Source organism: Polyodon spathula, chromosome 3 (assembly GCF_017654505.1).
Source record: "Polyodon spathula isolate WHYD16114869_AA chromosome 3, ASM1765450v1, whole genome shotgun sequence".
In the NCBI taxonomy this organism is placed as follows: domain Eukaryota; kingdom Metazoa; phylum Chordata; class Actinopteri; order Acipenseriformes; family Polyodontidae; genus Polyodon; species Polyodon spathula.
The window spans coordinates 74,531,148-74,674,942 of NC_054536.1; the positions used below are offsets into that span (position 1 = coordinate 74,531,148).

At 37.3% G+C, this 143,795-nt stretch overlaps 2 protein-coding genes across 3 annotated transcripts; one reads left to right on the forward strand and one right to left on the reverse strand.

The window, feature by feature from the left end:
* Positions 1 to 24,865: 24,865 nt before the first annotated feature.
* LOC121313405 (potassium voltage-gated channel subfamily B member 2-like) lies at positions 24,866 to 117,895 on the forward strand. The gene is made up of 3 exons (XM_041245911.1): positions 24,866 to 25,240; positions 27,211 to 27,901; positions 112,534 to 117,895. The coding sequence occupies exons 2-3, from the start codon at positions 27,323 to 27,325 to the stop codon at positions 114,646 to 114,648; spliced, it is 2,694 nt and encodes an 897-aa protein (XP_041101845.1). The 5' UTR covers positions 24,866 to 25,240; positions 27,211 to 27,322; the 3' UTR covers positions 114,649 to 117,895.
* A 10,393-nt stretch (positions 117,896 to 128,288) lies between these two features.
* On the reverse strand, positions 128,289 to 142,296 carry LOC121308651 (somatomedin-B and thrombospondin type-1 domain-containing protein). 2 transcript variants are annotated; one of them, XM_041241177.1, is made up of 6 exons: positions 142,078 to 142,296; positions 141,680 to 141,916; positions 133,104 to 133,298; positions 131,796 to 131,874; positions 131,140 to 131,316; positions 128,289 to 128,464 (listed from the first exon to the last, which is right to left on the reverse strand). In XM_041241177.1, exons 2-6 carry the CDS (start codon positions 141,903 to 141,905, stop codon positions 128,347 to 128,349), a joined length of 795 nt encoding a protein of 264 aa, XP_041097111.1. In that variant the 5' UTR covers positions 141,906 to 141,916; positions 142,078 to 142,296; the 3' UTR covers positions 128,289 to 128,346. The 2 variants fall into 2 exon arrangements, with proteins under 2 accessions (XP_041097111.1, XP_041097120.1); XM_041241186.1 differs by having other exon boundaries at positions 142,022 to 142,296.
* Between the last annotated feature and the right edge of the window lie 1,499 nt (positions 142,297 to 143,795).

Here is a 143,795-nt window from a genome sequence, read left to right on the forward strand (position 1 = left end):
TCTACCGCGTGGTGGATGACCTTAACTTTAGGTCCTTGACCTTGACTACACGGTAGAGCCCACATTAACAAAAAAGGAATGTAAAATAAAGTTAATTACTTACTGATACAAGTTAAAAAAAAGTTTACAAGGAAAGGAACATGTGTGAAGATTACAGTTCATGAGAGTGATTAAAATAGGGCACGTGTACGAATAATAAGTCTATGGAGAGGTATAAATCCATAAATGTATTTTGTATAACCATAGTAATATTGAGTAAAAATATATATTTTTGAAATCTAAGATTTATTAGGATTTTCAGGTTGTTCAAGAGAGGGGGGCTTCATATACAATCAGGTATATACACCCCTATGTAGATAATTTAAGTGGAAATGTTGGAGTGCAGTCTATGCTCCAGGAACCAATTGATAGTCAGCTGTCCAATGTTTGGAGTATTAGCTATTATGTACTTCATAGTACAGCCATAATATAAAGACTCTAGCTGGGATAATAGTTAACTGATAGTTGTGTTGTTGTTCCATTATGTCTAGTCTAGTCTGCCTGTTCTCTGTTTTGGATATATTCAACTGTAAATAGTTACCTTTTGCATTTTTGGGCACCAAAAAAAGAAAATAAAGAGCTGTTCTTCATTAAAACTGTCTACTGATTTCTTCTTGCCTGAGTTACCTCAGCATATACCTCTGGCAAAGCTGCCCTTACAGATATGGTGGTAGAGTGGGATGTTGATGCCAAAAGGGAGTGCTGTAAGGCAGAAGACTAGACCAAAGAACATGGCACCAAAGAAGAAGCCAGATGGTAAATAACTTTATTAACAAATATATAATAATAATAATGCTGTGTTTGTTTTAGTACAAAAAATAAAACAATAAAGGAATCAAATACTGCCTTTTATCTGCCTTTAGTCAATTCAGATTATGTAGGGCAAGGAGTTACTCATATATAGTTTCGAAGAGCAAGCAGAGTAAGAACAAACAAACAGACTAGTCAGTGAAGAAGAAAATCAAGAGCATTATTGTTAAATTTAGTGGCTGGGTGGGAAAAACATTGTTTAAGTAAATTATGTATTTATTTATTTACAAAACTATTTGAAAAACATTTAATATTTACCGTCATGTTCAAAGTTATGCTTTAAAAAAAAAAAGAAAAACAAATTTAGATGTCACTCTCAATGCTTTCAATGAGCTTTTATGAAGAAAAAAAAACATAATATTAATCAAAATAACGCACACTACTAAATGGCACTAGGATGGATGGAGTTTGCAGCCAGAAATGATGTTTAGCAAGTCTGCCTTGGTAGAATTGTGTTTAAAATGTGCAATTACTACAAAAATTGATTTGGGGCATTGCTGATTAATTAAGATCTCCCTGTTGCTATGTTAAAAAATTATATATTATTGTAAAAACGGATTAATCATATCTTGCATCAAATCAAAAAGCTTACATAAGCAGACATCATAATATGAATATACATATGTGATAGGACAGCTTGGTGGTGACGTCCCCAGACCATGAAGCTGACAGGCACAAGTACTGCCGGTTGATGCACTGGAGCGCGTACTTATTATAAATCCAAAAATAAATCAAAAGGATAGACAAAAACAACACTCACAGAGCAATATAAAAAAGTTTCACAAAACAAATCACAAGCACCAAATAATTTATCCACCTAAAACAATTATCATCCTGCTCTTAACCCAGCACGAGTAACAATTTTTTACTTTCGTTTGACTTTCGTTTTATTTTGTTCTCCCAACTCTCTCTCTCTCTCTCTCTCGTTCTCCTACCACACATTCTCCTCGTTCAGCAAATGCTGTAAATTTTTATACATGTGGTCATCTCCAAATTTGGAAACACTTAATCAATCTGGAGATGACCACATTCTGCACAAGACTTTTATATCTGCGTGGTCGACAGCCAGTCTGTTAATAATTGGGCAGAGACAAACTGCTAACATCACCCCTGCCAGATCACATTTAAACTACAACAATAATACCATCACCCTTTCTTAAATAAACACCAAACAATACATTTAAATACAACAAATTATATTAAACACACTAATATAATAACACAAAATAACACCTTTCTTGCAGGGATTTGCCCTGCCCCCTATTTACCTGCAGGGCTCTTCTGCCCTACCACAACATAGTAAAGATTATATCAATAAAGTGCATTTTTAAGAAATGATTAAAAAAGAAAACAAGAAAAAAGAAAACATAAAAAATAATAATGGTTATAATAAAGCTGCTTATTACTCCTTTGTCTTGAGAATGTTCCAAGTTGAGGTACAAACTTTGAGAATGAAAGATATATCAATCACAGTAAACTCAATTTTTGCCCCAGCAGACATTAATGGAAGCCATTAATTATATTAATTTATTGAAAACAGACCAGAAACCATTTCGGAAACATTATGACTGTCTGAAAATCCAAAAGACCGATCTGTTCTCAGGCAGTAATGATGTACATTACAATCATTTGACTTGTAGGCCCATGTAGGTCCATCAGATCCAGCAAAAGGTTCAGATTTCCTGTCAGTATCCTTTTAAAATGACAAGTGATAAATTATCAGATTGGTACTGCACTAAAGCAATACAGATTACTGTCTTGTCCTTTTTATAATATTCTTAAAACTGACAGTTCCTTTGTTTTGTTGTTTGATTGTAAAAAAAAAAAAAAAAAAAAAAAGTTTGGGACTGTAATAAGGGTGGGAATCAGTGACTGAGAAATGTGTTTTTAGCTTTTGTAATTGTTGTGTATCTGCCAAAGACCTGCCATTGTTGGTGATCTCTTTTTTTCTGCTTGTGTAAATATATACCAGGTGGTGAGTCCGTGTTTCAAAATCATTCTGTCTCTTGATCACTCCCAGCAGATTCTCAAACCTTTATCCTCAGAAGTCCAGCGGAAAGCAATAAATCACCAGCAGGCTGGACTGATGGGGGCCAATGTCATGGTAGACGTAGAGCTGCAGCTACAAGGGGATCACTGGGACATTATACGGACATGAGAACGCACTGCCTGGAACAGGAAGAGGCGCTCCTGTCATCCCAAGAGCGGGAAGAGCCACTGCTACTGCCATCCAAGGAGGAAGACAACCGCTGCTGCCATTCCAAAGAGAGGGGAGCATCCACTGCTGCTGTCCGAGTGAGGATCTACTACCACTGCCATTCGAGAGGCAGGAGGGTAGTTTATCGAATGGACCTGGGAGTGCCATTTTGAGTGAGAGGGTATGTGGCAAGGCTGAGGCCCTGCTCAGGGAAAGTAAAGCATACATTTTCAGTTCACCTGCATTTTATTCTTTTTCTGTTGCCAGCCTGTATACAGGTACTATGTAATGATAAAAATAAATGTTTTATACTAGATATAGACTAACTATCTTACCTAACACAGCTGGCACACCAAACATGGTGGCAGTAGTGCCAGAGTGCAGCCTAGAATCTATCAAATAAGAAAACTCTTTTAAAATAGACTTGTCCCCTGGTAAACTTTCCAGTGCTTGATTTAAAAAACAGAGGAATTTTTTCATAACCATTGCTGCTATCTTTGTATCCTGCTTTCTTTTGTTATTTAATAGCTATGCACGCACTGTAAAATAATTTGTTGTAATGTAGGTGCATGCACGTTGTGTCATACACAGGAAACGCGTCTAACAGTGCGAATTTTGAAGTGGAAAGGACGAGATCGAGAGGAGGCTTGTACTTGGCAGCACGTACACCACACTACACTTATTTATTTATTTGTTTGCTATCAGTGGTGGACGCATTAATTGAATCACACCATTATTTTTTATGGTTATTGCTTAATGATCACTATGTAGTTCATTTTTATTTCTGATTTAAGGTTGTCAAACTACAAAGGCGAAAACACAAAGTGGTCATATTCATTCCTGTATATGATCATTCTGTTTAGGCAGGAAAGGGTTAAGGTAACTGTCCTGAAAAAAATAGTTAAAGAGCACAAGAAGAGTTTTGCCCATTAATGATTTTCTGGTTCCTGCTAGCTGATTGATACCAGAACTTTGTCCAGTTGACGCGACTGTTGAAATGTTTAAATTAGCCTTTGAAATTACTGTTGGTCATACAGATGTGGTTTATTTATTTTTAGTTAAATTCTCACCAAAATTAAGTTTAATTTACTTATGAAATGATAAACAATTACATTTTCAATAAATGATTTTAAATGTGAATATACAGTCAAATCATTTTTTTTTTTTTTTTTTTTTTTGTGCAGCGCTGTGCTGCATAGGTTTTGTCGATACTGTAATTAAGTACGGTATCTTTTTGGGGTGCTGGTGCAAATTGTTTTGCGCTGGCTAATCCATGTAAAGGGTGAGGCAGAAAGGGTTAGCAAATCAGGAGCAACTGAACTATTATTTTAATGTCAGATATCTGTGAATATTGAAAATCTGGCCATATCATGACAAGTTCTAACATAATATTGTTGCATATGTCAAATGGGGGAACAAAACACCAAAAAACAAACAAACTATAAAACATATAACAGACTCATCACACCAAATTGATTAAGTACATTTACCTGAACAAAATGATTTGTAGCATGGCACATTTTAACGTATGATGCCATATAGATCTTTCATGCTTTCAATTATACAAATTACATCACATGGCAAAGTCTCACAGCACGCACCACAACCAACGCAAATGACATTCCCAGTAATATTAGGGCCTTGCCCTGTTATCAGAATTGGGTCCATTGAGATACATTCAGACATAATTTAATTTGGAAGCAAGGTCAAAGCAGTTGCATTTGGGTGGGAATATTCACAGGAATTGCCAAATGAGTTCCTTTACATTACAGCAGCTTTAATATGAAAATTGCACTTACTTCTTAACCTCCAAAATGTTAAAGCAGAAACATAAAAATTCAGAGTAGAAGTCTGGAAATGTCAATAGACTATTTTTCCTGCCAGAAAATCCATTAGAGAGACAACTCCACAACAAGAACATGGCAGATTTGACCTGGTTCACGCAAAAGTCACTAACGTTTTGCTGTAGGCTTTATTTAATTTTTTCTTATTTAACTTTCTGGCTCCCTTTAATGCTCTGAATCAATATTTGTCTAAATATTTCTGATCATGATGGACATGAACTGCACATTTATTATTCAACTCTCATAAACTTCAAAAATTATAGTAAGCGCACAATATAAAACAATGCCAAAGCTATCACAGAGAGAACAGTCAGAACGTTAGGTTATTACCATAACCCTCGTTCCCTGAAAAGAATGACAACCATTACCGAATGGGAAGAGCCTCTCTGACCCCATCAATCACTGAGCGTATAAAAAAGCTGCCCTATCAGGGTCCTGCTGTGAGGAGGAAGTCTCTCCCACTTCCTGCTGAAGAGGGTTGTCCTCACAGTAGCATATCGCCATTTTTGAAATCAAAGGTCAGCAGGGGACACGACCTCGAAGGGTAATAACCTAACGTTCCCTTTCAAGTGGAATGACAACCATTACCGAATGGGAAGCGTGGATGGTGCCGGGCTGTTTTGCTTGGAGCCAAGTCAATCTGGTAGGGGAAGCCAGCGCGAGCCCGCAGGGTCACCCTACAGCACCACAATAGCTCACATGACTCAGAAAACGGTATTTAAAACTACACAAGGTAATAGAAGAGAATAAAAGCTTAGCGCCAATCTCTGTAGAGGGGTCGAAACCAACTCTAATCAGTAGAATCTACCGAAGCAAGACTAAGGCAACTAGCAATCTCAAAAACACTTATTACAAAAACACGTAATAATGTAGCTTACCATAACGAATCCAATTTGTAGGCAAAAAACGTACAAATGAGCCAATTTCCACAACAAAGAGAGCACAAGGCAATCTACATGTTGTCTCAGTAAGAGAAAATGGTGATATGCTACTGTGAAGACGACCTTCTAAAGCAGGAGGTGGGCCCTGATAGGGCAGCTTTTTTTATATATGCACAGTGATTGACCAATGTTCGAGCAAGTAATAAAGAATGCAGTACAGTTCATGGTGCTTCTCTTTCTCTTGTAGACTTTGTCCTTAACATATAAGTCTACCACTGGTTTGGTGATTCAGCTCCAAAGAAGGAATATTTTGATATTTAATTATCAAGAAATGGTTTTGGTTTGGCTTTATTCTGGGAGCATGTCAGGATGTGAATGGTGAATGAAAGAAATGACTGTCCAAACTGGAGGGTTATTTTTACAATGGATCTTGTTTTATTTGTCAATCTGGCCCCTCTACCACCAATGGTACGAGGCTGTAAACAGTGGGGATTTTCATTCCCACACAAAAATGATTTACAAAAATAAAGTCCTGATTCAGCTGTACATCAATTGCACAGGAAAGTGGGTTGTGGTGTTGGCTGTGCTGGTGCTGTGCTATGCAGAGATAGTGGTTATTGTGCTGGTTCCATGGCGGCAGCTCCCAAGTCTTACTTGTACACTACAAAAGCAAAACAACAGCATTGTGGTGCATTAGTGTCAGCACAAGGAGTCGTACTCACATAGATACGTCCCCTTTGAACTGCCAAACTCCTCCCTATGATCAGTCTTACAACTATGCTCTTCCGTTAAGATGGCCGTCTTCCGGTACCATCCTACCATTGAGTCGGCCCATCCCTGTGAAGGCATGCCACCAACCTTACTTAGCGTCCTTCCTGGTCAGGAGGTAGAATTGCAGCTCAGATTCCTTCTCTCCTCGTCAGAGCAGCATGTTAAAAAACTACAAAACTGGTTGCTGTTTCACCTACTAAAACATACTGTACTATTGTAAATATTGATATTTTATTCTCAGGGTTTCTAAGCTTCGGCTTCATAACTTTGAAGATGGAGATGGAGGTGGTGCACTAGATGCAGTTGGCACTGAAGACTCTACAGCCCCTTTGGTACATGTTGTGAAAAATCCCCCAAAGACCCACCAGCTGTCGTATTTTTCTTTAGGACATACAGTGTTATACTAAATAATTAACCTACTTTCCAAATAAAAAGCCACAGATGGCCAACAGTCAGTCACCTTAGATGATCTCCAAAATCTAATCAGCACAACTTTAAATACTGTATGAAGGGTCATCACTCAGTTAAATGTGAAATAAATGTGTTCAGTCGTTTTGGAGCAATTGTGATCTCGAGAAAAATCCAAGATTGTCGTTAATGTTACTCAACAAATTTCCAATTGGTGGAAAGCCTAAGAAACATTCCCACCACTCCAGGGGTGAATACAAAGACCTGCTTCTAGTATGTGTGTATGTCTGTTATTCAATTGTTATCATTAAGCACTGCCCCTAAAGCCCTCATCTGTAGAGCACTTAGGCTGTGAATGAAAGACTTAATAAAATACTGCTTACTCTGAACAACACTTGTACACAGATTACTTTGCTTAATCTATCACTATAGTTCCTTGAAATGAAAATGGGACAGTTTTGGGGAGGCCAAGGTGGACAACTAAATAACAGGAGTACAAATACTCAGATTAATGACTTACAAACAATAATTCACATGCTGTTTTCTAAAAGGCAAATCCTAGATAGAAAAAAACATTGGAAATGTCAATGGAATTGCCAGGACTTGAACTGGCAATGTCCAGGCTATAGGGCACAGCGGCCGAAATCCCGTGCACGAGGCTTTTTACTGGATGCACCACTCAGGAGCGCGCATTTGATCTATTAAAACAATTAGTGTTTATATATATATATATATATATATATATATATTATATATATATATATATATATATATATATATATATATATATATATATATATATATATATATATATTTAGATATATATAATAATATATATATATATGAACATCGTGTGAGCACAATTTTACTTTAGCCTACTCGGAACACACAATAAATCATGTGTGTTATTTAGTAAGACGATGTTTTATAAAATAAAAAAAATATTATTTTAAATTGAAACTAAATGATTTTAGGTTTTTTTCTTTTTTTTTTAGTCTTATACAGTTGCTCAGAATGAGCTGGAGGGGTTAGTGGCATATGTGTGCAGTCTATTGTTCCCAACACACTGGGGAAACCAGAAATGCCATAGAAATTTGTTTTCAATGCTTGTAAATACACCCTGAGTTTAGTAAAAATTAGGTACAGTACTTTGGTGTTCGCCTCAAAAATGCATTGAGCACAACTGGTAACACAAGAGAAAAAGCGGACTGGGAAATGCCAGCAACAATTGCGACTGTTTAAAAGATGCTTTCAAAAGTTCTTTAAACATTGTTGCAATTGTCTGCAGCTTTAGTACATATCGTTACAATATTTGAGAACCCTCAAATTTGCACTACCTCCGCCCCCTTTTTTCGAATTTATGTTAAGGTTGAACCGCAAAGAAAAACTGTTGCCGCAAAGCAATCCCTAAAAATTAGCTAACAGATTTGCACATGTTTAGTACATTTCTACCCTAGACTTCAGACTCATTGCAACTACTGAAACATGCACAACACTTTAATACATCCACCCCTTAATGTTGTTCACTTGTGATTATCTGTTCATCTCTGTGTTATTATTATCTGCACATACAAACTAGTTGCCTTGGCTGTAAGGATCTTAATTAGATCTAAATCTTGTGCACATATAACCACTGTTCTGGCATCATCGCATTGGCTGCCTGTTAAGATTAGGGTTGATTTTAAAATTGTGTTTTTACAATGACTTGAATGTTCTGCAACCTCTGGACTTAAGTGTCCCCAAAACCAGGCTCCATTCTATGGTGATAGGTTCTGGAATGCTCTCCCCATGGTAATCAAGGACTGGAAGAGTTGATATTTTTAAAACACAAATAAAAACAATTTTGAGTAACCGTTGCAGTGGCCATTCTACAAAAAAAAAAAAAAAAAAAAAAAAATTACGTTTGAATTATGACTAAAAATACAAAACTAAAACATGTCTAAAACCGATAGGTCATTGAGTTCTGCTACATGGGACACCACAGAGATCGTATCCTAGCAACCTGAGCAGTGTCTGTAAAAGACACTTTTAGAGACTTTTTTTCTGTATAATATTTTATTGAAATTTATAAAAACACAGTATTAGAGACTATTATTATGATGGACCATGCTGGGAAGAATGATTAAGCAATTTCTGGAACTGAAGCCAAAAAGGTAAACATTCCATAGGATTTGCATATTGCCAAAAAAAGTACTGAAAGTTTTTTTTTCAAGTGATTCAGGAAGATAGGAAACAGGTTTTGTTATAACTTATATAGATGTGATGCGGGCTGTGAAGACCTTAAGACATACTCAAAACTTCTGTTTGAATACCTCCCACATGCTGTAAGAGGTGTCCCAAGAAGTTACAAAGATGACAGTTTGCTGGGCTGTACTAGCACTCTGCCCTCCATCACTTCTTGGAAGTAATAAGCATTATGGCAACATGCCAGTTACACATTTAATACTTCCAGAACCAGGCATGATATAATAGTGTTATCCCAGGGGATAACTGGTTCTCAAAATACAGCTAAATGTCTATGTGCGACACACAATCTGATGTAGTCATACATACTGTACTGTACTGTTAATTCTTGCATGAGATTATAAAAGTCACAACTGCCCTTTTATAATCCCATGCAACAATTAATATCCCTGGCGACAAGGATCTAGTGACAGTGCCCTTATGTATAAACAGGTGCTCTCTGTTTCATACAGTATGTAAAGGGTTAAATCCATAAGATATTTACTCTTGATTATGGTATAACGGTGTATGGATTCTAAAGTGAATTTTTAATATCTATCAGTGTACCTGCGGCTCTATTCTAAAGCATGCATTTGCACTTTTTCATCACTGCACTGTAGTCATTTCTGCAAGGTTTTTTTTTTTTTTTTTTAAATGCATAAAGGCAAAGCACCGAGATGTTATACAAGGAAAACTATTTGTGGTAATGACAACCATGAAAAGAAAGCAGGTGTAAATTATGATATTATTGAAGAACCTACACTGAGCAGGAACAGAAGGGCAGCCTTGTGGTGGACCTGATAGGTGTTCCATCTGACAATGAACTGACACAGATGGATCCTCAGCAGCCACTGGAGGCACTGCTGAGGAAAATATAGATTGTGGCTGACCCTGTAAGAAAAGTAATAATAATAATAATAATAATAATAATAATCTTTATTTTTATATAGTGCCTTTCATAGTGGACCACCATTACAAAGCGCTTTACAAGATACGAGACTAGAGTAAAATCTACTCTGTCTGTTGATTTTATACGGTTCGCTATTAAACAGTTTATCACCACTGTCTATAGTTTTACTTTATCTATCTCAATTTTGTTTTTCACTTTGCATTTTTAAACCCCTGCTTAATTATGCATAGTGATGTCAAAGCTTTTTCAGTAAAGAATAGAAGCTGCATTAAGTCACCAAATCATCAGTGTCCTGGGGATAATTACTTTTGGCTCGTTATATTTTATTAAAAAAAAACACTACCTCACTAACTTCTGGCAACTTTTCAGTGCTACCATATAGTTTTTCCACTCTATTTTTTTAAACAATATCTTTTATTAATTTTCCAATTTTGCCCCCAATTTTGGAATGTCCAATTATTATTCAATTTGGCTCTCCGCTTCAACCCCTAATATAACTCGGGGGAGTTCCACTTTATTTTTTTTTGCAGATGGCTTCCTAAAAATATTTTAAATATCCATTTCTAAAATCAAAACCTTTATTGTACGCATCAACTTAAGCAATGACATGTGTTTTTATATCTTGTCCTCCTCCAGTTGTTTATATTCTCTATCCAGGCTACTCGAGTCTTAGTCTACCATTCTAATTATTAAATGTTTACAAAATGTAAATGTTTTAAGAACATTTGTAATTTAAATAAAGTTAGTGTATTTTGTTCTTTTAAATTTTCATATTAAGTTCATATTATTTTTTAGGAGATAGTTGGTCCCGTACCTAGTCTGACTTCCTGTTTTACAAACATTGGAATTGGGGCAAGATACGCACTGGGGGCATTTTACCCTGACCCCAGGGGCATCTTCCCCCAAGGACAGGTCAAATGCCTCTTGAAAACAAAAAATATTTTGTTAAATTACAAGAATAGCAATTTATTTTCTGTGAACATTTTTCATGGCATTTGTACATTTTTTTATGAACTTTATTTTTATGCTTCTTTAATTAAAAATTTCATTTTGTGTGCATGAAATGAGTGTGCATAAAATGAAATTTCCCTTAAGGGGGGTGTCTTTGCCCCTACTGTACTGTTATTATGGCTTCCGCTAGACTTTTGCTATATAATTTTGTAGTTTTTTGGATTAATGATGTTAAATAAAAGATATAAATTATGTTCATATAATTTTTTTTTATTATGTTTCAATCATGGTTTGTGGTTACAGATAGGAAGTTGGCAGATTCTTTGGATATTTCTCTAGTGACTTGATGGGCAGTTTGGATCAGCAGGGCACTCGTACATTTAACGATCATATTTTGATATGCTGTAAATAAAACATAACCCTTTTAAACGACTTCTATGTGTTTTATTGCTGTAAGGACTTGGTGCACTGGGACAGCTGCTCAATCACTGCCTTGCACTTTTGACAGGCTGTTTACAGTGAGAGATGATGTTTTAACAGGCATGCATTGTACAGCCACAATTTGCTATTTTAACTAAACAATGCAGCACACGTTGGCTTTTTCATTTGAATTGTTATCATTGACACTTCAGTACAGAAATCCGATATTCCAGGTTCCCCAGGATGCTTAGAACACATCAGTGTGATCTGGCAGCAAATCCAAACAGCTAAAAAGGGGAGGAAGGAGTTCCATGTGACATTCTTGGATTTAGCTAATGCATACGGTTCAGTCTACTTCAGAGATTTGCTAATTTGTTTTTCAACTTCAGAACGCACCACTACATGGCAATGTCTAGACATTGGAATAATGGCAGGATGGCAGGATGCACCATTTCTCCACTGGCATTTACCATGGCAATGGAGGTGTCAAAATGGGTAGTGGGAGGAGAATGCTTGGCTTCTGGAATGTGACTGCCACCAAGTAGAGCATATATGAATTACACGGCAATCATGGCTACAACAGTAGCCTGCACTAATCAGTTATTGGGCATTCTAATCAATAACATTGAATGGGCACAAATGCAGTTCAAGCCCACTAAGTCAAGAAGCATCTCTTATAACACTATGTAACACAATTTTTGTTCCTGGATAGTGTTATTTCCTAATTGCTTATGCCTCAAAAGTATAGAAAATGGCTATTATTCCCCACAAACTTTGCTTTTGTGACCAGGGCAGTGATATTTCAAAATATCACTATTTCCAATGGGAAAATGGGCAAATGTGTGTCTTTTCGTTCACATAAAGTCAGAAAAAAACAACATATGAATCCAAGTTAAAAACTACAAAAGATTTAGAAGTGAGTAGTTTTTCGAGATTTACAATTATACTGTAAATACAGTATAATTGTAAATCTTGAAAAACTACTCACTTCTAAATGCCCATTTGCCCATTGGAAATAGTGATGTTTTTAAATATCAATGTCCTGGTCACAAAAGCAAAGTTTGTGGGGAATAATAGCCATGTTCTATACTTTTGAGGCATAAGCAATTAGGAAATAACACTTACTGCCCAGGAACAAAAAAAAAATGTTTTTGTTACACAGTGTAATTAAAGGCAACATAGTGGATGAGAGCTTCTACATTAACGGTGAGGCAATAACAGAAGTGTCTGAGAAGCCTGTGAAAAGTTTTGGGAGATGGTATGATGGGGACCTAAAGGACACAGTTCATGTGGGAGAAGTGAGACAACAAGCAGTGCAAGGGTTGAAGATCATAGACAGCAGCGCTTTACTGGGCAAACTCTGGTGCTTTCAGTTTGGTCTACTGCCAAGACTTTTGTGGCCACTCACTGTGTATGAGGTTTCCTTGACAACAGTAGAGAAGCTGTAAGTGTTCATCGGTTCATATGTCAGGAAATGGTTAGGTGTTCCACGCTGCCTCAGCCAAGGTGTGCCAAGGTCAATTGGAAATGACATTGGTAGAGTCACATGATGAATGTGTGAGGGAGGCAGCACCTGTGTTGAAAACTGGAAGAGAGTGGACAGCAAACGAAGCTGTGGAAGATGCAATGGCTGCTCTTCGTGTCAGTGATATCATGGGGCAAGTACAACAAGTACTGGTCTCAGTTCGGCTCCTCCTACATGGCACAAAGCAGCCCCAGCTCAACAGAGGAAGCTGGCAGTCAACGAGGTGCAAAAGCAGGAGGAGAGGATGAGGTGTGTAAAAGCCGTATCCCAGGCCAAGCAGGGAGAATGGATGAGATGGGAGAGTGTGGAACAACACAAGATTGGCTGGCAAGACCTGTAACACCAAGGATGGAAGATGCCCACTTGAAGACCCTATTCAGCTAAGTCCAGACGGTTGTCACGCTGATGCGCTAGGGAGGCTGTACTGTGGTTGATCCCTGGAGCCAGCATTGCAGCCGTTGCGTGTGCTGAATCGCCAGTGAGGCAAAATAGGCTGATACCTGGAGCCAGCATTACACTTCAGCCATCAAGATCAGGCAGAAGAAGCTATGTCTTAGTTAATGCTTATCTTGGCGAGAGCTGAATCCAATATCAGCATCAAGTTTTAACACCTACTCTCATGTAATGGAAATGATGTTATTGTTTTTTATTTTATTTGTTTTACAAAGTTCACCAAATTTTTAGGTGATGTGTATTGTTTTAGTTGGTCCCATACCATAATTTTTTAACTATTAAAACTTAAAGTTAGTTCAGCGTGCACAGTGAATCGAAGATGGGCTTGTGGTTAAAACATGAGCTGATTTCTGCACAATAAAGGCTTTCTGTCATACAATGTGTTTTCATCTTAAATACAAATAGTGAGTATATTTTAATGTCACTGAAAACTGCTCAAAATTATTGCACCAAACAATGTATGAATAAAGTACTTTAAAACATAGACTGGACTAGGAGCTGGGGGCTACTTTGTAGTTTAGTTTGCATAAGCTCAGTAGGTGCTATAGACATGTAATGCTACATGAGAATGGTTAAAAAAAGGAGTTCTGGTTACTAATCACTCCTCAGGGAGTACATAACCTAAACAAGCAAACTGCAATTCCTCCATTCCAAACAGTGAAGCAAGTCAGTTCACAGAATGCCATTTGAGATGTGTCAGAAAATGCAAACTTGTATTTGCCAATTTTCAAGAAATAGATGCCACAAGACTATAACCTTAAATATCTTAAAAAGTCATTAAATATCCTATTGAAAGTGAAAGCAGTTCTGAAATCACCCATCAAAACTCATAACAATATTATGCTTATACCAATAAATGAAGATGGAGTTACGCCACGGCAAATGCAGGTTATTTAAAAATAGCCATTTTGTTTGTTTTCTGTATTCTCATTTGAAGATAATTCAAAATGTTACTGTTTACCAGGCTGTTAAAAAAAAATATCTGAAGATAATTCAAAACATTACTGTTTACTAGGGTGTTTAATAAATATCTGAAGATAATTCAAAACATTACTGTTTACCTGTCTGTTTAATGAAATAGCTGAAGATGCAAGGAATATGGATCGATTGCTTTTTTTTTTTTTCTCCCAATTTGAAATGGCCAATTATTATTTAGGCTCAGCTCACCGCTACCACCCCTGCGCTGACTCAGGAATGGCGAAGACTAACACGCGATGTCCTCTGAAGCGTGTGCCGTCAGCCGACTGCTTCTTTACACACTGCGGATTCACCATGCAGCCACCCAGGAGCTATAGTGTAGGACAACGCAGCTCCCGGGCAGCTAACAGGCAAGTCTGATGACACAGGCACCCGGCCAGACTACAGGGGTCGCTGGTGTGCGGCAAGCTGAGGACACCCTGGCTGATTATTACTGCCGTGGTGTTTTGTGCATATATGTTTAGCAAATGTATTGTTTTGTATTTTTCTGATAATAAATAGTATTTGGTTTGAGAAGTATATCTTATTTGTCGGGGGTGCATATGTAAAAGCTCTACCTAGTGGGGAGGGTGCCATTCCAGATGATTTTGAATTTCCAGATTCATGGCCTGGGTAACTAGCGCTGTCTGGATTAACTTTAGAGAACTGGGAAGCTTTTCAAAGCATTGACATTAATTTGTCCAGAGTTGTCCAGCTGTTGGATGAAGGCAGGAGGCTAGAATAAAAATTCAGGTGAAAAAACTCCTAAAGTAAGACTACTATTAGAAGAGTGGCCAAAACTTATTCTTAAGAGGGTGTCCTACACCTGCAAGTGATAAGGAATGAAGAACTATATGATCAGTTGATAATTCCATAAAGTCACCGTGCTAAAGCTTTAGAAAGAGTGCATGGAATGAAGAACTGGGCATCTAGGCTATGAGAGAATTTGGGATTTAGCTAGAACACACTTCTATTGGCCAAGGTTGACCCGGGGTGTGGAATAAAAGTGCAAGGCTTGTGAGAGATGATTACGCAGAAAACCAACAGCAGAGAAGGCAGCAAAATTGGTTAACAGAAAAGCTTATGCTCCAGTGGAACTGGTCTGCATTGATTTTTTTTTATCCCTACAGCCTGATTCCAAAGATATCCTGAACATTCTAGTAATAACTGACTACATCACAAAATATACACAAGCTTATTAAATGGCTTGGATAAATTAAGTGCTGTGATTGGCTGAACAAGATCACATGATCGAGCGGTAATAATTGTATTACCGCACTGCTATAACATCATAGACCAACTTACTTGCCTGATCTATTAATATTACTACGCCTTAATTGTAACCAAAGTAACAAGGTCGGGTTCGGCATGCAATTCTATTGTGCTCGCCGCGGACGGGATGGAATGCGGCACTGCACAAACTGACACGGGAGTCGTTTAGTCCAGATATTATCTAATGCTGGTTTACAATCTCAGGAAATTATGCCAGTTAGTGGCGTCAGTGTGAAAACAGCCTCAGAAATTATTGGTCAGCTTCTCCTGAAGACCGCAAAGCCTGAATAAGATTTCTTACAAAAAGTGCAGTGTTTGGCTGTTCCATGAATCCTCCCTCAGATGTGGGAAATCAGTTTGCTTTCAATTCACAAATGTCATTTCATCTCGAAAAATGTTACTATAAATGGCAATGTTCAATGTAATGTTTCTGGCAAATAAAATAAAAAAAGTACAAAATATAACAGCCAAAACTGTAGCCATTCTATTGTGGGAGAATGTGATTTGCTTCTATGGATTTCCCAAGAGAGTTCATAGTGATCAAGGTGAACATTTTGAGTCAAGACTTATGAACCAGAACATTCTGATGAAGAAGATGCAGCTCAACCTGTAATTCCTTCCAGAGATGCAACTGAACAGAACATTGATGACTCCGACAGTAGATCTGGATTGAACCCAGAAGCTCCTAATTTTTGAATCGCCAACAATTGGCATTGAAGGTCCTTCACTGCCTGTAGACGATGTAACTGGACCAGTAACTGATGTTACTACTGAAAGGGAGATTCAAATGAAGTCTACATATACTTGTTTTGTTTTGTGTGTAATTCTCAAGGATGATAGCTTTTAGGGAGGGAGAATGTAAACCCCAAGTTTTTTTTTTACCCCAAATGTGGATATTAGCAAATCTGCTTCATTATCATGCACATACCCCTCTCTGCTTGCAATGTCACACACATATACTTAGTTGCTGCTTGCAGAGTCAGAGTGTGCAACAGAATGACAGAGTCTTATTGAGAGTCGATATCACAACTGTTGTGCTCTATATGCCTGGATTGCCATTTTCTGATATTTTACTTTCTTAAAAGTTATTACTTTTACTTTATTGAAAAAAAAATAGCAGGTTTTGCTGTGATTTTAAGTTTTAGAAAGAAAACTTTGAAAAGTTTGGCTGCCATGTTATATGCATACTATTAATCACAGCATGCAGTAAAATTTATATTATAGTAGTGGCTATATTATACAGTAAATAAGAGACAAAGTAATATTATTTGTGTATTTGCTGTTATCAACAGTTACTGTTTGTATTTTCAGTTTTACTATTAAGGTACAAGAGAAAATACAAACAGAGTCTGTGGATAACAGCAAATACACAAATACAATTACTTTGTCTATTATTTATAAGAAAAGATGTACTATAATATAGCCACTGCTATAATAAACTGATATTAGTTTAACTTTCTATTATTGTACGATGTTTCTATGTTGCAACTAAACATTCCTTAGTGGGTAACATGCTTGGGATCAGTGGGTGTATTAAGAAGTTATATATCTATATATTTTTTCAGTTCTTAAATTTAGAAGGGCCTGGCTTACATTTTGCTAGGTTTTACTTACCTGTTACTCTGCTACGAAATTAACCATTACAGAATTGGTTTACTTATGGCTTAGACAAATACTTTAATCCTAATTCTACGGTCTTTCATTATGCATCATCACAAAACCAATGACAATGCATCACATTACTGTATCTAATAATAACCAGGAACACCTTAAAGAGGGTATATTGAATTACAGTTCAATTTCCTGTTCGTGTGAGACTGCTGGCTTATTGTCAATAGAAGGTCCATCCCAGTATATAGTTAATAAGAAAATATATTTTGCCTCATAAAATAAATAGTAATGTTTCATTTTAGGGAGCAAAGACTAACATGCATAGAACACAGGTAATGTATTACTTTTTACATCATTTTGGAACCACACTCCCCAAAAAGCAGCAACGTTCTTTTTTTCTTGAACTCGTACATTCCTTTTTCCTAATGGTATTGTCATGAAAAAAACATATTGTATTAATTAATAGTCTGATATGTTTCACCTGCACTGCTGAGAAGCCACTAAATCTATTTATTAAAAGTAGGTTTTCCACCTGACTTCCATCTCACCAAACTAAAATTGTATAAGTTGCAGCACATATGTAATATACAATTGACTTAAGGTTCCTTTATTATGCTTGGTTAGTCAGTAAAATAGCATATCTCTGTAATATATTCTACCTGGATAATATAATTTTGCACAGTAACATGTAATGGAGGTAGGCATGATTCCTTGCTATGACTTGTGACAGCAAAATGGTGGAATAAAATAATAGCAACTCATAAGATGTCTGAATGCATTTCTCCCTCATGATATCCAGACAAGCCATAATTGTTTCCACTACAGCCCCTTTCACACTGGCACTTCTACCTGGGTCCGGTCCCAGGTTCTGGCTACTCGGGTCACAATCCTGCGTAGTGTGAAACCACGTACCTGGGTCGTACAGGGGTTAACCCGGGTCCCAGCGTCCCATCTCAGGATGTGGGTCAGAGAAGCTTGGATGGAAGCATCTGTAACAAACTGCTCCCGGGGCATTGATACGTGCATTGCTTTCTTACGTCTGTCAACCAGGTCAACCCAGCCATGACACCAGGTGACCCAGGTAGGTTCCGACCCGGGTAGAGCATGCCAGTGTGAAAGGGGCTTTAGTAACACTCACTTCACAACAAATCACTTCAGCAGCAAATAAACAAAAATGGACTACAGTATCACCCACCTAAAGTTATTCACTATTCAAAATGTCCAGCTTCAAAGTTAAACCAATTATAAAAACTGAATAATTAATAATTGTCTAACTTCAGCTGGGTGATATTGCGCATACTCTCAAGTCTTCCCGCCGGCATTCTGAATTAAGTCCGTTGTTGAACAGAAATGTCTAAACATCCACACAACACGTTGTCTTGTGAAAGAAAATTAGCACAACAGTAAAACTGAACATTTAACAAAACCACCACAAAAAGAGTTATGTGAAAAATTTGAAGTTACAAGGCAAACCACTTCAGACATTCTGAAAAGAAGCCTACTTAAAAGCAACATAGAGAAAACAGAACACCAGAAGAAAGTGTCTGAATCCTGCATGCAGGTTTTTTTTTTGTGTGTGTGTTTTTTTTTTTCACCAATGCAAATATTGTAACATTGCAACTAGTGACTTTAGTCATACAGGCAAAATGCAGAGCCCTATACATTTTTATTTCCTGTGCTTTATGAAGACAGAACAAAGTCCTGTAACCTCTGCATGGGACTGTAGTTGCCCAAACAAGGGAACTGGCACTGCATTCAAATGTGTGTTGACCTAGAAAGAATGAGGGTTGTCACACGGTGGCAGTACAGGATCTGGAACAGGTTCCAAAGCACTCTGGACTGGAGATGAAAAAGAAGAGAAAGAAGCACCAAAGGATGCCTAGAGTCCATAGATATGGAGGGCCTGTAGGCAAAGCACCTGACAATGCATTGGTTTTGGTCGTAATGACTTTTCTGTTGAAGTTTGGCTTCCTTGAGCTGCTGGTCAGCGATGTTGAAAGCATTATTCAAACATCTGCTTACAGAATGGGCATAAGCAGCTGGCATGCCAGTTGTTGCATGGGTGACAGATGGACTGCAATTCAACAACACATCTAGAGGTAGACAGTTTTACTTCCATGGGCAAGGAAAAATGGAGTAGCCAGTGCTTGGACACTAGAATTGGAAATTATCTCCACTTGTGGAAGGTAACTGTCCCATTCTCCAGCATTTTGGTTGAATATATATTTAGCAAGCTGGTCCTTCAAGGTTCTGTTCAATCTTTCCACCATTCTGTCCGATTGTGTGTGGTATGCTGATGTGCATTTTTTTTTTATGCCAAGCATTGTGCACAGCTGTTTAACCATGTCAGACTCAAACCGTCTACCCTGATCAGTATGAACTGACTCAGGTATGCCATGTTGGCGAATGTAGTCTTTAAACATTTTGCAACATCTGTGGCATGCTGGTCTTTCAAAGTATAAAGATTCACATAGCGGGTAAATTAATCTATTATCGCAAGAACATATCTATTACCTTGAGATGTCTCAGGTAACTCTGAGGTCTCCTGCAGTTTTCTGAAATGGACGGTTCACTGAGATGGACTGTTAAGGAACCTGAGCTTTTGGTGTTAAAGAGCTTCTTGTCTGACAGGGCAAAATCTCTGAATGTCACATGACATGAAAGGCCAATTGCAGATCCTGCGAGCATGCTGTGAGGTTCTTTCTACTGCTTGGCGTCCACTAAAAGGATTTCCATGCAGGTATTGCAGTGTTGTCTGAATAAGAGACTCCAGAAGGTCCAGTTGATAAGTATATGTTTTCACAGGTACGTTTTTGACTTTCTTGCAGAGGATTCCATTCTGTGTAGTGAGACGAAGGTACTCATAACAATGCTTTCTCAGTGTGGAGGGTGACTAGATTTGCCTTGCTGCCAGTCAATGACATTCAACCTCTTTCCATCTCATGATAGTGTCTAAGACAGGGTCAGCTTGCTGAAGCCATCAGAGATGATTTTCGTCCAGAGCAAAGGCTTCATAGGAGCTGGTCAGAGATGCAAACTTACTATCCTGGGTTCTATTGGAAGAGCTGGTGAAAGTAGATGCACATGGTGACACTTTTTCCATTTGCTGGGTGATCAGCAAACACTGCCCTCTTTTGTTGCACGAAGTGCTGTCAGATCTTCTTGACAAAGCATCTGCATTGGCATGCTGTGCGCCTTCTCGGGGTACAATCACCCAGTCATACACATCCAGGTCTAAAGCCAAGCCAGCTGGAATTCTTCTAAAACCCAAATCTTGAAGGGGTTACCAGAAAAGTAGTGCTTAAAGTGCCTTAGAGAGCATACTACAGCCCACAGTTCTCGATCATAAGTGGACCACTTTCTCTTCGCAGGAGTGAGTACATGGCTAGCATTTGCTATTACTCTTCCCTTACTGCTCTGCACTTGGGCAAGGACGGAGCTAATAGAATTCTGAGAAGCAATAGTGTAGAGTAGAAAGGGCTGAGTAAAATCAGGAAAGGCTACTACTGGATACTCTGTAAGAGCTTGTTTTAAAAGATGGAAAGCTTCATTATATTCTGGGGTCCACTTGAAGTGAGGAGATGTAAGGGTGCAGCTTTTTGGGCAAAGCTCTTTACATATCTTCTGTAACATAAACAGAGACCCATGAAAGCTCTTATCTCAGTAAGTGTTCAAGGTGTTGGCCACTCCTTTACTTTTTGCAGGTTCTGGCAACCAGGTTCCAGGCCATCCTTGGAGACGACATGTCGAATGAATGCTACATGCTCATGTGCCAATTGGCATTTGCTGGGTTTGAGTTTCAGCCCTGCGGTGTGAAATCAAAGGAAGACTTCTTCAATACTCTGCAGATGTTCTTGGAAGGTTTTGCTGAAAACTAAGACATCATCTAAATAGACAAGGCAGATCTTCCAGTGCAAGCCTCAGCATCAGCTCCACGAAGTGCTGAAATGTAGGTGGTGCGTTGGTCAGCCCCATCGGCATCACTTTAAACTGATATAAGCCGCTGCCGGTGGTAAAGACAGTTTTGCTATGATGTTCATTTCTACCATTGCTGGTATGCTTATTGGTGCAAGGTTTACAGCATTACAGCAAAGAGGTGTCATTTGGCTGGAGGGCAACAATGGTACTTTCCAATTCCATAGCTGAAAATGTCCCTCTTGAGTACTCACTACTGTTTTCTTAAGAAATTATTTGAACTGTATGCTGAAGTGCTTCTGCACCAAGTCTGATGGAAATGTTTAAGGTTCCCAGGGTGTCAAGGCACTCGCCAGTTACAAATTCTTGCCAACAGATAGATCTTTTGAACAGGCTTTGTCTTTAAAACTGGTATTAACAGCTAGTTGTTTTTCAAAATATCTAGAATTGGTGTTTTGTCTTTGTATGTGGTGTAATATTCATACCCATGACTGCTATGCCCTGTGTAGTAATTGCCGCTTGGTGAATGGGTCCTCATTGTATACGTCGGTGTGGTGAGGGTGAAGTATGGCTGTAATGAGCACCTGGGCACTGTGTCCTGTAATATCTAGCACTGGACTCTGCATATTGATGTGGAGAAGAATATCTTTGTGGTCTGGAATCACATGCATTCCTGTCAGGAGATGCATAACATGTAGAGCGGTGCATTTAATGGCCACGGACACGACCAAACCATTCTGGAGATTGATTATGCTCTTTTTTTCTTTCATTATAATGGCTATTGGCACCTTTCACACTTCCTTTCTGTTGTTTCAATTGACCCCACTTCAATATATATTTTTTCAGTTCTTTAAGCCTTCACATCAGCGGTCAGATCTGCAATTGCTTGCATAAACCTAGGGGACTCATCAGTGGCAGAAGGAATTAACTCGGACAATACCATAGCAGATTCACTGCTCCCAGATCCTGCTGCTGCAGGAGTTTCTCATTACTGGCTCCAAATGAGTGTTTACAGGCTGACGGCTGGCAATTTTCTAATGCTTCTTGAGTTCTCTCCTATTTGCATGCAATATCCATGGTTTCTTCTAAAGTACTTGTCCTATGTTCATGGCATTTGGACTGTAATATCGGGTCTAATCCTGCCACAAGACATCTAAAACGTTCCATTTTTATAGCTGGCTCGCCATAGTTTGGAAACACATGATACACAAGCCTTGTCATTTCTGCACCATGCACTTCAAATGTTTCTTTGGGCTGTCTGGGTCTTGCATTTACAAACATCTGAAAATATGCCAAATATTCTTTCTTTCCAAACACTTCTTTTAATTTTTCCATGGTTTTATCACAATCCTTTTGAATTTCAGACCCAGTAGGTAAGTCGAACACCACTTAAATGTGTGGGCAAAATAGTAGCAGGATCATTGGATTTCGTACTAGAACAGTCATTCTCAGCTAACTGTAAACATATTTTCCATAAAGTAAAACTTTCTTTATCCTTTCCATCCCTGTGAAAGTAAGAAGACAGTCCAACCAGATAATATATAACTCGAGTAGTGTAGCTTGCATTCATTTTATCCCCATTAATTGAATTGCTGTATTCACTTCTGCTTTCCAAGTTTGGAATTGCATCCTTTTCTCGATCCATCATTTAGCTTTCTGTACTTTATTAACTTAGATAAATGTGGTAAACTGTATAACAGAAGCCGTTTACTCACCACCAGTGCTGTTTACTTTCAGTCACTCGCATTCATGGTTACTGCTTGCCAACAGGCTTCGGAAAACAAAAGAAAATCCCGCTCTGCCACCAGTCTATAGGCCGGTAAAGTTTATGTATTCTCTTCAAAGAAGCCGGCCAAGTTCATGAAGTGTATTAACAATGTCTAAATGACATTTCTCCGTTCAGTAGTCTTTATTTCCTTGGCACAGGTTTGTTGCTTTGTATTACAGCATTAGAATACAGAGCTCAAAGACACTTGCTCAAAGTACCCCGTGGTAACGATCTCTCTCCCTCGCCCCCAGAAATAACTCAACTCAAAACCATTTTGCAGCCATGTCACCGTGCGGAAGGTCTTCCAGTAGTAGCATTATCAACTAACTGTATTAATTCTAACAACTAATAACAGTGCAAATACTGTAACCTGGCCAAAACAATAGACAATACATTCCAGCATTACACAAGCATAGTAACAAGTTAATGTCTTTCAATGGGAATGGTTTAAACACACTTGTACTAATAAGAGGTAAAGGTTTTTTTGAGGCATTGTTGTGTTTAAAGTTTGATGAAGCATTATTGTGTTTCTTATACTCTGTTGCAGTGTTCTTCACTAATTTTCAGAGGGGGGCCACTTTCGCCGATAAGACATCAGTGTGAGGGCCACCACACCGCCTTTTTCACATATTGTTGGGGGCCGCACATCAGGGGCTACACTAAAGTCCACCAGGGGCTGCCATTGGCCCGTGGGCCTTGCAATGAAGAACACTAATCTGTTGTAATACAGTTGTAGTTTGTTTTAGCTTTAAAATATTTTTGTCATTTTACCTTTTTTATGTATGGTACAGTATTAGATTTAATTATTTAGTTATTTATTTTACCTAAGTAACTCTGTAGACCAGCACACTGTCTAATCTGGTTATCCGGCACAATTTTCTTTTATCAAGCGATGTCAGAATGGACAGGTTTTACTGTAAAACTCTTCAACATTGTATATCATGTGGTTTAATTTAATAAATGACCACTTATTGAATATTAAATGTCAGTAAAAACACTAAATATCCTGGGTCAAACTCATAAAAGTTCAAAATTCAATTACCTTGCAAAATGAGTAACTTCTGTGATAATTTAAATATCCCTTAATGCCTGTACCAGAAAGATTGACAAAAGGGATGAGTTAAACATGTCATCGTGTGTCACTCAGTATTTAACAAGTATTATTGGATCTTATGCTACATTTGTTTTTGTAAAATGGGGTTTGTGGCAATGCTTAGGAGTTTACTGCATATATGAAGTGAAGAGTAGTGTCTGGCATTGGATTTGGGTACATAGTAAACATTGCAGAATGCATGCGTTTCAAATATTTAAATATGAAACATGATTATTTCAAAATGCGAAATAAATTTGCCACCCCATAAAATGGAAATGTTTATTTCAATGCAAATCTCTATTATTTATTTTAATGATCTTAAACCTGGTGGATCTAGCACCAGTAATTACCTCTTTCACTTGTCTCTGTTAAGACACATGCATAGACATAGAAAATGTAGAGAATGACAAGATGCTGTATAAAAGTAGGCCTATACTTTCTTTCAAAATGTAACTGTTAAGCTTACTGTATGTAGACTGTTGAATGTCACAGACCGTATGCTACCTTGAAGATAAATGCAACCAATTAAAATTACATTTAGCATATTTTTAAGCACGTTATTTTCTGTTCCGGATACTTTATAATGAATATTTGGAAAAGAAATACGATAAAGCGAAACCTTCAGCAAATGGAGTGGACGCGCATAAGCATTTATGAACGATCACTATTGAGAACGAAGCTTAGCTGATCTGTTGCTGTCCTTGGTGATGTACAGCCAAATCCAATTAGGTTTCTAGGCTGATGCAGTTTCTGAGAGATTCAGCCCTAGCTTTCTCTCTCTATCGCTTTGTGTCTCTGCAGTTTACTCTGTCTCTATTGCTCTCTGTCTCTGGTGTGCTTATCCCCCCCTCAGCTTGCTGTTACTGTATTACACATTCAACATCCGCAGACACCCCATCTTACCACATCACAGCAGCAGATGGCGATTACTCTTGGTTTGATCCTCCAGCAGAAGCGGCAAATCAGAGCACTCATTTATTTTCCTTTTCATGCATATTTTTTAGTCGGTGACGTGTTTTGTTTGTTCTTTTTGGGTTTTTTTTAAAGAAAATGTGGGATGTATATTCATTCACTGAGCGAGGCTTCCTCTAAAAGCTTGCGATCTTACTAGCCACCAAGAAGGGAATCCCGAAGCTTTTCCCTCGTCATCAAAGCGATTGTTTTTATGCAAAAGGTAGTTCCTTTGTACAAGGTAAGAGCTGTACTTCGCTTCTATTGTACGTAGTTTCGAAATGCTAGATGCGTGCTCTGTTTTTAAAATATGTTGAAAAAATAGCTGTAAGTAGTTTCTAAATGCTAGATGCGTGCTGTATTTTTAAAAGATGTTTAAAAAAATAGCGAATTTGACACACATCAAGGCAATATAGACTAGTGTAAAGCTGCGATGCTCTTTTCCACCTACGTACTACTGTGTTGCTGACTTTACGTTTTAGAAATCTGGAGATACAGATGTTGATAAAAGGGAATGCAATGTTTAAATGAAGCACGTTTTCCAGTACCGCATATATAACTAATGTGTTCGATTTTCATATGGGAAGTATAACACTGTTTTAAACTACAATTTCTACACTGAAGTAATTGTGGAAACCGAAATGTTCATGTTTGTTTTTTTGTGTTTAATGTTATATATGAACACATAAAGTGTGAACACCTGTCCATCATGATCATTCTATATATATATATATATATATATAATCTATATTATATATATATATATAATATATCGTTAACTTTAATATTGAAAAGCGTTGTCTTACCAACCAACAGTCAATGTTTGTTTTATGGTTTGCATGTATCATTTTTACAGCTAGTTTTTTTTTTTTCTTTTAATAAATTGTTAGCTGAACCATAGCACCAATCTCAAATACCAATTTGAATAAATTCAAATCATTGCGTCAATTCACAGCAATGTATCTGTTGCATAATACCAACAACACTTCTCTGTACAGCTGTGGCCAAAAGTTTCACTATATAATAAACTCATTTTGCTTCATAAATGAAACCTGCTGAATAATATAACGTTAATATATTGAATTACATACTGCTTTGTAGTTTTCTAACTGAAAAATGTAACATTTTGAAATCTAACATGGAATACTGTAGTACTATTATAGATTCCGGTAGTCTTTTGCGATATAATTTTGTGGTTTATTAGATTACATGATATATGATATATATATATATATATATATATATATATATATATATATATATATATATATATATATAATAAGATAGAATATAATAGATATATATATATATATATATATATATATATTATTATTTAATATCCACTCCTTGGTTTTTTGAAAACGTCTCAATCCTTAAATTTTAGGTGATGTAAAACTTTTGGCCAGTAGCTTGAGGTTCTGTCGGATATATATATCATAATAGTTAAATGGTATCGTTTAATATCCACTTCACACGCTTCAAGTTGTATGATACTGTTTTTTTTTTTTTTTTTTTTTTTTACCTTAACTTTTACAATACAGTTCAGTAATTTGTAAATATAAAAACAGAACTCCATCCATCTTGCTAGAATCAGAACTCTACATTTTATATTAATATTTTATTAAAACTGTATCAGGAAAACTTCAAAGTGTCATTGATTTGGCTTTCTATCTGCTAAGACGCCCTCTTATATAATGCATGGACGATAACCTTGAAAACGTGTTTTAAAAAATGATTTATCTTGAATGTTTATAAAAGACAGATGCTTGAAGAGAATGAGTAACTGTTGTAACGATACAGAATATGTTATGATGTATTTATATATTTTACACTGGGTACTAAGTACACTTAGCTCGGCTATGATAACATTGTGTTGGTGTGGTAAATACTAGGTGGTGCGATTTAGTGTGATAAACACAAAGCTAAATATATTAAGCCATATTTTAAGCTCCTCCTTTTTTCTTTTTCTTTTTTTTTGCAAGTAGAATGACTCTTGTGAACACATGTGCACAACTGACTGTTTATAAAATGTAGTCATCTATGAAAAGGTAAAGATGTAGCCTACTATTTGAGAGTGTATACAAATACAAACTTTACCTTAATCATGAATTAAACTCATTTTTAATTAAACAATTTTTAGAACCATTATGCATGCACTTTCAACATTATGTTAACAGTCCTTCACTAACCAAGTTTGGTATTTTGTTACAGTTTCAGTCATGGAGGGACTTGTCTAAAGGGGATCCCACACAATAAGTTTCCATTGAATTGCTATTTTTTTTTTTGTCTTCCTGGAGAATTTCACACCTTTGCCCTTCACGTCATGGCCGAGAATGTTGCTTCTGGGATGGCAAAAAGCACATCCCGGTCCACAACCTCCCTTCCACCTGATCCCATGGAAATCATCAGGACCAAGGCCTGCTCCCGGAGGGTCAGAATCAACGTTGGAGGACTCAACCATGAAGTCCTGTGGAGGACCTTGGACAGACTGCCTCGAACCAGATTAGGAAAGCTGAGAGACTGCAACACCGACGAATCCTTAATGGAGACCTGCGATGATTACAACTTGGGTGAAAACGAGTATTTCTTTGACCGGCACCCTGGGGCTTTTACATCCATTTTGAACTTTTACCGGACGGGGAAGTTACACATGATGGAGGAGATGTGCGCCCTGTCTTTCGGGCAAGAACTTGAATACTGGGGCATTGATGAGATCTACCTGGAATCGTGCTGTCAGGCCAGGTATCACCAGAAGAAAGAGCAGATGAATGAAGAGCTGAAAAGGGAGGCAGACTCAATGAGAGAGAGGGAAGGGGATGAGTTTGAAAACGCCTGTTGTCCAGATAAGACAAAGAAGCTATGGGATCTTCTGGAGAAGCCTGGCTCTTCAGTAGCTGCCAAGGTAAGGTGAAAAATCTAAACTTTTAGGTGATAGTACTTTCTACACTAGAAGCCTGCCGGGACCAGGTCCCCAGCTAGTAATTCAGTTGTACATAACAGTTTTAACACATATCTTGAAGATTTATTTATAATATAAATATGTACAGTACCATTAGCATTTATAGAGTTACATAACCAAATACCCTGACCCTTTGTTAAAGTAAAAGAAAAAAAAAATGATTGCAGTTGTAACAGGCAGTGTTGTGTGATACGCTGCCATTACAGATTCTGTTCTGTCCCCTGTCGATGCGATGAGATGAGGTTAAAAGCTCTAAAGCCATGAATGCAGATGAGCCCTGCTCTTTTGTATTGTATGCACTTTCTAGGACTAGTGGCATGTACTGAATTTGTGTTTGAAGAACTAGAAGCTCTGAATAAAACAGCTAGAAAATGCTCAACAAAATAAAGAAAGCACATTTTTAAAAATGTGCTTAATAAATGAGCTTTAATAAAGCATTGATAATATATTTTGGGTTTTGTTTATTAGGTAGTTCAGCCCTTTATCCAAACAAGGTTTTTGCTTATTGATTAGATAACTTGTTGGTTTGAGAACATTCAATTCTGCACTGAAATTACTGTCAAGACTACTCTTAGCACAAGAGAGCTTTTGTTTCTTCCACATTGTTTTATAGAACCAGTTTATTCTACTGTCTCCAATGCTGACAGCATTTGTAAAGTTGACAGCCTTATTTCTTGGCTGCACAGAATAAGCCCTGGTTGAGGAAATGCAGTTTTGGTAAAGCCATCATTGTGAGATTATCAAAACTAGTTTTCCCTTTGATTTTAAAGAAAGAAATAATATATATATATATATATATATATATATATATATATATATATATATATATATATGGTGACGAAAATGAAAAGATAATAAAATGTGATAACATAACTTCCCTCAGTTTCTTGTACTGTTCATATGCAGTAAGGGGAATGCTGTTTACTAAAGAAACCATCCTAATTAACAGGTGTGCTTGTAAAGTAGAGTTGGCCTGTTACAAAATAACTTTCCCAATGAAAAAGCTAGATTCACACATGACCTAAGTACCTTCATTATGAAACAACTAGTATTGCAATGTATGGATTTCTTTAAGTTGGTCAATTTAGACGATTAGTGCTGCAGATGATGCAAAGCTCCACAGGTTTTATTTCTTCAGTGTACAGCTGTTGCCAAAAGTTTTGCACCACCTACAATTTTAGAGTGAGACATCATTAAAAAAAACAAAAAAAAAAAAACTATATGAACATAATTTAGATATTTTATTTAACATCATGTAATCAAAGAAACTACAAAATGACATCATAAAAGTCTACCGGAATAGTATTACGACATGTCATGTTAGATTTCGAAATGTCAAATTCGAGCAAAACGTTATGATGTCATATATTTTTGCCCTATTCAGTTTCTTTCAAAACTACCAAGATTTCATTGGCTACGAGATTAGTTATGTCAGTCTCCAAGAATTACCTTTTTTCTTTAAAAAAAAAAAAAAAAAATATCACATATGTATTTTGTTTGCACTGCATGCAAATATTTTGGGGTATTTAGGAACTATGTGGCGCATCAGACTAATTCACTTCCTCTTTTAATTGTGGTCAGGGTTGGGTTCTGCGTCAGTTATGAAAGGAAGCAATTACTGTATAGTAATTGCTAAGACTGTAGACAATGCTGCTGTCCATCACCTTCCATGTGGGCACGAAATTCACAAATAAATGAGTCAACCACCCAATAAAAAAATACATTTTACTGTCTTTGCAAGGGTGTTTATAAAAACAAGAAACTTCGGAAACTTTATAAAAACAAGAAAGCTTAGTGTTCCAGATAAATGAGCCTGTTTAGCTACAGAGACAGTTCTTGTGTATATTTACCTTCATCTGTGGCTCCTAAATATCAGGCTGTAACCTAGGTCAAACTTCCTAATGATCCTGTTTAAAAGCAGGTTTACCAAGACCAATAGTAGTGCCCAAACAGAGTCAGAAACACAATGTTCAGCTAACTTGATGAAGCCTCTTTGTGTCCTTGCATAAAAAGAAAAAAATTAAGTGTTTTTGCATTTTTATGTGTATGTATACAGCGCTCCAGATAAGGTTTTGGGTCATTGAGTAATTTACTTTCCAATTTAGACGAGTAAAATGGTTTTTGGGTGAATAAAAGGCAGCATTACCTTGAAGACTTTGAATAAATACTGTACATATGGCTTTCCTTATTTTCCATCTGAAAAAAATTGTGACAGTGTCTTTTTCGTAGACATTTAGTCCTGCCTTAATAATGTTTGGGAAGTTGCTGCTCTTGATGTAGTTAGCTGTTACGCTCAACGAGTCTACTCCCACTAGTACGAAGCTGTTACAGTTTTTTGTTTTCTGTAAATCTTCCTTTCTCAGTCACTTCTCTCCTTTTCCAAGTCGACAGACACGCACCCTAAATTTTAAAAACAAACAAAAAAGTTAAAAAAAACAAAAAACAAAACTGTAACGATATGTTGATCACCTTGCAATAGCAATACAAAGCGTCCCCAGTTCTATCCAGATTTATAATACTGTATTTATTATATAGATGTACCTTCTAAAAATTTGTTTGACAGGTAAATTGGTCGGTGAGGGGGACTAAAGCCCAGGACAGACAGGCGCAGAGCTGCACCACTGGACATTTTCAGGCTACGATACTGCTAGTCCACACCCAGGCACACATGCGCTGTTTGCGCGAAAATTGAATGATACAGTACAGTAGTTGTCACTACCACACTGTACACTGTAAAGAATGTCTGTAAATTCAATGGTAAAATTATTAGTAAACAGTTTTAAAAAACAGTTTTTTACATAAAGTAAAAACATATATTCTCCGTTGTTTTAACAAACGACATTTCTTTAAAAAAAAAAACATGGGTAGCGTTGACGGTTAAATATTGTAGCTATTACCTCTAATTACGTTAAAACTGGAATCCCAGAATCCATTGCAGGGCTGATTGCAAATACAGTAGTGTTTTAACAGTGTTATTTGTGTTATTGTGTGTTAAATGTGCTGTGCACTTGCACAATTATATGTAAATTTATATGTCCTTTGTTTTCCCTTACCATTTTATGTGTTTTGTTCATGTTTTGTGTGGTTACCGTCTTGTGGTAGGTCAGAACTTGGAGTGGGCTAGCAGTGCTGGCAGTGCTGTAGCCCAGGCGCGATTATTGTTGGTTGAAACTTGCTGTAAGAGCACCTCATAATGCATATAAAGTCTTTGTTAAGAGTTAATTTGCTAAACTAATTGTTTGTTTTTATATTTTTTTAATGTGTGTTTTTTTAAATCTTTACAAAAAAGATTACCCTAAAGTACAAAACATGAAGTATTATGATACTATTTTTATACGGTATATTACTGGCAACCCAGCTGCCAGTCTTTATTTTACCATAAAAACAACTTGTTTTTGTTTTTGTTTTTGTTTTTTTTTACAGTGTAGTCTATGTACTGAAATATAATTTACATATATGGCCAAATGTTTTGCATCCCCTAGTAGAATATTAAGATGTAGACATAATTAAAAAAATAAATCATGAAAATGAACATCATGCAATCAAAAGACATGTTATGGCAAACGTCTACCGGAAACTACTATAGTAGTACAATATTTCATGTTCGATTTTGAAATGTCATATTTTTCAACTTTTGGAAAACTACAAAGCGATATGTAATTCAATATGTTTATGTAACTTTCTTAATTCTATCGGGTGTAATGCAAAACCTTTGGCCATAGCTGTAATGCCCCCCAAATAATCTACCAAATAAAAACACAGGCTTGTTTATCAAAGCTGTTTTTCTGTCATGTATATGCAGATGTATGAAATGAGCCATCAACTCCTGAAGTTTTAGAAAATATATCCTTTTACAGCCAGTTATGTAGTAAACATAGTGGCGAATTACAGAATTAGTAAAAATGGCAAAAAGTGATAACAGTATCAAATTAGCTGCAGGTGTGATCAGGGGTGATGTATAAAATACTAACCTGCCTCTCCTTGTATGAAATATTGGAGGGATCAAACACTCCTGTAGAAAACAGTTTCATTCATGATTTTTCCTGCTAAGCATGTGTTGTCACCACATGGCTGTGATTGGTTAATCCACCGATGGTACAGCGTGGCAGCCAAAAAAAAAATCGATTTGAGCATCACTGCGGGACTAGCGGTATCGTACCACGCAGATCTGTCCAACACCATATTAAAGCAATGGAAGTGATACAGGCGGCAAAATGCCTCGCGTGCAGCGCCGTGCCTGCCTGTCTGTCTGTCCGTCCTGGGTTTAAAGCGGCACAGAGAAATCCTAAGGATTAACAATCCAGTCGTTTACTAGTCATGTGTTTTTGGAAATTCCCCAGCAGGCTACAATTTCTGTGATCCATTTTCTAGCTGCCACATGCAGTATATTCACAATTGACCATGGAGATGCCAGGAACCCAACGAAGTACAAGAAACTTGATAACATGCAAACTCAAGGGGTTAATTGCAACAAACTGAAAGGAGCGTACTAACTGGAAATGATCCTGTGGTTAGTATGGAGGGTGCTACTAAACCAGTACACACGTTATACCAATTACAACAAACTAACCATGCAGCTGAAGATAGTCCCTAGCTGTGTATAAATGTGCCTCAACTGCAACGAACCCAAAGTAACTGCTATTGCCTCTAAAGGATACTAAAACAAGTTACAGTACTATGTTAGTCTACCAGTTTCTGTAGATTAAAGACTGGTGGTACTGGAACAAATGAAAAATCCCCAAATGTATTGACAACTTTTATGAAACTGAACTATTCATAACCATAAATTATATACATATACTGTACATTGGAAAAATAGAGTGAAAATATCATGATAGCATTAATGTTTTCATCACTCACAAAAGTAAAGTAATTGGGTAATTGTTTAATAGTTTTAACATGTTTGTGATGGATGTCATTAAATAAAGGTGTTTCACAATAACATGGGAAAACTGGCACTTAAAATTTAAATTTGGTTGATTATAATAAATGGGTCCAAGGATTATCGAGAGTAAGTCTTCTTCTGATTTTGACCTTTCAGCTATACTCTGTGAAGAAAATGGTTGACAGCTTTGGAGAAAAATAATAATATTTTCAAACAACTTTGTTTTTGTCTCCTTAGTGCTCTCTGGTTTGACTCATTGTGGTATGACATGTCTACACAATCAAATCACAGTTGATTAGTATTGATGTTTTAGGGATCTTATAATTTCTCATTTCCTCATCGAAACTAGATCGCTTATTAGGTTATTCATATTTGTGGTCATCTCCTTTTTAAAAGCATTACATTGAAAGAATGCAAGGTAAAGTCACAGCCGGTTCTACTTTTACAAGAACCAATAAAACAGGAACCTGGCCAAATGATTAATGATAATGACCAGTTTGTGGTGAGCAGAGATGGGGAGTAAATGCAAGGAAGAAGAAGCAGCACTTGACAGACCACAGACATCATTTTCAAAATGTCTTCCTAGGGAAAAACAAGTGCTATGTTTTATTAATCTAAAAATCTTCACAAAATGCTACCTGTGATTAATTGCTATATAAGTTTGTTTAAAAAGCTTACAATTGCTTTATTTTATTAATTCATCATTACATAAAATAAATCTGCCTTGTTGGGAAAGTACCCATTTGTAACATGTAACATGGTGCCACCATAAAGGCTTGCTTTTGTGTGCATTTTTTATTGATTCTAGTATTGTCCACTCCAATGAGGCAAAAGTTTATGTTAATTAATTAGCTGTAAATAAAGGAAGCGATTGTTCTTAAAAGAATACTCAATTAGAAACTGAGACATTATCAACTTATGTTGTATTGCATGATAGAATACGTTTAAGAAACTGAAATGCACTTTCCAAAATGCATTTGTACACGATAATGTATACTCCTGTGGATAATAAGCATTCCTTTGGACAGCTTTATGACTTCCACTGCTCTTGTGGTACTAATTGCTGGGTCACCACAGCTACTAGAAATCAAGAGAGTGATTGAAAAAAAATACATTAGGTAATGCTTTAATTATTCCATCAGCCAACATGGGAATTTTCAAATATTACCATAAATCATGTTGTTTCTTTTGTTTATCAAGAAGTAGATGGTGGATTCAATCTAAACATACACCGCCTCTGTTATTTGCGTCTCTGTTTATGTGGAATGTTCAATCAAATTTACAAAGGCAAGACTTGTGTTGATAGTATGGGATAGCACCATAGAAGTGGAAAACAGCATACATCACTGTATTTTAGTATTTGTTTTACAATTCATACCATTCATAAAAACTGCCTGGGTTCTGACTGTTTTTGTTTACCTTTATTAATACCTATATAATATTATATATATATATATATATATATATATATATATAATATATATATATATAACATATATATAATAACCATTATCCAGATATATCATTATATGGAATTGTTGTGTCTGGACTTGGTGGTTTCTGTAAACTTAACACCTTTTTCATAAGTATTAGGCTTCCTTTTATGAACGTGTCAACATTTATGTTCAGACTCCCATTCAAACTAACTTTTTCAGATGTCTTTTATCAGCACAAATAACATTCATGAACCACATTCCACACTTCCAACTATAACATTGAATGTCGGGACCCACACAATGTTCAGCTATGCCCAATGACATGCTCCTGAAAAGTAAATGCCTTTTTTAAATGCGTTGAGGACAGGACACTGTCAGCAGTGGAGATAAAACCCTTTGGTCTTTCAACTGGATAGTTTTCTATTACCCACACTACCAGCCTACTTTCTGTAGCTGAGGCATGCATAAAGATTATTCTGTCTGAAATAAAAAATAAAAAAAAATGTCACAAACAAGTATAATAAAACTTAGCATCTCTTGTATGTCTAATTAAAAGATCCAAACACATTCCTGCAGCAGTCATTTGCAGCAATACATTTTTGGCAGAGTTTTGTCATGAGTGATAAATGTGGTAAATAGCTATATTATTCAGTTGCTTCTGAGTCATGGAATTACAAAGCCATGACTTCAGTCTTTGATGAGCACTGAAGCTCCTCTCAGATCAGACCCTGGATCGAGTTTGATATAATGTAGATTTATTGGGAGGTATGAAAGTTTCCCTTAAAATATATTTCTAGAAATTATGAGGTTTCCCCACAATTTAAATACTTAAGGTAAATAATGTTGCTACTAAAATGATACCTGAACTGTATTGGTAAAAGAAAATGGTGTTTTGAAAAAGTATTTTCAGCTTCCATCCACTTAAAAGATGCAGAACCTCAAACCACGGTGCATAGATGATAATGTAAACTATACCAAGCTACAGACATGTTCCTGTTTACAGGTACTTTAAACATGCTAACAACTCCACTTTACTATGAATACGATAATGTTTGTTGTGGTAATTGTTTATTTATTTAAATGTTTAGTAAAAAATGACCTAGAGTGAGTTTTTGGAACATTACTTTCTTAATGAAATACAAATACAGATGCAAGAGTTTCAGCAATAATTCAGAATCAATAATATATCATGATTAATTTGGTATAATAACTGTGTAAAAAGTGTTTGGTAAAGTATTTCATTTTTATTGATGTCTATTTATTTACACAAGGCACAAAGTTAATTTTGCTGCACCATTTGAAGTTTACTGTTTCAATTTAAAATGAAAAGTTAAACTGTAAGTAGACACAAACCTCAGTGATGACACTAGTAAATAACACAGAGCTCTGGGGAATTACAAACTTAAATTATTTTCCTGTTTACATAAAATAATGTGTTTTGGATAGCCAGTAAAAAAAAAAGGCACATTTTAACACTGTCCGTAAACCCTTAAATAACAAAACATTTCCGTGATTTTGGATCGAAATAAAGGATGGTATAATTTTTGTCTTGCTTTGTGGTTTTCCCAATCAGCTTGAATGAAAAATACCTACACCTTATGTGATGACAGAGAAGAGTATCAAAAGAAGAATGTCAATTAACAATACTGTGCTGAAGTTGATATGTGTTCTTCAACCAAGTAGCCAGAGCACAGCGAGCTCAGGAGACATCGTCCAGCTTGCAATGCTTTTGCCACAGATTGTTCTTGAAAATATGCTGGATAGCCTAGAAATGGAATTTATGCAGTACCAAGTGACTGACTTACAGATCTTAGACAGGATCTGGCCGCTGATGAAAACTGGCACAAAATGTTGCTCTTGGCTACACCTAGCGCAGAACCACGCTTTCCTACACTTGCCAAGTTTGCCATTAATATGTTGGTTTTGCAATGCAGTACTGCAGAATTAGAACAGGTTTTTCTCAGATGAACCTTGTACAAACAGACGTAAGAAATCAACTGGCTACACACATTCCGGATCAAATTCTGACTATCAAGACTGCTGCTAAAAACAGCACCAGCTTCAGACCAATAAAGCAAATGTTCCAGTCTGTAAATGTGTCCATGTATGACCATATAAAACTAAAGAAATGTAAGTACATAAAAATAGGCTATTTTATAATGTATTGTATAGTTTCACTTTTTTTTAAAGTGATGTCAGTAAAAAAAATAAGTCTATATGTCAGTAAAAACACAATTGGAAGGTTGCAACCCTGGTGGAGCCTGCTGCAGATACGCGTAGTACAACACCTTCTCATGATCTGGTTCCAGTGATCCTTGATCCAGTCCCATCTTTTGAGTTGATTCCCAGTTGATTGCCATTGCTGCTGTCCTAGTCCTAGTGGTGACTTCTTTACTGACTAATGATTATACAAATAAACTATTGAGAAATAAAAGTTTTAGTGCCTCTGCTGTGTGAGGGGGGCATTTCCCTGCCTCCCCCGTGTAAATTAGGCCTATGGTTTGTAAAGCAGTGAGAACAGTAAGGGATTTTTTAATGGTTAAATATCTATGAATAAGTCTTAGAGTCCAAGGTGGCATTAGGTGTCAAGGGGAATCAATTAATAAAAGTGAAGTACTCCAGGGAAATTTCAAACCGATGAACAGCAGCCCTGCAGAATGACTGCAATTGTGTGCCTATTAACAGCCTTCTCACAAGTTTCTAAAGATGGTACTGACAGAGCTGCCAACTCTGTCACCAGCTGTTTCTTGCCTAAGGTGTACTACAGGAAATGACACATGCTGTTGCGATCTCTTTTAGTAGTACACTACTGGATCTTCTATTGTGCTTTTGTAAACATCATGTTATCAGTATTTTCCTCTCACTTTTTTTTTTTAAATATACTTCACGGGGCATGAGCTGAGGGTGTAAGCATAGGGCAGAAGAAGCAGAAGGGAGCGGTAAGTAGGACAGAGTGCCGGCTAGAAAGCACCGGACTAGGAAAGAAAAGCAGGCGAGGCCCACTCTAGTAGTAGACCAGCAAAGCTGGACATGGAAGCTAGGATAGAAGGTGGTCACTGACTGAGAGCGGCGATGCCGACACAACCCAGGGGCGAAGGACCCAGCAACTGAAACCGGATAGAAAGATGGTTACTGACTGAGGGCGGCGATGCTGACACAGCCCAGGGGTAAAGGACCCAGCAACCGAAGACAGGATACAGAAAGTGGTCACTGACTGAGGGCGGCGATGCCGATATGACCCAGGGGCAAAGGACCCAGCAACTGAAAACACATACGAGGGTTATGACTTGGGGAGCCGCCCCTCGGGAGGAAGACGGTCCCGGAAGACCGGGTAATGAAAAGGATAGAGAGAGAGAGGAGGTACCCAGCATCTGAGACTTCTGTAAAGGGGCGCTCGTTAGACCCCCAATTGGCCGAGACTTCATGTTGCCTGGGACATGAAATAAGAACAAGGCATAGAGGTTAGTATGGGACTCAATCACGGAGTAGCCACGTCCCGAATTGAGGCAGAGTATGGAAGAGAGCCTTGAGTGAGGCAAGATAAGCGCAGGAGCTGCGAAAGGACAGAGTGTGGCCGGGGGTCCGCTCTGACTCACATGGTGAGAACCCCCTGAAGGTAAAGGGAGGCTGATGCCTAGCCCTGAGGTCGGGGAAGTTAGATTCAATTGCCCCCCCCCAAAGGATGGACCCCCGGCTCATCACGAAATCTCCCACACCGTGAGATGAACAAAAGGCAGCACATGCCAGCGCATAACAAACAAAAAACCAGAAGGACAAACGGGCCAAACAGGAGGATGGTTAGTAATTTAGTAGGATGTGACTATGTGTATACCTGCTGCTCAGTGGAGAGTAAAAAAACCCTTGAAGCCGATTAGGGGAAAACCTTTAGTGGCCCGGGCAGACAGGTAGAATGCTAGCATTTTTAGAAGGAAGCAACTGTATCAGGGAAGGATGAATGAATGTAGGAATCCACTGCAGAGGAGGACCAGCTCCCCCACATTCGTGATCAGGCTGGGGGGAGGGTCTGCTCGGAGGCGAGGGAGGGAAGGCCCCTCTTCGGAGGCGAGGGTGGAGGAGAGGAGGGAGGCCTGCTCTGGAGGGAGGAGGAGGAGGGAGGCCTGCTCTGGAGGTGAGGGGGAGGGAGAGGTCCTCGGAGGAGGGACCGGAGGCGAGGGTGGAGGAGAGGAGGGAGGGCTCGGAGGAGAGGGTGGAGTGAGGAGTGAAGGGAGGGTGGAGAGGAGGGAGGCCTGCTCGGAGGCGAGGGTGGAGTCGAGGAGGGAGGCCTGCTCTGGAGGGGAGGGTGGAGGGAGGAGGGAGGCCTGCTTGGAGGCGAGGGTGGAGAGGAGGGAGGCCTGCTCGGAGGCGAGGGTGGAGTGAGGAGGGAGGTCTGCTCGGAGGCGAAATTGGTGGAGAGAAGAGGGCAAGGATAGGACTGGGTTGAAGAGAGCTAGCTGATGTCTTAGGGCATAAATAGGTGGAGTACGCTGTGGAGGTGCATGCTAAATTGCAGGCATTGGAAGGGAAGGCTGCTCGAAGGATACGGGTGAAGAGATCTGGGTCAGAACTGGACCAGTCCGTGATACGGTTGTCAGCTGAAAGGGTGGCAGCAGCTTTGGCTGAGAGTGCACGGTGGTATTGATAGAAAAGAGTGCCTCCATAGCGCACAGATAATTCAGTTACGAGAAAAAGATACCGATTTAGCTCCTGCAATCTGTGTGAATAAACAGAACAGAGAATATCTCGATAAATGGAGAAGGCAAGGACGAATTCTCCCACGGAAAGGCTTTTTTGTAGTCGTGGGTCGCGGGACTTCAGGGTGACTGAAATGTCTCCGCAGTCGACCACTCTGTGATCTAAGAACTCGGAGGTGGCGTTGAGAATAGAGACAAGATTGACGTCCTTGCCTTCAATTATTCGCTTCTGAATTTTGGGGGAAATAGAATGGTTGGCAATAGCATGAGGAGAAGAGGAGCTTGATGCAGTGGCTGAGGCAAGGTTGAACTCTTGGAGAGCAATGGGGGGTACTAAGGAGGACGTAATGGAAAAAGGAACAGAACTACTGGAACTGAAGGCAGGAGGAGCAGAAGGTGAAGATAGGTGCTGAGGGATAGCCGGATAGGCCGGAGCCAAGTTTGCAGCTGATTAAGCATGACATGAGGGAAATCGCTGGTGGAGGGAACGGGCAAAGTGTGTAACTGCTGCTGCAGAAGCTGTTGCTGCGCTGGCTGGGCTGGCTGCGCAGTCAGGGGGAGCTGGACTGCGTGAGCAGGGACTTGCATATGCGCAGCCGGGACGGGAGCTGCGAGAGTAGTGGAAGGGGAGGGCCTGACGGCAAAAGATTGCAGACAGGGGGGAAGAATTGACTCGGCTGATAAGGCTTCGCAATAAGTAAGAAATAGGGACATGCGGTCTCCGCCGACGGGGATGGGGATAGCCTTCACGAAGAGAACTTTCAGCAGCTTAGGTGTCGTCCAATCTTTATAATGAAGCTGCGGCTAGGGCTGGCTGGCGAAACCGCGCTTGGAGTGGCGCGCTTGCCTGGCTGAAGGCTGGATGGAAGCAGAGTAACGCGTACCGTTACCGTTACGCGTATTCAAAACGAAACACAAGACAGCGAAGGTGCAAGTGATCAGGGCTTAAATAGAGAATAGGTACTAATTGACAGGAAATTGGAAGCCCCCTGCTGCACGCCCCCTGAGCTACGCTGCTAACATGTATCAAAATGATATATATCTTAATTACTTATACGTTGCATGCACAAACATTGCATGCAGAATTAATATTGTTCTGATTTGCTTTGCTGGTTACAATTAGATAGCACTAAAGGTGCATTATATAATTTTATTCGTCCTGTTTTTGTTAATTTGATTAAAGAACCTATCATATATATATATATATATATTATATATATATATATATATATATATATATATATATATATATATATATATATATATATATATATATATATATGTTTTTTTCGTAAAAGCATAATTAATATTGTTTTGATATGTTTCACTTAATGCAAAGATACATTATATCACCCATCAGTCCAGGATGCTAGATGTAAAAAACAACCCAGGTTTGTGAAACGCAATAAAAGCCATTTGCTAAGAAAATAAGGAACAGAGTGCTGTTCCAACAAAAAATCTTTTTGCACAACAAACAGAAAACATACAGTGGCTCCCTGGAAAAATTTAACATTTCCAGTAAAGGCTCAATTAAATGATGGATCCACTCTTGTCAACTCCAAGTCATAAATTGTATTTTTGGTCAAAACTTGGTAGGAACAAGAAAATAAAATGCATTTAAACAGAATTAAATAGAGTAACTGATGTTAAAATAATAATGGGTCAAACTTTGGTCTGTGATGAGATCTGTTATAAAGCATAACTTTTATGTTAGGCAATAACATTTTGTGTAATAAGCAGTGCATGGTATATATAAAAATAACATTAATGCCTGTATTGCAGTATCAGAAAAATCCCCAGAAAAAATGTAAAGTGGTTTTTAAGATATCATTATCACAATTGTGAGTCGGAATTCACATTTAGATGTAATGCCATGCATTGTTAATAAAAGCAGTTTTTTTGCTGAGAAGTAGGATTAAAGTGCAGTAATTCCAAATAGATAAGAGTAGTATATTGAGGCTGGGAAGCCAATGCAATCATTTTGAAAACCTTTAAGCAAGCTCACAGAAGAGGTGAACACAAGGAAATGAAAAGATTATCTTTGACGTGAACACATTGTGGGATCTGTGCGGAGAAATCCCTTCTGCCAGTCATTTACAAAATCATAACAGAAATGTTTTGGGTGACATTCAATGGCGCAAACAAATAGAAACACCTGGGATATGTTGCACACACATTTGTGCCTACTGTGCCATTTATTTGTTACATTATATCTCAGATGACAAGCTCTATTGTCCTGTTACAAGTCAGTTTTAGTCACAATGGTCAAGATCTAATAGAGTTTGATAGATAGCTAATAGTAGCCCCTTGGCTGGAGGAGACTGCCGTATCAAAGACTGTTTTTAAAGTTTAGGACCAGAGACCCTACTGGTGCTAAATTATCAAATCCCCCTCACAACTTCCCACACAACACAGACCTTCTGTCATGTGGATGTGGATGAGTGTGGGTGGGTCGTTGGAGTAGTTTAAACCCAGTGAGTCTACTGGCTGTAGACTTGTTACATCAAATCAGTGCCATCTTGGCTATCCATACAAGCTCAGCTCTCTATTGAGGTTTTCCTTGGTCATGCATGACAGCATGAAGACCCCTCCCACCTCCCCCAGTGTCATGACCAGATATACACTCCATTTGATAAATATAATTATGGTTTATTTATAATAAACGTATTGTGTGTTCCAGAGACCTCGAGCTAGGGGGAGTGGGGGGGGGGGGGGGGGGGGGGGGGGGGGGGGGGGGGGGGGGGGGGGGGGGGGGGGGTGGTGCAGATCATTGTACATTGGACTCTACTTACAACGGTAATCTAACAAGAAGAGACGGCATTGTTTTCTCTGAGATAAGATTTCACTACAGACATTAATAGATTTTGGGTTAAAATCTCAAGCTATGTGAATTTAAAGCAAGCCATTAATGTCCCAAAATTGGGCTATTATTCTATAAATAATAGTGTGTTTTTATTTAAAGTGAAGTAGTACTTTCAGCTACAGTTTTTAAGAAGGTCAGTAACTTCAGTTGGAAAGGTGGCATCTCTCTGAAAGTCTCTCAAAACCCTTATGCCAAGCCAAGCACAAGATATAAACACCGGCACAGTGAGACTTAATCTCATTAGATGATTTTACAAAGTCCAGGGACAAAAATATAACTGACGCAGAGAGCACTGTCTAGGGTATGGTGTCAGCTAGATACCTTCTCATGTGTTAGTGTATGCTTGGAATCAATTAGTGGGTTTACCTACTGTACAACATCAGCTTAACCCTGATCCTACCCTATCCATCTGATTTGTTCTTTTTGAATTCCTTGAATAAACATATAGTATTAAAGGTCAAGGGTGGCTTTATTAATTACAGTGTGACATTGTAAAGGTTATCATCACATAATCCAGCACAATGGACTTTCTTTGCTCAGCAGAGGCTAGTACTAACTGATCATAGAGACTGAATAAATGGGCTGTGAGTACTGAACAGTGGTCTCTGTACTGTGGAGCCAGGAGTTTCTGTGAGCCCATCGGCTCGTCCTTATATCAAAAGAAAAAGCAAAGCCAGTTGATATTTCCTTAATTTCATGATGGCTGATGGCTATGCAGAGCTGCCAACAAAATGATGCAAGGTCATGTATAAGTACCTTTTGATTGAAAGGTCAAGGTTTTGACCCCTGCCCCTGGTTGATTAAACCTAGACAAAAGCCAGCAATGAGTACACTGGCCACGGGGACAAGAATTAGCTGCTGCTGTAAATCCCCCGACTCTTTTCTGTAGAAGTCTTGAAAGTAATGACAGCCTTTTGTGGTTATACACTGATGTTCTAAAAAGTAACTTGAAGACATTGATAAAGGCTTCTATAAACCTTAGGATTTATGTGGATAGTACTGTATTAATAAATGTATTTAATTGTGTATAAAACCGTCTGTGCTGCTACCACTTCTTTCCCTCCTCAGTCCACTGCACTTGCCTTTCTGGCTTTGAGGAAAGTCTCCCTTATTCTTTTGAACTCTTGAATGGCTGGCACATTTTGTGGGAGTGTGTGCCTCAGCTTCCCTTAATCTGCAGTAAATATAGAACTCCTTTCTGAGCCTTGTTTCCATTGCGGCGTGTCAAAGATAGAGCCCTACACTGAGCAGGTGTCATTGTGTCACTGAGTTAGTTCAATCCAGCTTGATTTGATCTGGTGTAAAAATTATCCATGAGTGTATGAATAAGTAATAAATGATAAACAGATATTAATTGTAATATTATGCTAATTATGCAGAGGGTATAACATATTCCTTTAATTAATTAAATGATATTAATAGAAGAACAGAGATGAAACAAGGAACTATACAGAACGTAATTTGCCATTCTGTTGACTTCACTTCATAAGCAGGCTGCTGGCATGGGTGGTACTATCATAAATGTTGCAAGCCTCCCCACAGGAAATATCTGAACACATCCACAAAGTGCTAGCTTCCAATGTAGTTGTACAGCATAGTACATTAATAATGTACTGTAATAGTAACAATACAGTGTTATCACAACTAAAGTACTTTTTTTCATGGAAACACATCAAAATCTAAGAAACAAGTACATTCCTAAATGCAAAGGAGGTTATTGCTGTATTATGAAACTTCAAGACAGATTCATCTTTCAATAAGTACAGTATTAGCTAGTATATTTGTACTGCCAAAATAATTTTCATCATTTCAATATTGTTATACTGCAGAAGTAAGACAGTAAAGAACATTATAGTCTGACAAAACAAGAAATGCCATCTGCACAGGTAGATCATAAGAAACAAAATTCAAAAGCAAAAGATGTACATGTATAGCTTATACTAACAAGAACGACCTAAGCCTTGGACATTTCCAGGAGAATTATTAACAGGATGGTCTTAACAGACCTCAGGCTTTGCCTTCGACCACATCCCTCCCAACCAGTCATTAGTCCCTACAAATTGCCCTGGGCTTCAATTATTGTTGCTTAGATTCAAATGAAAATGGTCTCTCTAAACAGATGTTTGGTATGAATTCTAAATTTGTATGGATTTTTATTGTAGCACCTCAAGTCCACCATCTAGCAATCAAAATTGTAAAAAATAAAAGTAACTTATTACTTGTTAATCAAAGAAGTCTTCTTTTTTTTTACTTATATTACATGAATGAATAGTGACTTAAATTTTTTATCTCGTAATGTAATTAGTGACACGAAAGACCATTATAAATTGACATACAGACTATTAAATAAATAATTTACACTTAAAAACAGTTTTTTTTTTTTTTTTTTTTTTTTTATGCTTGTAGTATAACAATCAAACAACTCTTAATAATTGACTGGATATAGCAAATAGTAAATTATATCATTGCAATATGTTTGTGCAACTCAAAAGGAGTGAAAATAAAAAAAGAAACTTAAGTTATATAAAGGCTTTTTATAAGAGAATAGCAAGAATTAGTTGAGAAAAAATGACATTATATATATATATATATATATATATATATATATATATATATATATATATATATATATATAAAACATTGTGTTAGATAAATTACTTAAAGTAATAGATGCACATGTATTTTGCAGATACATACTTATGCAACAATTATACTGTAGTATTTTTCGTATGCATGCAATTTGAGTGTACATTCAGTCAAACTTTTAAACGTTTTGTTTATAAATCTAGATAATCCTTGTATCACATAAAAAGGAGCTTGGGTTACTGAAGAAGAAGCTGTTTATGTACCTGTCAGAATCTCTGTTATTTCTTTATTAAGCTCTATAATCAAGCTAGTTAATCCTGATTGTGTGCTTGCACGCAATGAAAGCCGTGTTCAGGTTTCCATGTGTTAAAGGAAAATATCAGTTACATCTCGTAAGTCGAGTTGTTGCTGTTTCTTGTTTGACGGTGTGTAGTGCCGACTAAATACAATAAAGAGTAGTTCACATGTACGGTTACAACTGAGCTGAAATGTACTTTAAAAAAAGAAAAGACCAGCAACGTACGTGTATAACAGAGTAAAGGTAACGAGACGAGCTTGTTTGGTTTTTTTTTGCGGAAAATAACTAATATTATTACTTCCATTAAAACTATAACTCGTTATATTACCTCGTTATTGATAAAAAGTACATCTTCGCTATAATGCAATGCAGTATAACGAACCTGGCCCCCAAATAAAAAAATATAAAAAAAGATAATATAAACACACACTGTCAAAATCCCGGTCTGTACACAGGGGATGCCACCTCCGCAGTGAAGTCAACTCTTTTGTCTTAATAAGAAGCGCGCTGTTTAACTATGCCTTCCAAAACTAAAATAATTTCACATTGCAACAAAGCTGGAAACTATATTGATCGTTTGAAAAAAGGAGTATTGCAGGCATATCTCTGTCATGAATATCGGTTGCTTTTTGGCTTGTTCAGCAACCATGCAGCAAAGCAAAATTGATTAAAGAAAAAAACAACAAAAAGAATTGAGGATCTAATTAATTTTAATGTCAGACATTTCATGTCGGGTTGATTTGAAATAAAAACTCAGTTTGGGATTCTTGCATGTTGGATTAAGATTTGGTGCACTTTGAAACGATTCATGTCAGATTGATTTTGAATAAAAGGTCAGTGACAATTCAATTCATATTAACCAATATGATAAAGCAAAGGCAGAATACTGCATACATGAGATGAACAGGTATATCTGATTCTATTTTTATTCTCTCATCTCAGTGTATTGTTCATTTTAATTGTCCTTTCGCTGGAACAAACCCTTCCATATAACGAACAAAAGGCTTGGACCCCAACAGGTTCATTATAGCGAGGGTGTACTGTATTACAGTAACACATTACTTAAGTATATCACTTTTTCTAATACCGATATTAGAACCTAAAAAAGTAATTATGCAGATGTGATCCATTTGGTATGATGACCTTTTGCTGTGGCACCAGTGGGATTAGAATTGTGTGCATTATCTACCCAGGACACTGTAGCATCCTGATGACATCATTGCAGGGAGGTGATTATTCTGGGACTGTGAGAATGCCGGTTTGAATTCTCTTATGGAAGACATGGTCATGTCACTTTTTCATAAAGAACACCCTGGTTTCGGCTTGCCTTTCTGTTAACATTACAGTTGAAAAGACATGTATTGTATATCACTATTAATAGATGTCCACAAACAAACCTTGTGCATTATGTAAGGACTGGAATGTACCAAGCCTTTTCCAAGTTGAATTGCGTGTGTCAGCTGGAACATCACCTGCTGTGACTGCTCAAGGCTATTTGCAAATGGCTTAAGAGCAAAAATAGCAGACAGGTCATCATAGGATTTTAGAGACAATGTGGTGCTTAATCAGACTTGATGCAGTGATGCAGATCCGTCTTTAATAAAATTACCTGAAATATGATTGCATAGCTATCCCTGCTTCATGTTTTATACTGTCCTTACTAAATTCCTACTAAATTAGTAAATTGCATTTGACTAGATTTTAATCTCTTTACCGTGTATACACTTGAAATCATTCTTGGGGCTTTATGTTGTTTTTTCTCCCCTCTGTACAATCTCTTTTTTTAAGCTTTATTATTCAATGGCAATTTCTGTTCTAGTCTTCATCCTCCAGCTTCATTCCTTCTTGGGAAGTGTTCCTTTTACTGGAGTTGTCAAGGAAACAGTTTTGATGGGAAAAATAGTGATGTCTGATGTCACATCCTGTGCAGAGAGAAGAAAAATTTAAGTTCCCTTTTAATATATATATATATACATATATATCTTTCCTTACTTTGAAATAGTTTCAGTGTCTTACTCTGATACATAAATTACTGGTCTGCTGTTTGTGAACTGTGTTATCAGTTGTTGCTGTGTTATCAGCAATTTTGACCAATATACAGGTGCTGGTTTGTTTTTATTTCGGCACCTTTTCCACTTTAGGGAAGTCAGTTATGGCACTGGAATCATTTAGCCATGTGTGTTGAATCTAGGCTACCTGGAGGGGAAAGATGTATTGTATGTTATACTGTATGTATTACAGTTGGATGTTCATGCCAAGTTAACAATACATTCTACATGTTATGTGTTTTACTGTATAAGAAGCCTTTTCTAAACTAATATGTCATTTTATTACTTTTTACTAAATGACGAGGGAGCACAATAGTGCCAGATTCATTTTGCAATTTTACCAACACAGGTATGATATTATTGTGTAGGGTAAGCAGGAAAGCTCATTAAAGTCATTTTGATGTTATTGTTCTTTTTAAGGTGTGGCTGAACCTTGATGTTCATTCAGCATATTTCAACTCTCTCTCTCTCTCTCTCTCTCTCTCTCTCTCTCTCTCTCTCTCTCATATAATCATTAAAAGACTTATGCTAGTGGCATTCTAATCCTATACTTTTGCTCTGTTTTGAAAAAAAATCCTTCCTATATTTGTTATTTTTTTAGTTTTTAGTTTTTAGTTTTTTGGTTAAGAATGTCTGTTTTTCCTAAAATTGCTAGTGACTTCTCCCAATCAAACTTCTTCCAAGTATGGAACCAAGTGCAGTGTCCTGTTGGTTTGAATTGGTGAATTGCTGTACGGAAAGAATCCCTACTCCTCACCTGCCATGATGAAGGTGCTCCTTCATCATCACATCATGCTCCAGGGTCAAAAGGTTTACTGCCCAGTCCTTTGACACAAATCATATTTGTTTATTGTGAAGATCTGAAGTCTCATGCATTTCTCATTATTCCCATGTTTGCTGCTAAGGGTATCCATTTTTTTACTTTTTAAGAACATGAAATATTTTCTGTAATGTATCGTTGAAATCATTTATTCTTGTCTTATTTCTGTTATTTATTAGCATACATGTACAATATAATTTAATACACTGGATTAATACAATTAAATTTAGAGTGAGATGTTGCTGTAAGTGACTGCACACATGGTTTGCATTGCACATTGATTTTTGTTTTCTAAGGATGAATTGAGTCTCAGGAGATGAAGAATTTGAAGGTCAAGGTTCCTTATTCTTTTGAGGAGAAAAGACATTTGTTTGGACAGTCTTTTTCCCTCCGATAAACAGTAATGAAGTGGTCAATGCTGAAAGTAGTACCAGCATTATCGGTTTTAAAAAAATACGCAGGGCCAGGGCTGGTGCTGGGTTAATGTGTGTGTAATAATGTTGCTAATCTAAATGTGTCTAAATGAGACTAAATATGAATGTCATTCTTTATTTGACTAAAAGTGTTAGAGCAAATGCTATTTAGCTAACTAAACCATGCATACAGGAATGCAATTCTGCCTCAGGTTCATTGTTGATATTATACAACACCACAATCCAATCATGTGCAGAGAGTTTCAACACGATGGATAGACCTGATAGAAAAAGAGAGCCTAACTTTCAAAAAATATTTATTTATCAAACAGGAAATACCCAGATACACTTTAAAGGGAACAGTGGAGGAAAGTCTAATTTTCAGAGACAATGTCAGTGTTTTTTCGTTACAGATAGCCAACTAATGTACAAATATAAAGTACAGAGAAAAAAACAAAAAAGATGGAATAGACACCTTCTATCAATATTTACACTTTAGAATGTAACAACTGGCATCTGTTCAATTATTAATTAAACATTTATGGTTTCGTTAAAGTTGTATTAAACACGATAACATATTCAAAACATGTTGTTCAGCATACAACTTTGTAATCCTTTGAGAATGATTGTTGTTTTTGAAGAAAAATAACTTAAATCAGTATGCTTAAAAATAGGTCACCCGCTAGTCTTAGATTCCAGTTTAATGTGTGTGTGTGTGTGTGTGTGTGTGTGTGTTTCTGGATGTAGTACTGTGTTTTTTTTTTCTTTAATGTGTATATAGTTAATTCTGTTAATTTTTGTTAATTTTTGTTTGCTTTGTATTTCAACTCTCCGTATTTTGATATACAGTACAGTTACTGTTTATTTTACTAAGTTGTTATGTTGGTTAATTAACTAACTAGCTGGAAAATCTTTGGGGAAAATACAAATGTAATAACATAACTAAAAATCTACGTAGATGCTCTGAATGTAATGTACTGTAGAGTGTTTTGAGCGTGGCTGAAAATAACAGCTTGAAAGGACTATACAAGCCATTTCTTGTCCACTTGCTCTCTGTTTCTAAGTACACGCTTATAGTTATTTACTGTAAACTGCCAACTGTCATCAGATCGAGGGAAATTGAAATCCATAACTCTAATGGGATCTTTCATAAGCAAGCAGTCTTGGGTTGCATTGTCTATGACTTTCGGCTAATTTGCTGGGTCGTTCACCAGTTCAGGTGCTGCGTGTTGTTGTTCTAGCTGTGGACCATCACCATGTACCAACAAGTCTGTTTCCTCCATTTGTTGTAAATCTTGTGCTACTTCTGATGCTGCTATACTGTATCGTTTTCGGTCACCATCGGTTCATCACTTTGTATATCACTGTCGTGTACAGCTGCCATAGCTGATTGAGTCTGAACTCTCATCTTCCATCAGATTTTTAATAAACTGCACAATTTAACCTTTCAGCCCTTCCAGCTACTTTTCCTTTTCCGTTTGTCTTTTACGATTCTGCGAACCGTAATATTTTTTTGACATTTTTTTATTTATATTTTTGTTCCGTTATTTATACCTAACCAGTCACTACTACTCTTTCTCCAGTCTGCCTCTAGCTTCGCGCCCTCTCGCGCTCTCTGTCTCTCAGGTTGTTGTAGCATGAGCTGCACAGTGAACTGATTCTGGTTTGTAGCATTGTATACTTTTTAGTTTATATGCAAAAAGAGGCTCATTTTTTTAATGTGACACTTTATAAATGAATATTATAGATATATAAAGGATATATATATTATTTAATATCCTTTTGGGCCTATATTGTTTGGAGCCCAAGGCAGCCACCTATGTTGCATACCCCTACCTCCGGCCCTGGGCAAGGCGAAAGCCCTTAATGTAAATAGTGGGAATGTGGGACTGTAAGTTTGGTAGGGATGGGGTTAAATCTGTCTCTGCCAGCAATTACAGGTGTAGTCATTCCCCAATTAGGTAACTGAGTGCAAATTGGGGAGTAGCCACATGTATTTGAGGGAGGAGAAATCCTTCCTCTGGAAGAGGGAGTTTGGAGTGAGTTGGTGTTTAGGTGACTGATTGTGGTTGAGGTTGAGGTGGTTGAGGTTGTGGTTGATGTTGAGGTTCAGGTTGTGGTTGTGGTTGTGATTCTGGAGGTATGGTTGTGGTTGTGGTTGAGGTTGTGGTTGTGTTTGTGGTTGTGGAGGTTGTGGTTGTGGTTGTGGTTGTGGTTGTGGAGGTTGTGGTTGAGTTGTGGTTGTGGTTGTGGTTGTGGAGGTTGTGGTTGTGGTTGAGATTGTGGTTGTGGAGGTTGTGGTTGAGATTGTGGTTGAGGTGGTTGTGGTTGAGGTTGAGGTTGTGGTTGTGGAGGTTGTGGTTAAGGTTGTGGAGGTTGAGGTTGTGGTTGTGGTTGTGGTTGAGGTGAGGTTGAGGTTGAGGTTGTGGTTGTGGTTGTGGTTGAGGTTTAGGTTATGGTTGTGGAGGTTGAGGTTGTGGTTGTGGTTGTGGTTGAGATTGTGGTTGAGGTTGTGGTTGTGGTTGTGGAGGTTGTGGTTGAGGTTGTGTTGTGGTTGTGGTTGAGGTTGAGTTAGTGGTTGTGGTTGAGGTTGTGGTTGTGGTTGTGTTGTGGTTGTGGTTGAGGTTGAGGTTGTGGTTGTGGTTGTGGTTGAGGTTGTGTTGTGGTTGTGGAGGTTGTGGTTGTGGTTGTGTTGTGGTTGTGGTTGTGGTTGTGGTTGTGGTTGTGGTTGTGGAGGTTGTGGTTGTGGTTGTGGTTGTGGTTGTGGTTGTGGTTGTGGTTGTGTTGTGGTTGTGGAGGTTGAGGTTGTGGTTGTGAATGTTGAGGTGGTTGTGGTTGAGGTTGAGGTTCTGGTTGTGGAGGTTGAGGTGATTGTGTTTGAGGTTGAGTTTTGGTTGGTTGTAGGTTTAGGTTATGGTTGTGGTGGTTGGTTTGTGGTTGTGGTTGTGGTTCAGTTTGTGGTTGAGGTTGTGGTTGTGGTTGAGTTTGTGGTTGTGGAGGTTGTGGTTGAGGTTGTGTTGTGGTTGTGGAGGTTGTGGTTGAGGTTGTGTTGTGGTTGTGGAGGTTGTGGTTGTGGTTGAGGTTGTGTTGTGGTTGTGGTTGTGGTTGTGGTTGAGGTTGTGGTTGAGGTTGTGTTTGTGGTGGTTGTGGTTGTGGTTGAGGTTGTGGTTGTGGTTGAGGTTGTGGTTGTGGTTGTGGTTGAGGTTGTGGTTGTGGTGGTTGTGGTTGTGGTTTAGATTGTGTTTGAGGTTGTGGTTGTGGTTGTGGTTGTGGTTTTGGTGGAGGTTGTGGTTGTGGTTGTGTTGTGGTTGTGGAGGTTGAGGTTGTGGTTGTGGATGTTGAGGTGGTTGTGGTTGAGGTTCTGGTTGTGGAGGTTGAGGTGATTGTGGTTGAGGTTGAGGTTGAGTTTGTGGTTGAGGTTTAGGTTATGGTTGTGGAGGTTGTGTTTGTGGTTGTGGTTGTGGTTGAGTTTGTAGTTGAGGTTGTGGTTGTGGTTGAGTTTGTGGTTGTGGAGGTTGTGGTTGTTGTGGTTGTGGTTGTGTTTGTGGTTGTGGTTGTGGTTGTGGTTGAGTTTGTGGTGGAGGTTGTGGTTGTGGTTGTGTTTGTGGTTGTGGAGGTTGTGGTTGTGGTTGAGTTTGTGGTTGTGGAGGTTGTGGTTGAGGTTGTGGTTGTGGTTGTGAGGTTGTGGTTGTGGTTGTGGTTGTGGTTGTGGAGGTTGTGGTTGAGGTTGTGGTTGTGGTTGAGGTTGTGGTTGTGGTTGTGGTTGTGGTTGAGGTTGTGGAGTTTGAGGTTGTGGTTGTGGTTGAGGTTGTAGGTTTGAGGTTGTGGTTGTGGTTGTGGTTGAGGTTGAGGTTGTGGTTGTGGTTGAGGTTTAGGTTATGGTTGTGGAGGTTGAGGTTTGTGGTTGTGGTTGTGGTTGAGATTGTGGTTGAGGTTGTGGTTGTGGTTGTGGTTGTGGTTGTGTTGTGGTTGTGGTTGAGGTTGTGGTTGTGGTTGTGGTTGTGGTTGTGTTGTGGTTGTGGTTGTGGTTGTGGTTGTGGTTGTGGTTGTGGTTGTGGTTGAGGTTGTGGTTGTGGTTGAGGTTGTGGTTGTGGTTGTGTTGTGGTTGTGGAGGTTGTGGTTGTGGTTGTGGTTGAGTTTGTGGTTGTGGTTGAGGTTGTGGTTGTGGAGGTTGTGGTTGTGGTTGAGTTTGTGGATGTGGAGGTTGTGGTTGAGGTTGTGTTGTGGTTGTGGAGGTTGTGGTTGTGGTTGTGGTTGTGGTTGTGGTTGTGGTTGAGGTTGTGGTTGAGGTTGAGGTGATTGTGTTTGGAGGTTGAGTTTGTGGTTGAGGTTGAGGTTTAGGTTATGGTTGTGGTTGAGGGTTGTGGTTGTGGTTGTGGTTGTTTGGAGGTTTTTGTGGTTGAGGTTGAGGTTGTGGTTGAGATTGTGGTGTGAGGTTGTGGTTGTGGTTGAGTTTGTGGTTGTGGAGGTTGTGGTTGTGGTTGTGGTTGTGGTTGTGGTTGTGGTGGGTTGTGGTTGTGGTTGTGGTTGTGGTTGTGGTTGTGGTTGTGGTTGTGGTTGTGGTTGTGGTTGTGGTTGTGGTTGTGGTTGTGGTTGAGGTTGTGGTTGTGGTTGTGGTTGGGTTGTGGTTGTGGTTGAGGTTGAGTTTGTGGTTGAGGTTTAGGTTATGGTTGTGGAGGTTGTGGTGGTTGTGGTTGTGGTTTAAATTGTGTTTGAGGTTGTGGTTGTGGTTGTGGTTGTGGAGGTTGTGGTTGAGGTTGTGTTGTGGTTGTGGAGGTTGAGGTTGTGGTTGTGGATGTTGAGGTGGTTGTGGTTGAGGTTGACGTTCTGGTTGTGGAGGTTGAGGTGATTGTGGTTGAGGTTGAGGTTGAGTTTGTGGTTGAGGTTTAGGTTATGGTTGTGGAGGTTGTGGTGGTTGTGGTTGTGGTTGTGGTTGAGTTTGTGGTTGTGGAGGTTGTGGTTGTGGTTGAGTTTGTGGTTGTGGTTGAGGTTGTGGTTTAGGTGGTTGTGGTTGTGGTTGTGGTTGTGGAGGTTGTGGTTGTGGTTGTGTTTGTGGTTGTGGAGGTTGTGGTTGTGGTTGTGGTTGAGGTGGTTGTGGTTGAGGTGGTTGTGGTTGAGGTTGTGGTTGTGGTTGAGGTGGTTGTGTTTGTGGTTGTGATTGTGGTTGAGGTTGAGATTGTGGTTGTGATTGTGGTTGTACTAATAGTGAAGGTGAATACCCAGCCTAAAGTGCATATTATTGTTTTGTTTAACCTTTTATATTGGCCCTTGTGTCTGGTTCTTTGTTCCAGTGTTTTGTTTGTTGGTTTAAGAAATGTGCACAACAGCACTTTAACTGCAGCTTCTTGTCTCTGAATCTCATTTCTGCCACTATCTGCCACTGAGTCTTTAAAGCAATAGGAATATAGGAATGCATTTGGTTAGTAATGTTTGTTTTACCAGTTTAAACATTGTTTATTTACTGTTTGTGTTGTCACAGTTGATTCATTGGTGCTATATGGTGCTGCCCTCGACATAACAGATTTATATTGGACCCCGACACCCGTGATATATCGAGTGGGTGGTGTGTGTGTCTATATATATATATATATATATATATATATATATATATATATATATATCTATATATATATAGTGTGATCGTGGTCGTGATGTACACACTACACACAACCCAGCACTAGTCTTTCCTCTTTCAGAGAACCCATGGCAATTCTCGGACACACCGCTCGGTTTTCCACAATATTTATATATATATATATATATATATATATATATATATATATATATATATATATAAAAACACCTATTCATTTGTAAAGTGTCCCATTAAAAAAATGAGCCTCTTTTTGCATATAAACTAAAAAGTATACAATGCTACAAACCAGAATCAGTTCACTGTGCAGTGCATGCTACAACAACCTGAGAGACAGAGAGCGCGAGAGGGCGCGAAGCTAGAGGCAGACTGGAGAAAGAGTAGTAGTGACTGGTTAGGTATAAATAACGGAACAAAAATATGAATAAAAAAATGTCAAAAAAATATTACGGTTCGCAGAATCGTAAAAGACAAACGGAAAAGGAAAAGTAGCTGGAAGGGCTGAAAGGTTAAATTGTGCAGTTTATTAAAAATCTGATGGAAGATGAGAGTTCAGACTCAAAATCAGCTATGGCAGCTGTACACGACAGTGATATACAAAGTGATGAACAGATGGTGACCGAAAACGATACAGTATAGCAGCATCAGAAGTAGCACAAGATTTACAACAAATGGAGGAAACAGACTTGTTGGTACATGGTGATGGTCCACAGCTAGAACAACAACACGCAGCACCTGAACTGGTGAACGACCCAGCAAATTAGCCGAAAGTCATAGACAATGCAACCCAAGACTGCTTGCTTATGAAAGATCCCATTAGAGTTATGGATTTCAATTTCCCTCGATCTGATGACAGTTGGCAGTTTACAGTAAATAACTATAAGCGTGTACTTAGAAACAGAGAGCAAGTGGACAGGAAATGGCTTGTATAGTCCTCTTCAAGCTGTTATTTTCAGCCACACTCAAAACACTCTACAGTACATTACATTCAGAGCATTTGCATAGATTTTTAGTTATGTTATTACATTTGTATTTTCCCCAAAGATTTTCCAGCTAGTTAGTTAATTAACCAACATAACAACTTAGTAAAATAAACATATATATATATATATATATATATATATATATATATATATATATATATATATATATACAGTGCCTTGCAAAAGTATTCAGACCCCTGACCAATTCTCTCATATTACTGAATTACAAATGGTACACTGAAATTTCGTTCTGTTCAATATTTTATTTTAAAACACTTAAACGCAAAATTAATTATTGTAAGGTGATGTTGGTTTTATGTTGGGAAATATTTTTAAGAAAAAAAAAAAACTGAAATATCTTGCTTGCATAAGTATTCAACCCCCACACATTAATATTTGGTAGAGCCACCTTTCACTGCAATAACAGCTTTAAGTCTTTTGGAGTAAGTATGTACCAGCTTTGCACACAGTGTCGGAGTGATTTTGGCCCATTCTTCTTGGCAGATTTGCTCCAGGTTGTTAAGGTTGGTTGGATGACGCTTGTGGACTGCAATTTTCAAATAGTGCCACAGATTCTCAGTGGGATTGAGATCAGGACTTTGACTGGTCCACTGTAGGACATTCACGTTTTTGTTCTTGAGCCACTCCAATGTTGCTTTGGCTTGGGAGATCAGGACTTTGACTGGTCCACTGTAGGATATTCACCTTTTTGTTCTTGAGCCACTCTAATGTTGCTTTGGTTGCTTGGGATCATTGTCCTGCTGAAAGGTAAATTTCCTCCCAAGCTTCAGTTTTTTAACAGACTGAAGCAGATTCTCTTGCAGTATTTTCCTGTATTTTGCTCCATCCATTCTTCCTTCAGTTGTAACAAGATGCCCAGTCCCTGCTGATGAGAAGCATCCCCACAGCATGATGCTGCCACCACCATACTTCACTGGAGGGATGGTGTGTCTTGAGGCATGGGCAAAAAGCTCTATCTTGGTCTCATCTGACCACAAAACATTTTCCCACAACGCAGCTGGGTCACTCTCATGCTTTCTGGCAAACTCCAGATGTGCTTTCAGATGGTACTTTTTGAGTAACGGCTTCTTTCTTGCCACCCTCCCATACAGGCCACTGTTATGCAGAGCTCTTGATATGGTTGACTGGTGCACCATTACTCCACTCCCAGCCACTGAACTCTGTAGCTCCTTCAAAATGATTGTTGGCCTCTCTGTGGCTTCTCTCACAAGTCTCCTTCTTGTTGGAGCGCTGAGTTTTGAGGGAAGGCCTTTTCTTGGTAGTGCCTGGGTGGTGTGATGCAGCTTCCACTTCCTGATTATTGATCCAACTGTGCTCACTGGGATATCCAAACACTTGGATATTATTTTGTACCCTTTCCCTAATCTATGCATTTGTATTACTTTATCTCTAACTTCTGTAGAATGCTCTTTGGTCATTTTCCTTCAGATTCACAGCCTTACCAATGATCCTTCAACAGTGCGGTTTTTATCCAGAAAATGTGACAGCAACTTTAATGGTTCACAGTTGGAGGCCAAAGATAATGTTATTGTGTCCTCTTTAGGGCAATTTCTTTCATCGGTGCAAACTGGGAGCTTCCACAGCACAGGAGTTGAATACTTATGCAAGCAAGATATTTCAGTTTTTTATTTTTCTTAAAAATATTTCCCAACATAAAACCAATATCACCTTACAATAATTGATTCTGAGTTTCAGTGTTTAAAAATAAAATATCAAACAGAACAAAATTTCAATGTACCATTTGTAATTCGGTAATATGAAGGAATTGGTCAGGGGTCTGAATACTTTTGCATGGCACTGTATATACTGTACAGTAAACTTCAGAAACCTGTTATTGTTTGTTTGTGCTGCTGAATTCTCAACCAACAAAATACAATATACATAATTGAAATGAATATATGCACAGACAAAAAAAGAATAAACCCTTAATCTTGGCAGACATTCATTTTAATATTGTATTTCATTCACCAGAAAGTAACAACTCGTAACAGTCCAAGGCTGGAAAAATATCTTTCAGGTTTAGTAGGTGTCTGGTAAATGGGTGCACAGTGTCTAGTAAATTGATCCCTGGGGATGCTATGCTATAACCTGTGCAGGTACCATAATACCACAGCAAATTTATTCTGGAAGGCAGGGGGAAGCTCCCTGAGGCTTAATTTCTGTTCTCCAGACTGTCATTGAGTTAAGTGGATCCAAAATCATATGTCATCGCTACATTAATGAACGGAGGATTAGGGGATAGGTTCTGTAAATATTGCTGCAGGGGATTACATCACACCAAATTCCTTCAACTTTGGAGCATTTGGACTACTACAAAGTGTTGAGTCCAGCACAGACATGTTATATGTATTTTTCATATTTATTTCAGCCAGAACATATAATTGATACTTTCAATCAAAATCACCAATACCCAGTGTAATGACATGAAAACACAAAAGATGATTAGGGCCATTGAGTTACTGATTGGAATAGCTTAACAACAGCCTTACACCCCTACTATGAGTAGTTCATTAAAATACAACTTGGCAGAACCTCTGTGCCTTATAATGCCCAGTGTGGACTTATTTGTCCAGGATAGTGCATGGTAAATTGGTGCTGCTGTGCATTGACTTGGCCCTGGGCCCAGCTGGGGTTCATTCACATGCATTTTAATTGATATTCCAAATCAGTTTTCAACCACTTTGTTAAATTGCACTTTATGGCTTTCATGGAATTGATTTCCACCTGTCGAGTCTGACATTTTGAAGCAAATGTCAAAACAGTGACTGTTTAACTTACTATGTTAGATTTTTTTTGCCATAGAACTGACAAAGGTGTCTTGGTTTATGACATGTTTCATTATTAGAGTGTGGTACAGAATTTCCAGTTAAGCACTATATTGATTTCTTTTCACTGAATACATTACACTTGTTACGTTTCAGTAGTTCAATAACGTTAAAGGAAATAAAGCTTACAAAAGCTGGTTGACTTCTGCAGAATCAGTATGGGCCTATGGCTTACTTTCCATTTTCCAATGTTATTCTGCCAGCAGCAATTGCTAATTTAGGTGAATGTATCATCATCTTACGGTCATAGCGAAAAAAGAGCAGTAAAAGACCTCTAGCAGAGACCCGAGGGAGTAAGGTGTGTGTTGTCCAATGTATAGTAACAGTTTCCTTGCTGGTTCATGTTTACACAGTGTACCTGTTTTTTAGAAGGGTTGAATAACTTGTTTTACCATTGCACCCCCTTAGAATAAAGTTCCATTGTCATGTAGTTATTATAAAAAAGTTAACATGACAGTGGCCAAGTTTAAATGTCCTTGTGGCAATATATGGTGGAGCGATGCAGTGGATTATATCACACCATCTCATTTTATTCCTAGATGCTTTGATAATGTCAGCATCAAGGATCAAACAGCTGCCAATAACTCATGGCACAATATTGCAGTTTTACCTGCTTTATAAGTTTCTTATTGTCAACAATTTAATTTAAATGTTGTAAGTGCCTGACTTAGTGTAAGTAGCGGGGTTCAGAAAAATATAGCGTTACACATCCCAAGGTCTTGCTACAGCTCTTTAAATAACGTACCTGTAGTTGTTTTTGTTTTCATTAATATCCTTTACACATATAACTTTAAAGTGTGTTTCAAAGCTGTTTTCAAAATGGCCACTCTAGTGCACTAATAGTGTAAGGATTGTTGCCCACATTGTCAGACAAGTAACACAGCAAGAACGATCTATGATGTGGTACGGAGCAGAAAAGACAGAGCACTTGTTCTGTTTTTTTTTTTTTTTTTGTGTGTTTTTTTTTTTTTTTTTTTTCTACAGGGATTTGGAGGACAGATCTCAAACCCCAGTGCACTAGAGCAGATATTTTGAAAAGAGCTTTGAAACGGACTTTAAAGTTATAAGTGTAAAAAGTTGTCAGGATGTTAACATTGAAAAATAATTATTATTTAAACAGTTGTAGCAACTTGTGGGGATGTTTACCACTATATTTTGACAGCCTTAGTACTGCCTGTCTTTTATTGAGTAAAAAATCACCTGGCCTTACTACTGCCTGCCCTTTATTTATGTAAGTCCTATCCTGACCATTATTGAGCGGATATCTTATTTTCAACAGTGTGATCAGTTCTTTTGCACTGAAGTAAAGGAACTCCCTATGAGGATGTTGACTGGCTGTTGACCTCTTCATGTGTTGTAATCTTGCGTATAACTTCAGCTACTGGAAACGTTGTGCTCGACTCCCATGCACTGCTCTTGTCAATTCTGATTAGTAGTGTAGACAGGTGATTTAATACTGGAAAATGCATTAGACACAAGCTCTGCTTATTTAAATTGAACCCTAAATGGATTCTTTAAAAATTGATGTAATCAAGTTTGTAGTAGACCTACTGTATAAAGCGCATAATTCTAAACCTGTCACAGAACCAGTAACATTATTTGAAAGGCAAAAGTGACTTGAAATAGGTTAAACGTTAAACACGTTTCAAGCAAAGGGAGAATGTAAACAGTGTTACGGCATTTAACTGTAATCTGGATTTATTTTTTAATCCTCAAGTCGAGACCTTTGAATGAGCACACATATTTTTACAGCTTGTCAGTGACATTTGCAGCTGTTGTTTCTGCTTATTATAGTATCATTAAATATAGTGCAATGTTGACAGATTCTAAACCCAGGAAGTTTTAAACTTAGCAGCTAATTAATGGGTTGCACATTCTGTATAGTATCTTGTCTTGTATGTTTAGGGATGAGCAACACTAAATTATTTCACACTCACGCTATTAAGTCCAAATACATAATACTGTATATATAGCAATGGCTTTTGAGTGTATAGTAGTACATGTGTTCCTTTACAATGTTATTTTTTTATTTAACCACACTTGTGGGTATGATCAAGACTAAAACAAGGGAAACAACCTTGTCAGCAGCAGGTGTGAGCATGATTTAAAATTAGAATATGTGGTGTTCGCATGAACATGGGCCATCACAGCATCTCTTATTCTTACTTCCAAAACTAAAGAAGTGCTTACTATTGGCAATCCCCAGTTCTGTGTATACAGCCAAGGTTTATGTGCTCAGCACAAGCCTGTAATCCTATAAAGCTAATCATAGTGTGCATGTGCATTAGTGTGCTGCATAGAGATGTTGTGTAACTTAGCAACTTAGGTCTTAAGCTGCATCCAACTGGACAGAGCGACGTGAGCGAAGTCGCCGAGTGTCAGTCCATACCAGACACGACTTGGAAACGATCCAAAAGACTGGAAATAAATATATGACTTCACCTGTGGATTCCTATTGGACACACTAGAGATGGGCTGTCCCATTGTTTGGTTACCACCCTCACCTCCAGCAACTCCATTGCGAAATAAAGGTTGGATTTGTAAAATCTATAGATCAGAATTATTGAACATGCCTATATATCCAAGAGTTTTATTGTTATCATTATTATTAGTAGTAATTGTACTGTTGTGGTCGTAGTATTTTTTTTATTTTTTTCGTGTTACCTGTAGTAGTCATAGTCTGATTTGAAGCCTGATACATCTCGGACAATAGTACTATAGCTGAACTGATATTTTCAACACAATTATCTATTGTTATACATATATACAACTTACTGCAATCTCAATTGTGTTTCTTTAAAAATTCCTTCTTTGATCCCTTTTGTTTATTAATATTTTAAAGTATTTTAAATGGCAAAATTATTATTATTATCATTATTATTATTATTATTATGGTTACATTGTTGTTGTTGTTAAACAATACATAATCAAACCATCTTTATTATTATTATTATTATTATTATTATTATTATTATTATTATTATTATTAAAATCTTACCTTTATTATTATTTATTTTTATTTCCTTTTTCCTTTTAAAACAGTCTGGGGAACTTGACTTTATAAATATGGCTCATAATCTTCATAACTCTGTATGAGCTTGGTAATGTTGGGATACGTCACATAGAACACAAACGTGTTGCTAGCTTTAATTTACAACATATAGAATAGTAGGAACTTGATAATATTTTTGTTTGTTTGGTGAATCTCCACAAAACTTCACTTTGTGTTTATGTAAGACCTTCTTCTTGTTGCAGATTTATGCCACAGAACAATTATTATTAACAAAACAAAACGTTATTTATCATAAAATCAAACAAATAAGCCAAAAGAAAAGCCATAGCTTAAAATTAGGTCACAAGTTTCAAGTGTGATTGCGGGACATTTTTTGTGTCATTTTTAAAAGCCAGCAAAAGTGCAAATTTTTTAAGTAAATGCTGGATATGAAGGCTGCATGTATGCTCCAGTTTATTTTTGCTTATTAAGAAACCTATTTTTATGCAGCTTGCATAATCAGAAAGAACATGTCTCAGTGCTGCTAAATGCAGGCATTGTCTTTCTTCTGGATGTCTTTGTAGTCATTCCATTTGCAATCATATAATAACGGATACTGCTGGGCCTCATAAATTACATTTTTGTCGTCCATCATTAACCTGTTTTGAGGCGAGGCGTGTGTTTGACTTGTGGCAAGGGTGTAAACCTTGCTTCTGATTGGTCAGTTTCATTCCAGTCACACGCAGAAAAAAAAAATGGAAACAGGTTCTAGTTTAGCGACGCAAAACTTTCTCAAAGTTTCTTGCTCACTGCTGGATTGGATACTCCCATTTGACTTCAGTGACTTCTAAATGATTCACTCGCATCGCTCACCTCCAGTGTGGTTGCAGCTTTAGTTCTAATAAGTGACAACGTGAATCTTTTAGGTTCCATTAATGAATGCTGTGCTCGATTCTAAATATTGTTAGATATCTCCTTGAGTCCGTCACCCTGTATAATCCCAGAGTATGGGTACTTTTCTACGTAAGGGTGCAATGTATTGGGTGTACATTATGATTAGGGCTTCTGGTTTTCGGTTTTTATTAACTGTTATTAACTATATTCAAGTTTTATGTAATTGTTTTTTTTTTCAGGGCTTTCATTTTTGATATACTGTATGAAATTAGTGTTTTCGGTTACTTTCCAAAATGCTTGAGAATTTTTTTTTTTTCTGTCAAAATATGTATAGTAACGCGACAGTACTTGCACGCTTAAGTTGTGTCTTCTTTCCTTTGCTGTCTTCCACAAAACATTCACTATGGTCACGGGCACATCCTTCTGGGGTTTTTGTGTGCAGGCATTTTTTTGCATTTCACCACAATTTTGTTTTAAGTCCTCAGCATCTTGACTGTAATATGGCTTTAAATCCCACTAACAAGCCTCCATTCCTGATTGTAATCTTGTTTTAAATCTCGCAAGTGGATTCTCCAATAGAAATGTAGGAATGTGTTGTCACTCAGTAGTTGGGGCGGGTTTAAAGTATTCAGAACAAATCAATGATAGATACAAGTCAGGAAGGCGGGACATTGCCCAGCAGCACCGGGAAATGTATTTATTATTATTTTTGTAGTTGGTTTTATTTTTTAATGGGAAAAGGGTAAAGACAATGTGAATTACCATTTCCACAGTTTTTCCAGTATTTATTGGCTAGCCACAAGTTTCATTTTTCTGTATCGGGGGTGTTTTATCTGGTTTTATCGGTTAAAAATGAAAATCAGAAGCCCTAATTATGAAATACAGTGTTAAGCTGTAATTGTTATACAGATTTTGAATCCTAGAGCAATGGATGATTGCAAGTGAAGTGAGTGAAGAAAAACAGTTTAGTGTGTTTCCTTCAGTAATTGGGCCTGAATGCTGTTGTTTGCTGAAGAATTTGTTAATGCTGGATAAACCAAATAAGAAATATTTTGCTGAGTTAACAGAGACTTTAGCAGCACATTACAGGCCGAAACGTCTGGTTATCGCAGGGCCTTTCCGATTTCAGAAGAGAAATCAAAAAGGAGGATCGGTCTCTGATTATGTAGTTCCTCTGAAACAGATTTCTACATATTGTGAGTTTGGGACATTTCTAGAAGATGCATTGAGAGACAGATTTGTTAGTGGTTTAAAATACAAAAGAAGTTATTGTCAGAAAAGACTGGCTTTTAAAACTGCTTACGACATCACATTTTCATTGGAGATGGCTTCTAAAAATACGCTCAAACTTTTGGGAGAGACAAAAGAAAATCCTGCCATGGTGAACAGCATAGCGTTTGCAAAGCCTGCATATGCAAAAGGAGTGACTGAAGCAAAGCAAAGGGAAAAAGCATTTAGAAGAACCATACAGACAGATAAGAGGAGGAAAGATAGAGGAACTCAACAGTGCTACAGATGTGGGGGTGACATTCCACACAAGCCTGTAAATTTACTTTGGAAAAATACCATTACCACTCGAAAGTAGGACACATAGCAAAAACGTGCCAGAACAGAAAATTATCACTACAGACACAGTATGTATAAACCAAAACAAATCTAAAAACAAATGAAGAGGAAGATGAAATGCTCAAAGTTTTCACAGTTTACACTGCTTCAGATGGAAAAAAAGCCATTATGATGAAGCTGTACCTGGATAAATGAAATGTGGATATGCAGTTAGACACAGACGCAGCTGTACGCATTGTTTCAGAAACTCTGTGAAAAGCCAACATGAGACTGATAACTTACTCTGGATAGAAGATTCCATTGCTTGGGCAGGTGAGAGTTCTTGTTAAATATGAAGATCAGAATGCTACACTATCCTTAGTAATTGTTAAGGGGACAGACCTGCTTTGTTAGGTAGAAATTGGCTAAGCAAAACATGCTGAGGTGTCATGTGACCAAGCAGTAGCAAAAGTAATAGAAAAGCACCAGAAAGTGTTTCAAGTGCCCGGCACCATTAAGAATTTCAAAACAAAGATTCTTACTCGTTCAGAAGCTAAGCCAATCTTTCATAAAGCCAGTCCAGTACCATATGCGCTGAGAGAAGCTGTAGAGAAGGAGTTGGCTAGACTAGAAAGCACTGGCATAATTTCCAAAGTAGACAGAGGTGATTGGGGTGCACCAATTGTCGTAGTACCAAAATCAGATAAATCCAAGTCACCATCAATCAGAGTGTGGAAGAAGAATCCTGTCCATTTCCAAACACAGAGGATTTGTTTGCCACTCTTGCTGGGAGGACTGTTTAGTAAACTGGATCTTTCACATGTATACCAGCAGCTCCAGCTAGATCCTGATTCAGAGACATATCTGGCAGTAAACATGCAACGTGTACTGTACCTTACCTTACTATCACCGTCAATTTGTCAAACTGTCCTTCTGCAGCTTTTTGTTTCCTAGATGACATTCTTGTCACTGCAAGTTCCAGAGAAGAGCATCTGAAGACTTTAGATGAAGTGCTAGGATGACTTGAACAATATGTTGTGTGTGTGTGTGTGAAACGGTCTAAATGTAAATTCATGTAAGAGAGTGTGGAGTGCCTAGGGCATCTGATTGATGCTAAAGGTTTGAATCCTACATCAGAAAATGTGAAAGCAGTCACAGGCACCAAAACCTACCAACCTGGCAGAACTACTTTCATTTCTGAGTCTCTAATAAAACTAATAACACTATGTAACACAATTTTTGTTCCTGGGTAGTAAGTGTTATTTCCTAATTGCTTATGCCTCAAAAGTATAGTAAATTTACAGTATAATCGTAAATCTCGAAAAACTACTCACTTCTAAATCTTTTGTAGTCATTTTTGTATTACTTTAGTATAAATACATGTTAATTTTGATTCATATGTTGTTTTTTTCTGACTTTATGTGAACAAATTTGTCTGTTTTCTCATTGGAAATAGTGATATTTTGAAATGTACCTGTCCTGGTCACAAAAGCAAAGTTTGTGGGGAATAATAGCCATTTTCTATACTTTTGAGGCATAAGCAATTAGGAAATAACACTAACTACCCAGGAAAAAAAAAAAAAAAAAATTGTTACACGGTGTAATTCTTCTCTGTTTCTTAAATACAATATTGTTTTCCTACATTTCGATTAAGTTTAATATACATATTGTCTTGATAATATGCTAAACATGACTTAGATAATGTCAAAAGAAGATGAATTACCATCCAGATATCAGCAGTAAAATATGAGGTTAATTCCAGGATGGAAATGTACAGTATGTCTTGAGAATTCACTTGGTCATTATTTAAAGGGGAACTGTATGCTCTATGTTCTATCTAGCAGGCTGAGAGTGCATTCTGAGAAGCATATGCTCACTGTAATGAGAAAACATGTTCCGTTTTCCATTATTCTGATTGGTGATTGAGCTCTGAACCTTGACCTCCAAATCCCTGTGTAAAGTTTGTGTAATGAGAGGTCAGTTATTCCTTCCATACATTAACCTTTCAGATACTCTTTGTGTCAATCACATATATTATAGATTTGTACATTATTACTGGTTTTATTTGGTTCTTTATTTTAACAGTAAGTCAGGATGAGGAAGCAACAACTTGCGATCAAGAGCATATATACATGGAAACCGTTGTTACATTCTAAAAAAACACAGACCAATTTTGTAACACCAAAGTCAAAAGTAGAAGATAAGAAAGGTGTTTTTTTACCTGCATATACCCAACTGAAGTACAAATATAAGCAAGGAATTTTCAACAGAATTAAAAGAAAACCTGTGTTATCAAACACAGGAAGCTGTGCCATGCTCACTACAGCTTTAATGCAGCATTTCAGTACAACCGCTATGTAAATCTGCCAATATTGTCACTTTTGTAAGAAAATCCAATACATCTGAATCAAGTGTTAACCTAGAGAGCGAGCCCACACTCATTCCAGAGGGTTTCAAACTAGGACGTACTTTGTTTTGTCCTGAAAAAGATTATTTGTCAAACAAACTGCCTTAAATCAATTTATTTTTATGCGATATGGTGCAGGATTTAAAAACAGCCTGCAGCACCGTATACCGAAAGAGTACCTGGATTCCAAAGGATTCAAGTCAGTCACACGGAATGAACATTTCAGATTATTGATAAACAGAAAAGCTAAAAATATATATTGAAAACATGTTTTGGCTTCTGCCATTCAATGTGCACCATTCATAATGGGTAGGTTATTCACCAATAACTGGCCAATATTGACAGTCAAATAGCTACCTAATCCTGTGCTTTCACAATATAACTTTCATGTCTTCAAAAATACAGATAAAGAATCAGTAATATGTAAAAGCCTTCGAAAGTGCAGAAAAGCATGTAATTACCGAATAATTAGTTAACAGCTGTATTAATGTTTTATCCCATTACTGAACACAGTTTTACATTCTTAGTTTGAAGCCTTTTATGCTTACATTTGTGGTTAATATAAACCAGTTTCTTCCTAACAACGAAACTAGCCAGAGGAAATGAAAAGCATGGGAAACAGTATTTTGCTAAAAATCTTTAAGGCTCTTCTGTTTCTTTCCTAAACAGCTGTAAGCTTGTATAATACAATAGGGATTTACACTAAATGTAAGTCGATAGTGGTTTTCATCCTAAATGTAAAGCCCTTATAAAACAGAAACTTACCAGCATTCTTCATCTGAGTCTTGAAACCTGGTGTAGGCAAGGCTCTGTGCTAACTTTTTTTAGGCACATGTGCACGCCTAAGTGAAAAAATGTAGGCACGCACTGAAAAATTTAGGGGCACATATTTGTGCTGTTGGACGACACAGAAGGCTCTCCCTATCACCCATAACAAAAACTGTTGTATGCTTATATGTTAGTGTTTGTTCTGATTTGTCCCGAGATTCACCAAAAATCTTTTGCAATCCACCTGTTGCAATCCACTCCATTTGAAATCACACATTTTCAAACTTCATAAAAATAACCAAAATAATATGTAAAGTGTTAAAACGCATTTAGACTATGTGTAGATACATCTATCTAACATTTTCTTAACACAGATTAATTAAATAAATACATGTTCAACTAAGTTAAATTAGGTTAGGCATAATATAAGGAACACATACCTTCACATCATACACTCTAAGTCACATGATCAAGCAAGCTCCCTCTTTTGCCAAGATCAGTTACCATTGATCCAGATAAGAGTATTAATTTCTTAGTTAGTTTGAGTTTAAAGTCCCTGATAAAAATGGACTGATAACCGGAAGACATTCTAAACCAAAGTGGAGAGCTGAGAGTGAGTTTGCTAATGGGAATCTATAACAGAGTGCCCAAAGATTAGCTTTTGTTAACAATCTGATTTTAGCCTAAAGCAGCCTACATCTCAGAAAGACCTGACCTTAGCTAATGAGTCGTCTTCAGAAGCAACCGCAACTAGTGTAGAACAATGACAGGTTACTGAATAAAGTGAGCATATAATTGCATCTTTGCTGCAGTGTGATTGATGGATAACTGCTAAAAAAGAAAAAGAAATCTTCCAGACAGGTTGTTTATCAGAGTAAATACTAAATCACCACTGCAGTGAGAGAGAACCCTCAGAGTAAAAATAGCTGCTGAGGGTCAGTTTACTATGTTGCTAAAATCAGAATGTATTATATTTAGTAAAGACAGAATTAACTTTCACTAGGGGTTAATCAGTCATTGAATAGGAATGAATCAGTAATGTTGAAATACCAGCAAAAGGAATAACCTGCAAGTGTTGTAGATACAGTAACAGCTTTGAAGATTTATCAGCAAGTCAAAGTAAGTGATACATATTAGTATTATTATAATAAACAGATACAGATAGAGAGATCTAAAAATAAAACCATACCAATAAATAAAAGCTCAGAGCTAATTTAGATACCCATTGGTAGAGTGAATCTAGTCTACCCAGCAAGGAGATGTGTGTGTGTGGACAGAACAGTAAAACAAGGGAAATGGTAATATTTACTATACTTTGTATGGTCTTGCAATGACTTTACACAGTTCAAATATCTATATTTTGGTCAATTAGTCTTCAGGTACAGTGTCATCGCTAAGAGTTTGTTATTAATAGGGAGCAATACTCAAATGGTTTTGTGGGGTGCATTTTTTCCAAACTTCCTGAGGGTGAATTAACATTTTTGTGGGGTGGTCTGCCCCATTTAAAGGTGCATTCATCTTTTTTTTTACATTATCTAAGTAGGAATGTATTATCTCGGTACTTTATGCTAGGAACATTTTACATTTTATATCATATCAATATGCACAAGGTGGCATGGATATGTGGGATATAGAGGACTGTGGGGAGGTGTCGGATCAGAGTGGACCGAAAAGCAGCTCACATAACTATTGCAGTGGATATATTATATCACCCCTGTCTGCCTTGCATTTCTGAGTTGTAAGCCAGTGCATTATAGTGTTATCTATTTGTAAGCTGGTGCTTCCGGTACTAAAATCATCATACAAAACAGCAACTGAGATGCATGTAGATAGCAAACCATTAAACAATGTGATGAACAAGAGAGCAGTGGTTAATTGGAGAACGGCAATGTGAAACAGGAAGAGCAGCAGACATAAGACCTCCATCTCCATTAGCTATGGCATAAATGCTTTGCAACCTGGAAACAGTCTAATGTGCCAGAACTAAATGTCAACTGCAGATGAGAATGTCTTGGCTTTTGTATTTTATATGATGTTATCTGGTAAGTACTATTTGTGCAAAGCCAGATGACTGTTGTGCCACTTTCAAACACAATTTCAAGATTTTTTTTTTTTTTTTTTTTTTTTCCTGTTGATTGTTCTTTTGTGATGTCTATGCTGTAAATACTTTTTTTGGAGACAAAAAAAAAAAATTGCTGTCCATCAATCTCTGCTCAGACTTTAAGTATTTCCACCAGAGTCAATGTGGAAAAGTGTCAACAAATTGTCATTTAATCAGATATATTTTCATATGATGTACAAACCTTGATAACAAAGCCAACAAGCACGTTAAAGTCAGCAAATTAAAGGTACGTTTTAACTAAGTAAGGATGAAATTTCAGCTTACTTTAAAGTGAACCCAGTAGCTGTACAATTTGAGTTTGTATTATAATTAGGGCTTCTGATATATGGTGTTTAACCCCGACTTTTATACTCTCCTTTAAGAATCCAGTTGATACCTGTTAAGCCATTTGTGTATCTCAATCACACTGAGAAACAAGTTAATAGTAAAATTGATTTAATTTACACTTTTTTTTCTGTGAAACAACTAAAAGGGCTTTTAAAACATAAGTGTTACTTTTTCATTTAAAAACAGAAGCGACTCCTCTTTGCTAATGTAAATACAGTTATGCATAACGAATGTAATAAAGTGTGTCCAGCATAAATACTTTATTTTTCATTATAGCTTTAATAAAGTTTAGTTGCTGTGGAGGGAAATGGCTGAGCGGTGAAGCCAGGCCAGAATGAGGAAGCACACAGGTAGGTACGGTGCAATGACGCATGCACCGTTTATTTTCAATAACACAAAAATAAATAAAATATTTTAACAAATATAAACTTGCTCACAGAGCACAAATGAAACAGATAAACAAAAACAACTCTCGCACACAAATAGGTCAGGCTGGGCAATCGCCTTCACTGTTCCGATATGTTTCTTAGTTTTTAAATTAATCTCTCCGCGTTCTCGTTCCTCCTCTGAACACCCCACCTCGAACATGGAGAGCTGCAGGCTAATCTCCCGATTAGCAACAAATTAATCACGGATTAATTCGGTAGATGGACACCTTCTGCAGGAGTTTTAATTAACGTGGATGGGGCTTCCCTCCCACACGGCAAAACATACAAAACAATAAACGAAACACACGGCGGTTTGCCGTTATTTACATATATATAAACAAATACACGGCGTTCCGCTGTCATATATATATATATATATAGACACACAAAATAAACACAATACAATAAACCATAAAACAAACAAATACAAAATAACACAGGGAGGGGGAAACTACGTTCTAGAAATAAACAAATACATTTAAGCAGGGCTTTCCTACCGCCCTGCTAGAGTCGCTTATTAACATTGTGCAGTGTTTTTCATGAAATGTCTTCCATGCTGGTAATTTTCACTTACAGTTGTCCTTTAAACACACAGTTACAACTCATAAGATTCATTCACTCTATTAGTTGTAACCATGTGAACAGAGTAATTTAAATAAACCTCTCATGAATCATTATAATTTCTTTTTTTTTTTTTTTTTTTTTTTTTTGCGGGTTTACGACTTTTTAAAATTCCATTCAATTTAAGTAATAAATATCCAGTAACCTGAGCCAAATAATAAGGATTTATGCCTGAACTGATTGTGTATTATACTCAAGTGAAGCTTTTTTAGCAGTTCAGAAATGTTTCACGAAACAAAAAGAAGGAAGAAAAGATAGTAATGGTAGGGATTATAATTTATGAATGCTATTCCAAATAAAATAAAAATGTGAATCCACTTTTTATTTATGGTACAAAAAAACCCCAAAAAACGGGGGAATTTAGAGCAGGAGTTTTCCTTAAGTTAGGCATGTGTAGCTCACCTTTGAACTGTGAGCATCGTCACTGCCTTTATTATAAATGCTTTCCTGTTAGAAAATATGCTGAAAGTCTTTTTTTTTTTTTTATTTGGTCCGCATGCGTACCTGTGAACCAACCTCCAACTGCAACCCCCAACACTACCCTCAAACCCTGTAATCTTTCCTCTGTAAGTGCAGCATCCATTATGGAGAGCTATGTTATGTAAAACACAAGAAGCCAGGATGATATTGCTGACCTTCTGAGGAGTGTACTGTAGTGTTCCCCCAGAGACACCCATCACGTTTTAAGGATTCCAAATGTTCGCTCAATTACAGTACAAGCACATTTAAAGGTAAGTTATACATCTGTTCGGCAGAGGTCATGGAGTTGAGCAGTGGAAAAGACAGATGACTTCTAAATATTTGGGGACTTCTCCTCCTCCTCTCTCTTTTTCTGGCCACGTAGAAATCCAGTGCAGACTCCATATTTCTTTTATTTCTCTTTTTTCTCTTTTCTTTACCTGCTTCCCTGGTAGTTTCAGCAGTATTTATAAGCGACCACATATTTGCTAAATAGGGCCCCTGGGTTTCACATGTCAGTTGAAACGCAAACGCTAACACTGTGGATGGTTTATTAAATCGTTACATTTGTATGTAAATGAGGACACTCCTCTAAAGTTCAGCCCATGTCCAGCGCTAATGCTGACTTATCAGGTGGGCACTAAAACACAGTTGCTAAATCACATATGTTGGCAAAGTATGTTTGCGCCTGACTTTGGTGCTCTGACTGTCCGCAAAAGCAATTGCCTAGGGCTTTGCGAACATTGCTAAATAGGGCCCAGTGAGCCTTGTAAAAACATCTAAGCATGCTGTGCAGGATAGTCGCTGAGGAAAATTAAATTATTTTTTCCAGGTAACAATGATGATTGAGCAAATTAAGGTTAAACCAATCACATCTTTGATGAAACTTTGCATGGATATTTGTGATAGATTATGTATTATATTTGAATGTAGACCGTGGTGTATTTTTTACTGACACCTGATTGGCTGAGCTTTTGAAGACTGTGCTATATCTTATGAACCACTTGTTATCATTTTGGCAGTTGTCATCGTGGGTCTAAGCATTGACCTTATAATCTTTCATTCTAACTTTTCCTATTTGTGACTTGGAAAGGCTCCCGGGAGCTCCTAACTTAAAACATCTACACCTTTTGATTGGCAAAGGTCTTAGGCTTCCTTTCAAAAAATACATTGTGCGCTATAAGAGTAGTAAATCAAGATACGTTATTTGTAACAAGGGGGGTTGCATTTAATAGGATTGCCATGCTATCACAATAATAAAAATACAAAATTGGCAAATATTTTAATCATATGAATTTTTACTGTTTTTGGCTCACTTTCCAAAGCTTAGCCAGAATAACCATTTTTAAAGCAAACACAGTTATTCTTTCTACTTCCTATTTAGTAAAGTAAAATGACTTTTATCCTATGAGCAATCTACTAATGCCTAATGAGAAGGATACAGTTCATTGTTTCCATAAGGCTTTTACAGAAAATGTGGCATTCCAAAAAATAAGAGACCAACTTTTATGTTTATACAGACAAAAGTGTTTGAGCCGTTAAAGAAATGACAAAAAAAACAAATAAAGTGATTCCTGTAATTTGTAATTATTCTATTGGAATATATAAATGAAAGTAGAGATTCAGCTTTATAATAAAACAACTAATTATTACATAATATGCATAAAATGAAAAATAACATGAAAAACTGAATTTCATACTTTGAAATATTTGGGCACCCTTACATTAGTATTTTGTGTGCCCACCCTTTGCTTCCTTCCATATACTGTGTCATTCTGACAATGAAAATTAATGTGTACAGTATCGGACCCTCAAATCAAATCCCTCAATTTGAATACTGGTCAATTAAGTTAATGCAAAGCAAATAAGAAGACTAAAGTTGTTTGTTTCTAATTTTGTAGCATTAACATGTAATGAATGAATTAATTAAAGAGTGGTGTAAACACTTTATATGAACCAAAATATTGCCCATATGTATAGTATTTTATACTGAAATTTGCTCCTCCACAAAACGATTAAGCATACTTACCTGAGATTCTTCATATAAATGATATTTCATTATACACAATGAGTTATTCTTAGCTGTGGTAGCTCAGGGAAACTGTTGCTTTGTATACATATCATAGATAGGCTCCATGCTATAATTCAGCCTTAGCGAGAAAGTGCTTTACTGGGCAGCACTAAAAGCAATTATCAAATATTAACTTATGGGAGATTTTTTTCTTGGCCTGAATCACACCAATCTCTTGCTTGTTTGTCTTCCATCTCTGTTTACATTTCAAAACACCATTTCTGTATTACAGCAGGATCTTTTCGTGTTGTTGTGTTGGGAGGTTGCCTTACTGCTGAATAAATACATGTCAATGAAAAGTAGTGCAATGTTTTCTACAAACAAAGGACAGTTTTTGTACATTTGGTATGTGAAGCATAGGGTTATGATGCTAGCAGGTGCATGAGGCAGCAGCAAAGATACTTCAAACTATTATGCTACTGTGGTATTTCTTCATTTTTTTACACAGAAACAAACAGTATATTTGGTCAAATAAATACGCACAAAATGTAATTAAAAAAAATATAACATTTATAAACACAATTTGAAAACCATTGTAAAAAATCAAACTACAACAAAAAAAAATGGTATTTTGAAGGAACAAGCATATAAAAAGTTAATCATTCACAGCTACTTTATTGATTTTGTACCATTTTATCTTTTAAGGCTACATGTTTTGCTTATTATTTGTGTTAGATTTTTTTCTGTATTTGATCCACTGCAGTTACCTCTATCCCCAAAGGGCTATTGAAGACAATTTACTGCATTTTACAGCTAATTACCACCGTAAGTTTTACTATGTATCGCAGAAAAGCAAAAGCACCAGCTCATTACAACCTAACTGCATCTGCTAAACCAGATTAATGCCACAGAAACTAATCCTTTGTTGGCTTGATATGCACTGTAGAATGACTGTTCAAATGGCTGATGAAACCAGAAGCTAAACTTGAATTTCATTGTATTACCTCATGGCATGGGGCACTATTGAAATGTGAGATTACTGATGTTGAAACACTCCAGTGAGTGGAAAATCTCTCCAGCCACAACTAAAGTCATCAGTTTAGATATGTGTGTTAAAAAAAAAAAAAAAAAAAAAAAACTGTGTTTACATTTGTCAGTTTGTGCATGCTAATGTTATATTTGAATTGAAAGAGCTGTAACAGTTGTACTAGAGATTTATACGTTTCTAGCACTGTGTTTGTTATTTATTTCTGCTCACAAATTCCTAAACTGTGAACTCAGATATATAATTTTGTCAAACCATTTGTTAAACTTAATCCTAGCATTGGAAGTCTAGTCTAATATGTGTGGGGTAAAAGTGGTATTGTAGTGTGTTGGAATGGAACAAAAGTAAAAGCCCTCTTCCAAACTAATTTAACACCTTTGTTTAACATTACATGGCCACAAAGTCATGTTTTACTAGCTAGACAACTAAAGTTAAGGTAAATGTCCTTATAATATTTTTTTATTCAGTACATACAAACTTAAAAGTAGTATTCAGCTTCAAATGTTTAAATTACATTCACCAAATATAGCAAATGACCTAATGAATTGACTTATAGTTTGTTTGTTTGTTATCCAAGACAGTTACCAAGGCAAGGCAAACCTATCAGCTCAGGGTCCTCAGCTCTGCCAAACAGCCTGTACAGTTGTTTTCAAGGGTGTTCGTCTAGTGTTTCAGTTTCTTTTTCAGAGCTGTGTCCTTTTAAATCACATTGAATTTCTAATGAAAGATTCTGCATTGAAAACACATACACTACAAGTCCTGATAAACAATTTAAGGTACTTCAAGCTACAATGAACAAAAATCTTAACTGTGATGTTCTTATTTATTAGGGTGGTGTTTATTGTATACCTTCATCAGTATGTGAGAGAGACATTGGGGCAAGTTCAGAAACAAGAGGCAGCACATCTATATTTAGAATCACAGGAAAAGAAAATCCCAAAGGATACTTTTTAAATAGAAAAAAAAGACAGTGTTCTTTCCAAGCATCACAGCATGAGTTTGCAGTTAAATAAACTCTGAACAGTTGCTCCCGAGTATCACATCCAGTAAAAGGCACTCCGCGCGGAATGTAGGATGTGCCCTCTAGCCTGGAGGTCGCCGGTTCGATTCCAGGCTATTCCACTGTCGACCGTGGTGGGAAGCTCCCAGGGGGCGGTGCACAATTGGCCGAGCGCCTCCTGGGGGGGGGCTTGGGCTTAGGTCGGCCAGGGTGTCCTTGGCTCACTGCGCACCAGCAACCCCTGTAGACTGGCCGGGCGCCTGTGGGCTTGCCTGTAAGCTGCACAGAGTTGTGTTGTCCTCCGATGCTGTAGCTCTGGGTGGGCTGCATGGCAGGTCTACAGAGTGAAAAGGGCAGTGTGTGTTCACCTTCGCTGCTTCCAATTCAGCGCTGGGGTGGTAACAGTGGGCTGGGCCTAAAATACAATTGGATATTTCAAATTGGGAGAAAAAAAATGAGGTAAAATCAATTGGGGATTACTAAATTTAAAAAATTAATAAATAAATAAACTCTGACAAATATGCCAAGGTAGTTGGGCCAGTTTGTCTGAGAAAGACAGAAATAAAGTTTACTCCTGAGAACCAGGCTCAAGAATGTCAGCTGAATTGCTAACTCTACAGTTTCTAATTGATCATCCTTCTTTTTTTCTTTCTTTTACAAGGAAAGTAGTTTGTGACTGTCAGATTCTCAATGCAGCTGTCTGCTGAAACAGTAAGGCTTTTGTTTACCATTGGACACAGTTGCTGCTTGAGCTGATCCATGGAAAGCTCTGCCCGTGGGTGTCTTTACTAATTATTGTATTGATGCACCTGCCATACAAGTAGATGTTCTACAAACAGCTTCTCCTGATAAAGGTAAAGAATACATTAACAGCAGACAGAAGTGACATCTCTGTGACTAAAAAAAAAAAAAAAAAAAAAAAAAAAATTATATATATATCATATATATATATATATATAATATATATATAGAGTATATATATATATATATATAATATCTTATATATATATTTATATTTTAGAAATAATTGTTTATTTAGGAATGTTTACCTGGAATATAAAATATATATTTTTTGGTGTGTTTAAGGCTTGAATTACACACTCTAATGGTCTGTTGCTTACATATTTTTTTTTATAGTGTGTATTTATATTTTATGTTTATTTCTTATCTGTTTATGTATTATTCCCTGTTAAAGTTTCTGCCCCAATGAATTAATTTTGTATTTATTTATTTATCTACCTCTCACCATAGCTGTTTCATTTGTTGATATGAACTACGATGCATCTAATCTTACTGCAGTATTTGTGAAGGAGTTGTTTGGAAGAAGACCATAATGAATATGAGGATGATAAACACCTTTCAGGGAATTGCCATTTAATAGCCCATTGGAGGAATTTAAATCATCAGCCGACTTTATAAAACTAATGAACCAATTCAAAATGTTAAATTAATTAATGTATTATTATTATTTTTTAAAAAAGCATCAGTAGTTTTAAAACCAGACTCTCATTAACTGTTTGTCATATTTGATAATTTTAACATTTAATAATTATTAAAGGCCAGCAGGTGGATTTTTTTTTCGTGTATAATTCTTTAATAACAATAAAATATAATGCCTGATTTGAAATCCATAAATTATAATAGATAAATCTGGATCGATATGTGTACTGAATTAAATCAGTTTGTGTGCCTTGTTTGTTAAATTACAAACTTACAGGTATGAAACTGATAGTGTAAGGATTATTGCCCACATTGTTAAACAGGTAACACAGCAATAACAATCTATGATGTGGTACAGAACAGTAAAGCACTGTTGTTAGTTTTTTGTTTTTTTAATTGCTCTTCCTGCAGTGATTTAGAGGACAGATCTCAAACCCCAGTACACTAAATCGGCCATTTTGAAAATAACTTTGAAACAGACATTAAAGTTATAAGTGTAAAAAGTTGTCAGGACGTTAACAAAGAAAAGAGAAATGACAGGTGCATTATTTAAACAGTTGTAGCAGCACGTGGGGACGTGTAACACTACGTTTCTCGGATTCAAATCAAATCAAAGTTTATTTATATAGCACCCTTGATACAGGTGTATCTCAAAGCACTACAGGACTAAAATATTGTCAGATTTATAAAAACAAAACATACATGTCAGAAAGGTAAGACTTGAACCAGGATAAATAACTCCAGATAAACCCACAGCATTTTGCAGGCGATTGATTAAGATAGAGTGATCCACAATATCAAAAGCAGCACTTAGATCTAATAAAAACTGATAAATAACCAGTCAGTGCCAGTTAATAGATTATTTAATACTCTAACAAAAGCTACTGTGTGCATGGAGAAAACCAGACTGACATTTTTCATAGATGTTGTTTTGTGTCAGAAATTGATGCAGTTGATTTGCAACTACCCTTTCTAATATCTTTGCAAGAAAAAAGGAAGGTTTGAAATAGGCCTATAATTATGTATAATTGTTGGATCCGAGTTATGCTTCTTGATCATTGGCTTCATGACAGTGACCTTAAGAGCTGGGAACTAGCCCAGAAGAAAGTGAACCATTAATAAAATGAAGAATATAGGTATTAAGAGAACAATATATCTCTTTCAATAATTCAGTTGGTTGGACTAGGATCAATAATACAGGTTATATGTTTAATATGCATGACTATATCATTTAAACCTATTAAGGTCACCGGAAAGAAGGAATAAAAAAATAACCAGAATAGGTTCTACTGGGGTTAAGTCTTTCATCACCAAAGACATCTGTGAAATTACATTTCTGATGTTTATAATTTTACTATGGAAATAGTCAATAAAGTCGTTGCAAGAGACTGTGGCAGCTTTCACTCAAATCCCGTTACTTAATCAATAATCGAGAAGCACTGGAGCTGATAATGCCATTACTAGATTTTGATTTTTTTTCCCCATAAGATGTTGCTTTACATTAAAGACCAGTGCTAGTACAGAAAAACACCCAGACCATTCCTCCTAGCATTCACATATTGCCCTGTTAGATTTTGAATACGTTCTCACTATGGCATCTCTGTTCTATACACAGTCATACACACAACAGATGTCTGCTCTGCAGCCCCTCATTATGGTGATTACTTAAACCCTCAGGGATCTGAGTTGAGGGTTTTAAAATGGAAAGGAAAATGTATTAATCACAACTCCAGCCTTCAGGTGTCAGCATTACAATATAATATGTCAGTCTGAGTGAAAGCTGCCTTGACAGGTCCAATGTTCTTGCTTCACAAGACAGCGTAAACATTGATTTAAGGGTTAAATGTATAGATATAAAGCTTATGATAAGTAATGTTAATACTAAGTTTCATTGTCATTTTCTATGCAGTTATCCGGATGTGGATGCAGACTGACATACAGCTGCATATATCCCCAAAATATAATATGTAGCCTTGGTGGTACAGTGGTTAAAGAAAAGGGCTTGATACCAGGAGGTTCCTGGTTCAACTCCTGGCTCAGCCTGTGTGTGAGCCTGAACAGGTCACTTAACGTCCTTGTGCTCCGTCCTTCAGATGAGACGTAAAACTCAGGTCCTATTGTTAGTGACTCTACAGCAGCAGTTGTAATGCATAGTTAACCCCCTAGTCTCTGTAAGTCATTTTGGATAAAAGCATCTGCTAAGTGACTAAATAATAATATCCTCAGACTTATGCTAAATTATGTCAGCCAAGTTTCATGACAATTATATAGGCAGTTCCGGATATTACATAGAGTCTACACTATATCCCCTTTGCAAAGGTTAACAGGGTTTGTTTGTAAGTGGTATATGATTAGCAGGTATGATATTACCATGCTCTGTTTGTTTCACAGTTTATCAAGTGGGAAGTGAATACTGTGAAAGGAAATGAACTTTGCAATAACATTAGATTGTCAAACGCTTTGATGCTTCAACTGCAGTTTGCAGACATGGGGCAGTATTTATAAAACATTAACATGCCCATTCTGTGCGTTTTCTTGCATGTTAATAATTTATGAGTAAAGCTCTTGAAAATATTATTAATTTCTTATATGTGAATAACTACTATTGATTGTCTAATAATTATTACACCATACTAAATATAGCAGAATTGGTGGGCTCAAAGTTAGCACCCATACTAAATTAGCTTATGAGCAGTTTGTGTGCTTCTGTCTAACCTTTCCATTAATCGGGTTCTAACATTGTTGTAAATGTTATACCATAGATCAGTAAGAGTTCTTGAAGAATGTTCAAAGTAAGTAATTCCCTTACTATACTTGGAAAGTCCAATAACTCTGATGTCATTGTTCTAAAAATATTCGTATTTATTGATAAGGACGGTCTTGGGTTTCTTTTCAAAGTCTGTTCTTCAGCAAAGGGTAATATGAAAACAGTGTTTTACAGAAATAATTTAACCTTCACCTTCCCTGTATGTCAATCTAATTATAAACTTGCCCAGGCTGAAGGACTTGAATTAGGCCTGATAAAGGATGTCTTCTTGCTTTTAGATGACAGATGCATTGTATTTTGTTCCATGACATTTTCATTAATTTAAAGCATTTGTGAACCAGAGGAGTTGTTTTAGGTTGCTTATAAGTTCATGTTTTATGGATATCAGTTTTGTCTTACATATGTGGACAGGTACAGTAACTGGTAGGTGCCAAAAGTCATACTCCTGATTTTGATTTTTATATATATATATATATATATATATATATATATATATATATATATATATATATATATATACACACACACACACACACACACACACACACACACACACACATATATATATATATATATATATATATATATATATATATATATAATATAGATATATATAATCTTAAATGTTACAATCACGTGTCACGAAACAGTTGCACAGTGCTTTTTATGAAGAGATATCAGCATAAAAACTTGTAAGTAAAAAAACACTGTAGTTATACATTATTAATTGGCAAAAACAACTAACACACCCACTTAATTAAAAACAATTACAATGCAGAATATGACCCATTACTGTTGGGTAAATATTGTGACAACGTGTAAGAGATTACTAGGAGCAAATGTAAAGTAAATTAAGTCAATGTTAGTCATATTTTTGTGTACAAAGCTTATAATATATAATATAATTATAGAATAATAATATATAATATTATTATTCTTATATATTGTCGCAACCTTATGATAATAAACGTGACATTTTACTTTATGCCCCTGGCTTTCTAACCGCTGTCCATGGTCCTGCACTGCTATCACAATTGCAGCAAATGACTTTCAGATTGCCATAAAATGAATATCGGTCATGTAAGTTTAGTATTCTAAAACAATAATAAAACAGATAGGGAAAGGTGCTTTGAATATAATGTTAAACCTTCTGTTTAGACTGAGTTTTCCAGCTGCAGGCCAGTCAGATAATCAGTGTGTTGCATGTTAAAGATCCTGGTGTAAAACACCAAGTCTAAGGTCACCTTGTGAACCAAGGCCATGGAATTGAGTGTCTCTGATACAGTTTCCCTGTGTGCATGCTTAGGCTCAAAATTACCTTTATACAATCTGATAGGTTTGTGTAACTCTTTTGTGAAAATAACTTACAGAATATTGATTTTTAAACAAAGTCAACCTTTCATATGTCATAATGTTTTAGTTTTTTTTTTTTTTTTTTTTTTTTTTTTTTTAATATTGGGAAAGTGAGTGAAGGTGTCGTAATTCAGATGACATCAGTATTAAGTATTTAAATATACATTTTTTAAAAGTTTCAATTGCTTAAAACTATTGTCTCACAGACACTGTACACTGTTTAGATTTAGATTAGTCATTTAGTCAAATGTCAGATCTACAAGCCTTACTGCTTGATGGAAAACTTTACATGGAAACTCACTTTACATGGAAAAAGCTTTAAGCGATTCATTTGTTTTCATCTGGAAGCTGCACTTGATTTGCTCATGGTTTTAGTGATTTCTCCATGTTTTCTCTTTTAAAACAAAAAGGGACTGGATATGTTAATGTCTTGTGACCTTGAGAAAGGCACATGCAATTGCACAGTGCTCCCTGCCTGTTGGAAAAGGGTGTCGTAATGGTATTATATTGCTGTTCTCAGTGTGCTTGTCTGTTATATATGCAAACTCATGAGTAAAGTTAAAAGCATTGTCACCTTTGAGCTGGGTCATTGATTCACTGGAAAAGCCTCAATAAATCCATGCTGCAGTAATTACAAAAGACTTGATAATCCAGTGCACGGTGGAGCACAGGTCTTGCCATGGGGTCATATGGGTTTTTCTTGGCTGGGTTTAAATGCTGAAGCAAAAACCTAGTGTATTTGTTCCCTGTTCAGGGTGCAAATCTGACTGTTGAAAAATGATTCTAAAATGTTTGAAAATGTCTTCTAAAAGATAGACAGTTGAATATCCAATGCCTGCTACTGTGTAACATATCATTCAAATTATATTGATATTTTGTAAATTAAATTAAAAGAGGCAATTATATTTATGTTTTACAAAGGTGGTTTCAGATATAGAAACACAAACTTCCTCCCAACTGCTTTCATGGCATAGCCAATTTTTTTTTTTTAAATGGGCTCACATTTTTCCAAATGGTGGTTTTATTATAGTGATAATAATTTAATAATTTATAATTTAACAAAAAGCTGATATGTTAACCTTGGCTATGAGGTAGACAACAAATTATGTCTGGTCTGAAAATATACCAACTGGGAGAAGGGCTTTTCCTCAATTGATATGTGTCATGTAAAATTCTATATTATTTATATAGCGCTTTCAAGCAGAAAGATCCACTGTGGAGGATATTGCTGGTTAGTGTTTGGTCCCAGCTGGATAAAACCCAGCATGCAGCTGTTGGTTTTGTATTTATGTTCCCCTTCTTCATCATTTCTGAAGTTGTGTGGTCGACTAGTAAACGTGGCACAGCAGCCGCTAAGGTAAATTAAAAGAAATCCAATACTTTCAATTAATCTGCTTACTGCTCTGCAGCCAGATGTTCCAAGGACTGTCTTAGTACAGGTCACAGCCTTGAGAACTGAAAGCTATGCTTACAAACTCACATTCCATCCATTCACCCATCATGGCCCAACAAAACATTGGAATGCAAGGCATTTACTAAAACAAGTGTAGTAATAATAATAATAATAATCTTTCTTTTAAAGTATACATTGCTTAATCCCAGTACACTGCTGTTTAGATTAGTGAGCAATGCTTAGCTCGACCGGAGCCATCACTTTACAGCCTTAAGATATTCATTTGTTTTCATCTGTTAGCTGTATTTGATTTGTTCAGCTTAGTGATTTCCACCACAGCATGTCTCGTAAAAAAAATAAATAAAAAAAACTTTGAGAATGGCATGTAGAACTGCATAGTGTTCCCTGTCTGTTTGAAAAGGGTCTCTTTGCGGTTTAATGTGTGTCTTTTTTATTCACACAGGTTGTGTGGGGGCTCTGCTAGATCTGTTTTGGTGTTTCAAGAGTAAACCCTGCAGTTAAATGTACGTTTACAGTACATTCATTTTAATGGCAGTCAGCCTGTCCCAGCTTGTAGAATTAGGAAAGCAATCAAAGACCAGTATATTTGTGTCATGCACTTGTCAGCTTTTGCTACCGGTTTCTGGAATTGACAGCCAAGTTATTTTGTGAACTAAATATTTAAATGTTTAAAGTCAATTTGAATGCTGTTTTAATGTGGCCTGTTATAGTCTCAGTTTAAGTATAACATTGAGCTGCTTATTGTCAACACGGACTGTATGTAAATGTTTTTTTTTTTTTTTCTAAGAGACTAGATGAAACACATCTTTGCTGTGAATAAATCAACCAGTCAATCAATAAAATACTAATTTGGCAAATATTTCTTGTTGACACTCTCCCTGCCAGCGTTTTTCAACCTTTCATTCTCATTTTAAAAAATGGATCAGTAGCTGTATGATACTTTGCTGTAAAGTTAAACAATGGACTGTATCATTTAGGAACATGTTGTGTGTTTTTGTTATTATTTTCATAGTATATAGAGTCAGCACTTATTTATCTGCCTCTCATTACTCCATCTCTCTCATTAATCTGTTGCTCAGAACTGTAACAGTATCTGTGCAAATACATCTACAAATTGATTTTTCCAAATATGGACTTGTTTGACCAACACATGTGTGCTAAATAATATTTTTGTTGTCATTTTGGCTTTTTAAAACTTTTTTTTTTTTTTTAAAGTGACTATTGTATTAGAAAAAAAAGAAAAAACATTTGTCAGATAGAAAAGACTATCTGACTCGCGCCGCAAGATGCTAAACCAAAAGTGTCCGTAACTTTACATTACAAAAATACAGTAGTAGTAATTACATAAAAAAATATTTATTAAAAAAAAAAAATGCAAACCTCACTTAAAGCAACTTTTTTAATATCCACTGATATCTTGCTTGCTATTTTGAAACTGCTAACTCTTAACACAACATTCTATAACTGCTATTGAATACTGCTTTGGGATTATGAACTGGGGTAATGTATGATTTAAATGTGGTTTATTTGAATAATATTTTATATCTTGTTAAACTGAATATTATGCAAGATAAAAACATAGATTTACTACTAGGTCTTTAGATTGTCAAAGTTCAGAGACTTGTTTGTGTGTCAAGAGCCTTGGGTTTCGTGTCAGGAGTCTTGTTGTAAAGTTGGGCCTGTGCTTTTGTAATTCTCTCTTCACCCCTGAGATTATATAGTTTGTTTATGTTGGGTTGTGCCTGAGTCCGCGTGGGATGTTTCCCGCTGGTTGTTCTTGTTCCGAGATGTCCCAGTGTTCTCAATTTTTCTGCTGTTTTGCCCTGTCGGCTGGATTTTTAAGTAGTGTCAAGGCATTCAAAACCATCTGGTTTCCTTTTGAAAGACACTGCTGGCACCACAGGATTTATTCAGCGCTGGAGAAGATAAACCACGTGTCCAGTATTTAGTTTGTGACTCTTTTTAAAAACATTCTTTATCATTGGGAGAGTTTGTGACAAGAAACCAATTAGACACAGAGAATGGCTTAGGACCCCCTCTGTATATTACAATTCTGTTAATTTCATACACAGAATGATATTTTGACCCAATCTGATGCTACAATACAAATTAGAAATATGTACATATCTGGCTTATAGATGGAAACATTTCTAACATTACAGCCCCATATTATAATTTCACCATTATAACTGTACCGCTGCAGTTTGTAGCCTCATTAGGAATAGCAAATGTGTGCTTGACACTAATTATTGCCTCCCTGGAAACAGCACAGCAAGACAAATGAGAGGCTGCCATCCACTTATCATTGAGAATTTGAACTATGGGCAAAAGCAGACAATGCCCCTTGAGTTCTGTGTGCAGGTAGAGGGGAGTGGATGTTTTATACACCAATTACTACAGGTGAGAAAATATTAGGGTATTGTGACTTCGTGATCTAACTGTTAGTGAAAATGAAAAAAAGAAAAATCAAGAAATATTATTTAACTCTTTGCAGGGCCAAACTGAACGGTATGTGTTAAACGTAGCACAGACCCTGGGCACAGCGAAAACATACAACATTTGTTTGATTGAATGAGTAGTATACAACAAGCTTCAGTGTGAAAGCTGAACAGTAATTTCAATAAACAACAAGTTTTTAATGACAAAAATAATATTGCGCCCTACTTCACTAAAGTGAAAACTGACCTGTTATTTTTAAATACCACTGCTTCCGATTATACTACTGCTTAATAAGAAGAACAACACTTCCTCTATTCAAAAAAATATATAAAAACAACAACGGTCTGGTTAATTAATAGAGAATCAAACCAAGCTAACAACTATCTAGCCTAAATATAATTTATTAATTTAATTATTATTATTTTTTTTTATTTTTTTTTGCCATCTTCACAAACTGCGGGTTCTGTTGCATTCACAGTGCTGATAATGTTAGATATGGCTAGATATTACTACAGTGCAGACCGTGGGTCAAACCAATGTTTGTGTAAGGTGCTGTATATGTTTTTTTTTGTTTGTTTTGCTTGTCTGTGTTTTAATCAATGCCGGCCTTCTGGAGTCATCTGAATGCCTTTCCATTTTTTATTTCATTTTAAACCGTTTAAATGCCAAACCATAACAAAACATAGAATAATAGTGCATATACACAGAGCAAAAAAACTGGATGGGCAAAATACATATTATCGTATTATACGTATTATTAATACATAGCAGGTAGGTCTACAAAGTCACAAAAACCTTCAGTCAAGAAGATATTAGTATCTTAAATCAGGGGATCCCAAACTGTGGTCCAGGTAGTCCCTGGGTGCAATAACATGCTATTTGTTTTTTGTTTTTTTTATTCAATTAATAGTGAAATGCAGGCGCCTGCGGCAGCTGTAACTGTAGAAAAATAAAGTGCAGCAAGGCAGTGTTGGCGGACTGTCAATCAAAGCAGAAACTAACAAATCAGAGTGAACAGATTCAAGAGTATATAGTGGCAGAATGAAGGCTTGCACGGCATAGCTCACACAGGATAGCTCGCACAGAGTACCTCACATGGTAGCTCGCACAGAGTACCTCACACAGGGTAGTTCACACAGTGAAGCCCACACAGGGTAGCTCACACAGGGTAGCTCACATAATGATGCTCACACATCATAGCTCACACAGGGTAGGTCACACAATGTGGCTCATACAGCGTAGCTCACACAGGGTAGCTCACATAATGATGCTCACAAAGGGAAACTCACACAGGGTAGCTCACACAGTGTAGCTCACATAATGATGCTCACACAGGGAAGCTCACACAGGGTAACTCACACAGCGTAGCTCACACAGCGAAGCTCACACAGGGTAGCTCACACAGCATAGCTCACACAGTGAAGCTCACACAGGGTAGCTCACACAGGGTGGCTCACACAGCATAGCTCACACAGCGTAGCTCACACAGTGAAGCTCACACAGCATAGCTCACACCACATAGCTTACACAGGGTAGCTCACACAGCATACCTCACACAGGGTGGCTCACACAGTGTAGCTCACACAGCGTAGCTCACACAGCATAGCTCACACAGCGTAGCTCACACAGCGTAGCTCACACAGGGTAGCTCACACAGGGTAGCTCACACAGGGTAGCTCACACAGTGAAGCTCACACAGCATAGCTCACACAGTGAAGATCACACAGCGTAGCTCACACAGTGAAGCACACACAGGGTAGCTCACACAGTGAAGCTCACACAGCGTAGCTCACACAGGGTAGCTTTCACACTGAGGCTCACATAGCGTAGCTCACACTGCATAGCTCACACAGGGTAGCTCACAAAATGAAGCTCACACAGCATAGCTCACACAGCGTAGCTCATACAGTGAAGCTCACACAGTAAAGCTCACACAGGGTAGCTTAGACAGTGAAGCTCACACAGGGTAGCTCACACAGTGAAGCTCACACAGGGTAGCTTTCACACTGAAGCTCACACAGCGTAGCTCACACAGGGTAGCTCAGACAGTCAAGCCCACACAGGGTAGCTCAGACAGTGAAGCCCACACAGGGTAGCTCACACAGTGAAGCTCACACAGGGTAGCTTTCACACTGAAGCTCACACAGCGTAGCTCACACAGGGTAGCTCAGACAGTGAAGCTCACACAGGGTAGCTCAGATAGTGAAGCTCACACAGGGTAGCTCACACAGCGTAGCACACACAGGGTAGCTCACATAGCATAGCTCACACAGGGTAGCTCACATAGTGTAGCTCACACAGCATAGTGCTGCGTGTGTAGCTCGTAATTTATGTAGTGCTACATGCGCTTCTTTATTGTGACGTCACATCCACTGATAGGCGGTTCTAAACAAGCCAGCGAGTCAATGGCAGAATGCATTAGAGCGTTTTAAACCTCTGTAAATTAAACTGTAAGAGGTCATTTTTTAATATAAATCAAAAAGGAGTAAACAGCGTGTTACATACTGGTAACTGATTTATATATATATTTGGATATATTGCTATTTTATTGATTACTGGCTCGTTCACAGGCATCTTAAAATAATGCTACAATATGTTTGTTGGATAATAATAATAATAATAATAATAATAATAATAATAATAATAATAATAATAATTTTGACTGATTCAGATTTCACTGCAGGTGGATTTATTTTCATAAGTTTTCTTTCGTTAAGTGGCGCAGCTGCACTCGCATTTTGTTTTGGAGGGGCGGGGGTTGGGGATGATGTTGCAAGCCAGCTGAATGTGATTTTGCAAGTTGTGTTTGGTTGTACAGAGTAGTGGCAAAAAAAGCAACTTATTCAAGGCTGTCGATTCCCTCTGTATTGTGCGCATTTGTCTTTTTTGTGCATGACAGTTCAGCGTGAGAGGGTGGACGTTTTAGTTACACAATGTTCAGAAATTAGGATTTAAGTTATGTTTTTGTGCATATTGTACTGATTATAATTAAAAATGATTCCTGTTCAGTTATTTATGAATGGTAATAATAAGAGACATGCACTTCTTTCTTGTTTGATGACCAAGAAAAATTTCTAAAATTTCAATTATACAAAGGTACCTAATTTAAAAGTTTAATAAAAATGTCTGTTTATTTTTTGCAATCTATTTTATTTACTAAAATTAAAGTGTTTAAAAAAAAAATCACTCAGTATAAAGTCAATGTGATTTCCATTTTTCACAATATTTATTCAGATGAATAAAGGACAGTTTAGATTAGGTTTATGTATACTGTTACAGGTTTAAACATATAACATGTTTTTAATTTGACATTTTCCCAGGGAGTGCTAATAGTGGTCCGCAGTGCCTAATGTAGCTGAACAGGTTGGCCTCAGGTTAAAAAAAAAATTGGGAACCTCTATCTTAAATCACTTGTTATACCACCTACACTAAAATACTTGCTGAACATCAACCTTCTCTGCTTTTGGAAAATGTTTAAACATTGGTACAAGTGACATTTCCTGCTGTTAAAGTTGTCTGGCCAGCTGGTACATTAACTGGTTAATTACTAGTAGATTGTTTGGAAATCGCAGCTGGATTATTAGACTAGGTTGTGGAAACAAATCTAAAATTAGACTTGGACATTCAATTTATTGCTTGTACTGTGTATGCATTTTATCTCACAGAAAAATACAACAGCAAGACATAAGCATCAAAAAGCAGCTCATAGTTTAGAGATTAAATTATCACAGCGTTCTCTTTTTGGAAAACAGATTTGAATTGCATTTCCAGCTTTATATTGAAATCAATCATACTTTTTGCAAAGAATAATAAATTGTTAAGAAGAAACCTCAGGAAGATGAATAAAAATATACCGGTACTGTATATCACAAAATAAGAAAGTACTAAATGATTATTTGTTGTGTAGGCAAAAAAATGAATGGAAGCATAATTTGCTGTTATAGCGTACAGGGAGACAGCTCTCCCATCAGCAAGCAACAGCCAAATGAAAATAAAAAATAATGAGAAATCTATTTTGTGTATAATTTGAAAACTTCATTTAAAATTGTGCATTTTGTCATCCATAATGTACATTTATTTAGAAGACTTCACATATAAACTGCTGATTTACGATTATCTGGCGTGTGGGTAAAAATTGTATGGCACGGATTATGTTGACACAACTTACTACAAACAACTATTTTCAGTCTTTTTTTGGTTAAAAAGAAATAAATACCTTTTTTTTTGGTTGGGTCAGGGGGTAAGCCATCAAATGGGCTTGGTTGGAAATAGTTTTCTTATGTTGACATTTACTTTTGTATGTATTTTAGTATGTACAAAAGTTTGAAGTACCATTTGTGTTTGTAGTAGTTAGTTATTATAGATGTATATACCATGTATGTAACAATTCATTATATATTTGTTAAGCTTTTACAATTACAATGGAACTCCCTAACCCATACGCATTTTGTTCATAATTGTTCAGTGAATTCCTCTAATCATGTTGAATGCATTTTCTCTGGTAGGCTACTCTTTTTTCACCTCCGCAATAAATAAACTCAACACGATTAGAAGTAGCCACCGAACACTTCCAGTATTGTAAGAACAGTTTATATGCATGCAGACATGTGAAGGTGAAAGTGTACATTGTGCATAAAGTGTGTGGGGAGCCTGACAACATTACAAATACATTTAAGCAAAATCCATGTCAATGATCTGATAAGGAAACTTTATTGTAATATCTAGTATGCTGTTTTCTATACCAAGATTTAATTATTTCCATTTATTTGTATAATTCACATAACATCTACAGTACGGGTCAGCTGTCATATAATGTACGTATCCAGAGTTCAGATACAGTTGCATTGATCATTTCTGTAACAATACACTAGGTGCAAATAACAGTATATCATTTTAGCAAAACAACAAACATTCCATAAGGTTACAAATGATTAAAACAAGTGAATAAAGCTCATTCATAATCACAAGTATAGAAAAGGCTTAAATATTTTCACAACTATAAATATTTAATTATCTAGGCAATCTGTAAGAAATTAAACCTGGTCCTGTACACTCTCTCTGTATCGTCGGTGTCATAGCCACGGTCTGTTACATGCCTGTTTCAAGGTGATTTATATAATGTTTTGTTAATTAAAACCCTCTTTTTCCAAGTGCAAATTACCTCAAGATAAATTATGACAATTAACAAGGATATATTTTAAATTTCCAAGCAAATAAAAGAAATAGTCACAAGAAGCACTGCTTGTTAAGATATTAACATTATTTTGTAAATCAATTACATTTCAGAAATCACATTAGCACGATTACTTAATAATGAAATAGGCATAACGACAGCTTGAAAATGCCAAAGTCAGTGCCACATACCGATTTGTTAATTAACACTGGGGTTATCATTTACGACCTTCCGAAAATCCTGCCCAAAGTGGCTTGAAACTGAGACTAGGTTTCAGACCACAGCGTGGCACAGTACCTAATAACATAAAACATGTTACAGGGAAAAGTCTGAGTGTCTTAGAGGGACTTAAAGTTCTGGTAAGCCTGTTGTTACGATAAAAGGCACATTGCTGATTCAGTGAGCTGGCTCTTGGTAGCTCACATGGCATTTGATTGTCCTCAGAAGACTATAGGTTATGATGTGGATAGTGTTGGTAATAAGGGTGTGAGGCTGTATACTTACAATAGATCATGACTACGATTCATAAGCACAGCTACTGAATAGGTATCGCATACCCCTTTCAACAATATCCATAGAAACTGAAGTGTACATATATATATATATATATATATATATATATATATATAGATATATAGAGAGAGAGAGAGAGAGAGAGAGAGAGAGAGAGAGAGAGAGAGAGAGAGAGAGAGAGAGATGGTTGTTCTGTCTGAAGACATTTTAGGATAATTATAATAGGATTTAGTTTGTATCTATAGAAAGGATATAAAGAAGCTATAAGCAGTTACTCATACTTTCCTACGGGAAAAATCAACAAATAATCTAATACCTCTTCACAGACCATTTTAGTAATAAATACCTCCTTGAAAACTTGGGGGCTTAGTCGGTAAGTACTGTACTTTTGTGATATATAACATAGTATGTTATAAAACCAGTGGCCTGACCTATATAGCATTCTATTAACAATCACATTAATAGAATGCTATATACTGTTGCTAGTTGTTCTCTCTCTCTCTCTCTCTCTCTCTCTCTCTCTCTCTCTCTCTCTCTCTCTCTCTCTCTCTCTCTCTCTCTCTCTCTCTCTCTCGTCTGTTTGTAAAATGCATCAGTGCAGGATGGCGAAGCCTTTAATATACACTAATGGTCTTTACCGGTGATTTACAGGCAGTCCTGCATCCTGATTGGCTCAGGCAGTGTCCAACATTCCACCAGGTTTATAATTTAGTATAACATAAGAATTGTCTAAAGAGTTAGACACCAACAAAGATGACACTGTGTAACAATTTTTTTGTTTTTGTTTTTTTTGTTCCTGGGTAGTAAGTGTTATTTCCTAATTGCTTATGCCTCAAAAGTATAGAAAATGGCTATTATTCCCCACAAACTTTGCTTTTGTGACCAGGACAGTGATATTTCAAAATATCACTATTTCCAATGAGAAAACGGACGCTTTTGTGTCTTTTCGTTCACATAAAGTCAGAAAAAAACAACATATGAATCCAAATTAACATGTATTTATACTAAAGTAATACAAAAAAATGACTACAAAAGATTTAGAAGTGAGTAGTTTTTCGAAATGTACGATTATACTGTAAATTTACAGTATGCGTTTCTCACACAAGCAGCTCCCTGCTAACATACAATACCAAATGCTCCATACCCTCTACCTCCTGGGAGAGATTTGTCCCTAGTCTTACGTCAGAGGCATCAGTCTGCAGGATAAGATGTATGAATCAGGCTCAATTTATACATTAATTTATTTCAGTTTTAGGGCCAATTTAAAAACCTGTCCTGTCTCAAATGTGCACAGTATGCCCCTTTTACATTTTAGAAAATTTCAGAAAGCAGACTCAATTAGGATATTGCTATGGTACCCACAAGTTAGATCTATCTTGCATAACCTAGCAATGCAAACCCAGCATGTAGATTAAACTAGGTATTAGATCCAGTGCAGATAATCCCCACCTGTCATACAGTAAAATTCTAACGAATACATTTTAAAAAATCTATTTAATCCTAAAAGCATAATTCTATTGCCATAAAAATCACTTTTAGAGCGAGGGATGTTAAACAGCTGTACACACACACTCTACTTTTTTTGAGCACTGGAAAAAAAAGGTTCAGTATGCAATATAGAGTAATCAGTGTATTAGGATTTAGGATAAAAGAGGGCTTCATAGCACCACATTAATCATTAAGGGTACATAAAGTATGTTTGAACTGCAGGATTAGCATAAAGGAAGAGGCAATCCAACATCTGCTTGCTTTAATGTTTTAAAAAAAGGATTCCACAGTGTCAATTGGCTGCACTAAAAACAAACAAACTGTAGTTGTTCAGTCTTATCTTACAACAAGAAGCACTATGTTTTCAAAACAAAATGGCACAAACTCTAAAAAAAAAATGTACAAAATTTAGAGGTGTTGGCATTGCAAAAAAAAAAAAAAAAAAAAAAATCTTTCTTAGTTCTTGCTAAAGCTTATTGTTTCAGGATGGTGGTGTAGTAGATAGAGAGAATACCACAAATATTAATGAGAATACATAAACCACCGCCAAAGTGATTTTTTTTTTTCTCCTGATAACAGCTTCAAAGCCAAAACATTTTTTTTTAAAGATAATTCCTTTTCATTATGTAAAATGATATATACAATGTTGTGTAAACAGCTTCAAGATTTAGTAAGAATATTCACATATTTCAATAGCTTTCTTTGTTGTTGTCTGTGTTATTGTGGAAGTGCTGCTCAAGATACTTTGAAAGCAATGCTAAAAGCTGCACAGTAATAATTGTTCTGTCTTAAGGTTGCTGAGAACAGTCATGTAGTAAGTCATTCTGATGAAGAACAGTCCTCCCACATCATGTGATATATATATATATATATAGATATATATATATATATATATATATATATATATATATATATATATATATATATATAGAATAATAGATGAGCTTCAGTGAGTTACAGGAAAATAATTCCTGCTAGGGTTTATCTGATGTCATAAACTATGAGACCGTTAGGTCGAGTAGTTTATAAACTGTCACAGAAACCAGAGATGGAATTATTTTCCTTTAACTCACTGAAGCCCATATTTAAAGTAAATTAAGAAAATAATGAAGAATCTTAAGTCTTTCTTGTTGATAATCCAAGAACGGTAAACTAAACTGGGCAGATCATAAACTACAAAAAATTATGTATTTTTAAGGAAAAGGTGTTTCAGTGGGGTATGCTTTTTTTTTCTTAGTCGCTGTCGAAGATTATATGTCTCGCTCGCATCGGTCTTGTAATTTATGACGTCACAGATCTATACAGATTCAGTTGAAAATCAATTATATGTATTTCCCACTAAGTAGTATACCACTTGTTTGAGTTTAAAGACAAAGCGGTATGTCAGCTAGAGTTTCTGGGACATCAGATTTAACTTAACTAACCAAATCTCCTTACCACATTTCTGAGAAAGGAAAAAAAAAAGCACTAAGCAATGTGTTTGATAAATATTAAAGTACAAAGTTTGTTCATGTGTTTCTTTAGAAAAATCTAAACATCAAGTCTTTCAACATTAAGTTGTGATGTTTTTTTTTTTAAATGTACATTTTTTGATTGCATCATACTTAATTTTAACTCAAATATTATTATTATTATTATTATTATTATTATTATTATTATTATTATTATTATTATTATTATACCATATATTTTATCACCAAGTATTTCTATTTTTCAAGTTAAAGTTGAGTATATAATTTTATTTTGTATACTATTCTATATTGTGCTGTTTTTAAATGTGGTTAGAAATAATTTAAATTATTTGATTTAAATTAATGGAACAATTAGTATTAAATAAGTAATTTTTATCAGGATTAGCATATTTCTGTAAAGAAAGTAACATTCAGCCAAATCAAAGATTAAGGATCATTCAACCAAATAAAAACATTATTAGGGCATTGTCACAAAGACTGCTGCAGTGGGTGACATCAGACCAGAAACCAGGAACCAACAGAAAATAAACAAAGAGGTGGAGTTTCGATGAAGCTGAGCTCTTGCTTGCGCTCAGCATTTAATAAATGAACAGACAGAAAATAAAAGGTTGCAAGACAAACAAAACACAGGACTTGGCACTTTACCCAAAACAAAGAGAGAAACAAAACAGACTACACAGACAAACACGGTGAGCTGAAATTATGATTTACTTTACGTTATTACTTTCTGCTCTCCACACCCGTTCTCCACTCACCAAACACACAACCCCGAGTGAGTGAAAACATGCAGCTTTTATGCAGCTGTACCGAGACTCGATTGCTAATCAATCATTCAATTGTCTCGGTACAACTGCACGTGAATTAATAAAGTGCTATTCCCCGTGCTTACATATTATTACATTTTACCTGCACGTGAAGTGCTGTGCAATCCTCGTGCCTAAATACAAATATACATTTTAAACCACTCCTGTTACACAGACCCATTTATATCCTGTGTACCAATGACTATACACCAACATTAACACACTACACGTAACATGCAACACAAATAAATAGCCCAGAGGCGGGGCACTTTGCCAAGGGCGCACTGAAAGTTGAACAAATATAAACTAAAACTTGTAAGAAATGTAAAAATGTGGTGTTTTGTCATCTATAATAAATAGCTTACAGGAAACACACGTTCTGTCCGCAAAAAAAAGAAAAAACATATAGCTATCTATTTATATTAAATAAAATGCTCTCTCCTGAAAGATAAAAATACATGTATAGCATTTGAGTGCAAAAACTAGTAACTTTGGTAAAATTAGCCATAGCAGCGAGTTTTTAGACACTGCTCGCTTCCTTATTTCTCTCTGTCCACAACAAACAAGGCAGGCTGTCTCTGCCCCCTCTACAGTCCCATTGGCAGAATCACAGCTTCTCAACTTCCATTGGCCAGTCATTGTTTCAGCAGCTTGTTCTTAAGCCTTTAGTACAGTGTCAGCGTTCCCTGCTTGCTAGCAATGGAATACAGAAAAAAAAAAACATTCTTTCCTCTACTCCTGCATAAATCCCGGAAGCGTCTGGCCGGCTCATTGCACAGTGGGATATGTCTAGGATCAAGTGTAGTTTCTGTTCAAACAGCCAATACCTTTTCTTTCATGATTTACATTTTAATAAACGTGGCATATGATCTACTCATTTGAAGCTTGTATCGCGATACACGATACACAAAGGTGTATCGTATCGTGTTGTAAAGTATCGCTATGCATCGATACACGATGAATTGTCTCACCCCTATATATATATTATATATATATATATATATATATATATATATATATATATATATATATAAAAAAGCCAAGTTGATTACAGCTGTCAGGCTGCCTGTGGACCAGTGATGAAACACTGAAAAGCTAAACTGAGATCTACTCAATTGTTTCTTTTGAACCTTCCCAGAAGTTTTGATAACTGAAAGGCACATTGACTCTTGAGATTCAAACAGGTAACTCTTGTGTCCTTCTTCAGCCCTTCTCGAATCTGTGTTGAAACAATAGAATCAAATGCAGGTTGTTTCGGCTTTGAAAATGCTGAGCCTCCTAAAAACAGGCAGCAAGCAGAGCAGAAAACCCTCTCAAATATCTGTTAATATTTAATAGGGGAAAGCTAATTGATTGGTTTAAACCAGACTAGACTGATCATTTTCTAATGTTAAACATAGTATTTGTCATTTGGGTGGCTTTATTTACCCCGCACTCAGATCCAATATCAGAAACGTGGTGTTTCTCTTCAGTTCCATAAATAGCTTGCTAATTTGGTCTTTGTTTTGTGGGGATGTTTTATTAGTATGTCTAAAAATAAGATGTATCAATATTCTTGACTGGGAAAATGACTTGCATTGAGTGTGGAGTGGTTTATTTCCATCAAGGTTAATGGCTAAGGTTCACACATGACATTGAAGACTGCATATAGTTATGTTCCTTTTTCTGTGACTTGCCTAGGTGTGTGGAACATTTCTCTTACTAAGTGTAAAAATACCTTGAAAGGCGTCTGCTTTCAAGGTTGTCTGAAGCTCTTTGATATATTTTTGGAGACCCCTATGTAAAGAATAAAGAACAGTTGGCCTATTTCTTGTATAACATGAGAGTGGATGGCACCTATCTGTTTTGGGCTATGATAGCTTCAAGGAAAAAGGTCAAGGTGGGTTGTACTCTTGCACAATTCATTATCAGTATTTTTCATTAGTAAATCTCAGCTGATAAGTGTGACATCTGTTTAGATTGTTATGATCGTGGGTTCAGAGAAACCAGGAAGCCTAATAGAAAGGATGGACAAAAACAGGTTTTCTAATTTCTCCCTGATAATTAACACATGAGGATTTGATGTCTGAGTTATAGCCATTGCAGTGATAACTACAATCCTTAGCAATGATAAACATTTTTTGTCCTAGTAACATTACAAATGTTGTTGCAGCACATGTCATAGGTCTGTCGGAAATAATGTGAAGCCATCGAAAATGTATTCCAGTGTTTTATCACACAAGAAATGTAAGACTTCAGAGAAGGCCATCGTAAGTTTTAGTTTAGAACACTAAAAAAAAAAAAAAACTCTTTGGGCTTCAACTGAAAGGTCATAATGCAAAAGCAAGTCAGTGCATATGTTCTAAAATAATTCTCGTATTTGCCAAAATGCATGTTTTCAACAATTCTATCCAATCGTCATGCTTCATTTAGTAATAGATCACATACATACAAATATTCTCAGCAATTTGTGGGGCATGCTACAATTTGATTTGCAGCTATGGCAATTACTGGTATCTATATTTCATATATCTGCGAAATACAAGCTCATCATCTTTTCAAAAGAGCCTGACTGATACACTCCCTCCTAGTGACCAGTTCCTTTTAATAACCAGCTCTATTAGGATTTGCTCTGTGATGGGACTATTTTGCTTAGTCCCCTTTGTTGTCATACAGTGTTAGCACTGCTCTTGATCTTGTTTAGCAGGCTTTTGTAAGTGGGCTCCAATGCCAATTTCAGTGCCTTTGTGACTGTGTCTTCTGCACAGTGCTTTACACAGATTCTACACACAGATGCTAGACACAGATGCGACACACAGACACACAAAAGAGAATATAGAAAAAAAGAACAGTAAATACAGTATAATCGTAAATCTCGAAAAACTACTCACTTCTAAATCTTTTGTAGTCATTTTTGTATTACTTTAGTATAAATACATGTTAATTTGGATTCATATGTTGTTTTTTTCTGACTTTATGTGAACGAAAAGACACACATTTGCCCGTTTTCCCATTGGAAAATATATTGAAATATCACTGTCCTGGTCACAAAAGCAAAGTTTGTGGGGAATAATAGCCATTTTCTATACTTTTGAGGCATAAGCAATTAGGAAATAACACTTACTACCCAGGAACAAAAATTGTGTTACACAGTGTTATAGCTAAAAAAAAAGAAAAAAAAAATTCTATACATTTTCTAGCACTTATATAAATGGAGCAGCATTTGCTATAAAATGCTTTGAAACAAAGTATCGACCAGGAAATGTCTGACCTTTGGATAAATCTGCCAAATGTGTTTCAGTTCAGCAGTTGTAACAACATTTAAAAGGGTTTGACGCTCACATATAATAATACTGGTAAATAAGGTCCTGCTGTGCTTTTGCACATATCGTTTGGGAAGCACTCTCTCTCTCTCTCTCTCTCTCTCTCTCTCTCTCTCTCTCTCTCTCTCTCTCTCTCTCTCTCTCTCTCACTCACACACACACACACACACACACACACACACACACACACACACACACAGACATGAGTGAATGGGTTTGTTTTGTGCAGTCTACTGTTTCTTAACTAGCAGCATTTCTCTTAATCTGACATGCAGAAAGAACACTTCCTTCTGTTTCTATCACTTTTTCTATCATTGCAGTGGAACCACTGCTGTCTGCAATTCATGAAGGAACAGTTGACACACATTGTACAGCGTGTACTACAGTGGTACATTTGTACAAATGCACCAGTAACAGAAAACTGAAGCTGTTGAAGCAGAGCCCTAATTAGTTGTGGCAAAGTGGTTTGCAGTGCGCAGGTGTAGAAGTGATGTACTGTGTAACAGATGACAGAGAACAAAGTTCACAGTCCAAACAATTCTTTATTTGTTCCCATTTGTAATCCAGCTTGTTGCGACCGTAAATAATAATCCCAGGCAATACACATTGATGTGTTTTAAACCACGGGTTACAGTCCGAAAATAATAAACACACAAAGACACACACACGATCACCAGTCCAAAGTGAGTGCTAACGAGCAAGTGGTGAAATACAGTTTATTCGTGTACAGTTGTGAAGTGTTGTCCGAGTTGGTGGTGGCCTTAAGCGACAGCTCCCGGTACATATTAGCCGTCTAATAACGACAAACGAGTACAATTAGAAACGACAAAACAAACAAACACTAAACACTCACGGTTACTTTATTCTTCAGCAGATCTCTCACAACCATAACAAAGGAACCGATTGCTTAGCCACGCCCCCTTGGTTAGCGAGTGCAACCGTTTTTCCTCCAATCTGCGATTGCCACATGGTTTATTTAAGAAGTCTGTTATGGATTGATTAAATACAGTTTGATATCCAATTAACAGTTCAAGACTGTTGTTGATGCCTTTTAAAAATTACAAAAGAAATGTCTACATAACTTTATTTTAATCATCCAAACAGATATTCTTTAAATAAGCTTCAATGCAGATTTACCACATACATGTATTCTGTATTACATAGTAATACAGTAGGTTTTAAAAAGTTTTTTGTTTGTAAACTTTTTAAAATCTTTATTTTATTTTTAAACTCGTTATTCAAAAAAATCGTGTTCAAGTGTTTATTAATAGCCTTTATTCTTCCTAATCCACATCTTTTCTCAAAAATCTTATGTAGTTTTTGCATAGCTTTGTAAAGGTGTGTGCCATTCAGTGGTTTATTGGGGCTTCACACAATTCAGATGCTTCAGTGTCTCATTGAAGCTTGAGATAATTAAAATGAACACTTTTTTAATGTTTCTTAGGAAGCAAACTAGTACTTTGGTAACTTATTCATGTTTCAGGTGATTCAAATGGGCCTTGTTTAGGTTTCTGTTTCATATGAAGCAAACAAATCAATGAAAGAATCACAAGGTCAGCATCACTGAACTATAGTCTCCAACATACCTTGTGTAGTGCAGCACAGAAGCAATGCCCCTAAACTCCATTCTTTACAGATTTGCGCTTTGCTTGTAATATTAATTAATGGAAAAGGAATTTCAAAATACCAAACCCTATTAAAATGCTGATTATTTGAGGTACTTGACTATTACTATTCTGTCTAAATTAACTGTTAAACTATTAAAACAAACTTCCATTGAAAATTTAGATACAGTATATTCTCAAGTGCTTCAGTATTTTATACTTTAACAAAATAATAATGATCCTTCAGTCGATTTCAGGTCCAAACTTGATCTTTATTTATTACAATAATAAATGATCAAAGACAATTTAACAAGGTTAAATAACAATTTAACAGGTCGCTGTGGGCCACGACCTACGCCGCTAAAACAAGACAAAAACAAAAATAAATCAAAGGGTGGAACTAAAAAGAAATGTCAGGGTAGAACTGTTCTATTTACTTGTTTCTCTCTGCTTTCAACAACAACCAACACTCCCACTGTCACTGGTCTGCAGCACCAGCCAGTCCTGCCTCATCCAACTCCACGATCAATCACCAGCAGTTTCTGCGGTTGGTGCCCGTCGCCCATAGGCTGCTGGGCCGATGCGAAACACAGGCCCCTCCCACCCCAGTGCTCCGCTACTTCACAGACCCCACATACTTTACACAGCTCCCCTCCTTCTAAGTTCCCTCAACCTTGAAGGGTCCAACAAAGTCCCGATAATGAAGGGGGGGGGGGGGGGGGGGGGGGGGGGGGGTATCTGTGTCGTTGCCTTGGCCTTGCCAAGGGACTGTGACTATTCTCGGCTGGAGGAGATAGAGAAACCCATGCCAGACCCAGAAAGTCCGCCTCTGTGTGAAGCAGCCTACTGGTTGATGGAGTGGGGGACACCAGGGATTCTGGTGGGTCAGAGTTAGTTTGGACCTGCCCCCTAGTATGGGTGCGGTACTACTCTCCAGCCCCTGGATGACATTTGGACATGATAAGTGACCTAACCAAGGTGCTCCAGTACCACACATGGTCCTGTCCAGGCACTGTTGAGCTTTGGGCAACACCCCCTGTCAGCGCAGAGGATCAAAGACCCAGACAAAATCCCCTGCGTCAAACTGCCGCCCCCTTGCCTGAGTGTTGTAGTGCCGCTTTTGGCGGTGGCCCACGGCCTGTAGTCGGTTCCTGGTGAAGCTTTGGGCCACCTCCAAACAGTCCTGTAGTTGTCTGGTGAACGCAAGCCCAGCTGATCCCGGGTCACCGTCTGGAGGTCTTCCAAATGCTAGGTTTCTTGGAGTACGAAGTTCACAAACCTAACATTGAGGGCTGGAGTGCAGGCGGTCGATTCCTGGACTGCAGAATGACAGGCCAACAGGATCAAGGGGAGATTGGCGTCCTGTCCTTCTGGTGAGTTGCTGTGGTGACAGCAAGCTGGACAACCAAGGTGCGGTTGAACCTCTCGTCGCTCTGTGGGCATAGAGGGGTCGTTCGAGTCTTGCGTATTCTCGTAGTCTTGCGTAGTCGGCTGCACATGTCTACAAATACAAGATACTCAAAGTTGCATCCTTGGTCAGAGTGCAGCTCCTGGGGGATCCCGAACCGGCTGAAGAACCCCCCCCCCCCCCCAACAGTGCTTCGACCACCGTTACTGCCTCCTGGTCAGGGAGGGCATAGGCTTCGGGCCACTTTGTGACATAGTCCATGGCTAGTAGCACAAAGTGGCTCCATGGACCAGTAGGTTGTCCAGGTAGACCAGGCACTCCTGCAGTGATACGTCAACCAGGACCATCTCCATAAGGTGCTCGAAAGTGGCAGGGGCATTGCACAGCCCGAAAGCCAAAACTGCCAGAGCCCCATGCCAGTGGAAAAGACTGTCTTTGGTTGGGCGTCGGGTGCCAGGGCTACCTGATAGTAGCAGGTCGATGGAAGAGAACCAGGAGGAGCCTGCCACAAGGTCCAGCAACTCATCAATACGGTGAAGCGGTTATGAGTCTTTTCTTGTTACTTGATTCAGTCCACACAAAGTCGCCACGTGCCGTCCATCAGAACCATCACCACTGGCACCGTCCAGGGGCTGTCTAACGGTTCAGTCAGTCCCGCCTCTCTCATATCTTTCAACAGCATTTCTGTAGCATCATGTTGGGCATGTGGTAACCGGCGAGGCCTCAGTTTAACGGGAGCTGCTTCCCCCTGTGTTGATTGTGTGCAGGACCAGGTAGTTGCGTCCTGTCTCTTCTGCACTGATTGCAAAGCTGTCCTTGTACTCCCACAGCAGTTACAGCAGCTAGGTCTTTTGCTCCGGGCTAAGCCCCTCGCAGTTGCGACTCCAGATAGCTGTCACTGCAGTTAGGGTGGCACTTTCGATGTTTTTGTGCAGGGGTTGTGGTGCCATGATTTTGTGGGTTGGGTTGGGTGTACGCTGGAGCTGGTAGAGATGACTCAGGGTGGCTATTTTATTGGCAGCCGTGATGGCCTATTCTGAAGCTGCAAGCTGTCATTTGGGGTTCCTTCCTGATGTGGTCCCTATGTTGGCCTCCTGGGATGAGGTGGTGGAGCGGTGTGGGGTAATATAGTCCAGCTGGTTTGGAGTGATCGAGTGAAGGGACTCCGCTCCTCTTCGCCTCTCTGTTCTGTTGCTAGATCTATTCTGGGGTCCGCTATCGGGAGTGTGGGCCCTCCCCTCAGCTGTAGGGCTCCAGGTTGCCAGGTGGTATGGAGGCAAGCAGGCTTGTCAGATTGAGTAACACCGCAGTGGCAGGGTTGAGGGATGTGGACCCATTTGGGTTGTGAATGATAGGGGCGTTACCGGGGAAACAGGGCGGGGCCCGCGGTGTCCCCTTTATGCGGGCCCTATGCTGCCCCATCACTGCTGCCCCTTTTTCCGCAGTCACTTGCGGAACCCTGACCTGAGGTTTGTCGGCATCTTCTGCTACCCTCCCACTCCCGGGACATACGCAGTGCAGCCTGTAGGGTCTGCAGCCACTGTAGCCTCAAGAACCTCCAAAGATGGCCCGGTCCAAGTGCCTCCATGAACAGGTAGCGGGCATTATCCTCCTGTACACCGAGGGTTGCAGCCGCATAAGCCCGCCAGCTGGCCCTCTCCAAATCAGCAGCCAGTTTTTGCAGCTTTTCTCTGTGTTGCTGCAACCACCAATGGAAGTCTAAAATGAGGCCATCTATGACTTGGATCGCGTTATTGTCCCAGACCAAATCAAAACCCGGTGTTTTTATGTGCTGACCGGACCCCTCTACCCTCTGATTAGCATAACGGTGTCCATCTCAGGGCTAAAGCCTTACAGTCCCTCGTTCAAAACATTCCCCAAGCCATTGGACTATGACGTGGTAATCTGAGTGCACTCCTGGTTCCAGCTCTAGCAGCCTTTGCAATGCTTCCTCTTTCATGTTAGTAATTCAATGTTTTGCTTTCTCTTTATTGTCCCAGCCTGCTAGCCTGGCTAGACCATTAAAATAATGCAAATAATCTTGCCAATCAGCCCTACCATCAAAGCCTATGCAGTGGGTCTGGCTCCCTTCGTGATTCTGTCATTTTGTTTGTTATTGTTTTGGTTGCCTCGTCGGCATCTTGGCTCTGTTGTCTTCCCGCTCTCTGTGATCCTCGCTGGTTGCTGGCTCCTCCTCCTCGCTCTCACACTCTGTCTCCCTGCATTCCTTTTCTCTCCAGTCTGCCGTCTTTCTTCTCGCAGAACTGTTAAAAATTACAAAAATTGAAATTCCTATACTGCCACTTAGATTGCTTAGATTAGACATATTTATGATATCATCCGTTGAACCATTTGAATTGCAAATAATGAAAAACCTGTAGGAAATTACTTGATACAGTTTATGTAGTTTTACAATGTCAAACAAAAACAGAAAGTGCACAATGTTACTTCTGACTCCACTGTTGAAGTGCAGAGGTACATAAGTGATACTTAAGAACATAAGAACATAAGAAAGTTTACAAACGAGAGGAGGCCATTCGGCCCATCTTGCTCGTTTGGTTGTTAGTAGCTTATTGATCCCAAAATCTCATCAAGCAGCTTCTTGAAGGATCCCAGGGTGTCAGCTTCAACAACATTACTGGGGAGTTGATTCCAGACCCTCACAATTCTCTGTGTAAAAAAGTGTCTCCTATTTTCTGTTCTGAATGCCCCTTTTTCTAAACTCCATTTGTGACCCCTGGTCCTTGTTTCTTTTTTCAGGCTGAAAAAGTCCCTTGGGTCGACATTGTCAATACCTTTTAGAATTTTGAATGCTTGAATTAGGTCGCCACGTAGTCTTCTTTGTTCAAGACTGAACAGATTCAATTCTTTTAGCCTGTCTGCATATGACATGCCTTTTAAGCCCGGAATAATTCTGGTCGCTCTTCTTTGCACTCTTTCTAGAGCAGCAATATCTTTTTTATAGCGAGGTGACCAGAACTGCACACAATATTCAAGATGAGGTCTTACTAGTGCATTGTACAGTTTTAACATTACTTCCCTTGATTTAAATTCAACACTTTTCACAATGTATCCGAGCATCTTGTTAGCCTTTTTTATAGCTTCCCCACATTGTCTAGATGAAGACATTTCTGAGTCAACAAAAACTCCTAGGTCTTTTTCATAGATTCCTTCTCCAATTTCAATATCTCCCATATGATATTTATAATGTACATTTTTATTTCCTGCGTGCAGTACCTTACACTTTTCTCTATTAAATGTCATTTGCCATGTGTCTGCCCAGTTCTGAATCTTGTCTAGATCATTTTGAATGACCTTTGCTGCTGCAACAGTGTTTGCCACTCCTCCTACTTTTGTGTCGTCTGCAAATTTAACAAGTTTGCTTACTATACCAGAATCTAAATCATTAATGTAGATTAGGAATAGCAGAGGACCTAATACTGATCCCTGTGGTACACCGCTGGTTACCACACTCCATTCTGAGGTTTTTCCTCTAATCAGTACTTTCTGTTTTCTACATGTTAACCACTCCCTAATCCATGTACATGTGTTTCCTTGAATCCCAACTGCGTTCAGTTTGAGAATTAATCTTTTGTGCGGGACTTTGTCAAAAGCTTTCTGGAAATCTAAATAAACCATGTCATATGCTTTGCAATTATCCATTATGGATGTTGCATCCTCAAAAAAATCAAGCAAGTTAGTTAGGCACGATCTCCCTTTCCTAAAACCATGTTGACTGTCTCCCAGTACCCTGTTACCATATAGGTAATTTTCCATTTTGGATCTTATTATAGTTTCCATAAGTTTGCATATAATAGAAGTCAGGCTTACTGGTCTGTAGTTACCTGGTTCAGTTTTGTTTCCCTTTTTGTGGATCGGTATTACGTTTGCAATTTTCCAGTCTGTCGGTACCACCCCTGTGTCAAGAGACTGCTGCATGATCTTGGTTAGCGGTTTGTAAATTACTTCTTTCATTTCTTTGAGTACTACTGGGAGGATCTCATCCGGCCCAGGGGATTTGTTTATTTTAAGAGCTCCTAGTCCCTTTAACACTTCTGCCTCAGTTATGCTAAAGTTATTTAAAACTGGACAGGAACTGGATGACATGTGGGGCATGTTGTCAGTATCTTCCTTTGTAAAAACTTGTGAAAAGTAATCATTTAACATATTTGCTATTTTTTTTTCTTCATCTACGATTTTGCCATTTGTATCTCTTAAACATTTAATCTCCTCTTTGAATGTTCTCTTGCTGTTGTAATATTGGAAAAACATTTTGGAATTGGTTTTAGCTCCCTTAGCAATGTTCATTTCTATTTCTCTCTTGGCCTTTCTAACTTCCTTTTTGACTTGCGTTTGCAGTTCTGTGTACTCTTTCTGCGTACTTTCTTTTTGGTCCTTTTTTAATGCTCTGTAAAGTGCCTTTTTTCACTGAATATTTTTTTTAATTGATCTATTAAACCATTTTGGCAATTTAGTTTTACATTTAGATTTGTCTACTTTAGGGATATAATTGTTTTGTGCCTCTAGTACTACATTTTTGAAGAACAACCATCCTTCTTCTGTGGGTGTTTTCTCTATTTTACTCCAATCTACTTCTGTTAGTCTCTGTTTCATACCTTCATAGTTTGCTTTTCTAAAATTGTAAACCTTAGCTTTAGTCATTTCTTTTGGGGATTTAAAAAACACTTCAAATGAGACCATGTTGTGGTCTGAGTTTGCCAGTGGTTCTCTGACCTCTGTTTTAGTTATTCTGTCTTCGTTATTTGAAAAGACTAAATCAAGGCATGCCTCCCCTCTAGTCGGTGCCTTGACAAATTGTGTTAGGAAGCAGTCATTTGTCATTTCCACCATTTCTATTTCATCCTTCGCGCTACCCACCGGGTTTTCCCATTTTATTTGGGGGAAGTTGAAATCCCCCATTAGTATGGCTTCTCCTTTGCTACACACATTTCTAATGTCATTGTATAACAGATTATTGTGCTCACCGTCTGAATCTGGCGGTCTACAGCATGCTCCTATTATTATGCCTTTTGAATTTTTGTCCGTTATTCTGACCCATATTGATTCGGTTTTATTTTGTCCAGGTTTAACACCTGGGCTTCAAGACTGTTTCTTATGTATAGCGCTACCCCTCCTCCTCTTCTGTCCTGCCTGTCTTTCCTATACAGTGTATACCCACAAATATTATATTCGTCCCCATCACTCTCAGACAACCACGTTTCTGTAACACCTATCACATCATAGTTACCTGTTAGTGCAGTAGCTTCAAGTTCTAGAATTTTGTTTCTGATACTTCTAGCATTTAGATAAATACATTTAATGGTTGTCTTACCTGAGTTGTTGTTCTTGTTTTGATGCGGTCTCCCTTCTGTTTTTTTGTTGATTTCTCCCCCCTTCCTTTCTAGTTTAAATGCTTCCGAACCTGCTCGAGGATCTTTTCTCCGAGTAGACTAGTTCCCTTGTTATTTAAATGCAGTCCATCCCGTCTATACAGATAGTCCTCGTTGTAGAATGTGGTCCAATGATCAAGATAGGTGAAGCCTTCCCGTGTGCACCACGTCTTCAGCCATGCGTTTTGATTAATTATTTCCAGCTGTCCATATGGTCCTTTGCAAGGTGCGGGTAGTATACCAGAAAATACCACAGTTTTGGTTTTCTCTTTTAATTTCCTTCCTAGCTCTCTGAATTTGTTTTGCAGGGATTTTGGTCTGTCTCTTCCAATGTTGTTTGTACCGATGTGGACGACTACTACCGGGTCGTCTCCTGTTCGTTCCAGGAGCCTGTCCACGTTCTCAGTGATGTGCTTGACCGAGGCTCCCGGAAGGCAGCACACTGTTGTAGTAAGGGGGTCCAAACTGCGAATTGAACTTGCTGTGTTTCTCAATATGGAGTCCCCAACAATCATGACCTCCCTTCTTTTTGCTGTCTGGTCACCACTGTCAATAGGGTCCTGGATGTTGTTCCTTTCATTCTCTTGTTGTTGGTTCTGCTCATCAAAATTCTGAAGTGACTCAAATCTGTTGGTTGTTTTGATTTCTGGTGGTTGTGTTTGACGAAGTTTCTTTTTTTCCCTGCTTCTGCCTACCTGAACCCAGCTGTTCTGACCTTCTATCTCCCTGGTGGCTTTCAGTCTGTTAGGGGTGATGCAGACTTCCATGAATTGTGGGTGTGCCAGTTCCTCAAGATCCTGTTGCTGTCTCACTTCTTCCAGCTCCATTTCTAGCATACTTACTAGTTTATGCAAATCCTGGATCGCGCGGCACTTTACGCACACTTGGTTTAGCTCCGCTGGGTTTTCTCGGATTTCCCACATCAAGCAGGTGTCACAGATTACTGGCTTGAAGACCATGTTGAGGTTTTTTTTTTTTGAAGTTTAGTTTCTTCTGCAGCTGTCAACCTGCTTTCAAACTGCTTCCAAACTGCTCTGTACTTTTCCACGCCTGTACTTCTCCCACTCGCTGTCGCTTCCACTCGCTGTCGCTGGGAAGACTGCCTCGTTTAACTGCGTTGTTCTGCTGTGCTGTTGGCTCCTCCCCTCGCCCGTGTCTCAAAACGGCGCTGAATTTGAATCAGCTGCTCCGAGTTTCAGCTTGTTTGTTATCAGAAAAACCCACGCGGCTGTTTGACTTTGAGCTGCTGCTGTGTTTCCCCAATGTCCTCTGTTTTCTGATTAAAGCAATTCAAGATGCAATTTCTCCTTTCTGCTTCGAAACTGCTCTGTACTTTTCCACGCCTGTACTTCTCCCACTCGCTGTCGCTTCCACTCGCTGTCGCTGGGAAGACTGCCTCGTTTAACTGTGTTGTTCTGCTGTGCTGTTGGCTCCTCCCCTCGCCCCTGTCTCAAAACGGCGCTGAATTTGAATCAGCTGCTCCGAGTTTCAGCTTGTTTGTTATCAGAAAAACCCACGTGGCTGTTTGACTTTGAGCTGCTGCTGTGTTTCCCCAATGTCCTCTGTTTTCTGATTAAAGCAATTCAAGATGCAATTTCTCCTTTCTGCTTCGAAACTGCTCTGTACTTTTCCACGCCTGTACTTCTCCCACTCGCTGTCGCTTCCACTCGCTGTCGCTTGGAAGACTCTTATCATTATGTCTTATCATTAAGACACTTATCTTGACCGTTCTGCAAATCCGATGAATTGCTGGTCTGCTAACTCTGTCAAATACCCACATCTTTCTAAGTTGGCACACAAATACTTAAGCATACAAGCAACATCAGTTCCTTGTGAACGCATTTTCTTAGCAGACACCCTTACCCAGGGAGAGTTTTTGTCCCTGTTTTTTCCCTTAAGTGTCTATTGACAAAAAAAAAAAAAATTCAAGGTGTAACATTTGTAATATAATGAGAATTTTTTTTATTAATCAAACCTTTATAGTTAAAATTAGCAGCAAACAAAACATTGCGGAAACTGTTTTTTTAAATCAAGTTGCTGTTTTTGTTTTATATTTCATAAACATTTATGTATTTTTTCAAATTAACAACACAAAAGCATTAAGTTTGTACAAACAGAGCTATTTAAGAACATTATTGGTAAAAAAAAAAAAAAAAAAAAATCCTTATATTTCTAGTGTGATCATTTAAGAAAGTTTTATTGGTTAATCGCATGTGTGGTTGATATGTAAAGTAAATATTCCAGGCAATTTCAATAAAAGCAACGGAGGAGCGCTGTCTTTGGAAAAAGCACTGAAATGTCCCCTTGCGAAACAATTATTTAAATTATACGTGCTGTGGATCAGATGTAGCTTAATATATAAATGTTAACAAAAACATACTTTAAAGTTTTGAAATGTGTACTTTCAGATATCATTTATAAATATTGAAAACATGTATCACAAATTCAACATTTAAAGTCACTATGCCAATTAAATCAGGAAAATAAATCCTTCATTAATTTTTTTTTTTTTTACACTTGGCGAGTCAACATTTAGCTGTGCACTTAGTAGTTAACATGTACACAGTCAATAATAGCAATCACTGACGGACAGCTTGCAGTGTAGTACAAGTCATTTTTCACTTACTGCAGCACTGCCATGCAAGATCGAATACCCTCTCTGACGATGCACTAGTATCTAAGCTGAGATTCAAACCCTGTCTCACAAACAAAATAGCACAGCTAACATACGGTACCTTAGCAACACTTTGCTTTTTATTTAATAGTCATATTGTGGTAGAGTGGAAGTAAATTAAAATTTCGGTGCAGTCACCTCTTGAAAATATTACAATATTCAATTTGCAACAGCCCTCTGCTATTAAAACAGTATTTGGTGTAACCATAAAGAACTGCAGATCTAGGGACTATTCCTGGCATGGTTTGAAATGTGTTTTATTTGTGGACTCTAGTGGGATATCCTGAAAAACACTATTCAAACAGGCTCCTTCATGCTGTTCAAGGTCAATGTAAGGTTAATAGACCTGAAGGACCTGTGCTCGGTGATTGAAACCCTTCTTACATCTCATAAATATCAATTGACATCTCATTTGGAGTGTGCTTGTACTGTCAGAGTGAGATTTGTTCACGGGTGTAAAAATAGACTCAAATCTTTTTAATGATACTATTACAAGGAGGTTGGATGTTGGGTCAGCCAAGTTTCAATGGCATATGCAAGCGTACAGATTGCCATCACCATCATCCTGCGGAAACGCAAAAAAAAATTAATAATCACCTTTAATCTTATACTTTAAGGGGTTTAGAACAGTAGGCACAAAGCATACATATTTTGTATAGTAAAAATATATTACAAAATGGTCTATTTAATTTAACTAAACACAGGCTGATCTGAATGTCTTCTTCAATAGCAATATGACACATGGTAACAGAGACTCAATGAAAACAGCAGGTCAGGTGCCATATCCATGCGACTGGGAGTCCTGTGTTATAAATAAAACATTTCTCCAGTTTAACAGGACGAGAAGAATAACTTAATTTCCTGGGGGAAACAGTCAGCACACATTTGCACTAGGAATGGGATAAACAAAAGTTAATTACAAAGATTGATTTATTTGTTGACATATTGACCAAAAGGGGATTCCCAAGTACTGTAGAATTAATTTACGATTATAGGTTGTGTGTGTAAAATAAATTGATGCTTAAGGTTAGTACTGTAAAACAAGAACATTTCGCAAGCAAGAAATGTTTGCTAATGTCGCGTTTATTAAAAATCTGCAAGATTAATGTGCCATGAAATATATTATTCATACAGGTGCCGCACATTGAAAAAAAAAGAAGCACAAACATTTATTGCAGCAAAGATGGACCTTGAAGGCCATTAGTGAAATTAAGTTAACTCAAAAAAAATCCTGTTTTACAGTAAGTACCCTACATTTAGCAGGGTGTCTAATGTTCATATTTACATGACACAGGTTGCAAAACTATTTTTTAATAGCCTGAGGCATACTGAGTATTTAGAAGTTCATTTCGGTGACATCACAAAAATGCATGACAGCAGAATCAGAATATATTTCAAACCCAAAGTGTCAGTCGAATACAATCGATAAAGACCCATACAAATTCTACTTTTGTTAAACCCACTTGTAATAATGAGTTTATGAAAGTGGTGTGTGAGATTTGAAAAGTAATACAGTTAAGTGTTAAAAACATAATTAAGGGCAACTTTGCTTCTCTTTCAACGGCATTAACATCAAAACAATAAAACATGTAATATATTCTATGTCAGGATGTCCCTGCAAACAAGGTACTTGCGACTCAGTGGACAAATCCTGAATACATAATTTACAGTAAATAACTACTGGGATTTTACATATCATTTATAGGCGCATTGGAATAGAAATATACAAAAGTGGCCACTGCAATATTTTGACAAAATAAGCATGCAAGATTATTCTAACAATATATAAAGACTATGTTATATTAAGTAACATGTTATGTTGCATGAACTGACAGTCTGACACTGTATGAAGCGGGTTGGTTGTACTATTTTATTTACAAAGTTTGTACAATGGATGGGAAAAATATCCTTCTGTAAGGAATAAACAACGATAAGTGTTGACTCGATAAAAATAATTAACTGTTTCGAGTGCCGTCATGCACGAGAAACTGGATTATTTTCTTAGCGATTCAACTGAGATTCAAGGAGATTCAATTGATTGTTAATTTGGTAATTGGGTTTGTGTTTTGCTCTTTTGTTACGCATAGTTTAAGCAGTTAAAATGTTTGTCTCCCATGTATTGTAGGAATGTTTGAGTTTGAAATCCCACTTGCACAGACTGTTGTAAGGGAAGAGAGTAGCAAGTGTATGTTGTAAGGGAAGACAGTAGAAAGTACTGTGCTTTAGATGTGTAATTAGAAAAATATAAATGCAAAAAACAAATGTGAACCAGGAACGGAGAGTAAAGTTATTGATCGTTTTGCCCAACCTAAACAGACGCAGACCTAAATATCGTTGCCAGTGATCAGTTTTTGAGAAGTACTCAGGCAAAATGTAAGTGGGCTATAAGCTTGTTTGAACAATGGATAAAGCCAGGAATTAAATTCAAAAGCTGAGTTTAAAATCTAACGTTTGTGTGATTGACGAAGATTTACTAAATGATGACGAAATTGCTGTTGTTGCTGATATGAAAAACGAGAAGGGGGGGGGGGGGGGGGGGGGGTGTATGTGGAAATCAGTTTGTAATTATGAAACTTTTTTTTTACATTATGTTAATGTATAATTGTATTACTTTTGGCAAACAATATGAAATGCTTAACTGAAATTGCAAGCTGTTTTCTAAGTGTTGCATTTGAAATGTGTAATACTATAATTAAATGTTAACTTTAAAGTGGGGTTTGGGGGCAGGAGATGCTCTCCTCCTATTTTCTCCTGCCTATCAAAGCTACAGTGGGAGGCAGATTGTGGTCGGCCAACATCACGATACAGACGCGGTACGACGTTGCAAACATGCCATGGCTTGAAACCACCTTTTTTCTGACAAGAATATAAATAAAGATCACTATGCTAGTCAACCACCAGATGGTGCAAGGGTGCAAAATAAATATAAAATCTTTAGTGTGACATTAACAAGCAAGCTAATCTATATGGCCAAAATAATCGATGCATTTTAAAACCTCTGTAAATGATTTTTTTTTTAAAGCGTAAACAGCATGGTCTAGTGTTTTGCTGCAAACACCATTCAGAAATTTTCTGAGAAAGAGGAAGCTGCATTTTCAGTCGATTTCCTGTATTGCAGATCCCGACAAAATAAACAACGCGATTTGTGTACAGACATGCTATTTTATCAGGTTCATATCATTATATTACTGTATTACTACAATAACAATAGTCATAGTAATATACATGGTACGCTTTTTTTTTTTTTTTTTTTTTTTTTTTTTTTTTTTAAAGCAGAAACACAATTTATAAAATGTATTTATTTCCATTCTTATAATTAAACCTGGTCACGGGAACGTACAGAAATAGCAAACACCTGCCTTTAATTCCAAAATATCACAGAATGTAGAGTGACTACACCAGTTCAGTGCGATAAGGCACAGAACAAATTATAGGATACCTTTAGGTTCTTTTATTCAGAAAACATCAGGAACAAGGTTGCCAATTAAATCACCCAAATGCATTTTAAAAGACATTTGTTTATTGTAAAAGCCTAAAGTATTCACACATTGTTTAAGAGGCATTCTGTCCACATGTAGGTAATGAGATTTTGAAGGTTAAATAAGATTCATATTAATGAGGTCATGTATTAAAGTGTAACAATGCTGCTACCCATCGAATAAAGGGAATGTGCATTTTTAAGGACACAGTAAAACTGTCATAATAAAAAAAAAATATCGCGGTCTATAAAAAATCAACACACACACACACACAATGTCAGTGCAGGGGAGGGAACACAGATATCTTAAATTCAAAGATTACTATCCTATACCTAGATAAATGTATGCATGCAGACTGACTACAGATTATTATTATTTTCTCTGTTTTGTAAAACCACGTGCAGGAATGAAGGTCAAAGTTTGCACATGTGCAGTATGCTATCGGAATAAGTTTTCCGAAAAGTGTGTTTACATGGTGTACATTTTGTTAGTTTTCAGAACATAATCATAAATTTGTGTTCAAAGGGGTCTCCTAATCGCAACGAGTCAGAGGGGACCACCGGCCACACTGTTCTTTTGCAGCTAATGCTCTTTTTCTTGTCTCACCCGGAGACTCTATTGTTTCTTTTTCACTGTACCAGTAAGAGCTGTAGTCATCTACAATCTTTAAATACTAAAAACCAAATACTAACACACTCTATCTTTCAGATGTTACAGTGCCTGGCTTTGGAGGACTCGCTTCACCTCTTTTGAATGTGGCTCCTGGAGACAGGGATTGTCTTTCCTTCCTTCTTTCCAGATTATGAACCTTTCTGTCCTCTGCGGGCATGGCCCGGTCCACGAGGCAGCTCTTCCAAGGATTCTCCGAGAGTCACACGATTTCTATCTTTTCAGATAGTCCCGGTGGCCCATGGGGCCGACCTCCGCAGAATGAGATTCGTGCAGTATAAAGTACGGAGACCACTAACAGTTCAAAACAAGCACTCCTGGCCCACAGGCCATCATCATTCCCTCGATGCTAAGCCTCTAAATACTAACCTATATTTTCATGCAATCCTAGCTCATGCCCCTGAACTCATTGTTGAAATGACTGTTGAGGAATAAAATGGTATTTTCTTTTCTGACGAATTGTTCTGACTGTGTGTTATTTTTTTTTTTTTTTGACGAATCAACAGTATTCTGTGGATTTGTAGCACAAACTGTGGAATTGTTAATGAACAATATATCTGCCTCTTCAAAGCCACTCAACCACTTTTAGTTAGATTTGTAGAATTAATCATTCAAAAGGTCAAAGGATGACATCACAGAAATGTTTTAAGTACAGCTATTTAACCCTTGCTGTTAATAAATAAATATGGTTTAAATTTGCTTCCATTTAACAGTGTCTGGATTGTTTGCTTCAAATTAATTTTTATTGCGTGTTCTTTTTCTTTAGAATGTAATAGCGGGAGAGTCAAATAAAGTGAAATTATGAAAGTAGACATTTCATGTCACCAAAAATGGTTCATATGACTAAATACAATATACTAACCATAAAACTAAAAGCCTACTTGTTTTATAGCTCTGCTATTTCTTGTACAGTCAGTCATACAGCATGAAGAATGGAAACAATTTAAGATACTGTTTATTAGACGTTAAGTATGTGTCTATTGTTTGAGATGAGCTATCACTACCTGATGGGTTACTAGCACGCTATAGTAAAGTAAATGTCATAGTTCATTATGCAATCCTGTATAATGTTTTTTCTCATGAGATTTTTCTCTCTCTCTTTGCAGATTTTGGCTATAATATCCATCCTGTTCATCATCCTGTCCACTATTGCACTGTCCCTCAATACGCTACCTGAACTTCAAGTAATAGATGAGTTTGGACAATCCAATGACAATCCACAGCTAGCACACGTGGAAGCTGTATGCATTGCATGGTTTACAATGGAGTACCTCTTGCGTTTCATGTCATCGCCCAACAAGTGGAAGTTCTTTAAGGGACCCTTAAATGTAATTGACTTGTTGGCTATTTTGCCCTATTATGTCACAATTTTCCTGACTGAGTCTAACAAAAGCGTGCTTCAGTTCCAGAACGTCAGACGTGTTGTCCAGATATTTCGTATCATGAGGATATTGAGGATTCTCAAACTAGCCAGGCACTCCACAGGACTCCAGTCTTTGGGATTCACTCTCAGGCGGAGCTACAATGAACTAGGCCTGTTGATTTTGTTCTTGGCAATGGGAATAATGATATTCTCAAGCTTGGTATTCTTTGCTGAAAAGGATGAGGATGCTACCAAGTTTACCAGCATACCTGCATCATTCTGGTGGGCTACCATTACCATGACAACTGTTGGCTATGGCGATATTTATCCCAAAACACTTCTAGGAAAAATAGTTGGTGGACTGTGTTGCATTGCAGGGGTTTTAGTGATAGCCCTTCCTATACCAATCATTGTGAACAACTTCTCAGAGTTCTACAAAGAACAGAAGAGACAAGAAAAGGCAGTCAAGAGGAGAGAAGCCCTTGAAAGGGCAAAGAGGAATGGAAGTATAGTCTCCATGAATCTGAAAGATGCTTTTGCTCGTAGCATGGAACTGATGGACATTGTGGTGGAAAAAAATGGAGACAATAAAAAATCTCAAGACAACCACCTCTCACCAAGCAGATGTAATTTGAGAAAGCGCACATTGTCTGAGACCAGCTCCAACAAGTCCTTTGAAACAAAGTACCACGAGGTTGTTCAGCTTGGATCACAAGAACGCATGAACAACCCTAAAGCCAGCCCACAACATCTGAACGTACAGAAACTGGAGGAAATGTACAACCAAATGACTAAAACACAGTCAAATCCTAACCTGAATGTCCCTTGCATTGATCAGCCTAATAAGCCAGCAGTAAAAAAAGAGGAAATTGAAATGAAGGAGGTCCCAAGCCAGAATGATCCATTATTAATGGAACACAGAGCCGTGGCAATGACTGATATGAGGAGCATATCAAGCATTGACAGCTTTGCTAGCTGTGCCACTGATTTAACTGAAACTGAAAGGTCTCCTCTTCCTCCAGATACAACCGGTTTGTTACAGATGAGGTTCCCTGGCATCTCCACTCCCCTGGAAGGGATTCAACATGTTGGCGTGAAAGAGACTCATGGTATTAACGTGAAGGATGGCATTTATGAATTTGCTACGACAAATACTGTGCCGTACAATCAAAGCGGCAATACACTTTCACCAGGGCAAGGTTGCAGTGACTTTGACAGTATTGCAGACACAATCAGAAGCTCTTTGAAAAGCATTAGCCCAATAAAAAACAGAGGTCTCAAAGTGAATTTTATTGAAAAGCCAGGTAGCACTCCACAGACACCACCGAGCACTGCCAGACCATTGCCAGTCACAATGACATATCTAGCAACATCTTCTCAACATATCAGCACCATTCTTCAGAAAGACAATTCATCTCAGGGAGACAAACCTTCACTTACCTCTGCTTTATCAGCACTCCAGCAAGTTGCTTACAAGGAGTCTCCCCAATTTGCAAAGCAAGGTCGCTTTTCTTTCAACTCCAAAGGGAGGAAGAGCTGCATCAATGCAAGCAGCGAGGAAGAGGATGAAGACAAGGAGGTCAACTGGCGCGACAACAGTGAGCAGGAAGTGGGACAGAATTGTTCCAAAAAAAACCACAAGGAAGGTAATCATGTTGAAGACATGACCATTGTAGGGCCTTCTTCTTCTAAAACTACTGGGCATAATTGCTGTCCTGGCAGTCTTCATGCTGTAGGTGAAGGAAAAAATGACAATAACCAAAGTGGACTCAAAGTGGAAAACCACATGTTTACACCAGAAATTCATATAAGACCCGGGGATGGAGGTTTCTCACCCACATGTGAAACCAGCATGTGACTATGGACAAGAACGATATGAACAGCTGGGCCGTAGAAACGGTCAAGCCAGTTAAAAAATAACAAACAGCACAATAATGTGCTGAAAGAAAGATATTTTTGCATGGCATGGTGAATCATTTTAGTTAAGTCACTGTATATCTCAAGATATAAGAGACTGCTGTGTTTTTGCAGACAACTGGCTTGAGAAAAGAGGGTATAAATAAAAGGCTCGATTTAGCGCACATGTACTGCAGTTTGGAGAAATTCTTAATCCTGGTGTAAATGTTATCCTCGTATTCTTATTAGAAAATTGAAGGAAATGCAAAGAGAATGACAATTCTAAAAATGCATGCATTTAAAAATATAATTCAAAGGTGCTTAGAGGTGGCAAAATGCAGTTCTTTGTAAATGGTGGAGGATTGCAATGGCAATGCAAAATGAGGTCATGGAACAGCATTTTTTGGTGCAGGTATTTCTTTCATATAGCACATGGCATGGAGGAGTTGTACAGAATTCACTTTTCATTACTTTCTTTTGAAAAGCTTATGCGTTCCATAAAGAAATTATCATTTGAGGTAAATGTTTTAATTTAAGATATACTTATGTATTATAAGAAATTGGGCCAGATCCACTAATTATTTACTCAAGTGCAAAGTTTTCCCTCAAGAAAGGAAGAAACAACTTTGGTTTGTGTAGGATCAAAGTCTTAAATTAAAATGTTTTTCTTTTTTAGAGAAACAAGTGAACTATGCACAGGAAAAACTAAGCGAATGTAACTCATTATGTTTGGTTTGCATTGTTTGGTCTACATAGATGTTTAAACATAACTAGATTTAATGACCAGGAATAGATAATATGACCAGATATTATGTGTTACGTTTCTGTATATAATATTCTGCACTAATAGTTGCCAAATACTAATCTGATAGGGAAATTGAAGATATCACCAGTCACTATTCACTAACATTTGACCAATATACAGAAAGGACTGGGCTGGTAAGGGAAAAAAAAAAACAACCTAATGTAAACTCTAACCAGTACTATAACTAATTCAATGGACATGCTTAACAATTTAACATTTGGGAGCACAATGCACATTCCATTTTCTGTTGTTCTGTACATTATATGAAAATCTCATTGTTAGTATAGTATATGTAAATCTCAAAACAATGTATAGAAAATTAATTTACACACAATTACATGAATATTGGTAGCAAGTTCAACACACAGGCTTGTAGTGGAGAAATAAATTATAATTGTGGCAACATTTCTTGATCTTTGTCTGGTCATTAACTCTTTCCAGGTTTACTTGTTTTCCATAAGGTCTGGGAAAGTAGATTATAGCATCACAAGTCAAACTTTGTATTTACAAAGTGTCAGTCTGTTTAATTTTCTGAATGATATCAGCTTTTGCCTTTAGTTTAGAATTTGCTGGAAATAAAATATATACATATGTACAGATATTTGCATTGGCAGGCTATTGATACAAATGTGTAATACAATTTGTAAGAGCCATGTTAATCTAAATATTAATTTATATTAAGTTGATATTCAGAACCCTAAATCATATGTTATATTTCCTCCCATTCGTTCTAAAATTAGGAGTGCATTGAAATCTATGCAGGAAAAAAAATGGATGCGTTTGTATTATGGAAAACTGCACTAGCAGTTTTGATTTCAATTTTCAAAAGGTTTAAATCATAAATAAATATACTGGAAAAAAAATTAAAAAATCAGTGTTTCAGAGAAGTTGAAACAATGTTTATTCAATATCAAAGTGACCTAGTTGCAAATACTCACAAAGTATAGGCATACAAGTATTCTAACAACAACCTGTTCTAGCCACATCGGACTACTTCACTATTCATCATGTACAATGGCCACACGTAAACTTAGGAATATGTGATACAAATACTATTATTTTGGGTAAAAAATATATATAATTTTCTAAAAAATAAACAAAGATATAAACATGGCCACAATTTCCTGTCAAATGGTGGTTGAAATTATGTGTGCCTTTTCATAAATAGTTATTTATGAGAAGACTAAAAGCCTTTTTGGCTTTGTTCATATAGCGTTGTACAGAAAATTCTACTTTTTTATAGGTTGACATCATGTCTTTAAGAAATAGATACCAAATATGAATGAGTTCTTGGGTTTTGAATACATCACAGAAGTTTAAATGCACATTTTGAATAGCATGATTTGGTTTTGTTTTTAATTTTACAGCAAATTTGCGACTAGTGTTCTTTTTTTTGTTGTTAAAATAACTACTTATTGTATAATATAAAGACAATCAAGGATCAAATAATAAAGTGCTGTATATAACCCACAAAAAGGGAATTCAGTTTACCTTGATCCTTTTCAGACTGTTTGGGGACAGTTTGCTGTTTTAGAAAAGCAGCCATTTTTGTTCCAGTTTGTTGTTTTACAGTATTTGGCTCGAATGAGCCTAGTAAAAGTATAGTCAGTGAGAACAGTATTCTGATTGCCAGACTGAATGGGGATGTCTTTTCTAAATTAAAAAAAGGCTTTTCTTTTTGCAGGCCAGCTGCTATGTCTAGAAAAAAAGCAGTGTATTTAAGTACATCTGTTTTTTTTCCCCCAACCTCTTGAAATACTCTTTTTCTTGTTGTAAAATGTTTGCCCTTATCTCACTTGTCAAAGCTGCTATGCTATCATCCCTTGGTGTTTGTTACTAGTGGATTTAACAGCGACTAAGACCTGACAATGCTAGTGATTGTTTTGAATTTAGGTAGAAAACTGAAGCATTGTATAGATATTTGTCTGGCCTGTTATTTCCAGTTCCACTTTCTATGGGAATGTTGGGATTACAATCTAATAGCAGAGAAACTGTCTAAAAGGATAGTCCCTAAGAGATCATGAGAAATCTCGTAGGTAAAGTTAAAATATTTTGAAGTAAGAAATACTTTTGTCCATTTAGCATTGAAAGGTTTTTTTCACCATGTCATTCATCCATTAGGATATATTCTCAAATGTGTAACTGCTGTTTGTTCTCATGTCTCCATATCTTTTGCATATTTTTTGTTAATAAGAATTCTATCATGTAATTTGGTATTAGTAGATGATGCTGAATTGTAGACTGTTTCTGTACTATTCAGCATATTTGTATGCATGTAGTAGTCTGTAAAATTATGAGAATACTTGTTTATTTTAGGTCAAAATGTCTGTAAAGATTAACAGCATTGTTTCCCACTAAGTCTATTAGCACACACAGGACAACAAATAAATGTGTATATAAATCATATATGTCTCATGTCAGTGTTCAACATTTACTCTTTTTCCATTAAACCTAAAATATTCACGTATTCCTTTGGCAAGGTTAACTTAAAAATATCATACAATCTAAACAGATATGTGTGAAGTATCCAAGATAATAACCTTAAACAGTATCACGTTCGTTGTCATAGAAGCAAATAAAACCATTTTCATGTTAATTTGGTTCAAAGAAATTAGACACTGCACAACATGACAGTGACCCACTGATAACTAAAAACAAATGCCATTTTAGGTACTGAAAGGCAAAACCAAAGAATAAAACACACAAAAATATATATTTTTTCATGTCTTCCATCCTTGTATTGCATTTTCCGCAATAATCTAAACTCTATTATTTGTTTTGGATTTTGTTATTGTCAAGTACAATTATATTAGTATTTGCTGTGGCACATTTTTACTGACAGTCTGCAGTCTTTGCAGTTCATGTAGTGTCCAGATTGATCTTCTCCCTAATTGGACAGATTCAAATAAAATGTGACGTTCAAGTGAGGCTAATATTTTTATGAACATTGCTCATGTAACTTATGCAAACAATTTGTAGCCAAATATGTTCTCCCAAAATATTTGTTCCTAATTTCTTGGCCTTTCCTGACATAAAGGACACCTTTACAGCGACAGACCACCACCACGAGCCCTGTTACAGCGCATCACTGCGCACAACTTTGTAGCTGTACTTGCTGCCTGACTGAGATGCATTCAGGGTCTTAAGTTATTGTGAATTAGCTGCATGGTTTGTTTCAAGTTATTATTATTATTATTATTATTATTTTATTTTATTATAATTTGTTTACACATTACCTTAACAAGTTGCTCTTCTTCATTAAATATGCATTTTCCATGCAGAGTTTCGATAAAGGACACTTCAGATGCAATTCATGTCCACAGCACAATTTTATTACTTTTTTTGTGGGGGGTGGGGAACAGTACCAAAATAAATAAATAAAGTCAAAACAAAGGGAAATGACATTCTGTTTCCATCTCTAACAAAAATAGTTCCAGTGTCACACTAATATCTGCTCAGTTGGGGTTGCGCTGATTTGGGTCACACGGTGGTGGGATTGCGCTGTACTGGGTCACGCGGTGATGGGTTCACTGTAATAGACTGGCAGATGTCATAAATTAAGTAACTCAAGATGGAGCAAATGTTTACTGAAAGGAAAATTAAAAATACTTATTCCTGATGGTCTCTGTAAAGCAACATGCATGCAATCAATATCTGCAATGCTTGATGGACAGCCTGTGATCTGTAGCTGCAGTATAAAATGTGAAGCAATTACAGCCATCATTAATATTGTCAGTGGTCTAGGCAGCACTTACTGTTATTTGGCCAGTTTATACAGCACAATATAATTTAATGATTCCAGGCTTGGTATGCACTTTATTAAGCCATTCAGACTAAAGGTGAAATATGAAAAAGGCTTTCACATCTTCAAAGATCCATGAGCTTTTAAAATACATGTCACATTACATACTACAGAATGCAGGGGGTCATTCCTGAGGCAGGACAGGACAAGTCTCACTTCAGGAAGTATCTGGGTTAAGTGGCCAACATTGTATTACCAGTCAGCTACCACACAATCTTTGTAATAACCATTTTCATTACAGCGGTTACATTAGCGGCCACCCCAAGACCTCTTTCCAGGCCACGGTTCAGATGACCTTCAATCTAGCTAGTTACAGTAGCTCTCTTACAGTGCTGCACCACAAATTGCAATGCACTTTTACAGTGTTATTTCCCCAACTGTTCCATTAATTCATTGCTATCTAATGCTTTGACTTATCAGCATATTGGCTGCTCTGCATTACGTTAATAAATAAATAACAAGCAATTAATAATGAACGTTTAACTTTTTCATTACACATGGAGGGAAATAATCATGTTGAAGTAGCCTTATGTCTCAAGTAAAATAAAATCATACAGGCAATGATGTATGTAATATAACATGTTTAGGGATGTATTACCTTGCTTGCTTATAGGTTATTTACTTACAACATAAAACAAAACCAAGGGTAATACTGTCTTGAAATTACCAGTAATCATTTTTCCAGTAATCAAGTCATTGTCACCTTCCCAGAGCATATTATAAATAATACATTCTCCTAAAAATCCTGGGAAAGTTTTTAAGTGTTCCTAAGCACTGACACTTACTAAGGCTTTTAGTGTGGCTAACTGATAAGCTATAGTCTTAGTCTTTGTTTTTAAGTTTGGGTACTATAACAAAGAAGCAACCTATTATCCTGTAGCTAAGACTGCTGAGGAGGTGTCAGCTAAAGAATATGCAAGTTGTTACACGCTGTATGCCATGAAACATTGCAAACAAACCACATTCATAACATCAACTTGTCATATTGCATTTCTGTCACAGTATATTCTGAATATTGAAAAACAGCAAAGACAACTCAAGATGGTGAAATCATAACTGTACAGTGGTTCAAGTATTTTAGTCGCTTAGCAGAAATCTCTCCCAATCATAAACAACAAAAACCTAAACAAGATGATCTATTTGAAACTATTTGAAACTATTTGAAAGATTGCTATGGTGAATGTCGATTTATGAGTTTTATAGAGACTTGTGTAAGCAGACAGTTCACTGCTCATATTCCCTCATACACAGATATACAGATCTGCTCTATACTTAGGAATGAATGAGTTAGTTTTCTTCTTGGTTGTCATACACACAGTTGTCAGTTTTAGTCAGTGGACCACCCCATCTGTGACAATTAATTAATAATGTCATTATGTGGGCCCCGGAGAAGCCACGGCTTAACTCAAGCAAGTTTGAATCTTTGTAATCTTTATTTCTGCACACAGTCCCATAAAGGAGTAGCCATTTTCCCAAATCATTAAGGCTTTGCAGTTAACTCTTAAGATGGGACTGTATAAAAGCACATCAAATCCTTCAAATACAGAGACAAAATAAGGCCATTCTTCTGATATCATTCTAAAAATTCCAATGAGAAACATTATTTTTCTGCATTAACAATCTGGTTTCATTGGAAGTCTAGTGAATCAGCATAGTTACTGGTTCATCAGATATAAACTGGAAGAATAAAGCTTGATGGTCCACTCAATAACAGGGTAGGCAAAGAGAATTGCAGTTCCTTACTACTTTAGAGTCTCCCATCTGATCATCATAACAATTGTAGACAATCTTTTTATTTTATTCACCTCATCCTCTCCTCCTGCTTTTGCACCTCATTGACTACCAGCTTCCTCCGTTGAGCTGGGGCTGCCTTGTGCCATGAGCTGAATTGAGACCAAGGCTTCCTCTTCTATGTTGTAATGAAAGACACCAAGATATTTAGTGAGCAAGGAGTTTATGTAGAATGTGGTGTTGCCAGACCACCCCAACCCATCCCCCACCCCCGCCCCCAAAAAATGACACAAAGCCTCTATAGGAATACATTTTTTTTAACTGCTACAAATACCGCTAGAAAAAATTGTGTTAAGCAAAGTGAGGTGAGCAATTTTCGTATGAGGACTCAAGTTCCTGGTTTTCACACACAATTAGGCTGGTGAAATGTTCGATATCTATTACATTTATAAAAAGACAATTCATGACAGTAGCACTGAAATATAACTTAAAATAATACAAAGTCATATTACAGTATATTCTTGTTAATTGTATAACCCAGTGCAACTGCAATAACAGTTTTAAGCAATTAACCACCATATGCAATTATTAGTAACATATACAGTGTAGTACATTTAATTGTATGCCTGATTATTGCATACAATTGTGAAACACATTTCTTAAAAAAAATAATGGGCAGAAAACTGTTTGTAGTTTCTTATCCTTTTCCCATTGCATAGACTGTACTAATAACACTATGCATAATACAAAAGTGTATATGTAACTGTACACTTCAAGATTCTCACATACAGATCTGCTTCCTAAAACACAGAAAATATTTTCCGAATAACATTTTTAGAACGAATAAAAAACATTTTAAAGTTTCTACTGCCATCTAGTGCCTGTCATATTTATTGCGTGAAATCATCCCCAGTCATCTCAAGATCCGTTATCTGATCATCCTTTTAGTATGACCCTAGTACGTAAACCTGGGAAATACACTAGTATCGATCACATTTAAAATAAGGCTTTTAAAATATTCTTGCAAGTTCCATCACCACTAGACAGTAGATTCACCTCATGTGCAACCGATGTTTGGACCCTACATGAAATGTGATTTGAAAACTTGTTTTACCACAGCTTTTATGATGCCTGTAGTAATTTTCAGTAGTCCAAGTTATGTTGGTCGAATATTGATTTTTTTTTTCAGTATCGAAGAAATTTAAAAAAATGTCTATTTGTATGAAAGTACAATCTGACTATTTATTTATTTTTTTTTATTTTTTAGCTATAGGATTAGAATCCAGCCACAAGTCTGATCACAATAAGAAGATTCATGCACTTTTTTTTTTTTTTTTTTTTCTGTCGAATTGTGGAAGTGAAAAATTTGGGTAATCGTTTTTATATGCTCCCCCCATAAAGCAGAAGCACATAGACATGAATGCGGTTAAGTGCAATTTATTATACAAAAAATTGGGAGGTCTTTAAAATGCACATATTTAATATACCTGTATTCTAAAATGCATTGTTCTATATTTACGATAAACATTTATTTTTTATCTGACAACAGTAGCATTGTAAAAACTTCACAAGCAATATTTTTTGATGGCAGGAGGACAGCAGTTGTTGCCCGTGATCATGCAGTGGCCATATGGTCAACAAACTTATCAACAACAAGTCGGCAACAGTCGATTGACAATTTTGCAAACCAGGTCCGGGGTTCGCGCCCGCTCTCCGTCTGTGTGTGGATTGCCTCGCCTGTGTGATGCGCCTGCCTGCGTTAACCAGGAGAATATATTAAATTAAAATATTATGGTTACCAGAGAGAGGCTTTCCAAATCTGTTGGACAGCTTTCAAAGAGTGGTGTAGTGAATTAGGTATACAATCTATTTAAATATAAATTAGTCTCTAGTCGCCCATTCAAGGATGTCAAAATGTAAGAAATGAGACATACCATTTTTAAGTTCTGGATCATGTAGAACTCGGAACCCTTGACAATAACCAACATTCACACAACATGTTAGAAATATATAATAATAGTTTATTTAAGAATATAAACGGGGACACAACTAATCTAATATTACAGAAAAGAAAGGCTATTGGTTAAACATATGCGTGAATAGTGTACAGTTCATTGATTTCATAGTCAAATAATTACAACGACCATAACATTATTGGCATTCATGGTTAATATAATAATGCTAATTATAGTTGATCAAACAAAGTGTCTACTTTGCATTAGTATGTTCAATACTCATTTCTCATTGTAATCGATCATGCTTCATATCAAAATGCACAAGAATTAATTCAACTTCCCATTCAGAACGGAATCCAACATCCTAGTACCTAATTTAGCAAATTAGTTTTACCATGTTAGTTTATTTAGTTTATACGTGATCTACCAAACTAATAATATGTTATCCACCTCAATTGATTATATATTCAAATTAACTCAGAAATGGGGCAGATCAAATTCTCTGCATTTACAAGGCAACTCATTTGAGTTGCACATTTCAACAAACAAATACATTTATTATACACTCTAGAACAGGAAGTTATATTCTATTCTTAGAACAATTTATCTACTAACTTGATATCACCCACTACAGTTAATTTCTCGAGTCATAAAGTATTTAATACTCTAGCATGCACGGGGAAGGCAGCAGCAGGGGGGCTGGTAGGTGATGTAATCACATATGAAGACATAAGCCTGATATACTCTCCTTGCAAAGGAGCCGGCTCTTTTGTACAGCGGTTTCGGCGCTATGCTTAAGTATGAAAAGTCCGGGGTTTGCACCCGCCCTCCGCCTGTGTGTGGATTGCCTTGCCCTGTGTGTGGAGCCTGCCGAGATCGCTAAAATATGTTGAATACTTATCAATTTTCAACAAAGAAGAAGTCAGTCTTCTTTGTTGATGAACATGCTGCTTCCCACTGGATCTGAAATTGCAATGAAAGATGGTACTTTGCTTGAAGTGTTGCAGCATTATTTTTGTTATCGGCAGTTTTCCAGCTGGAAATAGTTCCATTGATCAGATGTAACTCAGTTCAGATAATGTGCTGCAATTGAAAAGTTATGTAGTTTGTAGAAGTGTTCTCATTGCAATTCTTCTGTATGTCTAGTACATGACCTTAGGCCCAGCTGCTGGCTATGCTTCAGTTTGTGCTGTGCAGCGACCTGGAAACCAAGATCAGCTTTCAGATCAAGGCAGTGTCCGGTTTACTGTTTCAGTCTCTCGTAGGGCAAAGAGCTAGGGCTCTTTTCAAAGCTGATTTCAGTCTTCTCAGAAGATGATTTTAGCCAGTCTTCAGACCATAGATTCTTCCTTGCATTCAAGCATTTATGCTTCCATGACTTCAGAAACTTTCTTCAGAGCAGTTTAGCTTTCATTTAATTTCAGACTTCACCACTTCCTCTCAGAAGCACTTCTTCTGATTGTCAAAGTTTAGAGAATTGTTTCTAAGTGTAGAGCCTTAGGTCTCATGTAGGGAACATTCTTTCTCTTCTACGGGGAACCTGTTTCTCCTGTGAGGAGCTTGCTTAGTGAGAGAAGCGTTCTTCTTGCCTGGAGCCTGGTTTCTCCTGTCGGGAGCTTTTCTCCTGTTGGGAGCTTTCTTAGTGTGGGAAGCACGCTATATGAAAAGCACGTCCTTTGAAAGTTGTGTGACTACTATTGTGATTCTCACTTCTACCCTGTGATTGGTCAGTTTGTTTATTTGGGGCTGTACCCAAGTCCACGTGGGGTGTCTCTCATTGGTTGTTCTCATTCCTAGACGGTCCCGTGTTCTCAATTGGTCTGCTGTTTTGCCACCTGTTGGCTGGACTGTTTTCTGTCCGAGGTGTCAGAGCACCCAAAAATGTCTGGCTTGCCTTGTGCAAGACACTGCTGGCGCCAAATGATTCATTCAGCGATGGGGGGAGATAAACTACTTGTCCAGCAGTACAAATCTATCTGTTCTTGAAGATGGATATCTGAGGCTTTGCTGTTGAGATCAGATTGTAGCTGCATTGAGAGCCGAGTTACAAAATTTAACTGGATCAGGGCATTATTGAACAAAATTTGTTTAACTCTTAATGAGCAATATTTGTTATTATGACCTATGCACTTTCAAGCACTGGAACCCTCAAAGCAGCAGCATCACCAAAGAACAAAAAATCTATATTCTTTTGGCACTCCAGTTTTGTTTAAGTTAGTATGTCAGCTGCTTTTAATAAACAGTGGATCTGTTAGTCCCCCGTGAAAAGTGCGGCATACTTTTACAAATTCTGCTGCAGGGCTCTGTGATTTCTGCAACAGAATGTTTTTAATTCTGCAATACTTTCTTTGTTCATGTTCATCTTTTTTATAGGGATTTGTTCAAAGTTTATCACAGTACGTGCTGAAGCGTATAAAAGATTAAATACACTAAAACATTGAAACTTCACTAACTTTCATTCATTCCACTGTCAGCAGGCCTTAATGTAATTTTGCAGTCTGCCTGCTTGCATCATCTTCCTTTGTTTTAGCTGAATTTCAGAGATGGGAATTACACTTCAAATGATCATCAATCGTTGACTTTCTCTGATGTGCAAGAACGATATTGCAGAAGTGTGACCCAGGCAATGGGATATCTTGTCTGTATATCTCTGCTGAAATATTAGTTTAAGGGTTATTTATTTTATTTTTTTTTGACAAAGCCCTTTTAAATTAGATTTTGTGGAAATTGACAACTTTTTTTTTAAATCTCTTTTTACAGGTAAGCAGTCGTCATTGCCAGTGGTAAAAAATGAGAGAATATCCAAGATATTTGAAAAAAGAGAAACATGTGGGTCTTATTAATATTTATACTATATATGGTTAGGCTGAAATTGTTTCCTGATACCAGATCTACAATAGGAGTGTGTTGTTTTCCTGTCTTCATCAGATATAAACCACAGTAAAACAACTTAAATCCAGTTCCAGTTCATTTGAAGTGAATTAAAAGGCCACTGGGCAATCTGGAAAGTAGACTGGGCTAAATACTGATACACAGTCTTGTATGTATAACACAACATTCTTTTTTTTGTTCCTTAAGCTATGGTTATGGGAAGAAGACATGGAGCTGGAAGTGAGAGTGAAGCCGTTTGGAGAAGGAAGCTGGAGTAAGATTCTACAGTATTACCACTTTAACGGTCGTACTAGTGTCATGCTTAAGAATAGGTGGAGAACAATGAAGAAACTGGACTTTGTCACTGTTGAAAGTGAATTACTTTATGTGAACAGTTCGGATGTTATCATTATCTTAAATACTACTGTAGATATAACTGTATTTTGACTTCAGAAAGACTCAGGAGAGCAAGTAAAAACAAGTAGCTTTAGTTTTTGTTTCTACTTAATCTCCTAAGCCTTTATAAAGAAATACAGTTGTGCTGTACTGATGACCCCAAAAAGGGTGAAACATATATGCAGCTACTGTATTTTGAATTTTAAAACACTGTGACTGTAGAAGCCGTTAGGCAACTTTCACGTGATTTGATTGGCTCTTGTAGTGCATTATTTGCATATTTCCCTACAACCCATTGTTTTTAAATGTATTGCTTTCATTCACCTTAACTCGAAAGCTGCTTGTTTTTATATATATATATACACACACACATACATATATATATATATATATATATATATATATATATACACACACACACACACACACACACACACACACACACACACACACACACACACACAAACATACATATATATATATATATATATATATATATATATATATATATATATATATATATATATATATATATATATATAGGGCAAAACATTTGCTTTCAATACATATACAATAATATACAGTAATATAAACCTGAAACCGAGATTCTTAAAGCATGTTTGTATGGAGAAAGGCACATCCTTTCTTGGCTTCTCATTGGATATGTGCACATCAATCAGAGTGACTATTGCTGTCTATTATAACTTGCTTGAATTTATATATTTTCAAATGTGAAAAATCTAAGCAAATGTCATTTAGAATAATTAAACAATGTATATTTTAAGTGTATGCGCCACCTTTAAGTAAGCAGGTAGGGTGACAAACACCCAATGGCATCTGTCTGTAAATATAATGTACAGCAATGGATGACCAAGGATATGCAGCTACTAATGATATCCTGCTTTTCTCAACAATGAACTGTGTTGGTATGGATGTATATGTTCTTTCCTTACAGATGCATATAAAAAATACAACTTTGTACTTTATATTGACACAATGAGACCCTGCTTAATATATTCTCAGTGTTTGCATCTAGGCAAAGATATTTCAGAATGTATAAACCAGGTGCCACATTTTCTTTTAGGAATTATCAAGCTTTGGTTGAGAAGAATTGACTTACATAACTTATTAAAAAAAAAAAAAAAACATTTGAGACTTATATTGCTAATTTGATATGCATGTTCAATTTTGCAAAAACATGTTTGTAAATATGGAATGTAAATATACATTGAACACAAGGTATTTGTTATTCTCATAGAAAATAAAACTTCTTTTTAACATTGAGTCATGTATGCTTTTAACGTCTTAATCATATATTTTTGTAATTATATTGGGGATAAAGTATGTGAAGGATCATTGAAATAATCCAGTTTCAGTGTCAGCCTTTCACAAGCTGAAACTTGTTCAAAGTGTCTTCTGTGGGTTTGATGGTTGGCCGATTATTCATAAAGAAGCGTGTCCTTTGTCCAACAGCTGGAGCCCATATTGTGCCAAGAGATGGTAATAGAAACAAAGTGTGTTTTTAGACTAATACTAACATGTACTTACAGTTACCAAAGTACAGTATTTCCATAGAAAAAAAAAAAAAACTTGGATTTTACTGAATGATTTAGTTGGTTCCTTTGGCCAGTGTTTCACATGCATCAACACAGCACAAAAAATAAAGACATTTCTGTGTGTGTGATATTTAGTTTCAAATGTAAGCTACTTGAATGATAATCAATGTATCATTTCATGCATGCAGTGTAAAATGAATAGGTTTTTTGTTTGGTGTATGAAGATGTTAGGACACTATTATGAATATTAATCATTACACGAGTCAGTTTAACTATTTAAAATTGTTATGACATCGTAAAAGTTTCACAGGCCAATCATATATATTATATATATATATATATATATATATATATATATATATATATATATATATATATTATATATAAGATATATTTAAAAATATATTATATACAATGTTTTTGTTTTTAAATCTTTTATTATATTTTTTTATTTCATACAATTTGTTTTTCTTTTAATGTAAATCAATTATACAGTATGGCAACATACAATAGGAATGTGTTTAGGTTGGTGTTTTAGACATAGTCAAATAAAAACAAAACTATGTACAACTGGGCAAGAGCACTGCTCCACTCTTTGGACTTTCCTCCATGTTCCCCTGCATCGAGGGTTGCCAACCGCTTGCCAGTGAAGAATTTTATTTCTGCAACAAAGATGAAGAAAACTGCATTAGTACTTGATGCATGCCCGGTGTAATTCAAACCACTGTCACAGGGCACTCTTGGGGATCGTAAAATTTCCGCTTGAGGTGATAGATATCTCCTCCGGCTGCCCTTCCTGCCCTCTCCTCTTTCACTCCTCTCTCCATTGCTGATGTCTCCGCCTTACTGTTGAAATCAACTACTGCCACATGCCCCCTGGACCCCTGGCCGACTAACCTTGTCCGTCTCTGTGCTCCTTCAGTTATGCACACTCTCAACCTGTCCCTGGACTTTGGCTCGGTTCCTGCTGCCCTTAAGCTTGCCTGAGTTACCCCGGCACCCAAAAAAAACCCTCCCTCGACCCAACTGACTTACTTAATTTCCGTCCCATCTCCAATCTCCCTTCTCTCTCCAAAACTCTCTAAAGGGCTGTAGCCAGTCAGCTGATGAAACATCCCACGGATAATAATCTGCTTGAATCTCTACAGTCTGGTTTCCAGCCGCATCACAGTACTGAAACTGCTCTGCTCCGATTGCAAATGATCTCCTGCTCAATGCTAATGCTAGTGCTCCTTCTGTCCTTGTCTTCCTTGACCAAACAGTCGCTTTTGACACCATAGATCATGGCATTCTTCTTGACCGCCTTCAGAAATATGTTGGTATTTCTGGAACCTGTCTCCTGCATGCAGTCTGTTGTTATGCTGGATGCAGTGGTGTTACAAACCCAGTCACTTGTGGTGTGCAACAAGGATCTGTTCTTGGGCTCCTTCACTTCAATATCTACATGCTTCCCTTGGGTCACCTCATCTGCCAATACAGCCTCATGTTTCATTCCTATGCTGACGACATCCAGCTCTACTTAAAACTCGACCCTGGAAGCCCCTCTGCCATGGTTCAGCTCTCAGCTTGCATTCAAGACATAGAGGCATGGCTGTGTGACAATTTTCTTCAGCTGAACACTAGCAAATCTCAACTCCTTCTTGTAGGATCTAAAACTCAACTCAAGAATCTCAATATAGCTACCCTGAACCTTGGAAATTGTCTGCTGCTGCCTTCCTCCACAGTGCGAAGCCTTGGTGTAATTCTTGATAGCAACCTCTCCTTTGATGCTCACATCTCTTCCATGGTCAAATGTTCCTTCTACCATCTTTGAAACATCTCCAGTCTGTCCCTACCTTTCCATTCTAGATGCAGAGATACTTAGTCATGCACGTGTTTCCTCTCGACTCGGCTACTGCAACTCTCTTTATGTGGTCTCCCGGCAAGCACCATAAACCAACAGCAGCTAGTTCAGAATGCCTCTGCCAGGATCCTTACCAGATGTAAAAAAACATGAACACATCACCCCCCGTCTTGCCCAACTGCACTGGCTACCTGTAAGGTTCAGGATTACTTTCAAAACCCTCCTGCTCACCTACAATGCCCTTCATCATACAGGTCCCAAGTAAATACTCAACCTGCTGACCCGCTATATCCCTGCCCGCAAGCGGAGGTCCTCCGACTCTGGCCTGCTTGTTATCCCCAAGCAAAAGTGCACCACCCTTGGAGAATACTTGTTTAGTTTCATGGTTCCAACTCTTTGGAACTCTCTCCCAGCTTTGGTGCGTGAAGCTCCCACTGCACTTCTCTGTATGTAAAGTATTATGGATTTTGGTGTTACAGCATCTTGTGGAGTGCTTTGTGATGGTGGTCCACTATATAAAATAAAGATTGATTGATAGTTTTAGAAATGCACTCCTAATAGGACAGGGCTTCTCAAACTTGGTAGTGGGGACCCCCTATGGCTGCTGGTTTTCATTCTAACTGAACTCTCAATTACTTAACTATACCCTTAATGGAACTGATAATTTGCTTAATTAGACCTTTTTACTTGTTTTCATCTCTTACAATTGCAGATTTCAAGTTAGCTGTAACATTTTATAAGTAACTTAAACTGCAACTGTCTAAGAGCTGAAAACAAGTAAATTGCATAATTGATTAAATTTTGCATTGCCTGTGTTTATTATAATTATAAAAAAAATACAGAATAAAAAGGGGAGAGAGATAGAGAGGGCAGAATTGAACCCATATCTATTGTTTCTTGAAAGTGGTTATTTTACCACTGTACCAAACCTGGTCTCTTTTTTTTTTTTTTTCTGAATGCACAAAATCCTATCCTCCTGAAAATGTAATTAAGAAAGCCAACCATTTTTAGTGTTTGCAATTTAAAGCGCACAGTAAGAACAGAAAAAAAGGCGTAACTTTATGGCATACGCAGGCTAATCTGTGTACGTGAATAGAGTATGCTCCTTGCCAGTGTTCTGCGTTTGCAATTCAAAGTTATTTGATCAAGGAACAAAGTATTTTCATGGGATGTTCTGTGTGTGTTCGAAAATATTTTGTTGTGTTTTTATGCCATTTTTATGCCACAGTTGTGTGGCTTGAGGGAATCTTTTACAAAAAAAGTTAGAATAAAATGAATGTATAACTTACATATAAAACATTCTCATTGACTAATGTTGAAATATAATGAATCTGAGATTCTTTAAAGTGGTTGTTGTAATACTTTGGGATCAATATTGCTTTGATCTAGTGCTAACGTTCTGTTTGATTTTAGAGTTCCATTGCCTAAGACAGTGCCTCTCTCTATTACATTTTAAACAATTGGACTTATCAAAAGAAACATTGTACTAATTACCCATCAAAGTCTGTGCCATCTCCTTGGCAACTGTGGCTGGCACTGTTCATAGCTGGTGGTTGACAAATTACACATACTGTATAGCCCTCTCGTAGATACTGCATCCAGCGAGCATGGGGCTGGGTCTCCATGGTGCACTGCTGAGAAAGAGATTCCAGCTTAAATTCCATGCAAAACCTGATAAAGAAATACAACAGAAACGGTTAAAGGAATTGATGTATTTATTGACTTGATTCAGTAGTGTTTTCTTGGTGAAAATATATAACTGTTGTGTCACAAGGGATGCTGTTAAAATCTTGAACACTCAAATTATGAAGTGGTTTGCAACCTACCATATAGAAATAATATAATGTTGCATTGTAGAAGTCTTTAATTTCTCTACATTTGTCTTAAGTTTTTTTTTTTTTTTTTTCTATTGGTAGATCTAAATCTGCAGTCCCTCTGTAGATCAACACTACTTCACCTCAGCAACAGAAAATATGGAAGCTGATTGTTAACACCTATGCAGCATTTATGAAGTCCGTTGGAGTTTCATTATTGATAGAAAATAAAGGCTGTAAAAAAAAGGAGGTTTCTTAAAAGATAACAAACTGTTTTGCCAGCACTTAAGCTGACAGAATATTAGAACTACAAGTTCTTCAGATATGGTACTTTACCCAGCATCTTCTGATTCGGTGGACAGAGCTCGTTTTCTTCTTTCTATATTGTATTCCAAGGTTGTAATAAAAGCAGGCCCTAAAAAGAATACTGGTATGTAACAGAATTGTACATTTTACAAGTTACAGTATATTAAAAAAAAAATATTTGAGTCGATACAGCAGTCTAGGACTGAAATTGTAATTGTTTTCTTAAGTAGTTTCAGCAAAAAAAAGAAAATGCCTTTGCATTTTTTATACAATAAACCAGTGCTTCTGACATGGCAAGTATTTTGAACTGACTTAATTAGGGAACACTTGCCTTCAAAGGAACTGTACTTGCTTTTCTTTGTTTGTTTAGCACTTTCCTTTAATAAACTGCATGTGGGAATTCTAGGTGCAGCACTGTGCAGAGATGTGATTGGTAATGGTTGTGCTGTTTGGTGCTTCTTGCATGTATTTGTAATTCATGCGTGCTCAGCAGGTACATAGTGTACATTTTATGCTGGAACAATTGCCCAGTTTTGTAGGTTTGCAATCACTGAAACCATAACTTCACAACAGAAAGGTTTCATTGGTTTCTTAGAGCTTAAACTCTTAAACTCTTTAAATTAAGCATTTTGATTATTGTCAAAATAATCTTTGAAGATCCTTGAAAAGTCCTTGAAATTTGTATCAGGAAAAGCTGTACGAATCCTGTATTTACAACATCTGATTGAATTGTAAATACAGGTTTTATAAAATTAATATTATGTGAATTGAGGATATATCCAGTTGATCCATCTGGTAAAATGACAAGTTGTAAGTGAAGTAATTTGTTTTTCAAGATCTACGTTCTAGGTTTTAGTACATCATGTCAGTAAATCCATTATTAACACACTTCCAATGGACAGGGACACAATGGAGGGGCCCACACTTCTTGAGTGGAAGTTGGTATGGGCATTTCTTTACACAAATTATAAGGAATAGAATGGTCAATGGTTAGGATAAATAACTGAAAAATTGAGTCGGCAGGGTTTGGAACCATTTTTAAAGCTAAAAATAAAGAACATCGGAAAATTCTGAGAGGACTAAAATGTAACAAAAAATTATATTCAGGTTTTTTTTTGTTCTTTTTGATTTTGGCTGTGCCCTTATGATTTCCCAGTAAGCTTCAGTCCTCAAGAGCCCGCTCACTCCAGGTTTTATATCTATCACTAAATAATGATCTATTTTGAGACCTTGATGGAGGTTGAACTGATTGAATTACAAAATGTAATTCAGAAACGCAGCTAGAGTGTGCTTTTCAATATTGGTAGTGAGAGTGTAACAGTGCAACTACAGTCTTACCATGTGTCTGTGCGCAGTGCTGTCCCTGGTAGCTGACGTATTCCATGCAGCCCGCCTTCTCCTCCAGGGGTGGACAGGGATCCCCTCCATTCATGGGCTCTCGCTCAATGCTTCGCCTGCGGACCCGGTAGGTAGGTTTACATTGCAGGGCACAGCCACTCCAGGGACTCCACTCGCTAACTATGCAGGGCTGGGCTACGATCAAAAGACTCGACATTACAATCCTTTATTTCCTCATTCATTAAAATATGGCTTTATCTTTCTAAAGTTTGTGTCAATATGTTTACATTTTATTACATACAGGGGCCACAATTATGTAAATATGCTTTTAATGGTTTTGTGTGTATATTAGAATTTTTTTACACCTTATTCACTTTATTATTACTGGTATATATATAGGGTTTTTTTGTTTTATAGTTATAATGCATCTTTCCTCATCTTTGGAACTTGCTCCTGATTCATATCAGGAATGCTAGCACAATTTCATCTTTTAAATCCTGTTTGAAAACTTACTTGTTTCTGTTTGTTTGTAGCTGGATTATATATTAGACACCTGCTTTTTATATTTATTTTGTAAAGCACTCTGGAATATGTGCATGAAGACCACTATATAAGTGAAATTTGTATTGTATTGTCATTTTATTCTTATTGTTATTATTATCATCATACAAAACTAAAAAAAAACCTGCATAAAAAACCTGTTGTCTCTGAATTAATATTGCTACCCCCTTTATTGTAGTTTTATATTTATTTACACAGAATTATACATAAAGATTCCGTCATTGTTTATAATAATAATAATTATTATTTAATAAAAAATAATAGTCATTAGACACAGGCCCGGCACCAGGTTTTTGTGGGCCCCAGAAATGAAAGTCTCCATTGTTGGAAAGTAAAGGGAGGCTGATGGTCCAGTGGTTAAAGAACCAGGGTTAACCAGGAGGTCCCTCCTTCTCACTCACTGAGTCACTGTGTGACCCTGAGCAAGTCACTTAACCTCCTTGTGCTCCGTCTTTCTGACGAGATGTTGTTGTAAGTGACTCTGCAACTGATGCATAGTTCACACATCCTAGTCTCGTATCTTGTAAAGCGCTTTGTGATGGTGGTCCACTATAAAAGGCAATATATAAAAATTATTACATTATTTATTATTATTAATGTGGTATGCATACCAAAACTTGACCCGTATAATGTCAGAAAGTGGAACATGGTCAGATTGCAAATGGTACACTATCAGATTCTGGTACAGGTGCAATCAATTGCGATCTGATGGGTGTTTTCCCATTGTCAAAAAAAGGTACATTGAGCTCCCGAGTGGCACATCTAGTAAAGGTGCTCCACATGGAGTGCAGGATGTGCCCTATAGCCTGGAGATCACAGGTTCAATTCCAGGCTATGTCATTGTCAACCATGACCAGGAGTTCCCAGGGGGCAGCGTACAATTGGCCAACCACCACCTGGGTAGGGAGGGCCTAGGTCAGCAGGGGAATCCATGGTTCACTGCTTACCAGTGACCCCTGTGGCTGATAGGGCACCTGCAGGTCTGCAGTGTAGCCATTCAGATCTATGTTTTCCTCCGGCACTATGGGTCTGGTGGCAAAAAAAGACAACTTGGCAGGGACATGTTTCGTAGGACGTGTGTGTCAGCCGCTGATTCCCGAATCACCAGGGGGTTGCAGCGGTGAACCGGGATTAATAATAACACTATTGCTGATTCCAAATTGGTGAGAAAAAATGGATAAAAATCATTGGCAATGACAACATTGTCATGCAATTTTTAGATAATTACTTAACATACAACCCCCTTGGTAGTAACATCAAATCAATAGTGACTAAACATTGGCATAATTTGTCTTCCGACAGGTCTTTGGGTTCTGTTTTTTAAACTCCCCCTCTTTTTATTTACAAAAGAGCACCTAACCTTAACATGATGTTGGTGAAAGCAGATGTACATAAATCGAAGACTGAAAGAGCATTTATAATGGCATGCTTTCCATGTCGCAACTGTGTTTCTTGTAAGAATCTTATAAAGTCTAGTTTTTGTTTTTTATTTATTTTTTATTTTTTTATTGTCCTACAACTGGTAAAAAAAAAAAAAAGATCAAATCCTGTATAGCAGGTAACACCACACATGTAGTGTATCTACTGACTTGTCCGTGTGGAAAGGGATATGTGGGTAAAACCACTTAAAAACTAGATTTAGTGAACATAGACGCTCCATTCAGAGACAAGATATAACTTCATCAGCTGAGAAACATTTTTTTGGAAGAAAATCATAACATTGATATTTTATGAGGTATTGGAATAGAAAAAGTAAGTCAAAAGAGAAGGGGTGGTAATCTTAATAATAGATTGCTACAGAGGGAATCGTTTTGGATTTTTAATTTAAAAAACTGTGGTACCCAATGGATTAAATGAAGAATTACATTTGGTACCTTTTTATGAACTATACATAATTTCTGTTTTAGGAATGACAGCTTTTATTTAAACCTGATTAATAATTAAATAACGGGTTAGGGAATTGGTTTATTAGTACATCTGTAACTTTCTTCTTGCCTCTGAGCAGGCCTCCCTCCTCTCCACCCTCACCTCCAGAGCAGGCCTCCTCCACCCTCACCTCCAGAGCAGGCCTCCCTCCTCGCATCCTTTGGGGGGCAAGTGAGTCTCACTTCCCCGACCTCAGGGCTAGGCATCAGCCTCCCCTTACCTTCAGAGGGGTTCTCACCATGTGAGTTAGAGCAGACCCCCGGCCACACTCTGTCCTTTCGCAGCTCCTGCGCTTATCTTGCCTCACTTAAGGCTCTCTTCCATACTCTGCCTCAATTCGGGACGTGGCTACTCCGTGCTTGAGTCCCATACTAACCTCTATGCCTCATCTTTATTTCATGTCCCAGGCAGCATGAAGTCTTGGCCAATTGGGGGTCTAACGAGCGCCCCTTTACAGAAGTCTCAGACGCTGGGTACCTCCTCTCTCTCTATCTTTTTCGTGTCCCGGTCTTCCGGGACTGTCTTCCTCCCGAGGGGCGGCTCCGCGAGTCATAACCCTCGTATGCATTTTAGGTTGTGCTGGGTCCTTTGCCCCTGGCTTGTGTCAGCATCGCCGCCCTCAGTCAGTGACCACCTTTCTATCCGGTTTCGGTTGCTGGGTTCTCTGCCCCTGGGATGTGTCGACATCGCCTCCCTCAGTCAGTGACCACCTTCTATCCCAGCTTCCATGTCCAGCTTTGCTGGTCTGCTACTAGAGTGGGCCTCGCCCGCTCTTCTATCCTAGGTCCTACTAACCGCTCCCTTCTGCTTCTTCTGCCCTATCCTTACACCCCCCAGCTCACGCCCAGTGAAAGTTACTTTCACCTAGAGCTTCTACTTTGACTTTAATTCAGGTAAAATCTGGCAATCTGATTTAGACATTGCCAGAACTCTGTACTGTATATACTGTGCTCTTAAATAGTAAATGTAGTATTATTTGTATTTGTTTTGCAAAACAGAAATATTATGTTTCACTTTCATTGCGTTTGCACTTTTATGAAGTCTGTAATACAATGAAGTATTTACGAGATTGTGCTTTAGTTCATTGATTTCAGATCATGTATTTTTTTATCTTTTCTCTTTTACAGCAGATTTCCAGGTTGACGCGGCACAGCGTATTTGTTTGTGTTTTTCCTGCATCTCCATAATAAATTATTTTCATTTTGGTAAATTAAGTGGTATTAAGTTATTCTGTCATATCAGTCTGATATATCTGCCTGTTTGACGGTAGGCAATTTTTGATATGAGACTTTAGTGCCTAGTTTTACACTGAAATTGACAGGTGAATTTATTGAAGTTGCTTGCAAACAGTGATGACATGTGCTGGGAATGAATGGAGATTAGAAGCAAAGCACAGAATATTTAATCACACCGCAACTTTCTGATATGAATTAGGAAGCTCTAAAGTATGATTATTCTTTGTTCATTAATTATTTTTTTTTAGTAAACTCAAAATTATTAAGGTGACCACTGTTGTATTGTTTTCAATGTGAACAAATATATTATATTCCAGAGATTCAGGGAGCTCAGCAAAATCAAATTATATATTTTTCAAGAATGCAGTTTTACAAATTTATTTCTACGGTGCTTGAAAACTTAACCATACGCAACCTGCGTGCACGTCTACTTAACCATACGGAATCCTGCGTGCTTATGAAAATATTTTGTTTAAATGTTTTATTCCTGCTTCTGTCTATACTTATAATTCTGGTACCATGATTTCTAACGTTTACATTCTTCTTACGTTTGCGAGCCTCAATAAACTTAATAATTTGTATACGTTGAGTTTCTTTTTGCCTGTTATTAACACTAAAGTAAGCATTTATGATTGATTTGAGATATTTAAACATATATATAAAACGCTTAATAACTTGGTCTAAAGGTTTTTTTTTTTTTTAACTAGATTTAACCACACCCAGTATTACTAGACAATATGTACCCTTTGAGACGTTAAAGTAGCAAACAAAATTGTACTTTGTGAAAGCCAATGTCATGGACAAGGTAGCACAACATCTGCCAATGTTCATTCTGCCTGAAAAGCAGTTTCGTTGGCACCCAAGTGAGTAACATAGCACTTTGCTATCATTTTCACACAGGTCCTTGTATTCATGGAAAACTTTAATGCGCAATGGCATCTGGAGCCCAACCCTGATATAACTAGCAAAGCATTGCACAACTGAATTCTAGAACAAATCTCTATTCTCCCTATCTTCCATATTGTAAATCTGCCAGGTAGCCCAACGCCTTTTGATAAGTCCATCAAATCGTTCTTTTAAAAAACGGTTGAATACCACGTAAAAATCGGACTATTTCACTCATCAACCGTTAATTCGTCATTTTTCTGACTATATGAATTAAAGTAGAAATCTTGAAGTCCAAACTTAGGCTTATTACAAAGCCTGTAGTTTCTTACATTGCACAGAATATATATATATATATATATATATAATATATATATATATATATATATATATATTATATATATATATATATATAGGACTGTACAGTTGGAAGCTGTAAAGCATGCCAATTTGCATAGCTTCCTTGTGTTTCATATGGTGCAGGTAATTGGAATTACAAGTTGTGTAATGCAACCTGTCCCCCTCAACTGAAGGAGTTTTGTAATGTGTAGCAGTTTGTTATAGAACTAGAGGTAATTCTCAATGAACAAACATAGCATTTAAAAAAATGTTTAAGACTTCAATCATAAATCAAAGTATTTACTTTGTGTGCAGTATTGTCATTTTGTATTAAATATATGTATAATATAGGTACAGTGGCTTGCGAAAGTATTGACCCCCCTTGGCACTTTTCCTATTTTGTTGCCTTACAACCTGGAATTAAAATGGATTTTTATTTGGATTTCATGTAATGGACATACACAAAATAGTCCAAATTGGTGAAGTGAAATGAAAAAAATAACTTGTTTCAAAAAATTCTAAAAAATAAATAACGGAAAAGTTGTGTGTGCATATGTATTCACCCCCTTTGCTATTAAGCCTCTAAATAAGATCTGGTGCAACCAATTACCTTCAGAAGTCACATAATTAGTTAAATAAAGTCCACCTGTGTGCAATCTAAGTGTCACATGATCTGTCACATGATCTCAGTATATATACACCTGTTCTGAAAGGCCCCAGAGTCTGCAACACCACTAAGCAAGGGGCACCACCAAGCAAGCGGCACCATGAAGACCAAGGAGCTCTCCAAACAGGTCAGGGACAAAGTTGTGGAGAGGTACAGATCAGGGTTGGGTTATAAAAAAATATCCGAAACTTTGAACATCCCACGGAGCACCACTAAAGCCATTATTAAAAAATGGAAAGAATATGGCACTACAACAAACCTGGCAAGAAAGGGCCACCCACCAAAACTCACAGACCAGGCAAGGAGGGCATTAATCAGAGAGGCAACAAAGAGACCAAAGATAACCCTGAAGGAGCTGCAAAGCTCCACAGCGGAGATTGGAGTATCTGTCCATAGGACCACTTTAAGCCGTACACTCCACAGAGCTGGGCTTTACGGAAGAGTGGCCAGAAAAAAGCCATTGCTTAAAGAAAAAAATAAGCAAACACGTTTGGTGTTCGCCAAAAGGCATGTGGGAGACTCCCCAAACATATGGAAGAAGGTACTCTGGTCAGATGAGACTAAAATTGAGCTTTTTGGCCATCAAGGAAAACGCTATGTCTGGCGCAAACCCAACACCTCTCATCACCCCGAGAACACCATCCCCACAGTGAAGCATGGTGGTGGCAGCATCATGCTGTGGGGATGTTTTTCATCGGCAGGGACTGGGAAACTGGTCAGAATTGAAGGAATGATGGATGGCGCTAAATACAGGGAAATTCTTGAGGGAAACCTGTTTCAGTCTTCCAGAGATTTGAGACTGGGACGGAGGTTCACCTTCCAGCAGGACAATGACCCTAAGCATACTGCTAAAGCAACACTCGAGTGGTTTAAGGTGAAACATTTAAATGTCTTGGAATGGCCTAGTCAAAGCCCAGACCTCAATCCAATTGAGAATTTGTGGTATGACTTAAAGATTGCTGTACACCAGTGGAACCTATCCAACTTGAAGGAGCTGGAGCAGTTTTGCCTTGAAGAATGGACAAAAATCCTGGTGGCTAGATGTGCCAAGCTTATAGATACATACCCCAAGAGACTTGCAGCTGTAATTGATGCAAAAGGTGGCTCTACAAAGTATTGACTTTGGGGGGGTGAATACTTATGCACGCTCAAGTTTTCTGTTTTTTTGTCTTATTTCTTGTTTGTTTCACAATAAAAAATATTTTGCATCTTCAAAGTGGTAGGCATCTTGTGTAAATCAAATGATAAAAACCCCTAAAAAGTCAATTTTAATTCCAGGTTGTATGGCAACAAAATAGGAAAAGTGCCAAGGGGGGTCAATACTTTCGCAAGCCACTGTATGACATCCATATGACATCAACAACGATGTCACTGTTTGTTTACTATCTGACATTTGGGTTATGCTTCTTTAATTTCAACACAACTGTTTCCTGAACACTTTAAACAGCAGCTGCGCTGTTTGATTGTTTTTTTTTGGTTGGAGTTTAAAACTGTCAAGAAGCAATTAGGAGCTGGTGGAGACTACTTTTGCATACCATGGTAAACTGTGAACTCGGTAGCCATTATATAGAAAAATGGTTGAGGTTTAAAATGGTGGCAATCTAGTACAGACTTGAATATTTTTTCCCCCTTTCAAACTACAGCACTTATTATTGTTAATTCAATCTGTTAGATAAAAAGCATACTTATATAAGTAAACTTTGTACTTTGCAATGTTATTTCTGTCCTCTATACCTGCCTTTACATCAACAATTAGCATTGTTAAACCATCTCTATTTCTTATTTACATTGTGGATATCTAACAATGATGAAATGTCTAACAGTAATGAAATGCTTTTCTTTATTTACAATGACAAATAATATTACAGTATCATACTTGTGTGTGCTTTCACCTGCGATTTTTCTAAACACGGTGTGTGGTGGTACATGCTGGTAATAAAAGATAATAAAATAAATAATAGTCTATATCTTTTATTATTTTTTTTAAATTGTTATTATTAAAACCTTCTGATTTATGTTTGTAGTGTACATTATCAAAACTTTTTTTTTTATTAACCTATTGTAACTTTTAATAAAGAACATTTAAACATTAAAAACTTTAAAACCATATATTTAAAATACAAAGACGGTGTGTGTCTACTTATTTCCTGTGACACCGGTCACTGCAGTCTAACAGATATCCCAGAGGTGTCTTCTCATAGAAAAGCCAGGTACTTGATTTTAAAACCACGAGGGTGACTTTTTTTGTAATGTTACTCTATGAGAAAATACATTTTTTTCGACCTGACAATAAATCAAAAAATACCAAACAGTACTAAAATTGCACCTGCCAATTTGAACTGAAATCCCAAATTTCAGCCAGATTGATTTAATGTTAACCCCCTTTTGAGCTGGGCAAAAAACTAGTTTAACACGGGAAGCTAATTTTAACATTAATGTTTGCTGTTAGGAGCATTAACTTAAGCTGAGGAAAACTAAAGAAATTTCCAATGCTGGCAGCATTTTTTTTTTAAATTGAAATGTTACTTTAATCAATCATTTAAAAACCTGTAAACAAGAGTGAAACAAATAAACAAATACATATTGACATTCCAAACAATCATACATCACTTCCCCTTTTTTGCTTTTAAAAGCACTATACACTTATTAACCCATCCTCAGCCCCATTAATTAAAACCCTGCATTTTTATTTATTATCCCTCCCCTTCCAATGAAACATTCAAATTAAAAAGAGCCAGATGAGCCCTCCCAACCTATAAAACACCACAAACAACAATTAAAAACTAAGTTAATATTTTAAATGACACGCTGGCAATAAAAGCAAAATAAAGCTGTAAGCCTTTTTTGTTTTTATAAATCCAATTGATGGCAAACCGGATCCTGTATTTCAAACACTCCCAATATTGACTTAAGTTTATTGAAGGGAGTGCTGTATTATTCTGCTGGGGAGATGCGTTGCTTACCTGGACACACTTGTGTGTAATCATAGCAGCAATCCCCTGTGTGTTTGCAGGTTCCGTCACAGAAGCAGGTCCCAAAGACCCGGTCCATCCTCCAGTCTGTGCTACTGCAGGTTGGGTCTCTTCCTTTGCAGCATTTTCCAGAGCACCCTCCTTCAACCAGATTGACTAGCCACAGGAGAACAGCCAGCAGCACCAGACAGCCTCCCTTAACAGCTATTCCACTCATGATAACGAAAACTATCAAAACACAAACAAAACAACCCTTTAGGATGTATTCAGAGCAAGACTGGTTGATTTCAATCCAATAATGAGTTCCGCCTTTTAAAAACAAACTTTTATTACTTCATGCAAAAGCACGGTTCTCATTATGTACGCTCCAAGGAAGCAATCTTTAGTACCGGTATATCCTGAGGTTATTCTCACTGTTCAAATCCTTGTGACCTAAAATTTCTACTTGGCATAGATACTTAATGGACATGTAAAACAAGTTTACAGAATACTCCTTGTGAAGATACAGTCTTTGTTTTTTTGTTCTAATAAAGGCTACAAATCCTATTGGGTCTGTAGAGCCAAGATGTTTTCTGGAAGCAGTCACCCACAGTGTCCCCTCTTCAACACTGCAGAATGCGCCGAGTAAGATTGAAAGTTTTTTCACTTGTCTTTAACTGTTCTGCACTGGAGTCAGATCAGAGAGCTGGTTTTACACCAAGCTTTCACAGTGCAGAGAGGAATGTGAGCCTTTGGCTCGACTCCAGAAAAAAGAGCCTAAGGTATGTAAATCAAACCCCTTGTCATCTTATGATTTTGCCTGGTAATGATCTCTTCAAACAGATGAATCCCAGGTAAATAACCACCACAAATAAGCCTTTACCGGGTGCGTGTGTTTTGCCTGGTTTGTAATTCTTTGGAAGATGAGCTGTTGACAGGCCACTGTGTCCCTGTGCAGGCTTCAGCCACTGTCTTATTCATATGGTAACTACCTCTGGTACCATGGTATCACTGAATTCAGTGTGGCAGTCTTACTGTTGTGGTGCCAAACAAAACACACATTTGTTTGAAGAACCATAGTGGGATATATAACTAGATAAAAAAATGTGGGTAACCATTTTCATTGAAGAAAAAATCATACATGTAGTTTATTAGCAATATGCCAGGATTTACGTGAACCGAATTATGTAAATATAGCAACAATATATATTAGACAATAGCTGAAGCAAGGAATCAACTTTTGTCTATTTGACTTGGTTCATTTTATTTTAATCAAATATATTACTTCCTATAGTATAGAGTGAGCCCAACTTTTTTGATATCATTTCACTTCGGGTCAGCTGTTGCTAGCTAAGACAGGACAATCTGAAATGTCATCACTGGCCAGGTTTCCATGCAGCTTAGAAAGTCATCTCTCTCTCTTTCCACAGTAGAGGTATGCTCAGGCCTAAATGTAAAACCTGGTCCAAACCCAACCCGACCAAACAAATCCGAACCCAACCTGAGCCCGAGACCTTTGAAATATGAGCGTACCCAATCCGACCATCTACAAATATATTTCAAACATAAGCTACTGAAACTAAGTACCTTCAGTGTAGAGCAGTAGTTTTCAAACTGGGGTACTTACACCTGTGGGGGTATGAGAGAAAAATCCTGTAATGATTTTTTTTACCACGTTTGAGTACTTTCAACTTAACAATATGTGAATTTAAGAGGACAAGATTTTTTTTTTTTTTTTTTACAGAGCAACTTGTGTGGATTCTCTTCTTGTTTAGGTTCAGTTTATTTATCATTTTCTGTTTCAGTATTCACATGTTGGGAAGTTCAGCAGATACACCAGATTGTAACCATTAATCTGCCCCCTGATGCACATTGTGGATGTAGGAAATGCCATGTTTTTTTCCTTTGTTTGTGGAGGTGGGAAACGTGGGAGGAACTGTCACCACCCTTTGTCCATCCCAGAGGTTGCCCTCATGGTGTCTTCTGCCACCTGGCGGTAGACATGCCGCCATCCACAGGTCACTCCAATAAAGAGAGGTGAGCAGCGGCCTCCGCCACCAGAGGGAGCCGGACCGCAGTCGCCAGCCTCCGCCACCAGACGGAGCCGGGCCGCAGTCGCAACAAAGTG

Coding starts and splice junctions, on each gene's coding strand:
- LOC121313405 (XM_041245911.1), top strand. CDS start 27,323: ATGGCCGAGAATGTTGCTTCTGGGATGGCAAAAAGCACATCCCGGTCC. Junction 27,902..112,533: donor GCTCTTCAGTAGCTGCCAAG/GTAAGGTGAAAA, acceptor CTCTCTTTGCAG/ATTTTGGCTATAATATCCAT.
- LOC121308651 (XM_041241177.1), bottom strand. CDS start 141,905: ATGAGTGGAATAGCTGTTAAGGGAGGCTGTCTGGTGCTGCTGGCTGTT. Junction 133,299..141,679: donor TTACACACAAGTGTGTCCAG/GTAAGCAACGCA, acceptor TTTTGATCGTAG/CCCAGCCCTGCATAGTTAGC. Junction 128,465..131,139: donor GATGGCACAGACTTTGATGG/GTAATTAGTACA, acceptor TCTTTGTTGCAG/AAATAAAATTCTTCACTGGC.